The 144,179-nt window shown below is 45.7% G+C and overlaps 1 protein-coding gene and 1 long non-coding RNA gene across 2 annotated transcripts; one reads left to right on the forward strand and one right to left on the reverse strand.

The window, feature by feature from the left end:
• The first annotated feature begins 38,583 nt into the window (after positions 1-38,583).
• CYREN (cell cycle regulator of NHEJ) lies at positions 38,584-114,935 on the forward strand. The gene is made up of 4 exons (XM_069628781.1): positions 38,584-38,693; positions 41,191-41,316; positions 103,864-103,939; positions 114,214-114,935. Exons 1-4 carry the CDS (start codon positions 38,599-38,601, stop codon positions 114,433-114,435), a joined length of 519 nt encoding a protein of 172 aa, XP_069484882.1. The 5' UTR covers positions 38,584-38,598; the 3' UTR covers positions 114,436-114,935.
• LOC138513705 (uncharacterized) lies at positions 78,373-100,755 on the reverse strand. Its single transcript, XR_011281798.1, has 2 exons — positions 98,089-100,755; positions 78,373-81,720 (listed from the first exon to the last, which is right to left on the reverse strand). It is a non-coding gene; the product is annotated as an uncharacterized lncRNA (long non-coding RNA).
• Positions 114,936-144,179: the final 29,244 nt, after the last annotated feature.

Consider the following 144,179-nt stretch of genomic DNA (forward strand, 5'->3'; position numbering starts at 1 on the left):
TTGTATTGTACTTATTGTTGTAAGGCACCCCTGCTGGGAGCATGGTAGCTCCCAGGATGTTGTAATGGGTCACGTGGCAGTAGCCACGTGACCAACCTAACAAAAGATACTGGCTGTTTCCGGCTAGTCAGTCAAGACCAAACTGGCTCCAGTGTTGTTCCTCATGTGTGCCTGTCTGGCGCACCACTGTGTGGTGTAGGCCCAGTGATGGGGCCCTCCACGAGGCCAGCGCCCCTGCTGGGCAACGCCGACCTCGATTGTTGTGGCCATGTGATCATGGCTGTTGTGGCGACCCCAGCCTGGGTGCCCCCAGAGCCGGGGCCGTCGTACACTGGGTGCCCCAGCCACATGGGAAGCTCCAGTGACCTGAAGCGAGTGAGTGATCCCCACTCCTTGATCCGCAGTGTGACCGCCGCCCACACTGACTGTGTCGGGTGTTCTCGACATGCGTATGGGGGCTGCCCGGTGATCTGGAGCAACCCCCCCCAACAATGGCGACAAAGGTACCAGGGCCCCGCGTGCCCTGTAGTGTGGTGGAAGGAAGCGGCGTCGGTGGCCGCATGAGAGGTTGCCCCTCTGCACCCCTTGGGTAAAGGGGGGGAGGGGGATATATCCCCCACACTGAGAAGGAGAACGCTCGAGGAAGGTAAGCGGCATCGGCCGCGTGAACTGCTGTCCCCCACAAACGTGGCCAGAGGAGGAGAGCTGCCCCTCGCCCACCCGTTGGCCTCAACAAAAGGGGGCATGCTGGCGGCCCGAGCCACCGCAAGAGGCATGGCGGCCCCAGCCGCAACGTAGAACTGTGGCCATGTCTGGCGTAGATACACCCGCGAAGAAAGGGAGAGGCAGGATGCCCCTTTCTCCCACCAGGAAGAGGGGAGCTGCCTGCCCACGAGCCGCGAACATGGGGTGGCTACAGGCGGCATCCGCTGCATGGAGAGGGGGGCTGCCCCACTGGTGGACGGCCACAAGGCGGAGGCGGCAGGAGCCGCAACATCGAGAGCCGGGCGGCGATGTTCTCCACCCCTCCCTCTCCCCCACCCTCCCACCCCCCTGGTGAAACAGGAGGAGACTCGCTCAGCACCGGAGCGGTCAAGAAAAAAAAAAGGAAAGGAAAAGTGCTCCGACCAGAGCTACAAAAAAAGAGAGAAACGCAATGAGGAGGCGTGCCCCCCCCCCCCCCCCCCAAGATGAGAGAGGCTCCGGTGGAGCAAAGAGGGGAGAATTCCCCAAGTGGCCGCATCCCCCAGGCAACGACCCCGGACGGCAACAAGGAAGAAAAAAATATGCTCGTGGCGGAGCTCGGGGAAAGGTGAAGTGTTGCTCGGCCCCACACCCCCACCTGTGTCACACTGTTCTGACGGGCCCCAGAGAGCAATCCCGAGAGAACCAGCAGTGCTCGTGTCAGCAGGACTATTAAAGTTCAGATGGGGTTGCGCATGGTCTGTGCACCCATAGCGGCGTTACTGGGCCCATCCGTGGGGAGTTGTGGAAATGAAAAGGGGATGCAAGAGGATCACCAGACAGTGAATGTTGCGCAGTTCGCTCTGGCCAAGTCAAGGAACCAGCCCATGGGAAAGCTGCTCCGAGTGATGTTTCACAAGTTCATGGAGGCAAAGTGCAGTCGAATGATGGTGTGCACAGCTGGGGCATGTAATCAGAAGTCCTCAGTGGTGAAACTCAGACACATGCACAATCAGATATGTGCCAAGGACGAAGTAAAGCGCCCCCATGGTAGCCGCTGCGGCAGAAACACACAGGCTCATCAGAGGATCCCGGGGCCCCACCCCAGTGACTGTCAGAAAAGAAAAATGACAGGAAGAATGGAAAGGAAAGGGGACCACCAGGGAGGGTTGCAGCTCTTTTGAGTGCTTGTGCGCCCTCCGATACCAACAGCACCCCGCCAAGAAGAGCTGCCGGAGACATGAGGGGCCTGTTGTCCGTCACCAGTACCCAGCCGCGGGTTTGCCCCCTCCATGTAAATGGACTTAGCCGATGTGGCCCCTGGGTCTCCAGGTGCAGCTTTGCCGGTTTTTCTGGACTCTGGTATGACTGTCCAAGATGAGCATTCTTGAGGACGTAAACTGGCTTCCTGCAACTCCACACGTGTGAAGATGGACATCACCATCGACATCCCCATGAGGATTGGGGGCCTGCGGACGCAGACTTGCTTAGAATGGCCCAGGTGGTGGGCAATGTGATGTTGTGCACACCCGCACATGCAGAATGCTTCATGTGGTGCCAGTGGCTCGCACTGGTGTTTTTGTGTGATAGTTGAATCACTCACCCAGGTTAATAAAGGGTCCGAAAACTAGCTGAGTGGTGGGTGTGTTGGGATTTTGGGTTCTTTTTGTTTTGTTGTTATGAAAAAGGAGGAGTGTTGTATGGCACCCCTCCTGGGAGCATGGTAGCTCCCAGGATGTTGTAATGTAACCTAATAAAAGATACTGGCCGTTTCCGGCTAGTCAGTCAAGACCAAACTGGCTCCGGTGTTGTTCCTCATGTGTGCCTGTCTGGCGCACCACCGCGTGGTGTAGGCCCAGGGACAGGGCCCTCCACGAGGCCAACGCCCTTGCTGGGCAACGCTGACCTCGATTGTTGTCTGGCCATGTGATCATGGCTGTCGTGGCGACCCCGGCCTGGGTGCCCCCAGAGCCGGGGTCGTCGTACGCTGGGTGCCCCCAGCCACATGGGAAGCTCCAGTGACCTGGAGCGAGTGGGCTGATCCCCACACCTTGATCTGCGGCGTGACCGACGCCCACACTGACTGTATTGGGTGTTCCCGACGTGAGTATGGGGGCTGCCCGGTGATCCGGAGGAGCCCCCCAACACTTATCACTTGTTGAAATTAAATATTGTAAGTACGTGATTTTCTAAACATCTGGTTTTGAAATTACACGGGGCAGCCTTTTGTTGGTATTATAGACACAATAGCTGCTCCGAAGCTCATTTACGGTAGAGTTCAGGCTCTGCAATGCTCACAGACGCAGTAACTGCTGTGCAGCTACTACACAGACTGTGCTCTGGTGTAAATTACTATATATATATTACCTGTGCCGGATAATGCTTGCAGACGCAGTAACTGCTGTGCAGCTGCTACACAGACCCTGCTCTGGTGTAAGTGACTATATATATATATATATATATACCTGTGCTGGCTAATGCTCAAAGACGCAGTAACTGCTGTGCAGCTACTACACACACCCTGCTCTGGTGTGTCTGTCACAAAGTGTGTAGGGGTGATGGAGTTCTTTCTGTGAATTGTTTGCCGATTCTGTGGCGTAGTAGTTATTTTTTTTTTATTTATTTATTTTTTTTTGCTTTGAGGTCTGTTGCTTTGTACAGTTGAGTTGTCTTTGGTATTTTATTTAGTCTTGTCTGGTGTATTGTTCTCTCCATTTTGTTTCCATTTTGCAGTTGTTTTTTCTTTTTTTTTGGGGCATTTTTTCAGTTCTTCTGTGAACCATTTTGCTGCCAGTTTTTTTGGTGTTGCTTTGAATGTTTTAGCTGGTGCTAATTGGTTAATGGCCTTGGTGATCCAATTGTTGAGTGTGTCTTCTGTTGTATCTATGTTTGTATCGGTGGGATCTCTTTCACCTAGGTTGTCGTGGTGGCTTGATAGCATGGTGGCCTCGTCCACTAGTTTTGTTGCAAAGTTGGGGTTGTAAGAAAATGGTTTGTAGATCAGTAGGAATACTATGTTGGATTGGTCGTTGTTCTATCTTGATTTGGAGGGATTCATAGTCTTCCGCGTTGGTTATGATGATTCGAGATGCTCGGGTGTGTTTTTTGTGTATAGTTGCGATTTTACCTCCTCCTTCGGTTTTCTCTGTTGGCGTGTATTAATTTATAATTGTCGTGTATTGCTTCGTTCGCGATGGCTTTATAGTTATCTGATAGCCAGGTTTCAGTAAGGAAGAGCACGTCATTGATTTCTGTTGAGTGGTTTGCCATGGATCTAATGTTGAGGAGGATGCAGTGTAGTTTGCTGGATTTACCTTTTGTGTTGTTAGTATTGTTTGTTCTGACCGGTGTGTTGTTGGTTGGGTTTCCTTTCCAGGTGGGTTTTTCCCGGTTGAGTCTTTTGGGTGGGGTGGTTCTTTGTTGGTCAGTATCTTTGTCGAGTAGACCGATAAGTTTTATGGTGGGGTTGGTTCGTTTCCGGGTGGTAAATAGGGGAGCTACCCCTCTGTTGTTCCAGCCTTGGTGATATAGGGGGTGTAGAGTGAGTGTGATGGTTTCCAATTTGTTTGTTCTGGTTGGGGTATTGTCCATGGTGGAGACCGGGTTGTGATGGTTTATTAGTTGTCATCCGTTTGTGTCCTGGTTGGGTCTGTATTCGTGAAGCTTGTTGGCTGTCGGTTCGTTGTTGCTGTGCTGTTTTTGTTTACCTCGTTGTCGTATGTGGACAGGTAGCGAGCATTGTAGTCTCTCTTTGCTCTGTTATTTGTATGTCTCCTTGGGCCATCTCAGATGTTTGTTGAGTTTTTTGGGGTTGTGGGATCATGCAGGTCTGTGCCTTCCCGAGTGGTTTGGGATTTTTTTATTATTTCTGTTGTCTTTTCTGACTTCTTTGTCTTTCTTGTGACGAGGCATGATGCGTGGGTTGTGTTCCTTAGTGGGCGTCCTCTTTCAATTGGTGTTTTTCATGGTCTTTTGGGTTTAGTCTTTGCTGTTTGTGGTTTCTTGTTGCTTGTATTTGGTAGGTTGTGGGTAGTTGAGACCTCGGTTGATGGGACTTTGTGGTTCCGTTTGTTTATTGCTTCTTTCTTTTTTGGATCCTTTTCTTTTGTTTTTTTTTTAATTCTGGAGGTACTTTTCGTTATGGTTGTTGATTATTGGATTTTGCACAAAGCAAACATGAATAATGTGTGAAGGAGTGCATGTGAATACTGCCATATATTGGTGCAGTGATGTTGGGGAGAATTCTCATTTCTGTGCTAATTCCCTTCAACCTTAGAGACCCCCAGCTCTTTTGCTGGACTGTAGGACTTTTTAATTTTAACCCTGGAGTGAGTGAGACCCTTTTCCCACTGCCCCATGTGTTTTGACCTTTGGATTATGTGTTTTCACTGTTTTGGGAGTCTGACAAACTCCATATGCATCTACTTTTTGTATGGGGACACACAGCACCTTCAGTGCAGTGTCACTGAGAAATCCTTTAGATTTCTCATAAGGTTTAAAATACCTTTTTCTTGTGTAAACTACTGTTCCCAAGAATAGTAAAGTGAAATTGACTTTACTTACCTTTTCTCTTTGTGGGTCCAGCACACACCATCTTAAGTGGAGTGCTGGGGGGTTACCTAGTAGCTCCTTATCCTACATTCTCATGTAACATTTGTATGTTGCCCTCCCTATTTTTAAATGGCTAGTGGCAGTGGTTTAATTTTTCCTACCATTGCGCTTTTCTACAGCAGGCTGAACCCTCAGCTGCAGTATAGCACCCAGGGGTGACCATTTTATAAAAACGGCCCCTGTTTTCCTTTTTTGCAATTTTCTGTTTGTGAGGTCTTTCTTGGGTTTTACTCTGTGTGTCAAACAGATTGGAGCCCTTTGTTTGTCTTGCCTTTGGCGCACTTCAGCCCTGAGGCCCGCCTCTGTTTCCAGTGTGTCTGGAAGGACAGGATATGCGTGAGGGGCCCGAAACTCCCCTGTCCTTTTGTCTCTAGGAATGCCTAAATGCAACCAGTCCTGAATGGCTGGCTGGCTGGCTGTCCTTTCAGGACAGCGACCCTGATGTGTCATTGACAGCCTAGGCTGTGCATGAATGGGAGAAATCTGCTTAAAAAGCGAGCGTTTTGGGACTAGAGGCAGAGTCGACCACTGGGAGAAACACCCGACGAAGAAACGTGAACGAAGCTTGCTGCATCCTCCTGGACCTTTAAGTTGCCTGGTGAAGCCCTGCTGCTGTGCTGAAACTCCCTTTTCAGACAGAAGCTTCAGAATGGACGACTTCTCCCCCTGGGTTAGTGGGACCAACTAACCCAGAGACGAACTCCACTGGACCATCTTCCCTGTCTGGCTGTACTTCTTTATTGCTGCAAGAACCAAGTGCCATGGGTTGAGTAATCCGTAGTCGAGTGAAACGTCTGAAATCCAGCTAGAAGCTCCAGGAGTCTCCTAAGGACCCTCCAGAAGCAGGACGACCAGAGCTAGAGTCACCTCACCAGACCCAAGGAGTGAAGGAAGCCCAACCGGTACCAGAGATCAGCAACAGTGCTGTTTACTAAGCGCTGAAACCGAAAAGAGCCCATAGCTGCCAATGACCTACCACCGCAGGAGCCCTACAGATGTCCTCCCTCTTGTCCCCACAACTGAGGCTCAGGAACACAGGGTCTGTAACGCTGTAGCAGGACAGAAGCCAGCTGGACCACTCTTCTTCAAACCAGTGGTAATGTTTAGACTTAAGGTACTTAATTCACTGTCTTGTAGCCTTGCTTTCCTCAGTTGGGAATTGCAGTGGCTTACTTTTAGAGTTGATTCCATCTCTGTTTTCACAGCTTGTGACCCTACAAGTGATTTTCTAACGAACTCTCTAACTTTGTGCAAGCCTTTTGATCCTAAGATGTACCTCCGCTCCAAAGACTGTTTCAAATTGATTTTGTCTGTCCTGGCTCCCTGTAGACTCTTCTAGCCCACTGACTTTGATATGGTTTGTCCGTCATAGGTAGTAACTTGTTTTAGACTGTTACTGCTGGGAAAGGCTTGTCTAGATTTCATTGGAAGATTTAGTTGTCCTCACATATACTGAGAACTTGTTTATTTATTTTTTTAATTTTTTTTTAATTACTTGTGTATAATCACATTTTGATTTTTATAAGGAAGAACTATTTGTTGTCATTCTCTATAGACAGAGAGTTGCATGCGCTTGACGATCGTCAGATCACATATTCAGCGTGAGAGTTTATTTTTTTGAAAGTGATGTCAAATAGTTTTGCTGCAGTATTAGTCCATTTGATGTTTTCTCCGGACAGTAATCTGTTCCACCAGACATCATCTTCCAAGATCGAGGAGTCCATCCCAAGGGGTGACAAGTAGGCTGCCCTTTCCAGATTCAGTGCTGGGCAGTGCATCAGCAAGTGTCTTAGATTTTCAGACTCGTCTGGTGTAGCACATAATCTGCATTCCTTAGACCCAGACTGAAGTCTGATGGAGAGAATTTCGCGCGTAGGAAGTAGATTCAAGCGTGCTCTTAAAGAGATCTTCATGATGCCTTTGTCTGGGAATTTGATACAGTATGGCAATGGAACTTTGAGCTTGTTGAAGCTGGGGGCGGCAGATGCTTTGTTAATTTGTTCGCCTGGGCTTTATCAACTGTGTTGATCCAGTCCTGTATTTCCATTTTATATTTTATTCTCTGGGGGTTCCTTACAAGGTCATCTTCGGTGCATGCCAATTCTTCTAATTTTGCTTGCTATTTCTTGGCCCAGGTGTTTAGAATATTGGTTTGCCCGATGGTAAGCTCTGTTGCAATGATCTTGTAGATTGAGAGTGTGTCCGGAAGAAGAGTTTTTCTAAAGAGTTGCATAGCACTCTGTTCAATTGTTGATAGTAAGGACAACAGTCCCAGGTCATACCTGATGCTTGCGATTGAGTCTGAGTTTGGAAGACCAAGGACTGATCTCCATGGTAGCCCTTCCAATTTAGACCAGATTGTGTCTGGCATGGTAAGTGTTGCTCCCATTCCATAAGTTATGGCTGGAACGACTTTTCCTTTGTAGAATTGGATAACCGGAACCAATGAGAATTTCCCATATTGTTTATCAAGTGCTCTCATCTGAGCCGCAAGGTTCCTAGTTTTTCCCCACAAAGACTTCTGCATTGTTGACTCATGCGCTGAGCTATCGATTGTTACGCCCAGGTATTTGAAATGGGTGACCACTTTAATCTTAGTGTTTTCCAGATACCATCCTCTGTTGCGTCTACTGTTCGAATGACCTTTTTCAAAGATCATGATTTTGGTTTTTAGTTTGTTAATTTCTAGGTTGTTTGTACCCATGTACTGCACCAGGTTTGTGAGTTGTCGCTGTAAGCCAACTTCAGTCTGGTTTAACAAGATTAGATCATCAGCGTAAAGTAAACGGGACACATTGGTGTTTCCTATTTTTGGAGGGAAAACTCGAATTCATGGTTATGTATCCTTGAAGTCACCCAAGAAGCTGATGAAGAGGGCCGGGGCTAACGGGCAGCCCTGTTTAACCCGCGCTCTGATCTCTTTTGACAACAGGCCTTGGTTGTTCAGTCGCACCCGAAGTTTGGTTGCGGTATGAAGTGCCATAATTGGGTCTAATTTTTTGCTCAGGCACTTCCAGTTTTTCAGTTTAGACCAAAGAATACGCCTGTCCACTCTGTCAAAGACCTGTGAAAGGTCTATGAAGGCCAGAAACACTGTTGGGGCCCCCTGCTTGACTTTAGATTTTATTAGATTCAACATCAGGATGTTTACAGATGTTCCACCGTTTTTTAAGAAGCCCATCTGGAATGGATCATTTGCTGGCAATGATTTTACCCAGGATTGGAAATGCTTGAGTAGTAGTGTTGGAAAGATTTTTCCAATGATGTCCAATAATGCTATTGGCCGATAGTTAATTGGCTCTTCTCTGTTGCCACGTTTGAACAGTGGGACTATTACTGAATGGGACCAAGAAATCAGGATTGCTTTTGATGAACTGCAGTGCTGGAATAAGATACTGATAAATATTGTCCATTAGTCCCGGTTTTGCTTGAGGTCAATGTAGGAAAGACCAGCTGGACATGGGGCTCTGGAGGATTTTAGACGTTTAATAACGTCCCTGATGTCCTCTGTGGCTAAGTTGATCCACGGGCTGCTGCTCTTGTGTGTTGGTGGTGGAGTCTGAGCCAGGGGGGCTGTGAATAACTTTTCAAAAAAGTTAATCCAGTTTTCTTCAGTGACCGAGTTGGCCAATTGGTTTTCTTGCGTCTTGCCTGTCTTCTTGATGAGTGCCCAAAAGTCATTAGATTTTTTGGTGCTTAGTGTTCTCAACATGATCTCTGCGTCATTTTGATACATTGAACATCTATGGTTGTGTAACCATGATTTGTAGCTGTTTACTTCAAGTTGCCATTTTAGCCAAGAGGGTTCATAATTCTCGATTTTTGCTTTTCTTTTCGCTTGCCTCAGGCGCTTTCTTCTTTCCACCAGAGTTCGATCATACTCATGATTATGCTTTCTACCTGTTGCTTTGCTTCCCTTTTGTTCCACCTTGTATTTTAATAGAAAAGGGAGGTAGTCTGGTTGTTTCCTTCGGTTTGTTTATGATGTTTCTTTCATATTTGTCTGTGATGGTCCTGATGTTGGCAGCGGTCAGGCGGAGTCTGGTTTGCTGGTTGTTTGACTCCAATGATGGAAGAAATAGTTTGCCCTCTGGATGTGTCGACGCCCACGTCATAGAGAGCAGGTTATGATTGCTTTCTGTGGTCCGGGTTACTTCAAAAGATTCAATAAGTGACAGTAGGCTATGTGATAAACAAAGATAGTCAAGAGTTGCCTTGGAGTTTTCGCTCTCCCACGTTGGGATGATCTTTTCCCAGGGTTTCAGCCATGCCACGTTGTGGAAGTTCTGTGAGTTTATCAAGGACATCCATGCGGTTCCTCTTTCTTCCGTCGAGAATTTATAATTAGATTTAGGCAGATCAGTGTTTCCCGGATCACATTTTGCATTCAGATCTCCACATATGATTATATGAGCTGTGTTCTGATCCACTCGTATATTATCAATGGCGTCTGCTACTTGGTTGCAGAAGATTGTAGTTGAAGTTTTCTGGGGATTCCAATAGAGATTTATGATGGCTAATTGGGACGTAAGCGATGTTCTAGTCCTGGTGCGTCCATGTGGTTAGGACCACAAGCATCCCATATGACTCTACTAGTTTTTTAGAAACCCTTATACCAGAGCCAAGCCGTGTTGCGAGAAGGAGGCCTGAGGACGGGCATCCGAATATGCCCCTTGTGGCCGCAGAAAGTTCGATCGCGTATCCATCCAGGGTGGGTTTCTCTGTTAGCCAGGTTTCCTGGAGGCATAAGATATCGTGCCCCCCCAGGTCCTGGTTGCTTGGGTTGGTAAGGTGCGTGTGGCCTCGAGTGTTCCATGAGGCCATTGACGGAGTATTTGTCACAGTTTCTTCTTGGCCTGGTGGTAGTGGGGCCGAAGTCCAGTTCGACACCAATTGTGGTTGCTATCTGCGAGACTTCCCTTTTGCCACTGCCTTTAGCCATTGCCATGGTCCTTTCGGAGATCTGGTTTCTCTTTTCTCATGGGGTTTTGCCCTAGTTCGGGAGATGTGACCATTTGACTTTCCTATTGATGGTACATCGTCTAGTGAACTGGAATGATGGTCTGTTTTGTCGGATCCTTGTGTGACAAGCCTTGATGAAGCCTTCACCCGAGTGTCGTTGCTGTTGGAAGAGAAGCGCCTTTCTGAATGAACCATGTAAGGTCTTGGGTGATGGGGTTCTCGGACGGAATCCTTTCTGCCATGTCTATTATTGTAGAGGTCTTGGGTTTTGGAGATGTAATGGGTTTTATGGGCCCACCCTTCTTCTTGACGTCCTTTTCGTGATTCGGTCTGAAGGTTTCCAAGTTCCGTTAATAAAAAGCCAGCTTGCTTAAGATCGTTGTAGGCTTCCAGAGGGATTACTTGCAGGGCCCGAGATTTTATGTGGAGAAATGCCTTAGCTTTTTAATACCTATGATAGGGCTCAATCAAGCGAAAGTCTTCGTTTTTAGTGATCTCAAAGACTCGATTTTGTTCAGAGTTTTCAGCACCGTTTTTCTGTTTAGTATCATGTAGGCAGATCTGCTTGATACTTCTTCCAGTTTGAAGACTCATGTCCCCCTAGGGGTTTTTTCAGTGCTAATAGAGTGGTCTGTATGCTGTTTGTCCGTTAGTTTTTCATCTGGCAGGTTATGCAGCGGCCTTTTGGATGGCACTTCGTTGTAAGTGGAGGGACTGCCTATACATGGCGATTCTTCTTCATGGATCGATTTCCTCTGGGCGTGTTTTTTTTGGGATAATTTTCTGTCACTTTCTGGTGGGTGACCCCGACAAGCAGCTGAGTTTTTTTCACAACTGGGGACACCCGAGTCTCTGTGTGAGTGTCGTTGCTGACGGCCATGGTTGTCTTCGGGCTACTCTGTGCCTGGGAGCTGGTAGAAGATTCATCTGAGTGTAAATGTTGCGATAAGTCCATCAGGCTACTTGATGCCTGAAATTCAGCCAGTGATCGAGGTGATTTACTGAGGTCAATAAACACTGGTGCCTCTTCTGGTTTGTTTACTTGCAGTTTTTTTTTGGGCAATATTGATTCCTCTTTGTCATCCTGTTTGTTTGGACCTGCAGGCTTTACTTTAGCGGTGGCTGTTTGCTTTGCGCCTGCCAGCTGTAAGACTAGGTTTTGTTTCTTTACGTGACTAGACCCTGCATTCTTTTTCGTGGGGCTAGTGGATGTTGTAATGACCTCGCGCTGTTGGTGACTAATTTGTTAAAGATTGGAGCCACGCTGCTTCGGGTAATAGTTTCATCAGTCTGGGAAGCCTTCTCTGATTTCATTGTTTGGACTTGAATAGTTTGGATGGCGTTGCTCTGTTTTAGTTCTAAGCCAGCCAGCTTTGCTTCCCAATTGGCCTGGAAGATGCCCTGTTTTGCTTCTGCTGCTGTTATGTACCCTCCATAAAGATGAGTTTAGACTGGATTGTTGCTAGGATCGATGTGTTGTCTTTTGTGGCATCGTTAATAGCTTCATATAATTTACAGAAGGGTGTCAGAGCTATGGTGATAGCTGACATGTTTGTTGTCATGTCAGGCTTCTTTTTGGGCGACCTTTTATGGGGATCACCTGAAAGGTCCCTATATCGTCTGTTTTTCACTGGAGCATCTCTTAGGTCCATTGTTGAATCGGGAAAGACAGATGAAGTTTCCACTGGGGGTGCCTTCTGTTGAACTGCCTTTGATCTTGTTGGCGTCAAGGGCTGTTCGTTGCTGCTTGAGCTTGAGCTCACATTGGCTGGATGGAGTGTCAATGATTTGCTGCCTCGGTGGTCTTTGTAAATGGATGTTTGCCCACGGTTGGGGGCTCATTAAATGCCCCGCAATGATCTCTTGACGTTGCTGTTCCACGATTTGTTGTATTGGAGTGGCCATTGGTTTGCTGATTTGCTCTCCGAGAGACTGTGTTGCTTCTTCGATAGCTTCAACATTTGTGGTATCAGAGGACAATGTTGACATTTTTGGCTCGATCAACTGATCTTGAGTTTCTGGTTGCATGAACCTGGGTATCTGTTCAGGACCTGGCGAGACACTTGCTGGCAAGACGCATGGCGTTGTGTTGGATGGTTGGGTAGGAACTGGTGTGGGAGGCGTAATGTTTGAATTGTCTGTTTTTCTTAGCTTTGGTGCTGGGAATGTTTTTTCCAGGACCTCCAAAATGTCTGCATCTGAGAGTTCAGACTCAACGTTTAGTTTACGTTTACATTCTTAAAGAGGTTGAAGAGAGCACTCGAAATCGATGGGTTTGAGAGGGCTTGTTTCCCTGTGTCGTTTTTCTTGCCTGAATTCTGATTGTGTTTTCTGCCGTCTACTGGTATAGAGTTTTTTCCTTTTGGTTTTACTGCCAGTGTCGGCTCTTAATAGTTGGTTTTCACTGGCTTTTCCCCCTTTTGTTTTTCCGGTTTTGTTTTTATTATAAGTTATTTTCCTTGGCCCTGGAATGGAGGAATTGCGTCCATTTTGTGGGAAGGTCTCTTGAGCCGGACTTGAAGGGTCACCAGATTCCGTGATGACAGCGTTCTTTAGGGTAGCTTGAGGAGGCGGGGTGGCCACAGTAGGGCCAGCGCTGTCCTGTGGTAAGTCGTTGATAGGAGGCCGTGGACCCCCCCTGCGCTGGTGATTCCGTCGAAGGGGGCAGGCCGCCAACAGGTAGAGGTTCGGCGTGTATCATAGCCGTTGCCTGGATTATTGTTGGGCCGGGCCGTTCTGAACTGTCAGAACTGTGGCCAGGATCGTGCCGGCTGTTGATGTAATTTATGTTTCCATTTGCAGTGGGTTTGAGCATTGGCAACCCGACTGTGTCTGTGCAGCCTGTGGTGTCAAGCTGGGCTAGAGAAAGGGCCCCCCCAGGTCGTCCTCCGACGGCCTCGGCGGTAATCCCTCTCGCCAAAGCGGGACTCCGGCCCTGGCTACACCCAGACGCAGCCGCTGCAATGAACGCGGCTGCTGCAGAGACGGATAGCGTGCACGAGAGTTCACCAACTTGCGGTAAGTTCCCTAGATGTTTGGCCGGCACCCCGGTTGAACCGGGACAGTCTCCAGCTGCCGTAGACATTTGGATGTAGCCAAATCCTTCCTGGGAAAAAGTTGCCAGGATGCATGTGTTTTTCGAGCTCCTCGCAGACAAGGATACTTCCGGGTTGAAAATAGAAGGGTGCAACGACGGGAGCGGAGTGTGTGGGGAGCACGTGTTCCTCAGACGAGCCGAAGACCCTCCTCCAGCAGGTACGTTGTTCTTGTTCTTGCCTCTCTTCACTGGAGAGGCTAAAGCTGTTTTCTCAGGACGTGTTGGATGGATAACGCTGCTCTGTAGGCAGCGTTTCGGCTCACTGCCAGGAGAGATCGGGGATACAGGGCTCGAAGGCTGCGCCTCGTCCATGGCGCCCTGGCCACCTCGGCCACCTGCTGACTGCAGGACTGCTCTACTCGGTGTCCTACTCCGCGGAAGGTTCGAGTGTTTTGTGGGTCCTTCCACAAACAATAGCAATGGAGGAGAGACTGGAAAAGCAAACAGCAGAGCGGGGACTGCAGGACTGCTCTACTCGGCGTCCTACGCCGCGTTCCGCTCCGCGGAAGGTTCGAGTGTTTTGTGGGTCCTCCCACAAACAATAGCAATGGAGGAGAGAAGAGCTGGTGGAAGCGCCACTGGCAACTTTGTACGATCACTCGCCAGCGACAAACTCATAACCCTGTGCTTTCCCAGAAGTGATTGAAATGCTTTCCGTGTTTTGATATATCGACGTGTATAGAACCTGTTTAACCTTTTTCCTTCCTTAAACCTTTCCTTTCTGCAACCTAGTGTGATACATAAATGCCATTACTGTCCTTGTGATTGAAGTCACGCCAGGGTGTAGCAATTGTGTATGAAGCATATCCAAAGATTATCCACTAACTTGCTCTGATTCTGAAAAGTAATTTTAAAGTATATTTACATTGTTACATGAATTGCCTTTCTAAAGAACGCTTATTTAAAAATTGATGTTAATTAAATAAACAACTATTTATAACTGAAACCTTGAGTGTAAGTGTTACTTGGCTACTTGTATTTACAGATTTCATTTGTACAGCTCTACAGCTCACAGTTATCCCTCTTGAGATAGGCCGGGCTGCTCAGTCACACTGCCAACCTGTGTAGTTCAGACCTATACCAAAATGTGGGCTTACCTAATACCAAGCAGATAAGTGTTGTGTAGTCTCACACAGTGGGACTACACCAATTCGTACCTAACAAGTCAGCATGGAAATGTATTGATTGTGAGGGTGCTGAGTTCCTGCTTTTGACTGGGATGGAAAAGGATTCTCACCCAGTGGGTGCATGCTATGTTTAGGCCTCTGGCTTCCACTTTGGCCCAACATAGTCTCAAGCTGTACCCTTGCCATGGTGGGGGATCATTCAGCATAAGTGCAACTAAGCAAAAGCAGACTGACAATCTGTATTGGTCTGCATATTATCCTACAAACTTACTGTTCTGAAGTAATCAGTAAGTCATCCCCAAATCATCAAGAACAAACCTGTTTCATGGCAATGCTCTTGGAAGTAATCAGCAAGTCATCCCAGAATCATCCCCAAATCATCAGGGCCAAATGTGCAATCTCTTGAAGTGATCAGTAGGTCATCCTAAAAGCATCAGGAACAAAGAGTTTTCTAAAATGGGGATGATGTTAGCATATTCATTAAGTCATCCTAAGCTCATCCCCAAATCATCACCCACCATTCTGAGATATTTGTTGATGACTTTAACAGCGTGATGACGTCTGATGATGTGGGAATTACTTCGAGTGTAGTTTGATGATCATCAGATGACCCCCGGATGGTCTCTAAAGTCATCCTTTTAGACCAGGGCTGTGAGGGGTTTGCGATGCAGTGGTGTTCCTCTCTTCTTCTTTTAGATCTGGGCTCTTTTGACTAGGGTTTTCTTTTGGCTCCTCCCTGACTATAGGACTGCTCTCGTGATATTTGTCCTTCAACAGGGATAGGGTACACCTTCCCTTCTTCCCATAAAACTAATACTATATCTCCTACTTGGAGTCCATGAGGGATGGCTTTCCTGATTTAATTTTCTTTGGCATTATGTCTGCTTCTTCTGGCCTCCACTTCTTCTAAGTCTACTAGGGGAGGTCTCTAGGAATGATGGAGAGGGAAGCTGCCTTGGATGGGGACACCAAACATCATGTCCGCTGGGCTAACACGTGTTGCTGAGTGTGGAGTCAGCCAATATGCTCGAAGAAACCTGTAGAGCTCTGGGAGCCATGCCCTGCCTTTTTCCTTGGCTATTCTTACAGTTTTATTGACTGAGGACATGAACCTCACCACATCCGCATTGGCCTGGGGCCAGTATGGGTGATATGGTGGTGGCGTATTCCTAGGCTGTCAGTAAAAACTTTAGAACCTTTGCTCGTAAATGGCGGTCCATTATCACTCCTGATTGAGGATGGGATGCCATGCGTCGCAAACATCTTTTCAAGTGCAGTTGTTACTGATGTGATATCTGTTGATCCAACAGGTTCGACTTCTGGATATTTGATGTGTTCATCATTTGCTACAAGCAGGTATGTTTCATTTGCTATCGTGCAGAAATCAAGGCTGATGGCATCCCAACGACAGTCACTTCGGGAGGGAGCACTCCATAGGCTCTGGTGGTCCTGCCCGACGTGTGGACCGACATGCAGTACAGGCCTCTACCAAAGCCATGACTTTCCATTGCATATGGGGTAACCATACACAAGACTTGAGAAACGCTTGCGTTTTCACTATCCTCTGATGTCCTTCATGCACCTCGTGTAGAGAGGTGGGCAGTACAATTCGATGTCCTTTCAGAATCAGGCCATCTAAAAAGAGATTGATAGTTTCTGTCGTACTCCAAAGAGTGCTTGTAGTAGTTCTTGAGCTGAGGCCGTTTTCCGTGTAACTACTGTTAGGAACGTCTCCCATTCACCCAACAGGATTGCTGTCTTTGTTAGTTGTAGACATGGGTTCTTGTCTGTCTCAACTTGGATTTCTTCAATCTTCATAGTTCTAGGTTGAGCACATGCAATAACTTGACATGCATGTTCTTCTGTCACTTTCCCTGCTTTGCATTCAGTGGAAGTTGCTGGGCGAGGGTGACGTGACAGAAAATATGCATGATTATCAGCACCTGCCCGATACTGAACATCTAAGTCAAATTGCTGTAGTTGAAGCAGCCACCGCTCAATCCTGGCAGGGGGGTGTGGTGCTGATCCTGCAAAGACAGGGATAAGCGACTTGTGGTCGGTTATGACTTTTACTGGGTGTCCTAAGATATTCACATGGAAGTGTTTACTCGCCCAGATGATTGCCAGTGCTTCTTTTTCAATATGGGCATAGTTTATCTCTGTTGGTGCAAGTGCTCTACTCGCAAATGCGATGGTTAATACTGTTCCTTCTCTATCCTTCTGCGTCAGCACCGCACCTAACCCAACTGGTCATGCATCCACAAGCAGTTCAGTCGTGCAGGTTATGTCGAAGAACACCATTGTCGCATCACTAGAGAGGGAGTCTTTGACCTTCTTGAATGCCTGTTCTTGTTCAATACCCCACTGCCAGGGTGTTTGAGCTTTAGTAAGTTCACGTAACAGGGCTGCCGTGGTGGCCAGGTCTGGAATGAAACGACCACAGTAAGTGGCCATACCCAGAAAACTCCAAACTCCAGTCGCCTTAGTTGGAGCTTGTGCATTTTTGATGTCATTGACTTTGCTCGGGTCAGGAGAAACTCCATGCTCTTTGAAAACATAGCCAACAAAACGTAAGTTACGCTTTCCTGAGTCCTCCAGCCGTCGGAGGGGGGAGGGGTGAGTAGCTGCGAGTCCTTTGGCATGTTCTGCCTCCGTCTTTCCATAAACTAGGATGTCGACACTGACGTTTGTCACACCAGGTAGATCTTGAAGAACTTTTTTTTTATCTCGTGTTGAAACACTTTTGCCGCCGAAGAGATGCAGCGGTAACAAGACCTAGATGCGAGGAGAATGTGGCGATAAAGCAAGATTTTTTTACAAGGCGTATCTGATGGTAGCCCGAAAGGAGATCAGGCTTGCTAAAAATGGTTGCACCAGTCAAATCAACAATCAATTAATCTATTGTCGGGGTAATATGCCTCTCTCGACCTATTGCAGCGTTGGGGAGTCGCATGTCGATGCATATGTGGACTGCATTGGGTTGCTTCGGTTTGGCAGTGACAACCATTGCGACACCCAAGGTGTGGGCCCTGAGGTTTTCTCAATGATCTTAAGGTCTTCCAGTTAGCGGAGTTCAGCTTCCACTGCAGCCCTCATATGAAAAGGTACTCTTCTGTGTCGCACGGCCCGTGGCTCAATAGTAGGATCAATGTGATGTTTTACGGATCTGCCTTTGAGGCAGCCAAAGCCTGTGAAAAGTTTCTTACGTTTTGCTAGTAGGTGCTCAAGGTTGTCCTGTTGAATGGCGAGGTTGAACTGGATGATTTCCAGACGTTCTGCAGTGGGACAACTTAAAAGGGTTTCAATCCGGATTCCAAGATGTCGGCCGAGCCAGGCAGACGTGCCTGAGCAGAGCTCCGTCCCCCAGCTCGGGCCGCAACAACAGAGAAACACAAATAAGCAGACCATTGGCCCTACGGAGCATGTCTCCAATGAAGAGATATCGTTGGAGGTGAAAACCAATGGGGGAGACCCAGCGCGGCGAGGACAGGAAAGAAGGGGACCAGCTAACCGCCGGAGTGCAAGAGCAGCCACAAGGCTCATAACAAGCAGAGCCCACAAGCGGTGAGAACCTGGGAAGATTGAAAAGTGAAGGCGCCACAAGAAGCAAGGTCGGAGAGCCAGCCGGCGGGAAAGACAGTACCAGAGACACACAGCAGAAACCGAGATACAGAAGCCAACACCAGGACACCAGGCGAGCCTCCAAACAGGTTGGGCAGAAACGCAGCAGGTGACGTGGGAGAACGCACTGAAAGACCCCGGAGCCCCAGATGGAACATCCAGCAGCGCATCGGCAGACTACTAACCTCCGGACTGCGGACCACCAGGGAGGAGGAGGAGTCCCCCGACGAACGACTGGAAAGATCAGCGGCACGGACCGGGCAGTGAGTGCGGGCACCGCGGCGCGTATATCGGGCGCCAGAGGGGAGAGCTGCAGCGGTACACAAGGGGGAGAGGAGCCCGAACAAAGAAACGGACGGTAAGCTCCACGGATGGTGGGAAAACAGGATACTCCAGCAGCATGACAAACTGCCCTCCCCCCCCCCATCACCCGCTAACAATCAGAAGGGACCCTGGGCCTAGTGAATAGGCAAAAAAAGAAGACCCACCTACTAAGGGGGCCCAGTCAATACCGCAGGGAAGAACGCTGGGCAAGGCGGCAGAGCAGGCTCCTACCGGGCGAAAGAGTGCAGTAGGGCACCTGCACCCCACACCCAACAAGCACAAACAAAGAAGGCAACCCCAGAGGCCACGGAGTAAGGAGGCCCAAAAGATACGCCACCGAGGTAACAACCAACGGAAGTGAGGCGACAGCCATAGACCCAAGTCAACAAAGCTAAGAACAAGATAGAGTCCGGTGGGACCAAGAAATACCAACCAAGCAGACATTCATCGGCGGAATCAGAGACGCCTGCAAGGCCACCGAGGAGGAATAGACAAGAAGTAAGAGAAAAGGGAGGTACACACATGTCAAAATCCAGGAACCGTCAAGCGCAACAGGCTACACAGTCCCTCAACAGCAAGGCCAAACAAGATCAGGATCTGGTCCAACTCTGGGTAGCAGACAAAGGAGCGACTCCAAAAGCAAACACACAAAAGGACAAGGGAAAGACCATTCCAGAACAGACAGGAGGCGCAGAAATGGCCACGAAAGATGACATGAAAACGTGGTTTAAAGAATTTCAGGACCAATTTATATCCTCTATGCATGCACAATTTGAAAACATGAAAGGGGAAATGAAACAAGCGGTCCAGGAATTGAAAACGGACATTGGAAACTTGGAAGAGCGAACAGACAAATTAGAGAGAACGGTCCAGAACATAGATGAGGAAACATTGCAATGTGCAGAAGCACAAGAACGACTGGCAAGACTGGCCCAAGAACTAGAAACCCAATGCGAAGACTTAGAGAATCGATCCCGAAGGTCAAACATAAGAATAAAAAACATGGCGGAATCGTTCGACGATAAAGACCTCCACACGACAGTACAACAGGTGTTTCAAGACATACTTACAGACGGCACAAGAGAGGAAATTCAGATAGACAGAATACACAGAGTGGGCCCTCGAAGAGTGGGAGAACCAGGGGCCTGCCCAAGGGACGTCCTGGTAGCAATGGCGCAATACACACAAAAAGAGCACATTTTGAGGAAAGCCAGAACCATAGACCACATAAGAATGAACGGCAAAGAAATATGCTCTTTCAAGATCTAGCGCAATCCACACTCAGGAAACGTAGAGAGATGGCTCCAATAACAAAATGCTTGACAGACAAACAAGTACGCTACAAATGGACCTTCCCATTTGGCCTCCTATTTACGTGATAGGAGAAGCAACATCGAATTACCACATGCAGGGAGGGACTCAGGATACTGGACATGCAAGAGAAGGAGCCAACAGAGGACAGAGAAGCACACAAGGACGTCAGGCTCCGAGGGGATGGCAGACAGAGAATAAACGAACCAGACGCCAAACCCGAAACCCGGAACACAAATAATGCCACCTCAAGGAACAGGGGAAACAAGCCCCAACATAAAGGAAGGAGACACTGCATACGCAGATGGAAAAATGAAAAGGACCAATGGCTGCACGAGGATGCGGCAGGGCCAAGGGACACCCTTGGAATCCACAAAACATACAAGTGGGGTTTAGGACTCCCCATGAAAGAGTTAAACCTGAGTTATTAGAGGACATGGCGCGAAGGCCTCGTGCCCAAGCAACCATAGGGCCCATTACCCTCTGCAGGGAAAAAGTTGGGGGGAGTGGAGTGGAGTGGGGAAACGGGGGGAGTTGTGGGAGGGGAAGGGGGTAAACACCAGCATTTATGGACACAACAGCGAACCACCCCGAAAGAGACATGGGAAATTAGAGACTCAAGGGACAGGATGGGGCTGAAAATATTAACATACAATATCAGAGGACTGTACTCCCCCGTAAAAAGCAAGAAAACGGAATACTTTTTACCCAAAGAGAAGTATGATATAATAATGCTCCAAGAGACACATATACAGAAAAAGAGAAAAGGACAAACCCGCATAAAAGGCTAAAACCAAATACTACAAGCTAATGATGAAGAGAAGAAAAAGGGGGTCATGATAGCATTTGCTAACCCACTCAACGTACGAATATGAGGAACAATGGCAGATAAACAAGGAAGGTACTTATTTGCAAAAGTACAAATAGAAAATCACCCACTGACACTTGCAACGATATATGCCCCAAGCATGGGCCAGGACGGATTCATAAAAGACACCCTGAGTAAATTAGAAAACTTCGCAGAAGGGGAAGTAATATTGGCAGGAGACTTCAACCTAGCGTGGACCCCCAGCGAAGATCGCTCAAACCCCAAGCTCACACAACAAGGGACCCCGACACAATCGCTAAAAGACACAATGAAAAAGATGGCCCTGGAAGATGTATGGCGGAGAATCAGAGGCACAACCCCGGGATATACATACCACTCACACGTGCACAGCACAAGCTCTAGAATTGATTATATCTGGGCCATGGTGAGCTTACTAGTGGAGATACAGAACATAGAAAAAGGCCCCATATTGTTATCAGACCATGCCCCTCTATGGATATCACTTCCCAAGATCCGCAAACGATCAGGTCTATGGTGTTGGACATTGCCAAGAGAAATCTTACAAGATCCAATACTGAGAGAAACAATCAGAGAGAAAATAACAGAATACTTTGAACAAAACAATACACCAGAAGTGTCGAAAATCACAATATGGGAAGCCTTCAAAGCGGTGATGCGGGGACAAATAATCGTGTTTAAAGCGCAGAAAGACAAGCAATCCAGAAAATGGGAAAGCGAATTAGAAAACAAATTGGAGGAGATAAGAGAAGAGATGGTGGGTAACCGATCACTGAAATTGAAGAGAGCCTACCGACACGTCCAGAGGCAGCTAGAAGCAATCAGAACCAAAAGGGCAGAACGTCAACTCCTGCAATCTAAACACTGGTATGCTATGAAATCAAATAAAGCTGACAAACTGCTAGCAAGACAATTAAAAGGGAAACAACAAAACCAAACTGTAAAAGCACTGAAAGACGAACACGGACAAACGAAAACACAATCAAAAGATATTAAAGAAACATTTAGAGACTACTACCAGAAATTGTACACATCGGGCAAACCGAAAGAAGAGGGAGAGGCAGTTTACCTGAGAGGAATAACTTTACCAACCATCACATCAGACGAAAAAACATCACTTGATGAACCAATAACAACAGAGGAGGTAACGAGAGCAATCGGAGATTTACCCAAAAACAAATCCCCAGGACCGGATGGCTATAGGGCGTATTCTATAAAACCTATGCGGGATATCTATCCCCTATCCTAACAGACCTCTTCAACACCTTTAAAGATACGGCCAACATTGCTACGCCGGTGAATGAAGCTAAAATACTGGTCTTCCACAAGAAAGGAAAGGATCCAGAGAACCCAAGCTCATATCGCCCTATAGCACTAATAAATATAGATGCCAAACTGTACACAAAAGTCCTAGCTAGCAGACTCTCACCGCTGCTCCCCAATCTGATACATCAAGACCAATCGGGATTCATCCCCAACAGGAAAACTCACAACAATATCAGACGAATCGCACATCTGATAGAGAAAGTGGGGATTACCAACACCCCTGCAGCAATCCTAGCGGTTGACGCGGAAAAGGCATTCGATCGAGTGGAGTGGTCCATTCTGTTTTCAGTATTGGGGAAAATGGGCATGGGCAATTCTTATATAAATATGAATCGGGCCAACTACAATTCACCCTCAGCCAGGATCGCGGTAAATGGAGAACTCTCAGACATGATCAGAATAGGTAGATGCACTAAACAGGGCTGCCCATTATCCCCCCCTCCTATACGCTATCTTCCTCGAGCCACTTTTGGCAAATATCAGGGCAGCATCCAACAACAAGGGCATTGAAATTGGGGGTGATGACACAAAACAGCGGCATATGCGGACGACATGATGATGACCCTGACTGAGCCGATAAAAACATTACCTCTCCTCATACAAGAAATAGATAAATACGGATCCATATCAGGCCTGAAGATAAATAAGCAAAAGTCATCGGTAATGGTCCTGGACGGAGACAAACAAGAAATACATAGGAGAGCGGAAGAACTACACCTACAAACGGCGGAAGAAGGGGTAAGATATCTCAGTGTCACGTTAACCACCACGATTAAAGACCTCTATGCTGCAGGGAACTACACAAAGCTTATAGAGCAAGTGAAAAGGGACCTGGAAAGATGGAACCCACTCTCAATAACATGGTGGGGTAGCATAACAGTCATAAAAATGACAATATTGCCCAGACTACTGTACTACTTCCAAGCACTCCCTATTCGTATACCTTCCTCATTCTTCAAAACACTCATATATCTGGCAGAACAAATCTCAGAGACTCTCTAACCTAGCACTCACGGCGCAAAAGTCAGAAGGAGGCATGGCACTCCCTCATTTTCGGAAGTATTATGAGGAAGCCTAGATGTGGGTTCTGAAGGAATGGATCCCGAACATATCAGAAAAAGTATGGGAGGCACAGGACACAGCGGTGGCAAGATTAAGTATGCGCCACCTACTCTGGATCAGACCCGAACACAGGCATCAGAATGTCCGAATAAGCGAGATCATGAGCACAACCTTGGAAATATGGGACAGAGTAACAAAGAAAGAAACGCAGACAATAGACCCAGCCCCCTTTATACCAATACTCGAGAACACGGAATTCCAGCCGGGCACGGAGAAAGAAGCATTTCAGAAATGAGTGGATGCAGACTGCACGAAAGTGGGAGACATGTACGACAGCCAACAGATCAGAACTTACATAGAATGCCGGGATCTACTTGGCCTCACAGAAAAGGACAGATTCAGATATGAACAACTCCATCACTGGCTATCCACCCCGAGAATAACACAAGCGACAACAAGAGCCTTGACTCCTTTCGAGACATATATCATGACTCAGTCAGGGGAATAAAAAAATAGTTTATACCATGTACAAATTCATAAACGCCCAGTCAGAGGAAACAAAATGGCATTACATGAAGAAATGGGAAACGACATTAAAGAAAAAAATCACGAGGGAACAATGGGTTTACATCTGGCAGATAATCCCCAAATGTACACGGGTGAACCAAAAAAGAGAAGCGTGGACAAACATAATGATACAATGGCATTATACCCCAGAAAGACTCCGCAGAATGTTCAACACATCACAAGATAAATGCTGGAGGGGTTGTGATGCAGTGGGCAACTGGAGACACATATGGTGGGGCTGCCCGGAACGCCAAAGCTTCTGGACAGAGGTAAAATACCATATGCAAGAAATGTTTAAGGGCGCAGAAGGCCTATGAGAAGAGGTATGGCTGTGTGGCATGTGGGATCCCCGAGATAGGACAATGACAAAGACTCGAAAGAGAAACTTCATGGGATTCCTCACAGCAGCCTGGCTAGCAATAGCCCAAAAATGGAAACAGAAGACACCCCCATCCAATCTGGAGTGGCTACAGAGAATATGGGTATTCATGGCGATGGAGAGAATCACATCTAACATACAAGGGGCCTGCCAAAAATTCATATCAGACTTGGGAGAGGCGATAGAATGCCTACAAAATGACCATATGATACAGTGGTGCCCACATAGAATCCGCATTCTGGACATATTTACAGGATGAGACAGAGACACCAAGAGTAGAAATATGAGACAATTTAAGGACAGAATAGCCGGTGTGGGGGGAGGGGCAGGGTGGGTGTGGAAAGGGGACGATGTTGAAAGTCCCAATGTTCATGTTGAAGAAATGCTAATCATTTTCTTTTTTTTTTTTAAAAAAGGGTTTCAGTCCCAGCATCTACTACGTGGATACGTGTTTTGCATCTGACTCCATGGTGTGAGAGTATTGTCTTGAAGTATCCTACAACAGGGAGGGGCTTTTTACAGCCATATGCGTAAAGTAAAACAGAACGTCTCCGCAGCTTGGGTTTGGGATCAAGTTTGTTGAACCTGGTGGTTGGCATGACATTTACCGTCGCCCCAGTGTCGATCATCATTGTTACTGGGACCTCTCCTACTGAAATGGTAGAACGCTGTGATTTGTTCCCACTTGGCTGACTGCCCTGGCCTGGTTTCACCACTGAGATCATGTATACTCTGTCCCTTCTGGAGTTACTAGTTCAGCCATCATGATCAGGGGACTGTTCTCTACTAGACTGCTAACACTATCAGTGTCTTCACTGTCGATGGCTTCAGCACGACCACCTCTGTTATTGCGGGATCTGCTTGGCCGTCCTTTTTGTTGACGTTCGGGCCACTCAGAGTGGTTTAGATGTGATCTGCAAGGTCTTGTATCAACTTTGTGGCGAGGATCAGTCTTCCTAGTTGATTCATTTCTTGCTGGCCTCGAGCTTAAACACACTGATGCATAGTGGTTGACTTTTCCACATTTACGGTATGTGGTACCATATGCCGGGCATGGTTTGTTTCTACCATGTTGCCCTCCACAACAAATGCAGTCTTTTGGCTGGGTGATAGGCTGGCTTCTGCGGAACCTCTACTGTCTTAAGGCATTGATAGCTGAAGCGTTGTTCTTCACTGGCTCTGTGTCCACTGGTAGGTGGCTTATAATTTGCATTTCAGTCGCATGTTCATCCGTCCTCTCAAGCGTCCCATGGACAGGATGGTGACCAATGGAAGGTCTGTTTATGATAGAATGGCACGTTTGAGTTTTTCCGACGACAAACCATGTATTACTTGCTGCCTCACTGAGAATTCTTCATTTGGGAAGTCGCAGGCCAGAGCCCTCTCCCACAGGCGGCCGTGGAAGTCATCAATGCCCTCCTGTGGTCTTTGCCTAGCCTGGCGCATTTTGAACCTTTCAAAGTCGGGGCTGACTTTCAGCTTGAATTTTCTCGTTAGTACATCTTTTGCTGTTTCATAGTCATCTGCTGTACCTCTGTCTGGTAGCGTATTAAAAATGCATAGTGCCATGGTGCCCAGGTTGAGCATGAGGAACGCTCTTTTCTTTTCTTCACTGGTAATGTCACGCGTCAGAATGCACAGTTCAAATTGCTGGATCCACAACTCCCACCGGAGGCCAGTGCGCGGTCCAAAAGGTTGGAATTGTTGCATGATTGTGTCTAGCCACGTGCTGGTGTCTAGGCTGCGGTTTTGTTGTCTCTGCGGAGTTGTGACGACATCCGCCATCTTGCGCTGGCATTGGCTTGTGCTCCTGCGTCCTTGTATAACTGCCTGGCTCTAGCCTTGATTACCTGATGTTTGAAGATTCTTGTCTCAGACTTGTCTATGGTCTTCTATGTCCGCCTTGTGAGTATATTAGTGATTCTGTGGGTCACACCGACTGTGACGGCAGTTCTTTTTTTTTTCTTCTCACTCTCTCTTTCTCTATATGTTACATGGAGGGCAGGGGCTCCAATACACCTCTTTATGGCTGTGCACATGTGATATTTGTACTTTTCTTACTTTTCATCTCACTTGTCAAAAAGTAGGGGCTCGATGTCAGTGTGAGGCAGACTAGGCTAGTCTCTGCTTTAATTATTTCTTGTGGGCTTCTTTTGTAAAACCATTGTCAGGCATATAAGCTTTGTTGTTATGTGAATACTTGCTGTGTTTTATGAGGGCAGTCAAAATGCAGAGGGATAACAAAGATGATTGTTATGCTTGTGGTGACAAACTTATGTAAAAAGTCTGCAAGAATCTGTGTTTTATTTTCAATTCAGCAGAAAATATATAAGAATTTGTGGTGTATTTTTTTCACACCGCTTATCACATGGCCCACATGTTACATGAAGAAAAAGCAAAGTGTGTAAAGTCTGCGATTCTTTTTTTTCCAGTCCTTTCTTTACGTGTTACATGAGGGGGAAAACTTCGCTTTTTTTTCTTCAAACACGCAACACTCGGCTTTAGCTGCTTTAGGCACTGCTTATTAAGCCTCGTGCCAGTCTGGTGCAGAGCACACTTACTTGCTTTGAACGACGCTGGTGTTTTTTTTCTTTTTTCACAGCGCTCCCCTGCGCCCCAGAGAAAGGCGCGAATGACTCAGCAGGCCTTGGGGTAACAGAGGAGCGCAAGCACGATCACCCGTCAGGCTGGTTGCGGCTGTGTTCTCTGTCGTTAATTCATGTGAGGCGGTCGTTTCGATCCCGTCCTCCGTCGTCAATGTGATATCCCGTCAGGAGTGGGAAGGCTGGTACCTGAATAAACATGTAACACGGCCCTAATGTGCAGCGCATAAATAAGATGCATCAGATGTGGTCTGGCTGTTGGAGCGTAAACTGCCTTTTGGCGGGCTCACGCCTCCCTTTATTTCCTTGTCCATGTGACAAGGGTCACGTGGACACCCCACCCTCCATTGGTTTGGAGGACAAATACTGTAATTGCACAAACAAGGTGATGCATGTTCGTAGTTCTCCCGAGTGATCCTTATTGTTGCAAAGAAATCTCGTATTTTATTATTAATAAACAAAAACCTGAATCGCGCGATGCAAACCTTACAGAGCATGTAAAGTACACGTTAGTTATCGTAGGTGGGAGCCGTGAATCTTTCTTTATTTTGGGTTCGGCTGTTGGTAGTCTATCTCCCCAGCACAACCCAGTCCGTGTATGAAGACTTAAGTTAAATCAAGCATTGACAAAGTTAGTCGGTGTGGCTTTAAGTGTGAGTTAATTGGTTCAACATTGTTGATTCTTTGGATGTTTGAGTTGTAGATTATGTTTGGGTGCATGGATGAGTGGGTCAACAACGTGAATCAATGACTAGGTGAACATTGGGTGGATGAGTGCACATGGGTGGGTGAATAGCTTAGGACGGGATGGATGACTCAGTGAATTTGGATGTATGACTCGGTGAATAGATAGTGAGTGGATGTGGATGAGGTGTGTATGAGAATGGTCAGGGCTGGTCTTAGGACTTGCAGGCCCGGCACTAGGACTTGCAGGCGAGGGGCGAAAAGTAAGTGTGGGGCCCCCTCCAATTTTCACATGTAGTGACGTCATAGGAAGGGACACAAAATGCATACACGTACAAATTCAAAGATAGTCATTTAAAACAATACCAGGCAATGCCCAAAACAGAATTTACACATCATTTTGCGGGCATTCTGACTTTTCTGTAAATAGAGTCTTAATTATATAGTTTTACAGTGGGCTTACCTTCTAAATTAATTGTTGACCATGGACTACCTGTGACTGCAGGACCCAATAGTTGGTGCTTAACTGCATGAATGGAGGTTGGGCGGGTGTGAGCAGCAGATAATATGGTTTCCTGCCCATGCATAGTTTCTTCCTGAATGGAGGGAGATGCGATAGCAGGGGGCTCTGAAACACTCCGAGATGTGACAGCAGGGGCCTGTGCTGCTTTAGGAGATTGCACAACACAGAGCCTGTGACTACATTCTTTTGTTGTTGGCCAGAGCCTGCCGAAAGGTGCTAATGAATGCGATTGCAGGATGCACATTTATTCTGCTCATGCTCTGTGAGTCAGATGCCTGCAGGGGTTGGGCGGCCCTGCTGCGGGCCCTATGCAGCTGCACAGAAGGCCCATGCCTTGGGCCGGCTCTGAATGTGGTTGTAGTGGTGGTGGATGGATGGATGGATGGATGGATGAGTGAGTGTTTAGGTCAGTGTGAGAATATGTCTATGGGTGGTTGGAAGGCTGAACGAGGGGGTGCATACAGTGGATGCATCAGTATATGACTATGGGTGGATGTATGGTGAGTGGTTGAATTAGTGGGTGCATATGGATGGCTGGCTGAATGAGTGGGCGAATAAGTGTGGATGGATGAGTGAATTAACATAGTTAGACAGATAGGTGGGTGAACATGGTTGAAACTGTAGATGAATGTGTGGGTGAGGATGGTTGTATGGGTGGATGTATGGCAGTATGTGTGTGGGAAACTGGATGATCAGGGGTCTATTGTTGTATATGGGTGCATGATTGAAATCGCAGTCTGCAAATTGAGATTTGAGGGTGCAACAACCATTTTCACCTCCTACTCTGATACATACCTTTTTAACCCTTTATTTCTCAGGATTCAGAAAAGTATCACAACTGGGAATTGTGCTGCAAGAGAGAGAAGCTCTGTCTCCTCCCAAATCTCATTCTTATGGAGTCTCTGTAATTGAAATCTCTAGATGTCACTAATGTTGTCACTGGAGTGGAGGGTCAAATGTGAATGTGCCCTGTCCTAACTTCTGAGTAGTGATCTCTCACCTTCCTTCTTAACAGGTTACAGATGACCCTCTTTTGGCGAGTCACCGAGAAGGCCATAGGCCTTAGCCACCTCTTTAAATACAAATCTGCTTGCAGTACCTTGTTTTTGCTAGGATGTAAGAGGTATTCTTCTCTTCCTCACTTTCCCCCAGAAGCTCAAGGTCTTCAGAGCTCTGGTCCTCTCTAGGCTGGACTACTGCAGCAGCATCTTTCTAAATCTTCCTGCCTCTACTCTCTGTCCTCTACAGCTCATCCAGAACAGGACTGTGAGACTTGTCCTTGGCCTCAAGCCCGGAGATTGTATCTCTCCAGCACTAAAATCTCTTCACTGGCTCCCGGTGGCGGCAAGTATCAAGTTCAAGACCCTTTTCATTGTCCACAAGGCTTTCTGGTGCCTGGAACCGCACTACCTCCAACACTCTCTTCCTAAATACCTGCCTTACTTGAGCTCCCTGCTCCTCCACCTCCAACTCTCTGAGTGTCAGTCGCTTTTCCAAGCAACGAGTTGGGGAAGATCTCTTACTTCGGCTAGGGCCTTCCTCTGGAACAGCCTCCCTGCCTCTCTGAAACTTGAGCAGAACCATCTCCGGTTCTGGGAGCAACTCAAGACCTTTCTCTTTGCTTCTGCCTTCTATCTTCCTCTACCTTGCTGATCACCTGCCTGATCCATGCACTGGTCACCCTCTGAATTTGGGCCCAGGTCCCTGCCTGTCCAGCTGCAACCCTGCACTGCCTCTTGGCTCCCCTGCACTTGTGGTCTGTATCTGTAACCCTACAGTCCTCTCTCTTGCACTTATTCGCCATCTGTTGGCTGCACTTATGAGTACCCGCACTTGCCACCTGTTGGCTGCACTCTTGTTTTCTCCTTGTCCCGCACTTCTCCCCTGCCCCCTTCCCTGCTCTTGCGCGATCTAAATGACACAAGGCCTAGTAATATTGTTGTTTTGTCCCCTCTTTGTTTCCCCCTCCTTGTCTTGTCGTGCCTAGAAACACCTGTGTACAGGCGCGTTATAAATGTCATATCATATCATGTCAATGTAGAGCCTGCTTGTGGCAGGCTTACTTCTTGGATATCTTAATGTATTTCGAAAACACGCTTTTGCTCAAACTAGTGAAAACCTGTTTTTTTCCTCAATTCCGTAGGCTGCAGTGTAGGAAATGCTGTGATTGGACAGCTCCTACATTAGCAGCAAAGATGTGGTGGGATCAAGAGGCCCCATTGCCAGTGTTGCCTTGGCAGCAGGAGCCACAGTCACAGTGGCCACAGAGGAAACTTATAATAGACATTGTGAAAAACCAGAAGATGTTTCACAACCTAGTACCCGGGGATCCCGTACTGAGGTAGCCAGGGAAAGCCCATCACTTGTGGATCCCCTTTCGCTTTTGGATCCTGACCCTGGGGGTGGACAAGCAAGGGGTCCTCAGGGAGTGAGGAGAAGCACCCAATGATGAGACATGGTATCCCCTTTTTTACACAACCCATCTAACCCATAGCCCTGTTTATTTTATGGTGAAATTACAACTCCCATAATTCCTCCCTACTTTATCTTGGCAAAAGTACTGCACAGAGAAGATTAGGAATGAGGTCAGAAGGATGACTTGCATTGGCCCTGTCCCTGTAATGAGGTTAGGCAGAGTCAGGCACGTAGTTCTAACAATGTACACCTGCCACATATTAACACTCCCTGTGAAGATAAAAGGTGGCACGCACAGACACACTTTGAGCGAGGCTGGGTACGAGTAGGAACAGCTATTCCAAGGTTGATACAAACCAGGCTGTGGAAGTTGGAAGGCCAACGGGCTGATCGACAGTTGAGAGGATCAAGTGAAAGCCAGGCAAGATTTCCAAGCTTTCGGGAAGCCGTGAGTGTTCGAAGAACACAGCCGAGCGAACTGCGACAAAAGAAACCTTCAAGTTGCCAGGAAGTGGCCCGCGACCCTCCCGTGTGAACGGCGTAGTTGGGGAGGAGCAGAGGAGGCGTTGGTAACAGCCTTGAGCTGAAGGAAAAAGATGAGATATCCAATGAACACAACCAGTGAGTTATCTAGAGCAACAAAAGTCTGGTTGATGTGAAAAGGAAAATGTGACTGTTGTTTGAAAGTTGAAGGTTGCGCGTGTGCTGATAGAACGTGAGTCAAGAAACCAATTGTTGAAAGAAAAGGATACGAAGTAGCAGAGTGGTCCTGCAAGATGAAGTCGCACATTCGAAAGTCTCTGTGAAATGTTATGGATTTTGAAGGATATTACAAGCAGAGATTAAAGGAAAGACAGTTGAATAAGAGGGCAAAAGTAAAATATAAGAACTTTGGGAAAGGCCAAGAAGGCAAGTGAAAGAGAATAAGTACTACAAGTACCAGGAGGCATTGGTGCTGCAAGAGAAATTGTGAATGGAAGGGTTATTGAAAGGGAGGTTGAAGTGGTCATGCAGAGGTATATGTAAATTCCTTGCAGTTTCGAAGTCTTTGACGGTGAAAAGAAACCTTAGATAAAACATGGGGAAGGGAACCTTGGTGAAGGAGAGACAGGCTTGAGCCCATCAGAGGGAAGCCTGTGCAGAACTGTGAGAAATTGGGAACATATGAACTGAGTATTGATGGCAAGGCGGGTGAAGCCCAAGGAAGTGATTAAACTACAAGAGGTTAAAAGCCTAAGATTGAACTGTTGAATTGTACCAGTAAGCCAAAGTGTGCAAGACTGATAGAACTGTATCATCCACCTATCCTTTGTTTAGTAAGAGACTCTGTAGACCCCGTGGGGTTGAACCTGGAGAAGGCAGTTTGTACTGAAGCCATTCTGGCATTTCCTTTTGAGACACTATTTTCCTTTTGTATTCCCTTAACACGTGTCACTTTGAGAAGGAGGGCAAGGTTAGGTTTTCTTACTATAGGCCTTTTTATTTTGACTAGACTGACTTGGACATATTTGTTATTGTTTAATGGCTGAGATAACTCCCATTTTAGAGTTAGGGCCAGTTAGGTATTCTACCATTCCCCCCAAAATATGAAATAAAGGTTTTCAAAACTTGTATCCCTGTTGTCGATACCATGCCTTCCTCATAACATCTAGTATTTGCTTCTAAAGTTTCCAAGAAATGTGCAAGATGTTGTTTGCACCTACAGAAAGCTTTAATAGAAATAGTGAAAAATATCTGTCCGGAAGTCTTTTTACTTCACTATCGGCCTCATTACAAGTATGGCTGTAAGTGTTAAAATTCGCGGTAACTCTGTTACCGCCAACTTTACCACTACGCCAAATTACGACTGCCCAAACGTTTGCCGGTAATTCCGCTGACTGATTTACCACCAAAACACCAAAATCCATTACCGCCACATTACAAGTCCAAAACAGCAGAATTGCCTCCATAAATTGGAGGAAATTCTGCCAAAAACACAGCACAGTTATCTCCACAAAAAAGGTATAGGTAAATGCATACAGGTGTCACAAATCAAGGCCCGGGTGCACCAGATCTACTCAGGTGGAGTATAAAAGGCCCACCCCCCACACACATCCAAGCGACATGCAGCCACAAGCAGACACAGAATACGGGTTCCACAACTATAACCTACATCGAGCTACAGCAGCATGTTGGACCACAGCAGGGAAGGAGACAGGTGCAACAAAGGTGCAGGAGACGATTGCTGTGGAGGGCACCCATACCACATGTCCGCCCATCCCCATGGACACTCGCGGACAGCCAGTTAGTCACCTTATACCAATTGGACCGTCCAGCCATCGCCAAACTGCTCAACCTGACACAGGCAGAACTACAGAGTGCCATTGCCATCAGAACAGCCATCCCCACCTGCTGAAGTGTGTGGCCGTCCTACATTTCTGTGGCACATGTGCATTCCAACACACAGTTGGGAAACTGCATGGGATATAAAAGCCCACCTTCTTCAAGGTGCTGAACCAAGTCCTGTATGCCCTTATGATGCATGCACAGCTCCATGCCCATCACCCAGGCACAAGTACCCTCCTACCCCCAGGCAAAAGAACAGGCATACCGCAACGGGAAACAATACCATTCGATGAATGTTCAGATGACCTGCAATGCTGATCTCACCATCAGTTGCTGCTGCCCGATATCCTGGGGCGGCTACACATGACTCACTGATTCTGCTCAACAGCACCCTACCTGCATACAATGAGAGGCACGGAGAACAGCACACCTGGCTTGTGGGTAAGTAGCACTCAGACCTGACTGCCAAAAGCACAGACACACACCTTGGGTACTTAAGCAGTAGTAAAGTTAAGGAACTCCAAGTCTCATGATGCAACGCTACAAATACACAGAACCGGCCAAGCACCCTGACTGACCCACCGCAGGACAAAGACTTGAACCATGTGACAACACAGGGCATCCAGCCATGCAAGGCAGCACCACACAATCAGGGCTATGTACAACCCATGTAAGCATTTCCATGTACCCTACATGGTGTACTGTGACACCATAGGTGACCAGTGCATTGCCAATGTCACAGCAGTGCCAGACACCACATGACTGCAGACTCCCACAATGTGAATGACTGCAAGAGAACCATGTAGCTCAAGTCCCATCAACCTTGATGCACACAAGGTGCACCGTGCCCGACCATAAGGCATGTACATGGGGTATACACAGCAGTACCATTAACCTGTACCCCGGCCCACACACCGCCATGTCTCACACAGTGCATTCATGTTTTGCAGGTGACGCTTGATACCCGCAGTTGCCATGGCTAATGACCCCTGTGAGAAACCCTGCTATACCACAGGAGATAGGCTATAATGAGGCGCAGAGTAGAACAAGGTTATGCATCAAACATGCATCGAACAGACATTTGGCCTTCTGAAATCTAGGTTCAGGTGCCTACATCACACAGGCGGTGAACTGATGTACAGCCCCAAAAAAGTTGTCAACATCATAGTGGTCTGCACCATGCAGCACAACGTGTGCATACGTAGGAATGTTGAAATGCCCGCAGATGAGGACAATGACCCCCCCTAGCTGTGACGAGGAAGATGCTGGAGGAGTGAACAGGGCACCACAGGCCATATATAGGAATGTAAGGGAAGGGCAGATGGTCTGCCCGGAGCTCATGGACCATTCTTTTTTACTCCAGAAACATGCTTCAAATACATGCAATCAATGCATATGTCTAAATTGCATTGAATGAAAACCCTCAAACTGATCACAATTTAAGTGTGTTTATTCCTGGCAACAAGGGGACCCCAACACCAACTCTCGACCCCAGCCCCAACACCAACTCCCACTCCCAAGAACTACTCCCAATAGCACTTGCCCTTCTCCCCCTTGTCTGCAGGCCTAGCAGCATTTGAGGCACACCATTGTGAGCGCCTGGGCGGGGTGCTCACATTGCACTGAACTGTTAGTGTATCCCTTAACTAGGGATACACAAACTAATCTAAAGTTATAATTGTATAAACTGCAGTACATTGTGCCACGAAAGCAACTTGTGCAGTAAAATATCAATGGAAGTATTCCACAAAAACTCCAAACTGTTCATTATGTTACCTGTTCACAGACTTTTTCAATGTACTGAATGATCATTTGGAAAACTTATTATATTGAAAAAATGTAGAAAAAAGTCAAATACATTAAAGAAAAGTCTGCCTCCACTACACTACTAACCTGGGTCAACGTGTGCTGAAAGTTAGTAGGAACTGCATTGGTACGCCTTTTTATTGAACTGTGACTGTTCGTACATATCTTCAGAGAAGCGCATGCTGTAGACGTGGAAACGATTGCCCCTCACATCAGCCAAGACATCGTTGGATCTGCCTTCAATCTCGGACACTGGAAATCCGCAGCTCGACTGCCATTTTTTAAGTAAATGTATATCCTTCGGAAAGACATACTGGACTGTTTTTTCACTTTTGGCATGGATGACATTGAGGTAACCGAAAATGATACATGAAAGCATTTTTTGATTTTTCTTATGATCTGTTAAAAAAACAACTACAAAAAATTACTATAAAAGAATTTCACAGTGAGTACATCAAACATCACATTGCATTGATAATAAAGGTACCTTTTAAAAAATTCCACCTAAGGCAAACATGCAATGAAAACCTGCACTATGAAATATTAAATTTGGTAGCAATACTGTAATTTTATTTGATATGATATGTCAATTATAATGCGCCTGTAGAAAACTGTTTCTAGGCGCCACAAGACAAGGAAAGGACGATGGGGGAAGACCAGACATAAACGATGCTGCTAGGACTTGTCATTCAAATCGTACAAGTGCGACAATGCGAAGTGCATGGGGGAAGGGAGAGGGGGAATTACAAGGGAGAGGGTAGATGAAGTGGGATCAGGGCAGCATGGCTCTGAGTAAGTGCAGCCATATAAGAGCAGCTCTGGGTAAGTGCAAGGAGGCAGGGGGGCTGTAGGGGTCCCAGTTACAGCCCATAGGTGCGCAATAGGCCCGGAAGCAGTGCAAGGAAGACTGTTCATGGAGGAGCCTGGTACCCAGTGAGACTCTTAGGGTAGCCAAGCAACCAGTCGGCGGAACAGACGGGTAAGTTAGCAAGGAAGCGAGAGAGATAATGCAGAGGAAGAATTGAAGGTTTTGAGCTGCTTCAGGAACTTCTGGTGGCCTGGCTTAAGTCTGAGAGGTGCAGGGAGGACATATCAGAGGGAGGCACCTGCAGAGGAGAGAGATCTACTCCCCACTCCCAACCTGGGGAAACTTCTGACCCTCAGCGAATTGGATGTAGCTGAGCGAAGGGCTCTAGAAGGAAAGTATTTTGGAAGAGAGAGTTGGATTTAGTGCGAGCCCCGGCCCCAGTAAGCCCTGTGGACGATGCAGAGGGTCTTAAACTTGATTCTTGCAGTCACTGGGAGCAAGTGGAGAGATTTCAGAGCTGGATAGATCCGATGCCTGGGCTTGAGGCCAAAGATAAGTCTTGCAGATTTGTTCTGGATTAGTTGCACAAGGCGAAGAGTAGAGGTAGGCAGACTGAGAACGAGGCTGTTGCAGTTGTCCAGCCTGGAGAAAACCATGGTGGAAAGTGGAAAACGTAGAATACCTCTGGGGAGGTGCAGCTGGAAGTGGTGCTTCTTGGCGAGCTCTGTGATGTGAGGAGAGAAGGAGAGCATGACACCTAGGTTTTTTGCCTCACAGGAAGGCGAAAGTAGAGGGCACAAGGAGGGGCGCCACAGTGAGATAAGAAGCGGGAGCATGGGTGCTAATGAGAAGTATCTCAGTCTTACTGGCACCAAGGCAGAGATTGTTTAAGGCACACCAATCCTGAATTGCGGATAGACACTCAGGAATGAGAGAGGGAGAAGAGGAGGCTTAGGGGAGCCTAAAAGAGAGCTGAGTGTCATCCGCATGACACTGAAAGTTAGAAAAGAAGGTTATAGATAAAGTGGGCCATGAGCTAGTTACAGAGATAGAAGTTCATAGGGCGGTTGATAATGGTGTAGACTTTTTGAATATATTAAATTGAGAATAGGGTGTACATTGAGTATAAAGCAATAGAAAGTGGCAGAGCATATAACATTGACACTAAAGAAAACAATAGTAAAAGTTGACTGACTGTTAGTTAGAAGAGCAGATGAGCCGATTCAGCAAGCAAGGAAAAAAGTGGATGGATTGGCGATATCCCTAGTTAATTTCAGAGATGTTTCTCTTCCTCAGTGTTCATAAAGGCTTCCAGAAGTGGGTGTTTATGTGAATGTCAGACGTGTTCGTTCACACCCACCAGGCCTCTATGACAAATTCGGACCTCTTACATCCCGCCAGTGAAGCCCCCTTGCCAGCCCGTGGCCACAGATACAAATTGCCATTGACGGCAGAGGGGAGGGGGGGGTGTTGGATGGATAGATGTAGATAAGGTGAGCGCAATGGGACCGGAACACATTCAAAGGACACAGCCATATGTTTGCCGGAATGATTGCAGGAACGGGGCCTTCAAAGGGGAGTCTGGAGACAGTGTCTGTGCTGGCCATGTGGTCAATGGTCCCCGTGCCTAAGAGCCCTTTGAGGTTTACATGGTGTTCTGCACTGTGAGCCTTCCCATCCACCCAGCCCCCTTGCGAGCACGCGGCCACAGGTGCGAACTGCCATTGATAGCGGAGGTGGGATGGATGTGGATGAGGCAAGTGCAATAGGCCAGTAACATTGTTGAAGCCTACCAATCTTTCACGATCCTCTTAGATGGTTGTACGTTTTGTGGACTTACAAATAATTTCGAACAACTTTTCATATCAACTCAGTTTTTTATTTAGTTTTGTAAACTGGATGGTAATGACAAACTATAAATTGTACTGCTGCAGTCGAGGTATTGTCTGCATAAATCAGCAGTATTGTCTGAAGTAACTGGGGAATTTCTCACGAATAGCGCAAACTACAAAGACAGGTATCACTTATCGAACGCAGAATACCAGTCTTCCAATGATCCACCATGTAACCGCAGGATAGGCCACAAGACTGTATCACCTGTGCAAGAGATACAGAAATAGTTTATTTAAATGAACCCTATAATTGCATGTATTATATTTGAAATACCCTTCTAAATGTAAGGTATTGTGATGCTTTAAAAAATATTTTGTGGAAAGTACTGATAGTGCTTGGGATATCAAGTGGGGATCAATTGAAAATGTGAACGCCCATTCGATCAAAAACAGTTTGGGAGATGGGGGAAATATTGTGTTTAACTTCAAAGTGAAAGAAAGATGATTGTTCGGATATTGATTCTAAAGATGAATATTAGGGTTTGAGATTAGAAAAAACAAATGTATTCAATTTACAGAAAAATGCTTTCGTCAGTGACCCAAAGACGTTACAATGATATAGGGGAACAACATGCAATGTTCCCCGTCTTGGTTGTCAAACACACAACATATACTGAGTTAGCGTACTTGTTAATTGAATTATGAGGGCGAACTGTAGATCAAAGTTTGTGCATAAGGACCATCCGCATTCGCAGCACAGATCTTGTAAGGCAGGCTGCCCTGAAGTCACACAGCTTGGTAGGGCATAGCAGTGGTGTGTCTTCTTCGGCAATGTAGGCCAAGCAGACAGTATTTTCTCCGCAACAGCAGTTCTCCAACATAGCTGGCGTAACATCACAATGATAGCATGTATACCAGATGGGAACATCTTCCATGCGACTGGGTTCAGGCTCTAGTTATTGATTGTCACAAATAGCATCTGATTGCCCATGGTCTTGACTGTTTTCTCTTTCACGGATTTCCTCTTCTGAATATTCTGTCTCGTACATGTAGGGCTGAATAGTGGCCGTAGTTTCTGAATATTGAAGAAGTACTTAATCAAAAGTTAGATAAATTGAAATGTTTTTGTTTGTATACAGTAATGAAATGAGGTTTCACATTAAATTTCAATGTTAACGAAAAACAAGTGAAAAACAGCCATGCTAGAAAAACCAATTGTGCAAACACAAGATTAATAAGGACACATTTTAAAAGTTTGCATGGACACATGTAAAGAACATGCCATATTAAAGTAGAATCTAAACATGGTTTGGTAAAGACATTTGTACATGAAATAAGAAATGGTAATATAAAAAGCGACTACTGAGTTAATTATCGGCAGCAAAAGTACCTGTTCTCAGTGTGTCATAGTTGGCAGATAGCTGAACAGAACAGAAACAAGTCTCCTAACATACATATCTCCATTATACACTTTTTGTAAAAGAGATAGGGCAGGCATTAGGTTTTGTTAACATAGACCATTTGGATTTGAAAGACTCCACTAGGGCTGTTTTATTTATTGTTTGATGGTCGAGACTAGTCCCATCTTAGTTATTGGGCAAAGTAGAAGTTTTTCTAAATCCAGAAGCTTTAATAAAGGTTTTACAAATTGTACCTTTTGTGTCAGTGTCATACTCCTGATACCATGCCTCCCCTACAGTGCCCAGCTGGACCAAATGTTTGTCGTTGGACCCAACTATATTCTAACGGCAGAGGTGGTGTGTGTTATGAAGTTGAGTAGTAAGTTGATGCAGATGTATACGGGTGAGTGGAGGTGCCCTGGGTGGGATATGGGGTGCTATACGTACCAGAGGGTCCCTGTAGGCTTTGAAATGCAAGCCTACAGCACTATCCCTGTGGGAAAGGATGCAGGGTAGTGGCACCAGACAGCAGCGAGAATCTGAATGAAAGCCTACAACGACGTTCCTGTTTGAAAGGATGCAGGGTAGTGGCACAAAACCGTAGCTAGATTCCAAAGACCGGCCTACAACAGTATTAGTTGTACAGACAAATTGTTCTTCCCTACCTGATTGTTGCAGCAGACAGGGGTCATGGCATGGCAGGGGAAGCCCATGGCAAACAGATGATGGAGGTGCCCTTTGCCTAGGCCCTTAGCCGGCTGCCTGCGCAAGACTTCCCTGGGCCTCTCAATCAAGTCTTGATCAGGTCAGGCTGGTAGCCAATCAGGAGAGGAGGGGGCAGGAAGAGGGAGGTGCGTGGGCTGGAGGAGGAATTAAATGGGGGAGGTAAGGGGGGAGCCAAAGGAGCACTGAATGCGCTTTAAAGTAGAGCCTGTGCAGGGGCTCAATGGCGGTCCCAAAAGAGGGTGGATGCAGGCCTTACGGCCAACGAAGAAGGTTGCGAGGCTCCTCCGACGATCTGTGGAGTGGGAACAACTGATATCATTGAGCTAAATTCTTGCGTTAATCCCTTCTTTTTAGCAGACTTTATGCCAGTCATGATCATGTTGCCTTCTTTTCCTCATTTAATAGGTTCATTTGCTGATAGCTTATGTCACCTTACTATATGTCTTCTATTTGCTCTAATTTCTCTTACATTTTTAATCCGTTCACAGGAGTATTTTACAGTTTTATCTTTATATGTCCGGTTCGGGGACAACAGAGCTTTTTGAAAACAATTGTAAAGTGAGATCATTTATTAACCGCTCAAATTTTTTTGACATGTCGAATGAGTCCTTCTGAGCCACCTCTATTTCTCTCATAACTCTATCAAAGGTAGAGCAGTGCAGTATCCGTATAGCTAACTGCATTTTGCTAACTGCATTTTTAGTTGGACATTTTATTCTGTTTTGTCCATTTTTAGTTTAGTTGGAACATGTTTTGATTGGGAGCACGACACCTCTTCATTTGGCTGCCATTTCATTATTATTGATAACTAATTGCTTGCTCCATGATCACTTTCTTCTCTATGCCGAAGTTCAAATTAGGAAATATGTTTCATGTCCTCACCCAAAATACACTTTATTTCATCAGCCTACTAGAATTAGCTGGAATATCTCCCACGATTATGCAATTCAGCATTCTAGGATGAATTGCATAAAGCTTCTTAATACCTTTTAACTTGGGTATAGTCTGTGGAAAGAGTGCAGTATCTATGTTTGAAACGCATTTAGATGACATAAGTAAGGATTGTTAGTGTTAATCGAAACTGGGCATCTGGCGTTTATATCATCCATGACGAATAAATGGTCATCAAATTGCAGAATTCACAAGTTGACCACGGTTTCATAGACTATCTGCCTGATTTCTGTCATTATTGCAATGGCAGGAGGATCATGAATGTTAAGCACGAACAATCAAGTAGTTTGATGATAAATCAATAACTACTGAACCCGCAAAGACACATTGGGTTGGCAAAGTTAATGAAAAAACTTCCAGCCAGTGTTCACCATAATGCACATTGATGGCTTGCATCAGAAGTTCGATGTAGCAATCAATGGGTTTCAGAGGAAAATGTCTTCTGGGCTGAAAAAGAAAATCAAGTGATATAAAAAAATGCAGCGACAAAAGGGACTAAGAAAGGAAGAAGGTCATCCACCCTGAAAAGAACAAACCATTCCAGAGGCAGCTTGTTTGAATGTCCCTTAAAACATGGAATGCTCCCAGTATGTTTGCGTAATATTGCCCCTTCCAACGTTGTTCTCAACCTAAACTAACTAGATGAAGGACCAAAACTATGACTCCATTACAAACGCCAGCAACAACTTTGTTTCATAAATTTCCCAACAAGATAAACAACTCAGCTGCATGACCCAATGGCTTTTCCACTTTTACGTGGTCATTAACAAAGATGATTATGTGTTGGGTCTCCTGAGTGATGTATCATAGAATGATGTGCCACAGAATATTAGTTATAGATTGTAGGAGTTCTTTGTTGGTTAGTTCAATATTCTTTGTATTATAATCCGTACACTTCAAGTACACTTCTGCAAAGCATATTCCAAAATGTTCCACACTCTCCACTGAAGCTATTTTTAGAAATAAACTTATTTTAAATCTCTATTCTATCAGAGATTTCCATTTACTATTGGTTTGTTTTTGAGCAATTGCTATTGACCATGTATATAGCCAAGATAGATCACAAACATTGTGTTAGAGATTAAACAATAGGTGTTATTATTACTTAACTTAATTGTGACTTATGAACCTTGGACGGATGAAAGACTGAGTTTGCTCTATTGGGATTGAAATGGTGCATTGTTTTATGTCTTTTATAGTGAAGTGGAGATGTGCGATTCCAAGGCCAAGAAACGAATGCTTCCCGTGTGGATGATTGGTGCTGGGACTGATGGGAAGGAAGACCACGCAAAAAAAGTCAAAAGAAGAAAGAAACAAGCAATTGAGTAAGATTTATATTAAATGTAAGCTTTGACAGTCACTGACACCCGGAACGCCCTCCTACAGAAACAGAGACTGCAGCTCTAGTAGGAACTTGGTACTTCTGATTTATTCTTGCCTATTATAAATATAATTGGGCATGGAGCGGTAGAATCTGTTTTTTTTTTTCAACACTTTAATTTAAACACAGATGCAAAGCATACACAGCCATTTAAAATTACAATCACCATATTCAGTAGATCATAGAGGTACAACGATCTCCTTTACAACACCATTCCCCCTTCACAAGCATCATTTAATACAAACGGTGTCGGTCCACAATTCCCCTCAGAACCCACAATAGGGGAAGCACGGGCGGCCTAAAGGTCATGGACGGAATCCTCTGATAATACTCGATGGATGGCATCCATACATCCAAATGTTTGGGCAGTTGATTGTGCACACAAGCAATAACCTTTTCCATAACCAGAAAATCTCACACCTTAACTCACCATTCTGCCGATATCAGCTCCCTGGGTTCTTCCAGCCTCTTGCAACCATAATTCTGCCCGCTAGGAGCAGCTGGGTAACCAACTGCCCCCGACATAGAATAAGCATCCTACATAGGGCATCCCAGCAGTATGACCAACAGATCAAATGGTAGGCCTGTTCCACTAATTTCCTTTATAAACAATAAATAAAATGGACACCCATAACATCCAAATCACGGGGTAGGACCACCACACATGGAAGTAGCTACCCCGCAAGACAAATCCCTGCCAACAGTTCAGATCTAAGGCTGAGTTATTTTATGTAACCTGAGCGGGGGCAACTACCACCCGTAACATAATTTATACATACATTATTTATTTGTAATGCATTTGGATGATCCATGGTTTCTAGCCCAGATATGCTCCCAGGCCTCTACGTTTATAGTGTGTACCGCATCAGATTCCCAGCCTGTTCTATGTGATTACCTAGCCTGTACAGTCCCCGTCTTATACGTGCAATGCAAAGAAATAAGACACACCCCAACAGGGAATGAGACTAAGAGAACAGGCTGCGAGAGTTAGTTTTCTTTTATGTAAAATTGGCATCCAGAGAACTCTGCTGCCCGAGAGCGCTCTGGCAAACATTACGATTGCATTAACTTATCAAGGCAAAAATCGTCATTGGTGACATCATCATATAAGGGACTACATGAACACAGGATTGGATAAAAATTAAGTAACATATGTAGCTGTAAGTGCTGCTCCCTCCGGATTGGCTGTTCGGTTGGCGGGAGGGTGAGCCTCACGAGATCCATCTGCCTGTGTCCGGGCGGGGTGAGGGTCAGGTTGCTGTGAAGCAGGGCGGGCACTAACTAAGCTAACATGAGATACTACCATTAGACATACACTAAATAATCGTAACTAAAGCTCCTTTGAGCAAATCATCATAAACTTATAAATTGCATACATATAATCACATCATCACTCATTGGGACTTATATGGAGTACCGGGCTTAGGGGTCTTGGTCAGTGTGATAACATCGATCGTGGGGTGGGTCTGAGCGCATCAAAGAGACTACGGGGCATGCTGACATTTGTTAGTTCTAAGGTGCAATATACTGTGACAGCGGTCTTATTTTAGTTGGGGGCACACTGGGGTGGGCTTCAGAGCAGGGTCACGTGTCTGGTACATCAAGAGAATACCTTGCGGGGACACAGGGTTACACTGGCAGTAACTTTCCAACAGCGGGGGTAAGAGGGCACAGGCAGGTTTGTGGAGATGGATGAGCTACAAGGCATGGTTCAAGCCGGTTCACACATGGGACAGTGATCTCAGAGGAAGGGCGAGATGTTACATTTGTTTTGTTGCAATTACCTCCGGCTTAAGCGTGAGAATGGAGCTGCAAAGCTTTCAGGCACAGTGAGAAAAGGTGGGGCCATGAGCGGTGTGTGTGTGGTGCTGCAGAGGGGAGAGAAGCCTTTTCGTATTATCGCAGTGAGGCCTAGTCCAAAGATGGAGTCGAGGGTGCACAAAATGGATGCCAAGTGTCTCTCGCAACAGCCCTATGCCAATGCCAGCATAAGGCCGACGTTCGCATAAGGGCAATGGAAGCATCCCCACCATTGGAAGAGCAAGTGGTCCATGTCGTGCTGAATATATGAGGGGGTTCCAAACGACCCCTGGCTCCCACACATTCCCCCCTTTCGTTACATCTAAAGTAACAAAATACTTATTATTCTTATTCTCATTTCGATAATATTCTGCTTCCGCTACCGCTTCATCCCAAGCAGGTGTACCCTTTATTGGCATCCACGCCCTACATACGCTTCCCAGGCTATGCCCCCCTCTTGCATATTCATCAGGTGTGCACGTCATATATATTCCTCCATCCCCATCCAGGTCCACCCACGCTTCCCTGTACCATTGTAGCTCCCTTGGTTCCTTTATGGCAGTGTGATATAAATTGTCTACCCTATCCCTATTTTGGCAATAGACAGCGGTCATGCAGTATTTTGGTGGGTTTGGTTCTCCAGTTTGCATCTGTGTATCTATCATGGTGGCTACCGCTGTCTGTCTGCCCATCGTTAACATCATCATTGTTGAATTAGGCATAGATTTTGCACAGCATCGGATACCTAGTTGGCACACACAGAAAAATTGTAGAATAAAAACAATGACTGGGACAAACAATTTCATCATGATGCTGAACCATGATGGTATCCAATTGAACATGTTGTCGAACCAGTTGCTTGGCTCTATTCCTCCTTCTTTCAGCATTCTTTCCCCCAGGCTGTGTACTGCTGAGATGACGTGAGAGAGGGTCCCATTATCAGCGTCTTCAGGGGTACGAATGTACAGCGTGCAAATACCGCCGTCCATTGCTGTGAGAAGGTCTAGGACGTACCGGTTCTGCGTTGTCATTAGACGCAAGGCGCGAAGTTCCACCTTGATCACGTTGAATCCCTCTTCAGTGTCGTTGGCCAGTTGGATCAGCTCCCAGCTGACCATTTGGTGTTTGTTCGTGCCTGAAGTCCTGGCATTAGGAGGGAAGCAAAGAATGTCTCTGCAGAGTTAAAGAGTTTATATGTTGCGGGAATCTCAGCGAGAAGATTGGATGATTTGCTGGAAATATAGTTTGATGACCTCCTTTTGCAGTACAGTCTGTCTTTTAGGTCACTTTCAGACATAATGTCGTATGAGTAAAGCTCTGTGGTTGCTGGTTGGGGCGCTGCCGATGTGTCAGCCGAATGCCCTGCTGTCGATATGCCAGCCGATTCCCCTGCTGCCGATATGCCAGCCGATCCTCTCCCCCCTTAGATATGGCTTTCTGGGATTACCATCAGTGCTGAATGCAGAGTGGCCAGGGCGCAAGTACCTTTCCATGATGCCGGTAGATGCAAGTAGGCTTGTTTGCCACACACCCAGTACATGTCCATGAGTGCAGCTGTACCTTTTTTTAAATATCTGGAATGATGATTGTTTTGTTGCATCGCCTGTTGGTACCCACCGGCACCTTCCCTTCTCCGTGAAAACAAAGTTCATGTGAAATTTCTTTTTGAGTTTTGATAGGTTTTTTTGAGAGCAGTAACCCATGTGAGTTTTGCAATGTGCTGGGACCAGACGGGAGCACACGTTTCTTTGACCCATTGAAAGTTTTCTTCAGTTAGTCCTCTAAGTGCTTCAGCTTTGCACTCGATTGTTTCGTCATGCCCCTTATTGTCTGTAAATCTTGTTCCTCTTATGGCAAAAAATTGCTCTTTAATTCAAATTACTCCTTGGCGCTTGCTTGTGCAGGTTTTCTCGTTCTGCAGCATTTCTATTGTAACTGTGTGTGCCTGGAAGGTGCTCCAAATCCTACATAATGCGAGATTAATCAAACATTGGGCATCTGACAAGGGCACTTCTTGTGGTACAAGTATTTTAGGTGTGCCTGATGCATGCGGTATGAGAGAGCAGCTCTCGTTCGTTGTTTGTTTTGCTGTAGCACTCCTGTCTGAGTACCATTTGTTTGACTGGTTTGGGTGGCGGGGGTCTTCTATTTCATCTAATCCCAGGCCATGGTAGATATCATATCATTTCCCTCCCGCCCCCCTTTTCTGTCTCCTCCTCCCCTCGTTTTTACTTTTTGATAGTTTATGGGGGGAAAGACGCCTGCCCATGTTGTGCCATTGTTTTCATTCGCAGTGTACCAGGCCTGTGGTTCTGGGGTCTCTTGTATACTTGTAGCAGCAAGATTAAAGTGCATTATATTCCCTTGTGAGGTAGGTTCTGTGGTTGTCTGTACCTCAATATTCAGATCAGGTTCACTCTCCCAAAAGTAATCCCCATCATACTGATTGGTCTCGTTATCATTACTTGGTAGCAGCAAGTGAAAAAAGGGGGGCTGTTGCTGTACGATTCTTATGCAACGTAGTGAGGTTTGTATTGGCAGATGGATTATGTCTCCACATAGTTTTCACAGTCACCCATATGAGTGTTGAGCCTTCACGTATTAGGTTTACCCCGCTCCCCCTTCTTTCATATCATTAATAATGAAAGGCACAGTATAGTACCATGCCATAAAAAATAACATTGCAGAAAACAGTATTGTTGAATATTTTATACCACATTTTAGATTATAATATTTATTAACTCTACTAACTGCCCTTTCACTAACTAAAATTGTGTCGTCATCAGTAAGTGCACTCCTTTCTGCCATTGTTTCACCTGGAGGGGTGATATAAAATGGTTAAGTGACATGCATACATTTCATTATTTATTTCCTCAAGTTATCATTTTACCGTCATATCAACATTTCGGCTAATCTATTACTAAATTTATAATTTCTTTGGTGTGCACACCTTAATACTATTCTGCTACTTTTCTCTTAAATTTCATCAACATAAACTTATTTTGTACTTCATATTATTTTCTTTCAGTAATGAGAATTATTTTTCTATACAAGCTGTTAATCAAATTTCTTGTAATTGATAGAGGGAGAGAGAGAGAGCAAACATGAGCAAGAGAGTCCTACTTCATCTTAATCATTGCTCTCCATTTTGCTTTTCTGCAATTTTTTGTTTCTGTATACCTTCTCTTCTACACACTAGCAACTTTGTTGCTGTCATTTTGCTGGCATTGAGGGATTGCACTATCACATGCTCTTCTCACATCTAACAGAGGCACTCAATATTTCAATCCCTTAACTTTTACTGCAGTAGGTGTGCATTAGACAACCTCATATGGCCCATGAAATCTTGGTGAGTTCCATCTCTGTACAAAACTCTGTACATACACATTTTCTCCTGGCATTAACTGACCCTTTTGACTGTCATGTGCTGGTATTGCAGTGTCTGTTGCAGCATTTTCGGTAAATGGTGGCACAATTTGTCTTGCTATGCACTGCGCGTGTTAGGTGGGTGACGTATTCCTTAAATTCATCCTCCCGCACTGTGGCAGCTCTGTGAGCACTGGAAGCTCCTCTCACTGGGGAGAGTGGCGTATGAATGTGCCTTCCCGTCACTATTTCGTGCAGGCTCAAATGATGATCTTTACTTGGCTGTGTTCTGAGTTGGAACAGTGCTAGAGGCAAGCAATACACCCAATTCTTCTTAAGCGTGTTACACAACTTTGATAGCTTTTGAGCAGGCCGTTGATTTTTTTCCACCATGCCGTTAGCCATCGGGTGATATTTGGAACAATTTGTGCTTGACCCCCAGCAACAATGTCACCTCCTTGAAGAGTGTGTACACTGAAAGGCGCAGGAAACCCCACACCCTGGACCGGGGTATTAATGTACCAAGGTATACTGAAATATTGTCCAGAGGTTGTTTTTTAATTTTTCAAAGTATCAAAATGTATTTACTAAGATACATCATTTTCCACAATTAATTAATCATCAAATACTACACACATTAAATTACATAAATATTGCAGGAGAGCATACTACAGCGGGCTCGAAAAGACCCGTACACAAACAACATTCCTAAACAGTCAAACAATCATTTACACCTTGCACCAATCAACCTCATTCAATCACAACTTAATAAAAATTGAACCATACTATTGGTACAATATATATGTAGCAGCACTTCACTAGTTAGCCCTACATAATCTTTGTCATTTTCGTTCACATTAAATATGTATAAACACAATGATTGTCAAGAGATGGGATCTATTCCACGGGGTGGGTACATTCAACAATACGCTCACCTTGCTCCCACAGGGGCGTCGGTCGGGCCCGGACTGCTGCGGCCTCCACCCACTTGATGCGTAGTGCAGCAATGACTGACTGGATCTGCCCTCCTAATCTTGTCTGCTTTGCCCGTAGAAATATTCTCCTACAAGTGGAGAGATAGATTTACCCACTTGTGGATTCAAGTGATTGCATCCCCACTGTCCTCCCCACTAATCACCTCTGAAGCGCACTCTCAGCAATATCACCTTATATTCTTGAAGGGTGAGCCCTCCATCCTGCGAAGCACGCAGGGGCGCGTTGATGACCATTTACTTCACTGGCCTGAAGATATTGGAAGAGTTGTAGACGAATCCTGACTCCAAAAGGTCCTGGCGAAGGGCCGTAAGTATATAGTTCGTAAGAGTTCAAAATGTCTGGAATTCACTCCTGTCCAATTCCTCTTTTATCTTGTAGCTTTGACCCAATAAGAAGATTGACAGCTGAAAGCGCTCCGGTAAAAGTCTGTGTTACCCAAAACTGACCGGTAAATAATGCCAAGGGTTAAACTTGCTGCTTTCTCCTTATCTTACAGGTGCGGCATTAGAAGATGTGGCGTGTTGAAGAATTATACCTCCGGCGGTAAAATCAGGTAAGCATATGGCGGCTAAAGAGATTGTCTCTGTCTGTTCTCTCTGCTCACCTTGTTGTTTCTTGTCCCCCTTAGGTGCCGGGATTCGGCGATGTAAAGGTGGCGACAGCGCCGGATCGAAGAGATGCTGCGTGGAACGGTGAGTATGGCGCAGCGCTGCTGCTGGCGATGCGATGCGTTTAAAACAAAGTCTTTCCTCTGGTTTGAAGATGCGATGAATCTGGAATCAGGTAAGAAATCAGGTAATACTCTTGTTCTAACCTTTGCTTCTTTCCTTCTTTCTAGGTACTCCAGGTTCGAGGCAGGAGTAGCAGAAGGCTGGATGCTGCTGCTGGCACGGTGAGCGTTACGCTGCTGGATGCAGAATAATGCGAAGCGTGTGCTGCTTTTCGGGCATGGTTTAAATAGCCTCCAAAGTAGTCCCAGGTAGGTATCCCATCCCGACCACACCCGAGTAACAAAATAGTCCCTAAGGTAAAGTAGTCCCTTCCAGGCCTCACATGGGCTTGGATCTTCTTGCAGCATGGTCTGCATCAGGTAAGTGTGCACCTATGAGCCTGGCGCCTATGGCGCCAGGACTAATGTCCCATATGAGCCTGGCAGTACTGAACCCGGGCACCCCTAGCAGGGGTTGCTGGGTTTTCTCAAGGCGACATGATGCCTGCTCCCGGGGCTGATGGATGTGGTCTAAATGCCTGGGGGTATGCATCATGACAGCACTCCCCCTCAAGGCCCCTCCTAAAGGCGTTCCTCCCCTTGGTCCTGGTTTGTCTGGGAAGTCCCGATGGAATCTCTTCACTAATCGTGGTGCATGAACGAGTTTACTAGGCTCCCATGACCTTTCCTGTGGCCCGTAACCTTTCCAATCGATTAAGTAAAAAAGTTTTGATTTAACCACCTTGGAGTCCAGGATGTTTTTCACCTCGAATTCAGGTTCTCCCTCTATCAAGATAGGATCTGGTGGTTTGGTTAATCTTGTTCCTGGTTGAACTGGTTTTAAAAGTGAAACATGAAAGACAGGATGAATTCGCATATTGGAGGGTAATTCCAGTTTGACGGCCACCGGGTTGATAATGGCTTTAATGGTGTAAGGTCCCAAATATCTAGGATTAAAAGTATGAGTCCCTTTCAGAGGTATGTGTTTTGTAGCTAGCCAAACCTGATCTCCAATTTGGTACTGTGGAGTTTCACTTCTATGTAGATCAGCATTTTTCTTGTATTTCTCTTTTGCTTGCTTCAAATGTTCTGTCGCTTCTTTGAAGGCTTGTGTAATAGTAGAATATAAATGACTAACTGCAGGCATTTCTAAGTGCTGAGGCGAATCGAGTTCTGAGGTTCGAGGGTGGTGTCCATATATGGTATAAAAGGGGCTTTGTCTGGTTCCTGAATGTACAGAGTTATTGTATGCATATTCGGAAATCCATAAAATATCCTTCCAATTACTTTCGGTCTGGTGAAGCATGCAACAAAGGTACTGTTCAAGGTTCTGGTTGGTCTTCTCCGTCTGACCATCAGTCTGGGGATGGTGACTGGTTGATAACCTTACGTCGATTTGTGCTAATTGGCAACATTTCTTCCAGAAATGTGAAATGAATTGACTACCTCGGTCAGAGACCAATACAGAAGGAAACCCATGTATTAGAACGATGTTTTCGAGGAACTCCTTGGCCAGGACTGAAGCAGAAGGTAATCCCTTCGAAAGGAATAAAGTGGGCCATCTTGGAAAAAAGATCCACGATAACTAGAATGGTGTTAAATCCATTACATGGAGGTAGATCAGTAATAAAGTCTAAAGATAAGGTGTGCCATGGTGTAGGTGGAATATCCAAAGGTTGTAAAAGGCCAGCTGTTTTTTTCTTCCGACTCTTGTTTTTGGCGCAAATGCCGCAAGACATCACAAATGACTTCATATCTTTTCGCCAGGTGGCCCACCAGAATTGTCTCTTAATTTTGGCTTCGGTATTTTTTTGCGATACCTGGGTGACCTTCCATTAGGGAATCATGATAATTGGAGATGACAGGTTCCTGTAATTCCTTGTGTGGTAGAAATAGTCGTCCTTGATAGTAGGGTAGGTCATTGATGACTGAGTAATCCAGGCCTTTCTTTACCCAGTCCTGCAGAGCTGCTGGATTGAAGAGTTGTTGGATTTTTAAATGAATTTCTTCTAGTGTCTGTAAAGTAGTTATGCCAAGAATTCTTTGTTCAGAAATTATAGGCACTGGCTCCTGGTTCGCATATGCTTTTTCCATTCCTATTCGGGATAAGGCATCTGCCTTGCCGTTTTTACAGCCTGGTCAATAAGTGATCACAAAATCGAATTCGGCAAAGAATAATGCCCATCGAAGTTGGCGCGATGATTGGGCTTTGGCTGTTTTTAGATACTGCAAGTTCCGGTGATCGGTGATTATGGTATGCCTGGCACCGAGAAGATAGTGTCGCCAAGCCTTAAAGGCGGATTTGATGGCTAATAACTATCGGTAACCGCATAGTTTAACTCAGGTGCCGAGAACTTTCTGGACCAAAATGCCACTGGGTGAAGTTGACCAGTTTCAGGATCCTTCTGGGACAGGACAGCTCCCATGGCTAAACTGGATGCATCAGTTTCCACTATGTATGAAAGCTCTGGGCGTGGTTGCTTTAAGACAGGCGCAGACGTGAATTTCGCTTTCAGCTCTTGGAAGGCCTTTTCAGCCTCTTCGGTCCACAAGAAACGTTTGTTCTTTCGCAAAAGTGCTGTGATGGGATGTACAACATGTGAGAAATCCGGAATGAATCTGCGGTAGAAATTGGCAAATCCGAGCATGCTTTGCACCCCTTTAACTGAACTAGGTGATGGCCACTTGAGAATTGCGTCCACCTTTCGTGAGTCCATTTGGACTCCTTTTGGAGTCAAGATAAATCCAAGGAATTCAACTTCCGTAACATGAAAAACAAATTTTTCCAATTTTGCATATAACTTGTGCTGGCGTAGTTTCTCAAGGACTGCACGCACGTGCTTAACATGGTCTGATTCTGAGGAGGAGTACACAAGGATATCGTCTATGTATACGACAACACAGACATCAATGAGTTCACGAAAGACATCGTTCATAAAATACTGGAAGGCTGCTGGTGCATTGCACAACCCGAAGGGCATCACCTGATACTCGAATAAACCATACTTGGTGCGAAAGGCCGTCTTCCATTTGTCGCCTTTCTTTACACGTACCAGATGATATGCCCCTCGGAGATCTAACTTAGTGTAGATACAAGCATCCTTTACTTGGTCTAGTAGTTCGGGGATCAGAGGCAATGGGTACCTTTTTTTACCGTAATCTGATTTAGTGCGCGGTAGTCTATGCACGTTCTAAGGTCACCTTCCTTTTTTGGCACGAAGAACAAAGCTGAGGATACAGGAGACTTGGAAGGGCGGATAAAGCCATTGGCAAGGTACTGGTCTAAGTATTGTCGCATGTGAAGGTTCTCAGGTTCCGTAAGGGCATAGATCCTGCTACAAGGGGGTTGTGCACTGGGTATGAGATCGATTTGACAATCGTACGATCTGTGAGGAGGTAAGGTGTTTGCCTGTTCCTTTTGGAAGACATCCTGGAATTCTTGGTATTCTGGAGGTAGTTGCATGACTGATATGGTTACTGTGGCCAGGCCTGCGTTATGATTTTTCTTTGGGTAACAGTTTTGTGCACAATCCGGGAAGGTTATTCTCTTCTCTCGCCAATCAATACAAGGATTATGTGTTTCCAACCAAGGTATCCCTAGTATTATTTGGGACTGTGGGGCTTTGATTAGATCAAACACAATAGTCTCTCGATGCCCATCCTGACCCAATAGTGTCATCTCTGCGGTGGAATGAGTTACAGGCCCAGAGGCTATTTCAGTTCCATCGACTGTGGTGAGGACATCTGAGGTGGTTTTTCGGCAGAGAGGTAGATTCATCCTGGAAGCCAATTCGTGGTCCATATAGTTCCCTACGGCCCCGCTATCAATGTATGCCCTTACTGCGTGCATACGTGAGGGTTGTCTAGGATCAATTAGGACCATTGGTATGATCAGATGCGAGGTCTGAGTGTCCTTCTTTAAGCTTGGCAAGCAGACCTCTATGCTTGTCAGGCGTGGTCGTTTTCCGAATCAGGCTTTTTTGGACTTTTATCAGCAACTCCTACCACCTTCTTGGGTGGTTTTATAGGGCAATCCCGTAGAAGATGTCCTGAAGTTCCACAGTACAGACGCAATTGCATCTGTCTTCTTCTTTCCCTTTCCTTTTGAGTTAAGGGTCCTTTGACTCCCCCAATTTGCATAGGTTCTGATGCATCTGTTCCTTTGGGGGCAACGTTGGATTTAACCAATACCCGATTTTCGAACTTAGCTCGATCAGCCTTTCTATTCTGGAGTCGATGATCCAGCTGGACCACTAAGTCTATAAACTCTGCGCAATCCTGAGGTGGGTTCACAACTTGATCCAAGACGTCTTTAAGTTCTCCCCGAAGTCCACGATGAAACAATGTAATTCGTTTTTCCTCAGGCCATCCGGTTTCCACTATCAATCTATTGACGGTTGCGATATAGGTTAGCAGATCCTAGTTACCCTGTCGTAGGGACAAAAGTTCGTTATCCAGGGCCTGTCCTTGAGAGTGCCGGGCAAATAGTCTTTCCATGCTCGTTTGAAATCCCTGAAAATCCCGAAGAATTGGATCATCCTGAGTAACAAGTGGAATTGACCAATCGGCTGCACTGCCGCTGAGATATGATAATACAAAGGCTACCTTGGCTTGATCGTTTGGGAAGGCTCCTGGTCTGCATAAAAAGTGCAGGCGGCATTGGTTCATAAACACGGCGAACCTTTTGGGATCTCCAGCAAAGCGTTCAGGTGGAGCTAATGGAATATTTCCTGGTAGGTTTATTTGCACAGGGTACTCGATAACACAGGAGCTGGGTTTCCCCCGGAACCAGGTAGGGGTGCTTGTCCAGCTTGAGTTTGCAGCAGTTGTCTAGCGAGATCATCTGTGCGCTCCTTCGATACAATTAGTTCTCTTCTGAGGGCATTAGTCTCTTGGTGAGCGGAGTTCACTTCCGCCCTAAGTTCCCCCAATAGTTGTGCCAGTTGGTCGGTTTCTGAGGTTTCCATAACGCCCGGGTGGGGATTTGTAGATAGGCTTCGCGTTCTGTTACGCTCACCTGGCTCCCACAGGGGCGTCGGTCGGGCCCGGACTGCTGCGGCCTCCACCCACGTGATGCATAGTGCAGCGATGACTGACTGGATCTGCCCTCCTAATCTTGTCTGCTTTGCCCATAGAAATATTCTCCTACAAGTGGAGGTATAGAGATGCTGCGTGGAGCAGTGAGTATGGCGCGGCGCTGCTGCTGGCGATGCGATGCGTTTAAAACAAAGTCTTTCCTCTGGTTTGAAGATGCGATGAATCCGGAATCAGGTAAGAAATCAGGTAATACTCATGTTCTAACCTTTGCTTCTTTCCTTCTTTCTAGGTGCTCCAGGTTCGAGGCGGGCGTGGCAGAAGGCTGGATGCTGCTGCTGGCACGGTGAGCGTTATGCTGCTGGATGCAGAATAACGTGAAGCGTGTGCTGCTCTTCGGGCGTGGTTTAAATAGCCTCCAAAAGTAGTCCAAGGTAGGTATTCCTCCCCGACCACACCCGAGTAACAAAATAGTCCCTAAGGTAAAGTAGTCCCTTCCAGGCCTCTCATGGGCTTGGATCTTCTTGCAGCATGGTCTGCATCAGGTAAGTGTGCACCTATGAGCCTGGTGCCTATGGCGCCAGGACTGATGTCCCACATGAGCCTGGCGCCATAGGCGCCAGGACTGAACCCAGACAGCCCCTAGCAGGGGTTGCTGGGTTTTCTCAAGGCGACATGATGCCTGCTCCCGGGGCTGATGGACGTGGTCTGGATGCCCGGGGGTATGCATCATGACAGATCCCATCCTCGGATGTTCTTCTCAACCGGTTTCGACGTTTGGAAGCAATTGGAACAACATCTTCCTCAGGAGAAACAATGAATAAAATACAATAGCTGAAAAAACACAAAGAATTTCAACAATTATGTGTAATAGTCCACTTGCCAAACCTAGCTAGCTCAAACCCACAACAAACAGTTATTTACACTGAAAGTTAAACATTTAATTAATTTAGAGGCATCACATGAGGGTGAATTCCAGGATGTCTCGACTGTTACAGAGTATCAAAAGGCTTTGTGAAAACCTAAAACCAACACCAACACTGTGTCTCGAGTGGAACTGCACCACCACCATGGCTGAAAACCAACGTACAACAACTAATGAAGCCACACTAACCTGACTCCCAGAGTCGTATGCTCTCGATACCCAAATCCATAGGTATCACTCGAAGTCAATTCAAAGGAATTCTACATCTGAAAAGACATGTATGATGTCCATAAGCTAAAAAACTCTCACTTCAGTTGTTACAAATAACCCAGGTGCAGAATGTATTGGTTCAGTCACTCACCTCGAGCAAGGAACAAGAGTTGTTCCAATGTTCGATTTAGGTATAGCAGTGTATACGACCACAAGCACTGATAATATTCATTCAGCTCAAGCAGATCAGAATTCGATGTTATCTGTACAAAGTAGGACAATGGATGAAAGGATACCAAATAATTTGGAATTGTGCTACTCACATTCAGCTTGAGTCGATCGAAATACGGTGTTATCTTATACAAAGCAAGACAATAAATGAATGATTTCCCAATGATTTAAAATCGTGCTACTAACTATAAAGAGTTGACATGACAGAAACCTATTAGTTACAAAATGCCTGTAATCATGCAACATTTACATGGGTATAAGTTAATTAAGTGTCCACATGAAGTGCAAGTTCCTCTTAGCCTTTTCATCGATTGAAGCATCTAATTGCAATTTACTGCTCCATTCTGTTTCCGAGGCAATAAAGTGCTTGAAAATTAACATTATTTTCACATCTAAATGATGCCGAATTCGATCACTTACTGCGATTAATGCTGGAAGCTGTGCCCGCTGCGGGGGACGCAATCCAATATTAATAGCGAGTGCGCCTTGCACTTGCGGGTCACAACGATGGCGAGTGCACGTTCAGTTAAACAAGGCTAAAGTCCTTCCGAGAATTTCCTTAGCTCCACGCAAATCTAGAGATTGCGTGCCAACGTGAGACGTAGTAAACCTGGCCGGCATGTGACGAAACTCCGTTGGAGGTCATGTGATATATGTGAAAATGGGTCACGTGAGTCGGACTAGTATTGTTGTTTAAAAGGCCCGTCTGTATAGTAGTACGGTCAGAAAGGTGAACTGGAAATTATGTATAGAACACCCTAAACGTGCTCATATCCCAACTCGCAGCCCTTACCAGCTGCTGGAATAACAATACAAGTTTGCATAATAATACAATGCAAAATGAATTGTAATCAGCACAAAACATACTGACTTAATCCTTGTCCTACATTTACTGTTAGAAAACATCTAACTTAGAAACTCCAATGTAGATATTACACTTTATGCAAAGACAATTGCTACAGCCAATAGGAGCCACGTGTAAGAGAGAAGGGGTCCATATTAACGTGAGTTGAACTCCCAAGGTTCCAACGTGTTAAGACCTTTGTCTAAAGTTTTAAGGTTAAAAATCCACAATTGCTCTTTGTATGTCAACTTGTTCCTAGTTTGAACAGGTCCACTAGCGATAATTTTCTCGACACAAAACCACATTAAATCTTCCACATTATGGCCTGTCTCCACAAAGTGAAGGACCATAGGAGCATTGAGGTTACGAGTTTGGATCTTTGAACGGTGTTCATTAATACGAACATGAACCTCTCTTGAGGTCTTGCCTATATACAACATGTTGCAAGGGCATTGGACCGCATAGACCACGTTTCTGCTTTTACAGGTGGTTAAGGTACGTAACTCCCATGTTTTCCCTTCCCTCACAAAGCTGGACATTTTTCTTGAGAATTACATGCTGTACACGACATACAAGGGTAATGCCCTACTACTGGACACAAATTAATGTCTCGAATAAGATGACATTTAAGTGGAAGTCGATTAGCACAAGTTAGTGTTTTGTCTCAAATTTTTGCCTTTCTTAAAGGCAAATAGTGGCTTTTGAAGTTTCATTCCTGTCGAATTCAAAATTCTCCAGTTTTTTTACGATGATCCCTTTAATCGCCTGACTGTGCTGGCAAAAGGTGGAAACACACACCAGCTGGTCTTGATCAGAAGTCTAAGTCTGTGGACTAAGAAGTGCTTGGAGATTCCTCAATAGGCTTTTAGGATGTTGGCTAGAGAATTGCAGTGTGGTGTTTCTTTCCGTTGGTTTCCTGAATAGCTCTAGTTGTATATGGCCTGATTCATTATAAATGGAGAGATCCAAAAATGAAATTCTCGTGGTAGAAAATTCAAAAGTGAAATGTAGATCGTCATCTATCTGGTTTAACTAATTCACAAACAGGCCAAGTGTGTCAGCATTACTTTCCCAGATCAGTAAGATGTCATCTATATATCTTCGGTATAACTTGATCTGTTTAACAAATGGGTTACTATCATGTAACACTTTGTTTTCTTCAAACAGGGCCAGATTCGGAGCAAATGTACAGCCCATTGCAGTTCCCTTACTTTGCAGAAAGAAGGTTTCTTTAAGTTTAAAGAAGCTATTTACCAGGACCAACTCCGCTGCTTGGCACAAAAACTCGGTTGGCACACTGTGTGGTAGAGGATGTCTATCCAACATGGTTCGCAAACTGTTGACCGCTTTGTCCTGTTGAATGTTGGTATAAAGTGCTTCTATATCAAGGGTGACCAGAATTTGTTTGGTGGAATCAAATGTGAGACCCTCCCGCAAGTTAATCACATCCCTAGAATCCAATAAGAATGTTGGTGTGGCCATTGCCAGAGGTTTGATGAAAAAGCCAATATATTTTGTCAGTGGTTCCAAAATGGAACCACACCCTGATACAATAGGGCGTGCGTCCAGGCGGCTGGCTGGTGTTTTTATGAATTTTAGGGATTATATAGAACAAAGGAGTTTGTTCTTCCGAGTAATTAATACATTCAAACTCTTTTTTGGAAAGATAACCTCCCCACTGGGCTTTTTCACTTAGTACCAATATTTTTTCTTTTATTGTCAATGTCGAATCACTATTAATTTTCAAATAGTGGCCAGGAATATCCAACAGTCTTTGTACTTTTTGATCGTATAAATTAGCATCCCAGACTACAATGCCCCCGCTTTATCGGCCGCTTTGATCACTATAGATGGATCCTTGGACAAAGTATTTATGGCATGAAATTCCGCCAAACTGAGATTAGGTCCACCACTATTTCTTACAAATTGTATAGATTTTTCAAGCTCTTTAAGTACAATTTTTTCGAATATGACCACTTCAACTGGGACATCTGATGTACTGGGGGTGAAAGAAGATGGCTTTGTTAAGCCAGATAGGTTAGTTTCTGTTGGACCATCTTTATCTGAAAAATAAGCCTTCAATCTGACTTTTCTCAAGAAATCTTTTACCTCGCTAGTGAGAGTCATAGCACTAGGCGTTTGTGTCGGCACAAAAGAAAGACCCCGTTTTAGAATTGACAGCTCAGATTCTGTCAGTATCTGTGATGATAAATTAAAAACAGGTAATGGTTCGTTTACCAACGGTACGCCCGATTCTGTGTTTGGAATACTCGGTGGGTTAGCCCTTGTGGAGGGGCATTCTGTATTTGCATGTTGCAAGTTGCCCTGCCTTGTGGGAAATTTCTGCGGCCTCTCCGACCGCCCCTTCCTCGAAAAGGATGATCTCCCATAGTGGAATTAGAGGCTTCCTCATTGCTCAAATTACTAGAGGAAGTGAAGAGGTCATTTACAAAGTGTGTGCCATTATCTGATCTTATTACGTCACATATGCCCCACCTTGAGAAAACCTCCCGCACTAGGAATTTTGCAGCACACTTCGCGTTTGGGTGGGGGCATGGTCCAGCTTCCACCCACCTTGAGAAGGGACAAACTATCACAATCGGGTATCTTGCTCTGTTACATCTTTCCGCCATATCCGCATAGTCAATGGGGAGCTCTCTAAACGGGCCCACAGGACACGGTAGTGTTCCTTGCAGTATCCTCAGTGTCATTCCTGAAGTGTATGTCTGACATGTTGTATATTGTATCGTAAATTTTGACAAATGCTCCTGTAAATTTGGAACAAACCAATGTTCCTGTATTTCCGCTGCAATGTGTTGCTTAGTTACATGTGTTGGGAAGTGTAGTTGTTGGAATGCTCTTTCTAGTAACTCCACTGGCATCACTACCTTCCCTGTTAGTTCCTGTCTCCATATTAAATCTATTGGCGATTATTTGCAACCTCTCTTGGCCCACAACTCTTGCTCTTCTATAGATGCATGTCTTTGGAGCTCTATTACTTGGGAAATTGGTGTATGGCTGTATCCCTCCTCTGATGTATCTGTGCTGTGCGTTTTAACAATGCACTCTATTGCTTGCGTGATGTTGAAATATGCAGCATCTTTCGCTGCAGCGTCTGCTGCTGTGTTCCCCAATGCGATCGCATCCGTGCTGTTGGTATGTGCTTGGCATTTCACCAATGCTACTACTGATGGTTCTGCTAATGCTTCTATTAGTTCATTTAGTAATGCGGCATGTTGTACTGGTGAACCATCTGCCCTTCGATACCCTCTTCGTTGCCATCGTGACAGCCCTGAGTGTACTGTTGTTGTAGCATATGCTGAGTCAGAGTATATTGTGACCGCACATCCTTTAGCAGTGTGCAGCGCTTCAATTAGCGCTGTTAATTCTGCTGCTTGAGCGGAGTAATGAGAGGGGAGGCGATTCTGTACAATAATCTCATATTCTTCTTCTTCCATTCTTACAACTGCCGCCCACACATGCTTTTCTCCTGTTTCACTGTCTATTGATGCTGACCCATCCACAAAGTATATTTCTCCCTCCTGTAGTGCATTTCCACTTGCCTTGGGAAGAACCTCTTTTCCCTCATATGTAGCGCAATCATGTGTCTGGATATATTATACTGTGCAGGCTCTGTAATGAATGTGGTTGGGTTCACTGTTTTGCATCTTACCACATGAACATTTGGGCTTGATATTATTATCTCGTATGCTGTTGCGCGTTGTGTTGTTAGTGTTGATTTTGACCTTTCTAAAATTGCAAAGAGTGAGTGTTCTGCGTATAAGGTCACTGAGCATCCCATTACGATGATGGCGCTTTTTTCTATTGCGAAGGCCGCTGCAGCGAGAGCTTGTTCGCATGTGAAATGGCCCTGCATTACCGAGTCTAGTGTACCGCTGTAATAGGCCAATGGCTTGTGACCTAGTGTTACGCTCACCTGGTATCCACAAGGACACCACCCAGCCGGGTTACTCGCTGGTATGCTTCTCAGCTTTGCCCTGATGTGGTCTGCGGGGAAGGTTCTGCCTGAAAATACAGGAGGACTGTGTTTAAGACTGACCAACTGGGGTAAGTATCCTCCCTCCACCCCGGTATGCTTTCAGTCCCTCTGGCGCCCTCTCCTCACCTTGTGGTAGAATTAGGCGTGCCCTCCGTCCTGCGTTATTTGCAGGGGCGCATTGTTTTTCATGGGCGAGTGCGGTCCAGTTACTTCACTGACACCGGCCCGTTTGATATTGTTCAGGTAGGTCTTATTGCTGTTCTTTAGTTTTGTTGCTATCCTGCATGCCTTTCTTTGTTTAAAATGTCTCTTTTTTCTCCCTTAGGTATGCAGAGCTTCAGCGCGGCGAACTGGGTTGGTTGAGCCCCGCTGGTAAATGATGGCGCATTAAGAGCACTATGATGCGGTAAGTAAGCGCTATGCGCAGCGCTGCAAAGTCTTGCCTTTGCTAACCTGTGTTTTCCTTCCTTGTAGGTCGCGGTGTTCTTCAGCGCAAGTGGAATGTCCGGAGTGGTGCCAGCCGAGAGGCGACCAGCCAGGCAAGGCTTTTGAGCAGTTTGTAATTTGTAAATGTCTCTACAGCTTTCTTTAATGTTGCCTCTATCTTCCTCTTTCAGGTCGTTCTGTCCGGGAGGCGCGCAGATTCGAGGAAGCTGTTCTAAGTAGCTGCGAGTGTTTAAAGATGAAGACTGCAGGTAAGATGCTGCTGCTAATGATGTTTCTTTTGTCTCCTTGCAGGTTCTGCTTCTCCGAGGTTTGAGGGAATAGCTGGACACGGTGAGCGTCACGTTGCAAGCTGCAAAGTAACAAGAAGCATGTTCTGCAGTCAGGGTGTGGTTTATATACCCCAAGTAAAGTAGAACCAGGGAAAGTAGTTCCTGGCCTGCCACACCCAAAACACTAGACCGCATAGCTTGGTTCTTAGGGAACCAAGCGATGTGGATGCCTCCATGTTGGCTGACAATACAATAAAGTAGTTCCCAAGCACATTGTTGTTCATGGTGTATGAGCCTGGCGCCATAGGTGCCAGGACTGGCCCCATGAGGGCTTTTGAAGAGGATGCCAGGCTCTAGAGGCCCGAGTCCTGACTCCACCTGGCCAACGGGTTTGCCAGAGGGGGTTTTGGGCGAGGGTCGTGACAGCACTCCCCCCTAAGGCCCCTCCCATGGTGTTCCTTCTGTCTGGCCCAGGTTTGGTTGGGAAGTTCCGATGGAATTTCCTGATTAGTCGTGGTGAGTGGATATTCTCACTGGGCTCCCAGGATCTATCTTGTGGTCCAAATCCTTTCCAATCAACAAGATAATATAGCTTGGTCCTAGAGTATTTAGAGTCCAAGATATCTTTGACTTCGAATTCTGGTTCTCCGTCAACAAGTATGGGCTTAGGTGGTGTCCCAATCCGTGTGCCGGGTTGCATTGGTTTCAGGAGGGACACATGGAATACCGGGTGGATGTGTAGATTAGGTGGTAAATCCAGTTTCACGGCTGCTGGATTGATAATTACCTTAATGGTATAGGGTCCTAAGAATCTGGGATGAAAGGTCCGGGTTCCCTTGATGGGTACGAATTTAGCGGCTAATCAAACTTTGTCTTCTACTTGATAATCGGGGGCCTTTTTCCGGTGTTGGTCGGCGAATCTCTTTTGTTTTTCTTTGGCATGAATAAGGTGTTCCTTTGCCCTTTTGAAAGCATGAGTAATGGTTGTGTGTAGAGTCTTTACCGCTGGCATTTCCAAGCTGGCTGGAAGGTCTAGTTCAGAGGTACGTGGATGTCCCGTGCTTGAATGCAAAGAATTGTTATATGCATATTCGGCTATCCTTAGTAGGTCTTTCCAATTCCTTTGTTCGTGGTGCAGCATGCACCGTAAATATTGCTCGAGTGTCTGATTGGTTCTCTCGGTTTGGCCGTCCGTTTGGGGATGGTGACTGGTAGATAGCCGAACGTCGATCTGCGCCATTGCACAGCATTTTTTCCAGAAGTTTGAAACAAACTGGCTGCCTCGATCAGATACCAGAACCAAAGGGAAGCCATGTAGCTTAACCACGCCCTCCAGGAACACTTTTGCTAAAGTGGCTGCGTCTGGGAGGCCTTTGAGAGGAATAAAATGGGCCATCTTCGAGAATAAGTCCACAACTACAAGGATGGTGTTGAACCCTTGGCTTGGAGGTAGATCAGTGATGAAGTCAAGGGAAAGAGTGTGCCATGGAACTGGAGGAATGTCCAATGGTTGTAGGAGACCAGTTGGTTTTTGTTTCTGTGATTTATTTTGTGTGCAGACACCACAGGACTGAATACACTGAATGATGTACTTACACCAGGTAGGCCACCAAAAGTTCTCTTTCACCTTAGCTAGGGTTTTGGCGATCCCAGGATGCCCTTCGATTAGTGAATCGTGATAGTTTGAAATAATATGCTGTTGTAATTCTTTCTTGGGTACATATAGGCGATCCCTAAAAAAGGGTAGGTGGTCCTTGATGGTATATTGTTCTCCTTGAGTTTGCCATGCGAGGTAGGCACCAGGATTCATTGTCCGTTGGATTTCCTTTTGTAGTTCTGCTTGTGTTAAGGCTGTTGTGATACCCAAGAGTTTGTCTTCAGGTATAATAGGTACTGGGTCTGGAGTTGTATATACTATTTCATCTATGCCCATGTGAGATAAGGCATCCCCCTTCCCGTTTCTGACTCCTGGTCGAAATGTGATTACATAATCATATTCGGCGAAGAAAAGGGCCCACCGTAATTGGCGCGAGGACTGGGCCTTGGATGTTTTAAGATATTGCAGGTTTCGGTGGTATCTGATGACTGTACTGGCCTGTCTGGCCCCCAGAAGGTAGTGCTGGCAGGCTTTAAAGGCGGATTTGATAGCCAGGAGTTCCTTGTCCGTGATGGCATAATTAATCTCTGGAGGTGAGAACTTTTTCGACCAGAAGGCCACAGGATGTAGCTGGCCGGTTTCCGGGTCTCTCTGTGAAAGGACAGCCCCCATTGCGAGACTGGACGCATCAGTTTCAATGACATAAGGGAGGTCTGGACGAGGATGTTGCAGGATTGGAGGGGAGGTAAACCTTTGTTTAAGTTCCTGAAGGCTTCTTCTGCTTCTTCGGTCCAAGCAAACTTTTTATTGTTTTTTCGTAATAGTACTGTGATTGGGTGCACAACCGGAGAGAAGTCTGGGATGAACCGGCGGTAGAAGTTCGCAAAGCCCAGCATGCTTTGTACCCCTTTCAGAGACGTCGGTGAAGGCCATTTCAGAATGCCATCTACCTTGTGCACGTCCATTCTGATGCCTCCTGGAGTAAGGATAAAACCAAGAAATTCTACTTTGGTGATGCAAAAAAAGCATTTTTCAAGCTTTGCAAACAAGCGATGTTGACGGAGGTTGGTGAGGACTCAACGAACGTGCCTGACATGATCTTGTTCCGAGGCTGAGTATACTAAGATGTCGTCTATGTACACTAAGGCGCATACATCAATTAACTCCCTTAAGGCGTCATTCATGAAATATTGGAATGCCGCAGGAGCGTTGCATAACCCGAAGGGCATGACTTGATATTCAAACAAGCCGTACTTAGTACGGAAGGTGGTTTTCCATTCATCTCCTTTTCTGACTCGGACCAGGTGGTACGCTCCTCGAAGGTCCAATTTGGTATAAATCTGGGCATCTTTAACTTGGTCCTGCAGCTCAGGGATAAGTGGCAAGGGGTAGTGGTTCTTCACGGTGATCTGGTTCAATGCGCGGTAGTCAATACAGGTTCTCAAGTCTCCTTCCTTTTTCGGTACGAAGAACAAAGGACTGGCTGCGGGGCACTTCGAAGGACAGATAAATCCGTTTGCAAGGTACTGGTCTAAATAGGATTTCAAATGAAGGTTCTCTGGTTCTGTGAGAGCATAGAACCTGCCGCAAGGGATTTGTGCACCAGGAACAAGGTCGATCTGACAGTCATAGGGCCTGTGCGGCGGCAATGTATTGGCTTGGTCCTTTCGGAGAACATCCTGGAAATCATGGTATTCACTTGGCAAGGTATTAGCTGCTCCCAGGGTTGATACTGTCGCTCCGGGAGTCATGGGGATACAGACGTCGGGTTTCTCCTCTTGGTAATAGCAGGCAGGGGAGCAGTCACCAGGGAAGGTTAATTTTTCGTGCCCGCCAGTCTATCAAAGGGTTGTGAGCTACCAACCATGGCATCCCTAGTATTAGCCTGAACTGAGGTGCCTTGATGAGATCGAATGAAATAGACTCCCGATGTCCGTCCTGGCACAGCAAGTTTACCCTGGCTGTGCACTGGGTTACTGGTCCGGAAGCGATTTCTGTCCCATCCACGGTGGTTACCTTGTCCATAGTTGGCTTAGAACACAAAGGAAGCCCCATCTCTGCTGCCAGTTCTTGATCAATATAATTTCCAACTGCTCCGCTATCGATGTATGCTTCAACGGCATGCATTCTTGACGACTGTTGGTGGTTAATTAAGATCACTGGTATTGCAAAGTGCGAGGTCAGAAACTCTTTCTTCTCACTCGACAAACTGACCTCTACGTTTGTCGAGCTTGGTAGTTTCTCGATTCCTTAGCTTCATCCTTCTCTGTGGCCCGACTGTTCTTCTTGGGGGTTTTACTGGACAGTCCTTCAGGAAATGTCCTGGTTTCCCACAATACAAACAAAGCTGTTGTTGTCTTCTTTTGTCCCGCTCTTGTTTTGTTAAAGGAGGCCATATCCCTCCAATCTGCATGGGTTCTACAGCATTTTCAGTTACACGGGGTGTGTTTTCCCTTGGTCGAACATACACGGTCCGAGGGTCCGTCTCAGACCGGTCTGCATTTCGGTCCTGCAACCGGTGGTCTAGCTGCATGACCAGATTTATGAATTCTGCACAGTCTCTGGGTGGATCAACCACCTGGGCTAAGACGTCCTTTAATTCGCCTCGTAAGCCTGGATGGAATAACGTGGTTCTTTTGTTTTCTGGCCACCTAGCTTCGGCAAGCAGTCTGTTGAAGGTAGCAATGTACGTTAACAAGTCCTGATTCTCCTGTCGGAGGGACAAGAGTTCATTGTCTACTGCTTGTTCCTGGGTATGGCGAGCAAAAAGTTTCTCCATTTCTCTCTGGAACCCCCAAAGTCATGTAATAGAGGATCGTCATGGGTTACCAACGGCACCGACCAATCTGCTGCATTACCACTCAGGTATGACAAGACAAAAGCTACCCGAGCTTGGTCGTTTGGAAATGCTCCAGGCCTACAAAGAAAATGAAGGCAGCACTGATTGATGAATGCCGCATACTTCCGTGGGTCACCTGAGAATTTTCTGGTGGTGCCAGGGGCACTGTTCCAGGTAATGTGATCTGTACCGGAGTGGGTGGTATGGCGGGGTTTTGCATCGTTGGATTGCTTCCAGGTAGAGGCGTCTGTCCTGCCTGTGATTGCAAGTATTGCCTGCTAATCTCTTCAGTGCGTTCTTTGGTCACTATTAGGTCTCTCCGGAGGGCATTAGTCTTTTGTCGGGCAGAGTGAACCTCAGCACGAAGCTCTCCTAGTAATTGGGCCAATTGGTCCATTTCTGATGTCTCCATGGTGCCCAGGTGGATTTGTTATGGTAGGCTTCGTGTTCTGTTACGCTCACCTGGTATCCACAGGGACGCCACCCAGCCAGGTTACTCGCTGGTATGCTTCTCAGCTTTGCCCTGATGTGGTCTGCGGGGAAGGTTCTGCCTGAAAATACAGGAGGACTGTGTTTAAGACTGATCGACTGGGGTAAGTATCCTCCCTCCACCCCGCTATGCTTTCAGTCCCTCTGGTGCCCTCTCCTCACCTTGTGGTAGAATTAGGCGTGCTCTCCGTCCTGCCTTCTTTGCAGGGGCGCATTGTTTTTCATGGGTGAGTGCGGTCCAGTTACTTCACTGACGCCGGCCCGTTTGATATTGTTCAGGTAGGTCTTATTGTTGTTCTTTAGTTTTGTTGCTATCCTGCATGCCTTTCTTTGTTTAAAATGTCTTTTTTCTCCCTTAGGTATGCAGAGCTTCAGCACGGCGAATTGGCTTGGTTGAGCCCCGCTGGTAAATGATGGCGCATAAAGAGCACTATGATGTGGTAAGTAAGCGCTATGCACAGCGATGCAAAGTCTTGCCTTTGCTAACCTGTGTCTTCCTTCCTTGTTGGTCGCGGTGTTCTTCAGCGCAAGTGGAATGTACGGAGTGGTGCCCGCCGAGAGGCGACCAGCCAGGTAAGCCTTTTGAGCAGTTCGTAATTTGTAAATGTCTCTACAGCTTTCTTTAATGTTGCCTCTAGCTTCCTCTTTCAGGTCGTTCTGTCCGGGAGGCGTGCACATTCGAGGAAGCTGTTCTCAGTAGCTGCGAGTGTTTAAAGATGAAGACTGCAGGTAAGATGCTGCTGCTAATGATGTTCCTTTTGTCTCCTTGTAGGTTCTGCTTCTCCAAGGTTCGAGGAAATAGCTGGACACGGTGAGCGTCACGTTGCAAGCTGCAAAGTAACACAAAGCATGTTCTGCAGTCAGGGTGTGGTTTATATAACCCAGGTAAAGTAGTACCAGGGAAAGTAGTTCCAGGCCTGCCACACCCAAAACACTAGACCGCATAGCTTGGTTCTTAGGGAACCAAGCTATGTGGATGCCTCCATGTTGGCTGACAATACAATAAAGTAGTTCCCAAGCACATTGTTGTTCATGGTGTATGAGCCTGGCGCCATAGGCGCGAGGACTGGCCCCATGAGGGCTTTTGAAGAGGATGCCAGGCTCTAGAGGCCCGAGTCCTGACTCCACCTGGCCAATGGGTTTGCCAGAGGGGGTTTTGGGTGAGGGTCGTGACAGCTAGTGATGTTTTCTGTGTCAGCACTGCAGTCATTAAAATATCATTATAGTGTGAGAATAGGTAAAATTCCCGATCATAATCTGTGTTTGCCAAAACTGGTGCGTGTGCAATGAGGTCTTTCAGTTTGAAATATTGTGTCATCATCATCTGTCCATTTTAAGGGGACATTATTCTTTTGCGCTTCCTTCAGAGCCTGTAACAGTGGGCGTGTGTATGCTGCATAATCAAGTATCCATGCATGGCAGTAATTACAGATGCCGAGAAATATTTGCATGTCCTTCACTGTTTTTGGTATGATCAAATGGCGTATTGCTGCTGTTCTGTCTGGTAAAATTATCTTGCCATCTTTTGAAATTAGCTGTCCTAAGTAGAGTACTTCTGCTAGGCATTATTGCAGCTTACCCTTGTCCAACTTGTATCCTTTTGCGGCCAACAAATTTAACAATATTATTGAATCGGCCCTGCACTGTTCTTCACTTTTACTGCTGACAAGTAAATCATCTACGTATTGTATTATTGTGCCTTCTACATCAATGTTTCCAAGATCTTCGTGCAAAATTCTATTGAAAATGCTTGGGCTTTCACAATATCACTGAGGTAGTCTACAATGTTCATATCGGTTTCCCCCTAGCGTGAACGCTGTGAGGTACTGAGAGCTTGGGTCAAGTGGTATTGAGAAGAAAGCATTCTTCAAATCCACTACTGTGAAACACGTGGCATCTTTAGGTATGCTACACAATATTGATGCTGGGTTAAGTACTAATGGGAACTCTTTCTGTAGGACGTCATTAAGTGGGCGTAGGTCCTGGATCACCCTCCAAGCCCTGCCCTTTGCTTTTTTGATGGGAAGAATCGCTGTGTTACATGGTGAATTAGATGGCACTATTATCCCTTGTTCTAGTAGTGCGTTTATTGTTGCTCGTATTCCCTCCTCCGCCTCCCTTGATAGTGGGTACTGTTTTACTCTAGGGGGTTTGGCACCTGGTTTCAATTTTATTTTGATTGGCGTAACTTCTTGTAATAGCCCTACATCATGGGGGCCTGTAGTCCATATTTCTGGCAGGACCTTTTCCATATCTTCCTCAAATAAAGTGGGTGGCACATTAACACTAGTCATGAGAGGGTTGTGTATCTCCCTGTGTTGAATCATGATGTCACATCGTACACTTGTTTCCATTATTATCTTCCCATCACTCTCACTGTCAGTGAACATTTCTTCATCAGTTAAATCACGCAACATTATGTTTGGGTCTATGCACAGCACTGTTCTCCACTCGCATCCATGTGTGTCCAGTCCTATCACTGCAATACGTTTCCTCAAAACCTGTACCCCTTCTAGATCAATAGACAAAATTGTTCCTGGCACAATATCTGTATTCACAATTGGGCGGAAGACAAAATCTGAAGGTACTTTCCATTCTTTTCTTGTTGTCTCTGGCACCACCCTTGCTAATACTCTGACATCATAAATGAACATATCCATGTCAATGGGCACCCCTCTTAACGCAACTTCATTTGTCATTGTACTAATCATCAACATTGCCCACACGGGGCACACTTCTGGGGTGGAACAAACTATTCCCCGCTCATTAAAGGCGATTGTCATGTTCAATTTACTCAGGCGGTCTCTTCTCAAAAATTTATTGGCGAGTCTTTGTGATACAGTAGGGGCGCTCGCACTGTTTCCCCCCCCACCGTTATGGCAAGATCTTTTGTGTAAGGAACTTTTAAAATAGCCCCAGAGAACCCTTGCATTTCCAAATTTCTTCCTGAGAGCGGGAACCGGCCTTCCATGAGGCACAATTTTTCAGCTCCCGAGTCCACCATAAGGATGAACTGTTTGTTGCCTATCTCCGCCCCACTAGTGATTCCTCTTCTGCACGTAGGGTAGTGGATAGGACTGGACACGCAAGTGCTTTCTGTGGGCTGTCCTAATCTGCATATGTCTCTGTTCCTGGAACAGAGAATACATTATCTCCCACTACCGCTACACAGCGAAAAGGTGCCGGTGCGCCATTTGCAGATGAAGCAAAAATGTTAGTGTTTGCAATGCCCATAGTATTCTGCCTTGCCATTTGTTGTGGCATACCTCTCTGCTGTGGTTGTTGTTGAGGCTGCTGTCTTTGTTGCATTTGTGGTTCATTATAAAATTGTTTGTGCTGCCCATTCCCTCCCATAGGTAACCCATAGGGACTGCCTGGGTGTGGGTGACCATACTGCTGTTCGTTTCCCATGGGGGGCTGTCCTTGATAATAACCCGTAGGCTGCATTCTGCACTCTCTTGTATAATGCCCCCACCTCCCACAGTTCCAACATGACCCTTGCGGTCCTCCCCTCATTCCAGGCCCTCCAAATCCTCTATTTCCCATTCCTCTGAATCCCCCTCTTGATCCTCTGTACCCACCTCGTCCTCTTGTTGGTCTCTCTTGCCATTGGGGCCCTCCGTACTGCTCCTCTCCGTCCCACTGCTCCTGTCCATTTGCAGACCATGTTGCGGCCATTCTGGCTGGCGTATTTCCTACTCCCTCTTCTCCTTCGCCCTGTCTGTCAGTTGATGTTGCGGCATTCAGCACCACGACCTTCACTCATTTATTTTGCACTAACTTTGCCTCGTCTGCCAACCTTCACTGTGCTATCTCCCTTTCTCTTTCTTTGATCCTCCTACAATGGTGTACAATTATGCTCTCAATCTCGGGCCAGCCCTTGGCTTCTATCCCAGCTATTTTATCCAAGGCCTTCTGTACCTCCTTCGGGAGCCCTTTTTTTATTATAAAGTAGAACAAGGCGGTGGATTGGTCCCACGCCGTACCCGTTTCACTTCTCCACAGGTGTTGTACCCAGAGGATGAATTGCGTAGGCTCCTCATCCTCCCCCATAGTTCATTGCATCACTAAGTGTAAATCTGGAGTGTCTGGAAAAGTTCTCCGGAATGCGTCCCATACTTGTGCTCTAATGTTATTAAATGATGACCCATCATGGCGGTCACAGTTCATTGTCACTCCCGGGAACCCCGCCTTTACCCACACTGCGTCCGCTTGATCACCAACAGCGGACACCAGCAAACTTTTCACATCCCCTATAGCCAATGGTACCCCTGCTGTGTGTTTTTTGAATGCATGTATCCATTTCCTCGCCCTACCCGAAAGTGGAGGGAGAAGTTTCAACAAGTTATTCTTGTCGATCTGTGCCCACCGTATGTAGTGGAGCCTCCCTGCTCCCTTGTGTATCAGAGGCATTTGTAGCTTTGCTTTTCCTCCTTTCTTACTTACCGTTCCCTTCTTCGTTTTACTCACAAGCATGTTCCCTACTCTTTGTTTTAACCTCCCTTGCCAGCTTGGTGCAGCCCTTTCATCCTCTTGGTCAAAGTGGAATGGCAGCGGAGATCCTGCCGCTACCGCTCTCTCCTCATATTCATCTAAATCACTCCATACTTCCTCTGCCTCCTCCTCTGACTCCCTTTCTCCTTGCCCCTCTCCTCTCTGGGTGTCTGGCTGTCTGGCGTTGTAGGTCATATTATTATTACGGGTTTGCCATTTAAATGGAACAGGAACTCACCTGATTGCCACTCTTGTTCCTGACCTTTCGGTATTGGCGGCAGCGGGGAGAGTGTGGATCCCCCTGCAACACTTGGTAGAGGTGTGAGGTCAACCACTGTTAAATGTGGTACTTCCCATCCCCCTGGCAACATCTGGCCCCTATTACACAAGGCTCTTAATCGCGTTATCTCCATTTGTGCATGTGCAAGCTGCCTGTCTAAGTCTCCTGTTAACCACGCTAAATTCACTGGAGCGGCACTAGTTGGGCTGTATAACCCTCCCCTTTCATACAGTGGCGGGCGGTGGCTGATGCTGTTGCCGGGGTAGTTTGTGTGGTGCACGCTGGCACATATAGGAGCACACTGTATCCTACTGCAGGCCTTGTCAATAATGGGTAGATTCTAGTGAGGTCATTCTCTTTTGTTGTTGACGTGCATTCTCCCCCTGCAGGCCCATCTCCTCCCTCCGGGGCCTTCTATTTCTCAATTACTGTGTCTTTACTTACCTCGCCGCTAGGCGCTACTTCTTCGAACATCCGCCACAGGTCTAGCACCTCTCTCCTGTTCTGCAACTGCTTTCCCCTGTATTTTGCGAGCAGGTGTGTGGACACTAGATCCAATACCCTCTTATCAAATGACCCTCCCTCCAGCCATATAGGCAGTACACGGTCTCCTTTTATTTCCACCACCCACTGATCATGATAGTTCTGAATTTTCTCACTATACAAAGGGAGATGCTGACAAATATGTGCAAATGGTGTGGTCCCTCCCATAATGGCGTGTTTTTTGCTCTTACTTGTGTTCACCTCCTTTTTCTTGGTATAAATTCACACTGTCAATTACTTAATAATCTCCTTTCTGTAACACGTCTGGTCAGCCTCGTTTAACTCTTATCGTCAACAAATTTCAACAACCTTTTCACTTACACCCTTTTGCTGGAACCACAAAATTATTTCTCAACAGTAATCACAGATTTGTTTACCAATTTTTCACATCAACCTTTATAGTTATCGATACGCAGATACATAGGCACCTACTGACAAAACAAAATGTAACACTTTGACACATTGAACACATAACATGAACTACCTTTCAATGTTCTCCCCCCTTTTCAATTTACTTTAGTTTATTGTCCCTCGTTCTTGCTTTCTCATGCACTCCCCACCTCTGAGCCCCCTCAGGCTACGTCAACAAGAATTCTGCTCACAGGGAAAAAGAATATTCTAAATTACTACTCCGAGTCTACTAAATATATGAGACTCGTACTTTTTTCTCATTATTTTCACTTGATCCCTGCACTGGTCGAGACAATGCTACACGGCACCGCCTTCTACCCCCTTCGGGCTAGGATCCCTTATTCCTCTTTACCTCTTTTTTTCCCACAAAACATAATGGCCATATAAAGGATCGATAAGAAAAAGCCTCAGTGACATTCAAACAGACTTGTCCTAGCTTTTATTTTTACCCACTCCTTTATCTGTTCCCTTTCTCCCAAACCCTCTTTTCTCCCTTTAAAGTCTCGCAACCGGTACTCACGTGTTCGGTCGGGTGGTCCGAAAGCCACCGGTCACGGTCTATCCACAATCTGGTCCGCACCCCAACCAAGCCGTGACCCGCCTCGGGAGGCAATTTTAGTTGGGTATTTGGAAAACGGGAACCCTTTGACCCTCTCGTTTGTGCGCACGAGCTGGTCAACCGCGGAGGCGATGGTTTCGCTGGGGCCGTCCCGGATCTCGCAACACGGCACAGGGCCTCGGGACACCTGTCCCAATCACGTTGCGGTGGGTCACCAAATGTAAAGGCCCAGTCCCTGTCTTATATGTGCAATGCAAAGAAATAACACACACCCCAACAGGGAATGAGACTAAGAGAACAGGCTGCAAGAGTTAGTTTTCTTTTATGTAAAATTGGCATCCAGAGATCTCTGCTGCCCGAGAGCACTCTGGCAAACATTACAATTACATGAACTTATCAAGGCAAAAATCGTCATTGGTGACATCATCTATAAGGGACTACATGGACACAGGATTGGATAAAAAATTAAGTAACATATGTAGCTGTAGGTGCTGCTCCCTCCGGATTGGCTGTTCGGTTGGCAGGAGGGTGAGCCTCACGAGGTCCATCTGCCTGTGTCCGGGCAGGGTGAGGGTCAGGTCGCTGTGAAGCAGGGCGGGAACTAACTAAGCTAACATGAGATACTACCATTAGACATGCACTAAATAACCGTCACTACAGCTCCTTTGTGCAAATCATCATAAACCTATAAATTGCATACATGTAATCACAACATCACTCATTGAGGCTTATATGGTGTACCGGACTTAGGGGTCTTGGTCAGTGTGATAACATCGATAGTGGGGTGGGTCTGAGCGCATCAAAGAGACTACAGGGCATGCTGATATTTGTTAGTTCTAAGGTGCAATATACTGTGACAGAGGTCTGATTTTAGTTGGGGGCACACTGGGGTGGGCTTCACAGCAGGGTCACGTGTCTGGTACATCAAGAGAATACCTTGCAGGGACACAGGGTTACACTGGCAGTAATTTTCCAACAGCGGGGGTAATAGGGCACAGGCAGGTTTGTGGAGATGGATGAGCTACAAGGTATGGTTCAAGCCGGTTCACACATGGGACAGTGATCTCTGAGGAAGGACGAGATGTTACATTTGTTTTGTTGCAATTACCTCCGGCTTAAGCGTGAGAATGGAGCTGCAAAGCTTTCAGGCACAGTGAGAAAAGGTGGGGGCCATGAGCGGTGTGTGTGTGGCGCTGCAGAGGGGAGAGAAGCCTTTTCGTATTATCGCAGTGAGGCCCAGTCCAAAGATGGAGTCGAGGGTGCACAAAATGGATGCCAAGTGTCTCTCGCAACAGCCCCACCTATGCCAATGCCAGCATAAGGCCGACATTAGCATAAGGGCAATGGAAGCGTCCCCCACCATTGGAAGAGCAAGTGGTCCATGTCGTGCTGAATGTATGAGGGGGTCCAAACAACCCCTCTCTCCCACACACAAGTCGACCCCCAGTAATGTATACAGACGTGGGATGCCCCCTTTGTCAATTTACTCAACTACAGTGGGCTCCAGTCCCATGCGATCTCTGGTCGCCCCTGCCTTTACCGAGGGATCAGTGATGCAGTGGCAGATCTGAGTATACCTAAATCTCTCACTCTCCTCCAGAGAGAACTTGGTTTTACAATCCATGAAGGAGACGGGAGAGCACCCGTGATGCAGCTGGGACAATGATTGGAGACCTCTCCTGAGTAGACTCTAATTTGACATATTTACAGCAAAAAGGAGATCTCACAGACCGATTACACTTAACAACAATGCCAGATATTGACAAACATAATTATGATACCTTTCTGATTCCCTTCCTAAAGCCGAGGAAGAACCAATCGAAACTATACAATCATTGTTACGATACTGTAGTTGCGCAGAAAAAAAAACAGATGCGTAAGGACATTCGCAACCGAAAACCCACAAATGGAATTTCAATTTCTGCACAGAAGAAAAAAATAAAACAAAAATACACAAACTGGAGGAAATCATACCAGGCAACACTGATACAAAACGATGCAGAAACCATGATGAAAGCTTACAAGAACCACAACCCAAGACAACTCTGTAATCTCTTGAACAATAATGAAAGCAACCAACAACTCTTGATAGCAAACGTGACCAAGCAAAAATGGATAGACCACTTTGCAAATATATATAATGATCCAGATAATACCATGCCACGAGCACTACAGACTGTAAATAAAGCATGGAATGTTCGCTACGAGAAGAAAGACCTGATCCTGATTTTTGAAAAACTGAACACCTCGTGCCCCAGGTCCTGACGGTCTGTCCAACGCAATTCTAAAACAAAATGCGGAGCTGTGGATTCTCTTCATGATGAGACTCATAGAAACCATCAACAAACAGAATACCATCCCTCCATCATGGAGAACAGCAATAATCGTCCCCATATACAAACTAGGGGCGTGGGACAATCCGCTGAATTTTAGACCGATCGCACTACTAGACCCATTGGGCAAGATCTTCGCCGCATTGCTCCTCAAAAAACTTAAGGAATGGGCTAAGAAAACAAAGCGATTGGCAGCAAGACAGACGAGATTCACTGCTGGCGTTGGTACTAATATAAATCTCCTTATAATGAACTTGGTCAAATATGAAGCAATAGAAAAAAAAACACAGATCTATGCTGCTTTCTTGGACCTACATATGGCATTTGATTCCATACCAAGAACACGACTATGGGAAAAACTGTCGGCGTGGAATTGTCCAGTGGAGATCCTCGAGCCAATAAAACTATTATATTCCGATACAACAATAGCTGTGAGACTTTCAAAGAATGGCACGACTACACCCATGATAAAAACAATGAAAGGACTAAAGCAGGGTTGTCCTCTCGCAGCCACATTATATAATTTATACACAGCAGATTGTGAAGAACATCTTAATGACCTGGCTCTGAACCCTCCAAAACTGAACTCTGTCCCAATTCCAGCGTTATTCTACGCCGACGACATAATCCTTTTAGACAAAACCATCTCGGGTCTACAACGGAGCTTACATCTTATGGGAACCTACATGAAATCCAACAACCTAAGGATCAATACGGCAAAGACTAAAATCATGCCATTAGTAAAACTTCCATTCAAGAAACATCCAGCACTAAAATTCTCTATTGATAACATTTGTCTAGAAGAAGTACCGACCTTCAAATATCTCGGCATTATACTAAATCAATCTAAAATAGAAAAACAGTGGTTCAATAACGTGGAAATGAAAACCCAGACACTAGCCAGACAAGGCTGTGTCCTACACAGGAAATATGGCAAATGTTCCTTTAAACCTGTCATAACATTCTACAGGCAGAAAGTAATCCCGGTAATTACATATGGCAGCGACGCAATGATCCACTCACAATCCAACAATTGGGCGAAACTAGAAGCTATATTCTGGAGAAAGATCTTAAGGCTCCCAGATTCTTATCCGATGGCTAGAATTTGCTATGAGGTGGCAACCCAATCCCTATCTTCGATAGTGAAATGGAAACAGCTCGACCTACTAAGAAAACTTCTGACAAACAATGAAACAACAGCAATTTTGAAAAATAATCCAACTGCTTTTCATAATACATTTTTAAGGAAATGGAAAGATCATTTGCACCAACAATTAAAGGATGAAGAAATATCACTCGAAACCCTCATGAACAGACCACAACATGCAAAACGCAAATTAGCAAATAACGACTGGATCCGAACATGTCATGCCAAACTCTATATTTAAGAAATCTTCAAAGTCAATTGGACACTCGAGCACTAAACAAAATTCCGAAGTACATGGAACAGTTTCCTGATAACAATATCCGTACAGTGTACATGGCAATTTGTTTAAATAACTTACCTACAAGAGACAAACTGGCAATGATACGACAAATCCCGAAAAGTGACAACTATTGTCGTTTCTGTAAAGATAGAGAAGTACCAGAAACAATTTATCATCTAGTAATGATCTGCCCAGAATTAACGACCAAGAGACTGAATTTTGGTAACTTTTTCAAAATATCGAGTCAACAGATGGACACGGATATGCGTTGGTCTTTATTATTGAACAGACGTGAAAACAAACTAATTTTCACGATAACTCAATACTTACAACATATCTTGGGATTGCAGCCTGGAGTTCAACAGAAAGCCAAGTGAAGATACTGACGACTGGCCTAATTGATGCCGAAAGTGTTAACAAGAGATCTTCTTATTGTCTCTACATTTTTTTAAAAATCTTATCTACTCTCTCTAGCTCTCAATTGAACTGTTATATTTTATAATTTTGTGTATCACTGAGTTTTAAAAATGAAATGAAAAGTTTGTAACAAACTAAATCATTTTAATAAAAAAAATGTTTTTACATATTTACAGGCACTTGCTTTATCTCGTAAATACTATGACATAGGGTACTCACCCCTCAGAGCTGTTAATGATATAATAAGACTAACCGCCATCATATAACTAATGTAAAGTGGTCTTGCATAGTGCTCCTCTGCCATTTTGATGGCTTCTTGGCACCTGGTTCTGGAATAAAGTGTGAAGAGATGAACTTTGGCCGGGGAAAAGGGAGAGGCTCGTCCGAAACCTGTTGATGGGTGAAGGAGTCCTGTGTGCTGGTATGATTCAGTGTGATTGGTGGCATTGACCGTGTGTATTTTATCTGTTGTGAAACAGATTGTGTCCATCAATTCCTTTTTGGTTTTAGTACATATGATGGAACTTTAGCACCATTTTGTGAGCAAAAGAGTGCTACAGAGATGAGAAATAAGGGAAGGAGTGTTGAGAAGCAGAATATTTGGCTGCTATGCAATGCCCGACGGTTCAAGACAACTTGAGACCAAGTAAAACTTCACAAAATGTTTATTTTTCACACACCAAATAGTCATGGCTAGAGAGCATAAATGACCCATTCTACCTACTTCCTTGGGATTTTAGTCCATAGCCTTTTCTTTTCACTTAACCGCCTTCTAAGCGGCAAACAGTCACTCACCAGAATTTTTGGTGTCCTACACTTTGTTTTTGGCTTTCTCTGTGGTCTTTCTTGGCAGTTGCCCAGCTTGTCAGGATGTCATGTTGGTCCTCTAAGGCTTGTTAACTTGCAATGCCACTCTTGGCCCCATAGGTCATCAGGAAGAGTCCTTCTGGTTTGAGGGAGGTGGTATTTTCCTTCTTCTGACGGGGCCAAGGGATTTTACATTACTGATATAGAGGTTTAGATGCCAATTCTCTCAATCATCTCATTGATCCAAGGCATGGGATACACACCAAAGTGTTCCAACTCCTGTCTTGTTTCCCAGAGACCCAGTGGCTTTGGGAGGGCTTGATGACTTGTAGGTCCAATATCTTGCAGATTTGCTCCTGGACTACTTGGCGTTGAGCCTCTGGAAGCCAGTAAGGTCGGAGCCACATGACCTCTCTGCGGGAGTATGGACATGATGGAAGTAATCATGCTCGACCAGGTTTCTCTGAGAACAAATCTCAAACATGGCCTAGAAAATACCAGACTTCACAATATTTGTAAGTGCAATAACCCCACCGGTATCATTCACATGCATTAACTGTGAAGCCATTCACCTGTAATTGGGCAATTTACCCTGGTTTCTTGAGTCTTACACTCTTTTAATCAATTCACATGGTAAACCTGTGAGAGCTTTCAACTCTGTTTGCTGAACCCAAAAGTTCACGTTGCTGATGATTGTGGTGACAAGGTGGAGGTTGTGCCATTGGACCAATAATTTGTATTCCGACAACAGAAGTAGAGCCAGGCTTTTCTTGCCCACTTTGCATCCGCGCAGCCCGGACTATTAATCATATATCCACTTCTGTTCAGTGGTCGAAGTGTATGAAAAGAAGTAGTGGAACTATGTTCCCTGCTGGCCTGCCCAGCTCGCCACAAACCCCATCGCCATGCCACCTCCTACAGGCAATACAAACCCACAAACAAATGCACCTGCTGTTTAAGGGAACGTTCAGTGCAGTGCACTGAAGGGAAGGTTTCAGCTACTTCCTGTACTTTTATTTGAAAAATGAACCATTGTGCAACTGTTTCTTTTTAAAATAAAAGTATACGAACAGTAAAACTGAATTAAAGAAAGGAGAGGAGCACCGCTCCCAACCGCTCCTGCCCACTTCGACCACTGCTTCTATTTGGCTTCAGCCAGGGGCATAGGTTGATTCATGAGCTCACAGACCAGTGTCATCCTTTTCTGAGTCTTCTGAACAAACTGGGCTGAGTTCATGCCCCCCTCATCTTGGTATTTCTCTCAGCATGTCCAGGACATCTCAGCGCTCTCTTCCATAGATGCCTGTGGCGTCTTCTGATCAGAAAACAGAGCCTACTGGATAGGGTCATCCCGATTCGTCCCATCCGCATCTACCAGTTTCCTCAGGGGGTTCTTCAAGTTTTTGGTTGGAGTGTTCCACTAAACCATCAGTTTGAGGATCGATGGCTGTCTAGATGGTTTTAATATGTAGTGTTTTAAACTCCCCCCAAAAGGTGTGGCATAAAGGTGTATCCCTGGTCAGTTAGGGTCCCTCTTGGGAAACCCACTCTAAAAAAGAACAATAATTTAAGGATCTGCTGGGCTGGTGTTTTTCAAAGGAAAAACCTCTGGATATCTGGTGATATAGTCAACTTGTATGCTTATGTAACAGTTTCCTGCCTTAGACGTACTTAAGGAGCCAATGATATCCATCCCCTCTCTCAAGAAGGGAACTTCAATGAGTGATGCAAAATGGTGATGGCTCAAACTAAGACTCGCAGAAGGTTTTCAGATTTTGAACAATTCACGGCCAGAAACATTAACTGAGGCCATATCTCTGTGTTTTGGGTATACTCTGATGTCCGTCCATTAGGGTGGGAGCGAGTTTCCTTTAATACAGCCTGTCAGACAATTGTGGTGCTAGGCCATAAAGACCGCATATGGAAACTAAGGCACAATAACCATATACCATGGTGACACGTCAGACACGAGGTTCGTTTTCAAAACAAGTCTGGTTTATTTCAAAGTATTCTCAGTCAGCCGACTGGGTCTCAACGCCTCACGATGTGTGTTCCCAGACCCTGTGAGATGCGAGAGAGCGAGCAACGCTCAAGCAGCAATATATATACATTAGACATAATCTTTATGAAGGCAATTCGATCCGCCCACAAACATGTCATACAGGCCAGGGTTCAGTGATTGACAATTATGACACGTAATGACAAGTCTTCATTCAGTCTAAACATAGTTATTCTAGCAAAGGCAGCAAAGACGACTTTCTGTTATGGGGAACATGAGGCTCTTAGCTCGGCAAAGATATCATGTTCTTAGCAGAGAAACATTCCTTGCTATGTTATCTGTGTGTCTCGGTTCATGAGCTAAGGGTCAGACAGTTCTGAAGCAGAAAATACCACTCCGCGAAGGAGCACCGCTAGAAGAATATAATTCATGTTTTAACTGCCTTTTACTACAGCGTTTGCAAGACAAGCCGGCACGTGGACTACTGATTAGATGCGGCTTCTGCTTGACTTCAAGGACTTAGTGAGAGAGAAAAACAATGTATTTCTGCACAGTTTGACATTCCTTCCTGTGTGAGTATTTCAGCATTCAGGCCGTGGCCTCGCACTGTGTGTGAATTCGAAGCATAGAATACATTTGCAAAGCGTTTTGACATAAAGGAAAAAAGCAAATGGCAGACTTTTTACAAAATGGACGCCCACTGGTTACATTGACGATTCTAGGATTGCAATGTTTGTCACATGATGTGATTGGTTTCTGGCCAACATACTGTACATACTATAGGGTTGTTTCTGGTCTAACAAACCCTCCTTTTGGCCGTAAGCCAAGAGCATCATCCATACATCGCGTCTTCATCGGACCACATGTCCAATTCCAAACTACCCATACTGCTGTAATCGTCATCAGAAATATTAATTGCCATAAATTCTTTCATTATTTCATTTTCGCGTTATGCACCTTCACTTAACATGCAAGGAGGTTTCGTTTTAATCGCATGTGCACACTCATTTGTGATTTGGGAGCAGAGGACTGGTAGGCATTGTATGCAACAACAGCAGAACATGAGGATTCCAAATATCATAACCAAAATTGCAATTAGTTTCCATCCCCATGATCGCAGCAGTTCCCAAAACCATGAACTTATATTCAGATTCCAACCACCTGTAGGAATATGAATTTCAGAACTTAGGACATGCAATTTCTTAATTGCTTCAAATATCGTGGGGGAGGAGTCACTTACGAATACACAGCACGCTGATCCCACCAATTTACATATCCCTCTACGATCAGCCAAAATTATATCAAGCACCATTCTATTCTGAAGTGCAATTAATCTGATTGCTTTTTGTTACAGTGTCATATTATAGAGTATATATGTAGTTCCATTTATCGTTTTTTCTAACACCCTGGACAGTTTTATTATATTCCATGAGTGTATTGCTTGTCCCCAAAATGGTATGAATGATTTTGCAATATCCCCTACGATCTGTCCTGCGGTATCATCTCGACGTGGCCGAGATCTAGTTAATTTTGATATTTCAGAAGTTTTGGAAAGAAATACACCAGGTAAAAGTATACCTAAATAACAGGTCCCTTCCCAAGTTCTAGGTAACCATGGATAGGCCTGATTTCCACATACAAAATAGACAGAACCTCCTATATATAATGGTTTTTCTTCTTGCTCAAGTACAGCAATATTCATGCATCTAGTAAATGTCCCCACTGGATAGGAACCCTTTTTTCGTAAGCAAAATGGGACGGAACGTGGACTATGATTAATAGTATAGGAGGGAGGAATAGCATCTTTGTTGCCTACCGGAGCCATTTTAAAAGTGATTAGGGACTTGTAAGGCCTAGAGAGTCTATCTACTGGACTTGTTGTACCGTGTTTATTTTGCTCCTGTTTGTAAATACGGAACAACCCAACGGTTCCAATTCCAATCTTTCAAATTCATTTATGTTTGTTCCATCAAACTGACCAGTAACACTATCATTCCATTTTCCAAAGAATAGCGCTCTTAATGATGCATAACAGGCAGTATTGGCAAAGGATGTACATACCAACCCATTCCTCTTTCACCATACTGGGGTAAATGGGAACAGACCCAACAATTGGACCTAATGAAGATATCATGGGTCATATTCATAATCAGTAGCAATGTATTATTGTCATACCCTTTTCTATGTTTCACTTCTTGCGAGGGGAGAGTATAAGAGAGCCCATGCACTGGGTTGCTCACAGTAGGAGCATTGGTAGTAGTCAAGAAAGAGTTCAAAGGATGCACAGTTTCTAAATACCAAAATATTGGGACCAGTGTAATCAAAATGCAAAGCGGTATCATAATCATTAGCATATTATTCTTTCCGAACCAAGTCTTTCTAGGAGCAGGCTTAGTCTCTACCTCTATATCATGTACAGCATTGGTGCAGGAGGGAGCAGGAGCGAATATAGGCATTGTCTGCAATGTTTATGTCAGGAAAAGTTCTCCACAGCAACACATGTTAGCAGCAAATCGTTCGGGCCAGTCCAAGCTAGCCTGTCTATTGATGACAGCAAGCTGATGTGAATTTGCACAGAGCTCCAAAAAGGCAGGAGCAAGTATCAATTTGATAGTGTCGGTACCATTTGCCCCTGCTTGTCCGTGCTAGGTTGCAATGGTCCTTCACTTTTATATGGTAGCACTGTGAAACCGCATGTCAGAGCTTTCAATTTGATACAGATTGATACAGCTCATACACTCCTTTTCCCTAGGCCTCTGTTCCCACTTCATCCATGAGCTGGGAGCAAAGGCAAAACAAAAGCTGATCACTTCCGATTTTGTGAACGTAGATTGTACCTTACAGCTGCAGGTACAGTATGATCGATGAACAATGCACTCTCATTTCCAGATGCAGGATCAGTGCCAGCTTGCGATGCAACGAGTGATGATGAGGCAGCAGTCAGACAAAGTTGAGGCAACTTTGGCCTTTTGATTTTCGTTGCACTCTCCCCAGGCCCTTTCTCGGGCTTAGGAAGCACTTCTGACAGAGAACTGGCTATGTTATCTTTGTGATCAAGTGCAGCTGTCTTTCTTTCGACGTCAGGATCATCAAGCTCTTTCTCATGTGGCAAAGGAAACGGAACTCTTTTCGTGTGTTTTGCATGGATCCAGTGTTTACGTCCATTCACTCGGACTGCAGTCTGCGTAGCCAGTAGCACCTGGAAAGGCCCCGTCCAGCGTGGTGCAAGCAAAGACTTTCTTTTGAAATTTTTGATTAACGTCCAGTCTCCGGACTGCAGACAATGTCCAGTGTATCTGACAGGAAGAGCCTCCTGCACCTGCTGATGAATCAAACAAAAGTTTTGAGTCAACTGTTTGCAGTAATCAATAAGTAATGGGTACTCTATATCCCTCAACCGTTTCGGTCGAGAAGCATTCCAAACATTCGCTGGTCTCCCCATCACGATTTCGTAAGGAGAGAGACCAGTCCTAGCCTGTACAGCTGTTTTCGTGCAAAGTAAAGCTAGTGGTAATGCATCAGGCCATTTCAAATTGCTCCCCGCACATATCTTACTGATTTTGTTTTTCAAGATACCGTTCTGGCGTTCCACCAAACCAGCACTCATCGGGTGTCTGGCTGAATGGAATTGTTTATCAATCTGGAGACCTGCACAAATTTACAATATCACATTCGCAATAGAATGCAGGCCGTTATCTGACCATATGACTCTGGGTAGCCCAAAATGGGAAAATTATTCTTTTAGCATGACTTTCGCTGTGGGCATAGCTGTACAATCTTTCTGGGGATATGCCTCTAGCCATTTGCTAAATTCACAAACTACCACAAGGACATACTTATAGTTTTGCCACCTGTCAATTTCTATGAAATCAAAATGGAGGACTTCAAACGGCATAGAAGGTGGGCCAAAACGTCCTACTGGCGTCACTGTTCCCTTTCCAATGTTATGTTGTAAACAAGTCATACAATTCTGAACCAATCGTTAAGCAGTTTTTCTAATGTGTGTATTCTGCCATACAGAATCCAGATGTTGAATCATCTTTCTAGCGCATATGTGTGTCGGACTGTGGGCCATGGTAACCAACGCCATCACATAGGCGTTTGGCAACATCCATTGGTTATTTTGTTTGTCCACCCAACAACCCTCTGAATCTAATTCTGCTGAACCCTCAGACCAGTTTTTCATTTCATCTACAGTAGCTTCTGCTTGCATTTCCTTAACTGTGGCAATTCCATTCTCTATCATGCAGGGTACTTCTTCTATTTTTTCAACATACATTTTTGTGTGTAAATCAGTGGCAGTTTGTTTCGCAATTCTGTCTGCAAATGCGTTTCCCTTTCCTACGTTACATGTTATTTTTTTATGTGCTTCACATTTCATTATCGCTAATCGCTTTGGAAGAGCAAGTGCTGACAACAGTCTCACTATCAAAGTGCCATGTTGGATTTTGTTTCCGTGTGATGTCAGGAAGCCCCTTTCAGCCCCTCATCGACCAAAATTGTGTACCACCCCAAAGGCATACTTGACTGTCAGTGTATATGTTTACATTAAGGTTTCAGAAATTTCACATGCTCTTGTTAACGCTATTATTTCTGCAGCTTGTGCTGAGTTATACAGGATTATTTTGCTGTCTATAATATTTTTCAGTGTAGTGATGGCATAAGCAGCAGTTGATGTGCCATCTTGTAATTTAAAACCAGAACCGTCACAAAACAGTTCTCCATCTGGCTCTTTCTGTGGGGTATCATTTAAGTCAATTCTTCCTTTTGTCTCTTGTTCAGTAACCATTAAGCAATCATGGGGGAATTGTTCCCCCCACCCTTTTTCATTGGGAGGAGGCATTAACTCAGCCGGATTTAAAGCGCAACACCTCATAATTTGGATATGTGGTGCAAATAGAACTATTTCATACCTTGTTAATCTGGCTGATGTAAGGTGTTGCGTCTGCGTTCTATTTAAAAGAACATCCACTGAGTGAGGTACCATTACGGTTAAAGTGTGACCTAAAACCATTCCCTCGGTTTGTTTTACTGACGCAGCGGCTGTAGCAACAGCTCACAAGCAACACGGCAAAGCACATGCAACAGGATCCAACGTGGAAGAGAAGTAACCGCATGGTCTATTTCTCCCTCCTTGTTCCTGAGTCAAAACAGCCAAAGCACATCCATTATTTTCATGCACAAATAACTTAAAACTCTTATCGTAATTTGGCGTGCCCAAAACTGGAGCTGAACACAATGCAGCTTTGAGCAGGTCAAATGCTTCTTGACATACCATGTTCCATGGCAAAGGTAAGGTAACATCCTTCCTTGTCAATGCCACTATTGGTTTCACAATCATAGAAAAATTAGCAACACACTGCCTAAATTATGAAGGCATGCCAATTAAAGCCCTGACTTCTTTCTGCATATTTGGAATAGGCATATCAGAGATGCTTTCTATTCTTTCTGGTGTCAATCTTCTTCTCTCCTTCGAAAGGAGGTAGCCCAAGTAGGCAACTTCTTTTTTTTTTTTTCGATTTATTTTGTTCAGGGAACCCTGAAAAATGTATCGAATGCTTCCATCCTTCGTTAAATGGTCCAAAGCTTCGTTTTAACTATGTAGTGTTGCTTCCCAGGTAAGAAGAGCTTTAGAGTTTTAGAGTTTCCTGAAAATGTAAATGTAAGTGGGGAGAAGCCGTCAAGACTCTGCAACTGTCACCGTTGGCTAAGCCCTATTGGGTTCTTCTGTGGGAGAGGGAGTGCTATTTCCCAACTGTTTAAAAGTTGCCTCAATTATGTTCACCATAGCCACCGACCACCTAGTGGATTCCCCTGATATCAATCTGTTCCACAGCTCGTTTTCTTCGAACATCCATGGCTTCTCCATCAAGGGTAGTAGGTAAGTTGTTCTGTTGTGTTTGTTGTTTTCGCAATTAAGTATTAAGTGCTTTAGAGTTTCTTTCGTTGCCGGCTTTTTGCATAATCGGCATTTCATCTTGTTTGAGGCAGATCTGATCGTGAGTATTTCTTGAGTCGGTAACAAATTTAGTCTTGCTTTCAAGAGCAAGTTTTTTTTTTCTTTTGTCGGGAAATTTTTTGCAGTACTTGATTGGAGATTTTACTTTATTAAAGATCGGGGGGAGGTGGGTAAGGAGTTTGTTATTTGTTGCCAGATCGAGTGTTCGTATCCAATCCGTCATTAGTATTTTTTTTTTGGATTCTGTCGGGATTTTCTTTGAGCTCTTCGGCTGAGCACGCTATTTCCTGCAGTTTCTCTCTCCTTTTTTCTTTCCATTTTTCCAGGGCTGCACATTTGGCGTTGTCCATATCGTCTTTGATAATGGAAAAGGCTGGCAGGGGCTTGTCCAAGATGGATTTTCTGAAGAAATTCATGGCTGCTTGATCTACCATGAATTCGAGAGATACTAGGACCAGCTCCCTTCTAATTATCGCTAAATTGGAATTGAGAGCGAGACTTCCATTCCATAGATCAATGCGGGGGTGGCTTTGCCCTTGTAGAAGTTTATCGCGGGTGTCAAGGAGAATTTGCCGAACTTTTTATCGACCAGGCGCATTTGCGCTGTTAACCTTTTAGCTTTGTCCCATAGGGTCCGTTGCATTGCCAGGGATGTGTTTGTGCTGTCCAAGTCAACTCCCAGGTATCTGATCGATTTAACTGATTCCATTTTTTCACTGGGTGGGAAATTGTTTTAGTATTGCGTTTGTTAGACCGTCAGGGCCGGGAGCTCTCGAAGACTTTAGCTTCATGATTTTTGATTCTATGTCTTCTCGGTTTGTTAAATTTACCCACCTTAAGTTCGTATTTGCTGGTTTGAGTGGTGGTGGATTTTTGGCCTCTTCGAATTCCGACGTTATGTAGGTTATCCATTTCAGCTCTGCGACCGCGTTACACAACGGCGTGGGCTGAGGAAGGGCAGACTTGTTTAGCAGTGACCAGAATTCGCTAGATTTTTTGGACGCCAGACTTCATCATCGCATCGGCGTCAAGTTGGTATTGGAGTGCCTTGTGTTGTTTTGCCAGTTGCAATACCTTTTCCTCTCCAGGTGCCAGAGCTCCCAATCCGACGGGGTGTTAGATTTTTTTGCTCTTCTTTTCAGGCAGCGGCTCAGTTTTCTTTGTTTAACCAATTCTTCGTTAAAGGCGTGGAGTGGCTGGGCTGATTTTTGGGTTTTTCGCCAGGGTTTCTTGGAGAGCATTAGGAACGGGGTGTAGTCTGGTCTTTCTTTTAAGTTTTTCTGCTTGTTGGACCAAACTTTGTTGTCCCATGCGAGCCTACATTTCCGAATGTCGTTTTCCGTTAGCCTTAGTCGGGAGCTCTGACTACTGGCTTCTGTTTCTAAGGGGTATGTCAATTTTGCTGTTCTCGATCCCTTCCAAGAGCATGTGATCAGGTTATGGTCACTGTTGCTGGTTCTTTCGACTCTGAACCTCGTTATGTAATCGATCAGACCTGACGAGATACAGATGTGGTCTATTGTAGCGTTTGACTCTCCGCGCTCCCAAGTTGGAATATTGATTTGATTTGGGAACAGGGTGGCGATGTTTTGAATGTCTCTTTCAGCGATGAGCTCTTGCCATGCTTTCCCTCGTTTCCTGGTGTGGTCTGATGTTAGGAAGTTTGGCTTGTTGATGTCGCTGCAGCTGGCGTTAAGGTCGCCACAGATGATGATGTCGATATCCTTGAAAGCCTCGTAGAGATGGTCGATCGTGTTGCCCATATTTGAGCAAAACGTCTCCGTTGACATGCGCTGGAGGTTCCAGTAACAGTTGATAAGAGCTAACTTTTTAGAGCTGCCTCCGCCATGTTTGTTTTCCTGTCGGGACCAAGTGGCCAAGGACACCAACATTTCGTAAGCTTCCTTCCATTTCCTCGGTTCTTGCAGACCCAGACCTATTTTAAAAGCCGTCAATAGGCCCGCTGATGGTCTTCCAAGAAGACCTTTTACCGCTGGAGAGATTTGTACAGTGAAGCCGTCGAGTGTTGGTTTGGCCATTAACCATGTCTCTTGTAGGCACAGTATGTCAAAGCTGCCTAGATTTACGTCGCTCAGCTGGGTAAGGTGTGCATGACCTCGGGTGTGCCATGATCCCAGGCAAAAGACCTTGTTTGTGGGCCGTTCCTCTTTACCGTTTGTAACGTGGGTGTTTAAGAGGGCTGGCCCTGGTCCTTGCTATTTGTTATTGTTTACGTTCAACGTTGATCGCAGCCAGTTCCAGGGCCCTTGTGGTTTGCGCGATACTGAGTGTGGTTCTGTGCGTTTGTTCTCGTCTGGGTTTACCGAGGAATCCTCTTGTGAGCAAGAATAGAGCTCGTTCTTTCCCAGGCTGTGTTCTCGGGTTTGGTCAAGATGATTAGAGTTGGGTTTCTGACTTTTTGAAGGGACCAGCTGATTTCCATCGTTTTTTCTTTCCTGTTTCTTTAATTCTGTTAGCTGGAAGCCCAGCTCTTTTAGTTCTTGACAGGCGTTTTGATTTACTTTTTTCCTGCTGTCTGCTTCAATGTGGATGTACGCTTTAGGTCTTTCGTTGCTATGGTAGGGTTCTACTAGTTTGATATCTTCCGTTGTTAAGTGTCTTAGCGCTTTGGATCTGTTCATTATTTGAAGTATCTTCGGGCGATTGAGTGGGGCTTGGTCCTTCTTTGCATCTAGTTGTTCTAGTTTGAATAGACCAGACCATGTGATTCCTGACTGGCCCTCTTGCCCTGGTTTTGCCAATTTCCTTTTTATCATTCGTTTTTCTTCGTTACCGGGTAAGACTCTGTGTTTGTACTCCTGTTGTTCCTGTTTTTTTGTTTTGTTAGACTCTATCCTGTGTTTGTCTTTGTAGCTCGTCTCGTCAGAGGATTTCTGCCTTTCATTTGGCGCGGTTGTGACTCTTATTTTTTCTTCTGGTCTCAAGGCAGGTGTTTCTCTCTCCTCTTTTTTATCTGGTGCAATAAGTTCAGTTAGTTTGAACCCCATCTGCTCGATTTCCTTGAAAGCAAGGGAGTCAATATTTCCGACTGCTTCGGATTTGACATGTAGATACGCTTTGGCTAACTTTCCGTTGTGGTAGGGTCCAACTCGATTTAGGTCTTCCGTTCTGATACTCCTTAGGGATTTTGTTTTTCTCATGAGATGAATTACCGTCGAGCGGTTGAGGATCAGGTAGTTTTTTCCCTCGTCTTGTTCCAATTTAAAGAGGCGTGTCGCACTCTTTGTGTGTTGATACTGGGAGTAGGTCCTGCTTCTCCATTTCGTCTTTGGTTTATCTTGTGCCATCTGTAGGTCGTGCCTTGTCTCCCTTGGCGTCTTCGTGTGTAGCTGTTATTTACGTTTTTCGCCGTTTGTTTCACGCTGGTGGGTTTCTTGTAGTTTTTTGGAAGGGTCACCCCTCTTTCGCGACGTTTTGCTTGTTCTCAGTGAGGCAGAATCTTCGTCTGTACTAATTGAGGCGTTCATGTGTTGGGATAAGTTCATTAGGACTTTGTCCAGCATGAAATCTTCTGTGGTTTGTGGGGAACTTATGATGATTATTTCTTCTGTCTCGGTCTCGATCTGAGGTACTGTCTGTGCTTTGGGTGTGGATATAGGGTGGGCTGTTTTGTCTCCTGGTCTTACAGATTCCACGCTTATGTTGAGGAGCGCGTTGGATTGGAATAGCTCCGACCTTGGATTTGGGCAAGATGTAGAGCTTTTTTTTGCTGGTTGGTCCTGGACCAACTGCATCCTTGGTGGCCCGTCCCGAGCCATGAGTTAGGCGTTAGAGGGCCGTTCCAGTTTGGCAATTTCTTTTTTTCAATTCTTGTATTCCTGAGTTGATTTAGACCGTTTTTCTGGTCTTCAATTGCCGTTAGATAGCTCTCCATGTGGGAAATTTTTGTAATCATGTTTGTCAAGATTGCTGTATTGTCTCGGGAATCTTCTTTTATCGCCTCGTATAGTTTGCAGAAGGGAGCTAATACAACTGACATTGCTGACATGATTGTGATCATTTCTGGTTTGTCGTTTGTGGTGGCTTTCTGCATTCCTGCTGCGATGTCGCTGAGGCGACGGTTTTTTGGTGTATAAAGAGTGTTGTCAGACCTTTTTTGTGCAATCAAGGGGTCCTGGTTTAAGAGTTCCATTGAGACATTGTGGTCTAGATCAACTGGTTTTTGGGTCATGGAAATTCTTTGTTTAGGTAAGGCTTGGCCGTGTTGGTTATCCTCGGCTTCCGTAGACCTTGCAGGCGGCGTCTTTAGTAAGCCTGTCAACAGATGTGGTTTAGTCCATGCGTATCTTTGCTTTTTCAATCCTGTTGCAGGATTTAAGGCTTGATCGTTTGTGGAACTTTCTGGTGGAATACTACTGTTCCTTGCTTGTGGTAAAACAGGTAGCTTATCCTGTGCCGGATGTGGTAACATTTGTGGACGTGATGGTTCAGGGTTATCGATTGCTTTTCCCACAGAGGCCTTCGGAGCATCGATGTTTCTGGCTGTTTCTCTTTTTTGCGTCCAGATTGACTCAGTTGTTTTCTGCTTACTGCCAGTCGTTTGCTCGTGCGCTATTTCCAGCATCTCGGCGTCAGAGACTTCCAGCTCTGAGGTTAGCTTCCTTTTTTATTGTTGTGTAAAGAAAGCCTTTTACGGGCATGAAAGAAGAGGATTCGGTAAATTGTCCTTTTGCTTTCTCCTTCTTTTGATGACTTTGACAAGCTCGTATTCATTTGAGGTGGATTTAGATTCATCCTCCAAGATTTCTGACCCTTTTTTGGTTACTGTTTTTTTTGGGATAGTTGGTTTACCATTTTTTTTTTGTTTTTTTCTTCCAGCTTATTTTCTTAGGAACTTTTCGAGCTGATTTCAACTGTTTATCCTCAGGGTTGTTTGCAAGGTTTTCCCCGTTGTTAGCTGTTTCTAAAACGGAAATTTCTTCTATCGCAGCGGGTGAGATCGCGCATTTATTGGATGTTTTGGAGATCAGATCCTTTACCTTTGTCGTTGGATTTGTCTGCATGGTGAGTAATTGCTTCTCGTGCTGTGAAGGTGGCACAAAGGCGTCTTTGTCCTTATCCGGGTGGTGACACTGTGCCTTTGTTGTTTGGCCCTTTCTGGGCTGGTCTATGCTCTGAAGTTTCAAGACTGGGTTGGCATTTTTTTACTTCGTTACGCCAGCGGAGATGGCCTCTGCGGGTCTCTGTGGACTAGACCTTGTGCTCGTTGCCCCTCCGCTTTCTCCTGTGGGTTTAGCCGGGTAGGGGGGCACGGTTTCGTGTGCCTTTTCTCCGCAGACCCTCTCGAGCAATGTCCCCTGTTCATCGGCGTCTTTAGTCGGGCTTGTCTTTCCTCGTCAGAGGCTGGCTTGGTTTTCCCCACCCCACCTGAAGTGTTCTGGTTTGCCTCAGGCAGGGGCCGTCCTCCGACCGCTACCGCGGTCACTCGCCTTAAGGGCGGGTAGAACACTACGGGCGGGGAACCAGGAATCTCTTTGCTTAAGACGCCGGGCCCAGTGGGTCTCGTCTCCCGGAGCTCGCCCGTGGTGATTTCCAGCAGCTGTTCAGGCACTAGTTCCCCCGTACCAGGTACCTCGGATTGTGCGGTTGGTGTGATTAGATCCGGGCAGCCCTCACTGGTCTCCGTAGGGGTTAGTGCGTTGAGTCTTGTTTCTCTTTTTTTCGAAAGCTCCATAGGCTTGCAAGCTTGAGTCTCCATCGGGGTTAGCGTAGATTGAATGGGCTTGGATTTCATAATGCTTTTCTCATCGTGGGGTTCCGACGACCGGCTTGAAGGCTCGTCACGCGTCTCCACAAAGTCAGTATTTGCCTTGTTGAGTTTTCCTGGGTGTGCGGACACCATGCTTGGAGTCCTGACGGATTTCGTCCGAGGGAGCACTTCGGGTTCCATTAGCGTCCTGCTACGAGTCTGCAGCGGACTGCTGCAGACTGCTCCAAAACTCTGCTCCCAAACTCCGCTCCCCGCTCCGCGGTCAGTTTGGGTGGATAAAGTTTTTGGCTTCCGCAAAAGGACGTCGAGGGGCTGCAAGACTGCTGCAGACTGCTCCAAAACTCGGCTTCCAAACTCCGCTCCGCAGACAGTTTGGGTGGATAAAGTTTTTGGCTTCCCCAAAAGGACGTCGAGGGGCTGCAAGACTGCTGCAGACTGCTCCAAAACACGGCTCCCAAACTCCGCTCCCCGCTCCGTGGTCAGTTTGGGTGGATAAAGTTTTTGGCTTCCGCAAAAGGACGTCGAGGGGCTGCAAGACTGCTGCAGACTGCTCCAAAACTCAGCTCCCAAACTCCGCTCCCCGGCCACTTCCTTTTGAAAATACTGGAATTTCTTTAGCAAAGCTTTGTGTCCATGTGCTGCTAAATGTGTCAATAATGCTACTGTACTTTCTTTACAAATTTCTTCTGTGTCTGCTGCTATTAATATAGCGTCTATGTAGTGTAATAAAACACAACCTGCTGGTAGTTCTAGCATATCTAATTGTTCCTTCAAAGCTCTACTGTATATACTCGGACTCTCAGTGTAGCCCTGTGGAATTCGTGTGAATGTAAATTTAACGTCCTCCTAGAGTAAAAGCAAACAAATATCTGCTATCTGGATGCACTGGGATACTAAAAAACGCATTTCTCAAATCAACAACACTAAAGTACGATGCAGAAGCTGGAATCATTGTCAAAATTGTATTCACATCCTGGACTAATGGAAATTGCGGGTCAACCACTTTATTCACTCCACGCAAATCAATTATAAAACGGTGCAGTATGTCATTACCTCCTTTCTTGTAAACTGGAAGAATCGGACTATTACAAGTACTACCAGAAAATTGTTCAATTACGTTTCTTTTAATCAAATCTGATACAATGCATTTCAACACTTATTCTCCCTCGGCCGAAATGTTATTTTGCGGAATACGCGGCAATGTAATACCTTCTTTCAAAACAATTGTCAGTGGTTCTACTTTTAAACAACCAACATCATTGTCGTTCACTGCCCATATACAAGTCGGTACTTTACTCTATTCAGTCGGTAATAGCTTAGATAAAAATTGCGATACAGGAGTCTTTTGTTGTGAAATTGTCAAATACACTCCATGAGGAAGAACAATAAATTACTGCATTCAATTTCTTCAACAAATTTAATCCCAACAGATTTTCGCCACAATTTTTCGTCAAGAGAAATGGGCAAGACTCAGTGAATGGACCTAGTGTTTTAGGTACTGGTTGTGACACTGGACTAATAACTGGTGTACCTGAAAACCCTACTGAGACATTGTTATGCCCTGACAGTGGTATATCTGGAACCCGCTGACGGTCAATCGAACATTTTTGTGTACCTGTGTCCACTAAAAAAATGTGCTCCCTATACCAACCTTCATTTCTACGTAGGGCCCTTTCTGGTCTACGGGAATAGATACTGGTTCCAACCCCTGTCTCGGGCTGTCCTAGTAGAACAGTACATCGTCCGATGTAAAGTCGCCAGAGTAATATGCATTGGACTGATTGTCAAAAATATTCCCACCATTTGTATTGTTCCGCTGTTGGTTCTGATTCTGATTACCCTGGTTATCCTGAAATTGTGGCGCTCTTTGGTTTCTATTCTGTCCTTGTATTCCCAGACGACCTCTATTCTGTCTTCTCAGTAAAGTCCCATTGGTGTATACTGACTAAACATATCATGCACTTCAATTGGGGAAATGGAGACAACCGTAATCCATCTAAGTGCATCTTGCGTACAAATTCGCATTTCTTCACTAACAGGTTTCAACGGTGGAAAAAATCGTTGCTGGACATAGGACATATGTGGTTTATCTTTTATCTTTTTTCATTAATTCTTTATGCAATCGATCAAGTTCTCGCTTAAACACAAATAAGCGGCCTACGTGTTCTCGTACTTTCGTCGCATTATCTCGCAAATTCGAAAGAACAACCAAATCACGCAACTCTTGCGGTATCACTGTATTGCTCAGATCACTCCATATTTTCACAAGATAATTCCCCATGCATTCTAACAATACCTGCTGTTCACCAAAGCCTCTAGGATCAGATATGGAACTTTGCACAGCCACTTCATTGTCATCATCAATATACGTTTCAGCCCATTCTTTCAGTTCTTCTTTCCTTCCTTTGCTAATCGTACTACGAGTCTGTCTACTGCTTCCTTGCGCAGGCCCCATCTCTGTAGAACTGCCTGCTAAATCGGCTAACTCATGCTCTGGAGGCGGTGGAGGAAATGATGTCACAGGCACAGGGGGAGAGGAACTGTTTACTGCAGGTGTGGATGGAATAACGGGAATGGGAGGTACATAAGGAGGAGGTCAACTGGGTCAGTACTTTGATGTTCATTTCTTCGCTCATTTAATATTTTATCACTTCATCTGATGTATGCAAATCTTGCTGCAGATATATTTTCTGTACATCTAATTGGAAAGCCCTGTCCATGTTCCTAATGGCTTCTGTCTGCTGATGCTGATCATGCTCTTGTGCTTTCTCTATATTTGTTTTATGTCTGCGTGCGTGTTTTTCTCTACTTCTCAATCAGAGATTGGCTTCCTTCCTCCAATCTCTTACAACGTTGAACGCTGCTGGTCGGGCCTTTTTGCGTAGCAATACTGATTCTAGGTGTTCTATCCCTGCTAATTCAAAGCTCCCCTTATTAGGCCACTGAATGTCTGACACACGTCTGGTCTGCCTATGCCAAATCGCATTAAACACTATTGCCCCTATACCATACTTTATGTACATCTCATGTGCCGGTGACCCTTCGGGTGGCGCGACCTGGCCAGTTTCCAAAGATTGTCTACCTCAGTGAAAATAAAAACTCACTAAACAGGAAGACAATTTCCCAGGCATGGTTAATTCTTACCCTTTTCTTACCCTGGGCATTTGATCTTGCAAGAGCAACACTCAGCCAATATCAGGACTTTTAAGAATCGGGGCACGACTCATTTGATTAACCAATCTGTCACTCGGGACGCAATTCGTCCGTATACAGACGCAACCAAGAATCGTCATGACTGCGTGTCTGGCTCAATCTGCCTCGTTCCAGGACCCTCGCCTTGATGCTCTCTGTGCGCCGCTCGCCGATCAGGGATCGGCTGTGTACAGATCTGTGGAGGAGTCTCATCACTTGTACAGGGGCACCCCAAACACCATCCGATCCCAGCTCAACGGCTTCGTCCTCGACTCGTTTTTGCCTTCTTCAACGTATATGATGGAGCATTAGTGGGAGGGTCCCTATTCAGGCCCCACATTTGCTAGGCCATAAAGACCGCATATGGAAACTAAGGCACAATAACCATATACCATAGGGACATGTCAGACACGAGGTTCGTTTTCCAAACAAGTCTGGTTTATTTCAAAGTATTCTCAGTCAGCCGACTGGGTCTCAACGCCTCACGACGTGTGCTCCCAGACCCTGTGAGATGCGAGAGCGCAAGCAACGCTCAAGCAGCAATATATATACATTAGACATAATCTTTATGAAGGCAATTCGATCCGCCCACAAACATGTCATACAGGCTAGGGTTCAGTGATTGACAATTATGACAATTATGACACGTTATGACAAGTCTTCATTCAGTCTAAACATAGTTATTCTAGCAAAGGCAGCAGAGACAGCTTTCTGTTATGGGGAACATGAAGCTCTTAGCTCGGCAAAGATATCATGTTCTTAGAGAAACATTCCTTGCTACGTTATCTGTGTGTCTCGGTTCATGAGCTAAGGGTCAGACAGTTCTGAAGCAGAAAATACCACTCTCTGTGAAGGAGCACAGCTAGAAGAATATAATTCATGTTTTAGCTGCCTTTTACTACAGCGTTTGCAAGACAAGCAGGCACCTGGACTACTGATTAGATGCGGCTTCTGCTCGACTTCAAGGACTTAGTGGGAGAGAAAAACAATGTATTTCTGCACAGTTTGACATTCTTGTCTGTGTTAGTATTTCAGCATTCAGACCGTGGCCTCGCACTGTGTGTGAGTTCGAAGCATAGAATACATTTGCAAAGCGTTTTGACAGAAAGGTAAAAAGAAAATGGCCGACTTTTTACAAAATGGACACCCTTTGGTTACATTGACGATTCTAGGATTGCAATGTTTGTCACATGATGCAATTGGTTTCTGGCCAACATACTATACATACTAAAGGGTTGTTTCTGGTCTAACAGTGGGAATTAAGAGTTGGGCCCTTCCCCCTTTATATTACAACCCTATTCTTTGACAAAAAAGGTTCCTTGCCTTCCAGCCCTTGCTCCAAAGGAATGATTTGGTCAAAGGTGTTTAGTACAGGCGCATCATTTCATTGGCCTGTAGCAAAGAACGGGGAAAGGGAGAGGTCCACATCAGATGAATCCAGGAGAGTTTGGTTGGTGGAGACAAAACTTTTCTCACTCTTCTGGGTCTGAGTGAGGCCCTTTACTTCCATGATTTTGGGGACAAAGATAACATCAAAGACCAGCTGGGCTGCGGGGACCCCTGATGGGTATGAAATGGGTTGTGTGAATAAATGAGGAGGCCCATAACCATACCATGGTAGTTCGTTTTGACCACCCAGCTCCCAAATCAATGTTGTGATTTTTAACTAACCTGGACTTTGGGGGCAAACCTCCCACGTGGAGCTGGATCTTTAGGTCTTTAGAAATGAGAGCCCTATTTCCGCCTGGGACTGCCAGGTCCACAGCACTATATAAATCAAACCTAGCAGCCCTCAGCGTGGTATCTTGGCTTGTTCTATAACACTGACTAGCTTTCTGGTTAGAGGCAGTGGTCAAAAACGATCCTTTGGGTTGGCCCTGCTAATCCCACAATTGACACCTGTGACAAATTCCCCTCCCTAGTCCTTGCAATATGCAGTGACCAGTTGAGACCCTGTGATATCTGTTATGATCTTCTTGGGTGGGGCACCGGCCCTTTTAGGGTAATCGCTGGTGCCTTAAGGAGACCCTGTCTCCACACTTTGACCAAGCACACATTCAATTTCATGAACCTCTTGTATGGATCCTCTTGCCAACTGAGAGACCTTGAAGTTGTCTCTAGGCAGTCCCAAAGTCCTAAAGAAGAAAAACATATGTTTCACTTTAATCAGAGCTAATTTCATGAACTCGTTAGTATTAGGGTTTGACCCGATAATGTTACAACCCAACCCATGCTACCAGAGAACTCATTTGAGAGCACTGGCGGGATGCTCATGATCTTCATAGACCCGACCTTCATACAATGTTGCAAGGTTGGCATTTTACTGACCATGGGTTTAATCGTATGGAATACTGTATTACCAATTGTTTATCTTCCGGCCAAGCATTGCCTTGCTGAAGATACAATCATGCAATTTCTCCCTGAACTAGCATTGACTATACATTCAGATGGTTTAAAAACCTCACCAAGAGCTTTTCCAGCATAGAAATCGCACACTAAGAAAATAAGAGACCATGGTCTGGCACAGGCAGATCATGAGAATGTCAGGAAGGATAAGAGTACAATCCAAGATGGTGGACAGGCCAGTTAAATGCTTGGTCTGGCCTCCAAAGCGAGGGCAGGTGCACTCATTCAGGAGCCGCACCCACTCACAGCACTATCACAAATACAGGACACAGGTACAAACGCTAATCAGGAGTTCTCCACAACGGGAGGAGAGAGGGAGAAATTTAAAAACCAGCAACCCGAGTCATTATGGATGGGTGATTGGGGGAGGAAGGACCTCAGAGTCTGGAGAGGGAAGATAGAGGTTTTGCAGAGAAATTGAAGTTTGTGTGAGGAGTTTGGAGGAGACTGGAACGTGCATGGAGGATGATGGAGGAGAGATTCAGGGGGTTGGGTGAGGCCAGGAGAGCGAGAAGTGGGGGTAGATAGAGGCAAAGTAGGATGCGTGAGGCTGCGCCAGGAAGGAGTTATGCTGCATAAATACCTCGGATTGGAGAAATGAAGTCTAGAGGCAGCTGACAGCAAGAAGGAGGTTGGGGACCACCAGAATTAGATTTGTTGTTGTATTGAGGTGGAGGATGATGGTAGCGGGATGACTTTGATAAAGGTAAGTATCAGGTGGTTCAGATAGAGTGTTTTGAAATCCCACAGGAGGCTTGTGGGGGGAGTTGGAGACACTAAGGAAGAGGTTGGTGATAGTAAGGAAGAGGTTGGGAAAGATCTGGAAACAAGTGGAGATACTGAGGAGTTGGAGGTTGGTAATACTTAGGGAGACGTTGGTGAGGTATGCAGTCTTTCCATCGAAAAAGTTTCCATCAAAACATGCAACGAAAAAATATGCATTGAATGCATATTTGTGTGGGGTAAAGGGTTAATTGTGTTTGGGGTGAGTTGTTAAGGGTAAAAAACAGGGGGTTGTGAGAGCCCCTCCCAAAAAACTAAAAAAAATGCATTCAAAGCAAATTTTCTCATTGGATAACTTTCGATGCATTTTAATTTTGTTGGAAAGTTTTTGATGTAAAGACATGGTTGGTGATAGTACGGAGAGTCCTGGGAGAGGCTTATGACAGTAAGAAAAAGTTTGGGGAAGATCTTGAGGAGTTGCCTGGAGAGGTTAATAAGGAGGTTGTTGAAGGAGGTCAGAAAGTGAGCACTATCTCATGGACATTGGGAGGTAAGTGGAAAGAGCAAGAAAGTGTGACTATATAAGGTGGTGGAAGGAGAACATCAGATGATTAGAGGTTTTAGTAAGTGATAAATCGAAGGTGGAGTAGTTTTGAGTCCTTCGAAATAAAGGTTTGGCAGGTGGTTGCAACAAGAAAGATCGACAAAGGTGATAGGAGGAAGGAAGTACGAAAGGAGAGAATGGCTCGAAGAGGAAGATAGCTCAAGAAGGTTCAATTGGGCCTGGCTAGCCCTTGGCAGATGATAGAGGTGGCCAGAGGAATGGGTACCTGTTGGGTACCCAACAGGAGGCTCATATTGGGATTGGAGAGGAGAAGAAGGGGTCGGAGAGTGAGATGCTGGGAAGACAAAACAGAGAGGTACAGGAGTCTCAGTCTTCAGAGACACCAAAGGACCCCCTCCTCTGTTGCTCAGCGGACCGCCAGAAGACCAGCTCCTCGTGAAGGTTGGGATATCCGAGCAGGCACTAGACACCCTCCTGGCACAGATATTTCCGCTCTCCTTCTTGTTCCTCAAGGCAGTGCAGCATGGCCTGCAGGCCTGGGAAGGACCTGCCTGGAATCACGAAAAAGGGTGAAGGAAACCCTAAATCCAGGACTGGTAATTTTGTTTGTTTTAGGTCTTTTCCGTGTTCACAATATTCGCACCAGGGTGCAGGAACCCCTGAAAAACCTGCAACAAGAGATACAGGCAGATACTTTGGTTTGTTTTGGAACATCCTTTTGGTGCACCACTTTCACTACCTATAAGGGAACCTGGTATCAGCCGCACTTTTAGGGGCATTATGTGTGCCCCTGATTTTTTATTAGGGACCACTGGAGTATTCTGACACTTTTGAATCACACTTTGTTGTCTCTCCGTTTGTTATTTTGCCCCAGCACTGTAACAAGTCCACAATAAAACCACATTCAAATTTTAAATTTGAATGAGTCTGGTCTGTTGAGCCCTGTCACAGGCATGCCTTACCATATGTCACGATGGATCAACGGAGAAGTCGATGCCAAGCAGCATTTCACAAAGGCTTCATTTTTCCCACACAAAACTGGGTCAGGGAACATCAATTCCAAAGGCTTTTCTCTACCTCTTTAATTATTCCCTTTTCCCCAAATCAAACCTACCTTCTTGGTGGCAGTCACAAACAGTCTGTGGGATTTATAGTGTTATGTTTTTCTTTATTGCCTTTTGTCTTTCTTGGCAGTGTCCAGGCCCCTCAGGCTGTCATGTTAGTCCTCGAAGCTCGAAGATTATGTGGCACTACCACACCTGGTCCCCTGTGTCATCTTGAGTTGGACTCTGAGGATTTAGTCTATCCCTTCCCAGCCCCTCTGTTGGGGCGATCTCTCTACCTGATCTTTCCCACAAGCCCATCCGGATTCTTGGCAAGGTCTGGGACTTTTGCATGACCCTCTCCCTTGTGCTCCCGCTCTTAGGTCTGTTCCCCTGCTCTAATTCTCTGCTGTTTCTATGACCTTCCTTTACTGTCTTTTTATTGCTCCTTTCTGGTTCTTCTCTCTTACTCCTCGCCACCTCCTCATCGCTTCGCCACACTCTGACTTGCCCATTAGCAGCTCTCCTTTCTGTCCCAGTTGGTCGCTAGCTGATGTGAGCCCTTGGAAGGGGATTGAGGTGAGGATTTAGGAATTTCAGTTTTATTCCCCTTATCAGCCGGAAGTAGCATGGTGGCAATGTCCCCGTTTTTGCGGGGTTTGAGGTGTCTGGACATTTTCACGGGGTCCTGGTGGGACACATCTGAGGACGTCGAGGCGCAATGGATGGAGACCGCTTGGGACTCAGAGTGGAGGCGGCCGTCTCCCCCAGCACGTGTGAGGCAGGGGTGCGGGCCAGGGAAGTTCGGGGGGTATGTGGCCTTTAGAGAAGGGGCGCCCTTACTAAGGCAGGAGCGGCTGCTGCGCACCGCGGGATTGAGAGAAGCAGTGCCATTCAATTGGGTGCCAGACACCTTGTATTTAGGTCACCTTGGTACAGTGCAGGCCGAGGAGTACTTGTCCCCAAAATGGTGGTAGGACGGTGATGATGATGAAGAATGATTTCGGCGCCTCAATATCTCTGGGGACCATGAACCGTCCCTGTTCGTAGAGCAGGGGAGGCCAGGGGAGCACCACCCACGTTGTTGTGGGGGACGAGGTCTCCAGGATGCAGCGGGTGCCTCGTGGAAGTCAGTGTGTGGCCTATAAGGTTAGATAAATGGCAGCAGCCCAGAATTATTCTTCCTCCGGGTGAGAGGGCGAGGCTCTCTTCCAAAACCTTGTGGAGTAGGGTCTCAGAAGCGCCGGCTAGACACTGAAGGAGTTGATATGATCTTTAGCCTTGGTTGGGCTAACTGTGGCTGTTGGGCACATTACTCTGTTCGTCACCAGGGGATATCCGAGAAAAGAGTAAACGGTCCTGCCAGCTAGTCTTGGGTGCAGTGTCACATGTGGTTTCAGGGCACCGCAGGGGTGAGGTAATGAAGGGGGCCGAAGACCTAGATATTCAGATCAGTGGCGAAGGGCTTCCCTCCCCCAAGACTCAAGAGTAATTACTTAAAGCATTTGCAGTGTCACCAGCAGGACCGGGTAGTACCTTCCCCAGGCCAATATCAGGGGTCCCCCTGCCCTACTTGTTTGCTTCACTTAGTTGATTTGAGGAAGCGCCCGCGTCCTTGAGCAAAGAAATGCTGGTGTATCCTGCTGGAGGCACGTTCAGGGAGCACAGGCAGCTCCTCTGTTGGGCACTGCTTGTTGGAGTGTTGGATGCCCTCTGCGGCCTGTGTCAGCGCAGCTGTGAAGTGGCTGGAGCATGAGCTCTGATGTAAAGTCTGGGCGTATTATTGAGGAGGAGGTGTCTGGACCACAGTCGGGGACTCACTGGAGCGGTAAGCCCAGTGGAGCTTAGGCGATATTGGTCTCAGTACCTCCGCATGTCAATGGACTGATATCTATCCCTCTATGGTGCGGGGGCTCACTGTTCATGTCTCCGCCATCCGCGCCTCATTGAGACATACATGCCAACATTCTCAACCACCTAGGAGGGAGATTCTGCTCCCGAAAGCGGCAGAAAGGAATGTCCCCATAGGATTGCATTGGGGTTTTAATTATTTCAGGCTGGAGTAAGAAAAAAATACCCTTCTTTTTCATATAAAAATCGGGAGTCTCCTGCCTAAATCGGGAGGGTTGGCATGTATGTTGAAAGCGCCGCGGGAGACCCGCCATGAAGATATAAGGCGTATACCGGCCAGCAACGCCACAGCCTTCGTCCGTTGTTTTCCGCGGGGCCCGATACCTGAGGTAGTGCACTGGTCATGGCCTCAGCTGTGCGGTGCATCTATGAGCCGCAGGGTGTATTTTAACTTGCCATCAGGCAACGAGGAGCCTTCTCCTATGCGTAGGAGCCACATGAGGCTTCAGATCCTTCGCAGCTGGAGCGGGCGGGCGATCGCTGGAGGCGCAGACCGCTGGTGAAGGGCAGCAGCTCCTCAGGTCGCTTTGCGCCAGGTCAGCTGGACTACGGGTCGCGCTGCCACTGTTTCTCCGGGGCTAGATGGCTGCCTGCCATTTTGGAATGTCTCGTGAGCGGGGCGCGCTAGGAAGCAGCTTCTTTCCGGAGAATTAATGAGCGTTTGTAGCTCAGTCTTCTGCTCGGAGTGTCCCAGCCATTCCGACCTGCAAACGTTCGTTTATCTGGTGGCCATGAACGTGAGAACTGCATTTATTCCATCGCAATGCAGGCTTCATACGGAGGCCATTGGAGGAGCAGCCTCATTGATGGCGCTCCAGGCCACGCCCTTAAAGTCTGTTCTTTTTACGGTTGACAGGTTTCCAGGCTTTTTTTTTTTAGAAACTGTGTTAACAGACATGATATCATGGCAATCTGAATGATCGGTATCATTGTGTTTCCTTCAATACCTATTTTGCAGACTGGGTGGATTTAATAGTTTTATTTTACGACGTTTACGGTTTAAGTAAGTACTCACCGAGTTATTCAATAGTGAGATGTTTTCTTCAGTATGCGCACACCCATCCAACTGATTACCCTTTGGCTCCATTACATCATCTGGTCTAGGGTCAGGCACAAGATTGTTATCAACAACACTGTCATCGTTACCTGGGATCATGTCATTCTTGTTCTGCGAACTCAACACTATATTGGTCAGAGCTTTAATAGCCTCATTTATTTTTAAGCACAATTTTAGCAATATCTTTATTGCAAATTGCAGCGTTGTCATAGATAATTGAATCTCAATGAGGGCGTTGTTTTCAGCGAAATGCTTTCAAGATCATCGCTTTCAACATATAAATTAGGGGAGGTAGAGAGCCATTGTTTTTTTTTTTAAATTAATTTTTGTTTGGCAGCCACTGTAAATTAGTTTACATACAGCAGAGTATATATGCATTGGAGCACACATTTGGACTCGACATCGTGCACATTGCATAACACCCAGGGCCAAACCATTCTATGTCCAGTAAGCAACATTTCCCTTCCCGCTGCACAGTTCCATTCAGTGATCCTGGCCGCATCCCTCTCCCTGGCATAGCTTAATCCGTTTGCAGTCCTGCTAAATAGATCCGGAAGTGACACCAGATATACAGCGGTCTGGGCGTCTCTGGCTGATTACTTATATATAGGTCCCTGCAATTCTCTGCCCAGGGTAGGTCCAACAACCAGTACCGCCCCGTTGGAGGGTTTGCCATCTTTCAATGTGTCAATATACAGCGCTTAGCAATGATGCACCCAATGTTAAGAAAATATCTAATTCTGCATTCCGGGACATCTCCCCACAGCCCAAACAGAACCTCCCATAGGAGAGTATGATAATGTACGCTGTACAATTGTTGATAGAGTATCTATCACCTGCTTCCAGAAGGCATACAACTCATTACAGTTCCACAGCATATGCAGAAGGCTAGCATTTTCACTTTTACACCTGGGACCCTTACCATCTAGTTTTGGATAGATCGATTAGTGTTTGCTTGGGGTGTACTACAATCTATTCAATATTTTGTACTGGATTAGTTTAAAACAGAAGTTAACGGATACAGATTTGGTTAAAAAGCACATTTTGCCCCACTGCTCGTCAGCGATTTCATCCTCCAGCTCCTCTGCCCATTTTTGCCTAGCCCGGGCTATCTGCCACTGGGATTTGTCCATTATCATCGTATACCGTGTTGCCAGTATTCTACGACATCCCGAGGAGTTGGATATAAATGCCAAAAATTAATTGTCCATGGGCTCAATAGGATACGTCTCCCACCACCCGGACACCGCAGCTCGGAGCCTATAGTATTGCAAGGTGTCTGTCATTGTGCCCCCCACCTCCTTGTTTCCAGGTTTGCATGGTGATGAACATCCCTTCCCAGAAGAGGTCTTTTAATGCCCGGTACCACAGTGTCTCCCACTTCCCCCGAAGTGTATCATCCCATGTGGGACCAAGCCTGGGAAACTTCCATAGCGGCAGCCATTTGTAATAAGGGCGAGAGCCATTGGTTTTTACACTGAGTTATTACTTTGTCTACCGGGGGTGCCTCATCCTCCAAAGCCGACTGAATTTTAGGAGTATTTTCAATTCCTGCAACTTCTCCCACAGCCGCGATACTTTGTTGTAAGGAATAGCACATCTCTAATAAAGAGTTGTTGTCAGTGATAGAGGATTTAGAACACTTGTGCCCCACACAGTTAACAGACGTAATCTCCACAACCTCAACACCGCCATTCGTTTTATCGGACGACTTTTCAGTAGATTTCAGAGGTGTCTCAAGGGCAAAATATGATATAATTTTCCCCCTTTGGTCCTTCTCGGAACCAACAACAGTGGGAGAGGCACCAGTGCTCATGGGTGCGACACGCTTGTTTGTCTTGCCCACCCTATCAGGATTTACTGGTAGGGTAAATCTCTCTTTGACACTAGCATTCTTTCTTCGTAGATTGTAGTTATTAGTTTTTCCTTTTATTTTGTCAGGTATTGGGTCACCAGACCAGAGATCAGGCGAAACAACCACAGTTGGAATATCATCTGGGCGCTTTCCGACCTTACGGCAGATATTGCTCGTACCAGTCACCACTACTTTGCAGTTTGGATGTTGAATTCCTCAGTCCAAGATGTTTTAGTAAAGCATGAGAAACGCTTTCTTGCCACCACCTCCCACTGACTCCTGCAGACTCCTCACTCTTCAACGCACTCCACAACGCGCTCCACGCTGCCTTGATATTTTTAAAGATGCTGTTGTGTGGAAAAGGGTCCCTCTGACAACACTGTTAAACAACAGAGTGCCTGCTCCCGTAGACTCCTCGCTCTTCGCTGCACTCCACCACATGCTTGAATATTAATTGAATAGCTCAATAGTGAATAGATGAGATGAAGAAAAGTTGGTCACCTTGTGGTATTTTTCTTAGTAGATCCCCATTCTTCTTGGTCTATGTTTTGTTGCCCTGTTAAATCTTTGTCTTTCTACCTTACTGAATGCTTTGAATCTACGTTGAAAAACCGAATCCCAAAAGCTTGAGTTACAAAATTGCAAAGCCCACTTGTTTGCATTTTGTAACTCAAGCTTTTGGGATTTTTGTTGTTTGTCGGCCGCTGTGCATTCAATGTAGGCAGGGGACACCCCCGCCACCAAGCAGCCCATAATACCGAACTAGGGGAGCGGGGAACTCCCCCGCAACCGCTGCTCCCCTTGTTCGGTATTATGAGCTTTGGTCTTTTTTACCATGCCAAATGCGCATCAAATGAGCATTCGGCTTTTTTATTCGACCTTTTTGGCCCAAACGGAATGCTCCTAACATCTTGCAGATTGGGCCTACTGACAGCTAACAAAACAATTTGCCTTTTGGGTCATTGCGGTTTCTACCCCTTTCTCTGACTGCTTTCCTTTCCTTTTCTACAATCTCGATACCAGGTCTCCAATGAAGCAGACAGTGTACTGTATGAACGAAGAGGAACTTGTGGAGGCAGCACTTGAAGTTCTGAGCAGGGTATGTGTTTTCTGGCTTTGACAATAATCAGTTTTTTCTGAGCCCTAAAAGGGAAGTCCTTCTGTTATCCACAGCCAGAACAGGATTTTTATCAATTGTATTTTGATTTTTGATCCTGCACCTTGAAGCAGCTTGTGTGCATGGAAGCGTATTATAGAACCCCACTAAATAACTGGTTCAGGGTCTTCAATAAGCCAAGCTGGCTAAACAATACATGTACTGAATGCATCATTCTTGTCCTTGAATAAACCTGATGCTGTCCTGCTCTAACTGAAGTGGTTGTGTCACTAGTGCAATTATACTTGGGTTAATCTGATGTTTGTTGCTGAGCCTTTCACTTGTTTAAATCTGATTCAAGTCTGGTGTGACCAATAGTAATTTTCATTAACTAGTGGCTGTGTACAGTGAGTTGGATGCATCACTTCACTTCCCAATAGATAGGTGTTCACTTCACCCTAAAAACCATACTGGTTGAACAAAAGAACACCTTTATTTATTTTTATTTATTTATTTGTACATATATATAGCGCACCAAGTCCTAAGGCATCTAGGAGCTTAACTTAAGAATATGGTTACATGTTCGTTTGCTCTGGACGTAGGTTACAGTTGTTCCACAGAGCTTGCATGAACGTTAGGTTACTTACAGTTTGACACAAAGGTGTACGTACAGTTTTGCAAACAGTTTGACATGGAATGGTTACATTGATTGCATGATTGATTGCATATTCGGTTTACCTTTGATTGCATTGTCAGTAGCAAAACAAAGGACAGACTGAAATTAAAAACCTTCTCACTCACCTGAGCAGATGTGATGCATATGGGTGCGAAGTATGAGGAAGTGTGCACGTTGTGAAAATGTTCCCACTGAATCATAAAACAACCAGGATATATTTTCAGTTTTATTATAAAAAATAGTTTTACAAACACAGGCACTTGGGGTTTGCAGGCAAGGGGTGCTCCCTGTACTCTTCCCCTCGTCCTTTGAGGTGGCTCCCACCTTCCTAGCCAATTCTTCCTACTCAAACCGGCTTGGCTACAGTTCAGATTCTCTCTCTAGCCAGGTGACCGCTACTGTGCTGGCTAGCCCTATTTTAGGGATGCCTCAAAAGTATTAATCTTATCTAACTCTCTCAGGGACTTTCTTAGGGACCTAGCAGAGTAGTCTGTTTGCCCAGGTGCCTTTCCTCCAGATGACCATTTCTATACCTTTTCTTCATTCTCTCCTGTCTCCCCACATTCCATCTCATGTTCTTCGCTCTCTCTCGATCCCTTCTCCTGTCTCCACCCTCCTGATTTTGCTACACTCCTTCTCCCGATCTTATCCTGCTCTTTCCCACCTCTGCTCTCCAACTCCCTTCTGCACCCTCCCTTCCCCATACTACCCTCAAACTCCCCCTACGTCTTCTCTCATCCACACTCCTGCCTCTCATTTCCCCCTCTCTCTACTTTCTCTGACACACTTTTAAAACGCCCTCCTGCTCCCTTCAATCACGCCATCACTCGCACACAAACTGCCAAATTGGTGCCACTCTCTCAATCCCAACACCTTACCTTCACTCTCTCCAAACACACCAAAAGTCACCTCCAAGTCCTTTTCCACCAGTTGCACTCTACTCTCTGATCTCTTGGTCATCCTCCAACCTCACCCAAACATCTCCCATTGCAGACTGACTGTCCTGTTTTTTATAGCTTTCCCATTCTTGCCTAGAAGGTTCTCCATGCTCCCATTGGCTACCTGAATCAGTTGTTTCCCTGGGCCAATTTGTTTCTAAGCTACTCCCAACTCCTCCAATCTCATCCCTTTTGTGGGCTAGGATTTCTCCAGGGAGACTGCATAACGGCTCTTTGCCCCACCCCATTTCCAGACTCCATTTCCTCCAGACAGCCATGCAGTCACTGTGGTCGTTTGTTCTTTGGTTGGTTCTCTCCACTACCAAGCAAGTACATGTCCACAAAGGCTTTGGGGAAGGTTCCCAGGTCTCCAATAGGGATGTGCTGCTCTATGCTGGTCCCAGCCCCACCGCTGCTGCTCCCCTGTTTCCCTGTAGGATGCCTGGTCAGTATGTAGTAGGTGTTTGGTCTCCCATTCCGCTCCGGAATGGGGGAGCCTATCCCATTCGCATTTGGATAACCAGTTTGTGCCTCTTGTTCCTGCCATGTCTTGTCCGTTGGGCTAGGTGCATTGCGATGCTCATAGTTTTCAGGATGGATAATGGTTACCTCCCAGAAACCATTATCCATCCCTGGGGCTTGAGGAGTCTGGTGCATACTGGTAATTCTCTTGTGACACAGAAGAGAAAGAGACCTAGCCGGGGCAGAGTCTGATAGGCATTGGGTCCGAGACAGAGGTACAAATATACATGCACTGTCCCATGCAGGTTGGGAACAGGACACCCCTTCAGCTCCCCCACACCACATCTGGGGTTCTTGTTCGCCCTGGATACGGTCAAACCCATAACCCTGTCCCAACACACAACTGGATAAAACTAAATGGTGACAAATCACCAATATTTAGATCCTCACAATTGACTTCCGATATCTTGCCAACCATGCGCCTGTCAGTTCCCGCTCAACTGCCCCTTGAGGACAAATCATTGGCAACTGCTTTGAAGCAAACTGCACATTTGTTTTTGCATTCAACTCATTTGTCAGATCTTGTTTTTTCCAACTATTACCCTCATATGGCCCATCCCATACCTAGGTGCACTGTAGAAATCAACTGTTGACAGTGCCTAATCTCTTCCAGTCTTGATTATGGAAACATTATCGATCTCATCTTTACATCTCGTCACTGTACAGATATCAAAGAGTTCAGAGCAATGCTACCCAACTCCTGTTCTGCTTTTAGAAAAGTGACCACATTCCTATCGCTCGTGTTAGCCCTTCACTGGTTACCAGACACTGAACACATAACATTTGGAACACTCAACATTGTTCATCGTACATTCAACAAACATGGCCTTCCATTAATCTTCTCCAAATTCCAACACCACACACTGTCGTGATGCTTTCACTCCTACTTAGAATACCTCCATGCCGCATTGTCACAAATTCGACTCAGGTACACAATACCTTGCTGTACCCATTTCTAGATGTTCGACCCTTATCAAACCAGCAATTGTAAACCTTTCAAGCCATTCTTTCCCCTTTGCAAAGGCCCTGCACTCCTGCTCCTTCCAGCAACATTAAATTGCCCGTTTACCTTATCATTATCTCCTTTTCAGACTCTCAAGCCAGAGACCAGCTAGGTAGTGAATGTTGTGCACTAAAAATGTTTGTAATTCTGCAAAGGGCTTCAATTTTGATGCTCATAGACTGCCATTTTACTGTATGAGCATTACATCTAAAGCTTAAATGTGTATCACTACAAACAAACAAACGCTCAATCAGAGCCCTAGATAAACAGTGGCACAACAAATGTAACCCTGGAGATCTCACCAACCTCAATTCTCTCTGTGCCAACCGTACAATTCTGATCAACATGGCTTATTACTGCACCACCATCACGGCAACCTCTAACCGGAGAAAAGCCCTCTTCTACGAAATAATGAATTGAACCAAACCCTCACCCAACCTGAGATGCCAGTAACTGCTAAAAAAATGTGGTGTAATCAACAGCTTTTTCTTTGAAAAAATAGACAAAATCATTGAAACAATCTCCCTCAATATTAGTTGCTAATGCACCCCAGCAAAATCATTGCCCTTCTGGATCGAATTTTCTCCTCCTTTGCCCAGACTGCCTAAAAATGTTCGCCTCCCTCAAACCTACCTCCTACTCTGACAATATCATTCCAGCTTCTATCATTAAACAGTTGATGGGCCTGGCCCTCAACACACTTTTCAGCATCAATTATGCCCTCCCTCACTGAAGGGTAATTCCTGGACATCCTAAGGACTGTCTTATACGACCTTGTTTGAAAAACCAACCCTGGACCCAGACAACCTTACCAACTACCGGCCCATTTCGAACCTCCCGTTTATCGGCAAAATCTTGGAAAAATTGGTGCTACACAACTACTTGCCAGAATTGAACAAGTACACCTCGCCAAGTGTGACATCGAGACAGCCACCATCCCGGTGGTGGATGATGTCCTTCAAATCATGGATAAGGACGACTCCGGCTTCCTCATCCTCCTTCACCCGTGGGCTGTATTCGGCACCACCGATGACGGCATTCTCCTCTCCCTCCTCGATGACGGGATTCACTGGTACTGTCCTGAATTGGGTTACCTTCTACATCAAGGCAGTCTAGATGCACACACTGCATTCTAACCTACTCCTAGTTTCCTGCAGAGTCTCCCAAGAAACTATCCTCTTACCTATCCTTTTTAACCTTTACATGGCCCCTCTGGGCACACTCCTCAAAGATCCTGATACAGCTATCTACGAACACATGGACAATACTCAGTTGTACACGAGAGTAAAAAGCCAAGAAGACATCAGTCGTCTCCGCGATTACCTAGCTACCTGGAAGTCAACTGCTAACCTTAAACTTAACCCTTCCAAGACCAAATTCATCCTCATTGGCTAAACAACAGGTTGTCAAACAATGGCTCAATGATATGTGCCTAGAAGGATTTAATTTGCAACTCCCAGATTCAGCAAAATTCCTAAACTGCACCATCAACAACAGCCTGTCCTTCCAGAAAAATAACCAAGAAGGCCCAAACATCCTGGCTCCAAATCTCTACCCTCCTCAAAATCAAACCCTTCATCCTGCCACAGGACTTCCACACCATAGTGCAGACCTTTGTGGCCTCGCACATAGATGGGGGAAACAACCACCTGAAACAACCACCTGACAGGGCCCCGAGCCGCTCACTTGTCCATTAAAATCAGTCCACTACATCACAGCACGCTTTTTAATGGGTGCATGGAAATGTGACTGCTTCACCCCTATCTTGGGAGAACTATATTGGCTTCATTTCATTTTGTCCCTTCAACCCTACAGTGCATGCCAGTGGGGGTGTGCATTAAGTTAGGGTTTGATGCATTCGACCTTTGCTTTCACCTTAACCCCTACCTCTGATTCTACCGCTGACTCTGCTCTCAGCAACCGCCATCTTTCCATCACCAATACTTTTTTTTTAAATTTAAATTTGTTTATTAATAAAGTAGGGACAGCTTCCATTACCGTTACATTATCAGCAAGTACATGCAACATCACAGCGTATCAAACATTTCTTGAATACTAAACCTTTCAGACAGTAAACTGTCAACTTAGAATAATCAGCATATGCACCCTAAATGTTCCAGTCCAAGGCTTGAAATGATAAAACTTTGTGCCTATTTACCCCACAGGCATAGGTGACCTGGTCAGTAGCAGTAATACAGATCATCATCTTTGTGTCTAGTCCAATTTCTGCTGGGGACTAATATCTGCTTCTCGGTAGATCCGTTCCCATTTGTCTCCCCTCATGGCGGGCGCAAGTCAGGGGTGTTCATCCGTTCATTCAACATTTTTCCCCCAGTCCATTCCCCTATTTTCCTCTGCATCTGCCGGGGTCTGATCTCTAAGTAAATCCATCTCTGCCATCCCCCAACGAAGTACATCTTTCAACCATAGCTGAATCGACGGGCCTCCCAGCTTTTTCCACGAGATCACAATCCTGCGTTTAGCTAATATGAGCAGGAAAGCTACTATTTTCCTTTTAGTCTTAGTTTTCTTACCATCAGGTAGTATCCCGCATGAGCACATTTCAGGTGCACAAGTATACTCGCTATGGGCCCAGGAATTGGTCTTGCTCATTTCTTCCTCCTAGAATATTCTGATTTTAGGGCAATCCCAAATCATATGCCAGAATCCCACTAAGGCCTCCTTACATCTGGGGCAGGTGTGTGTATGTTGTGGGTTGATCCTGTGGAGCCTAGACAGTGTCATATATACTCTGTGGATGAAGTTGTACTGTATGAGCCTGAACCTGGTATTTCTAGACACCTTACGAATTTGTTCCCATATCCTGGTCAACTGTTCCTCGGGTATCTACCAACATCCCGTTCCCATTTTGCCTTAACTGTTTTTTTGTTCCCCCATCTGCTGGTACAGACGTCAGATCAGTCCTCTACTGTGTTTAGCATGTAGTATTTGGTGCATTAGGGAGCTATGTTCTGGTTCATCCAGAGTCTCCTCCTACAGGGCAGCTATTCTTTTCACGATTCAAGCATAATTCAAGAAGGCCCCTTTGGGCATATCATACTGTTGGCGTCATTCTTGGAATGGTAGCAGTTTCCCTTCTACATAGAGATCATCACCAATACTCTTGACATTCTTGCCCCAGTCGTGAGGATCTGCCTGAAACCTGCCTCTAAGCGCAACACCTGGTACGACTCCGAACTTGCGGACCTGAAACGAAAGTGCAGGGCGGCAGAACGGAAGTGGCAAACCTCAGGCTCACCCTCTGACCAACTGGTCTGTCGCCTGCTCCAAAGGCAATACAGACTCTCCATTTGTTGCAAAAAAAGAGCCCACATTCAGGCACGGGTTTCCGGTGCATCCAACAACACGGCCAAACTTTTCAAAATCTGCAGGGAACTAGCCACCCCTTCCGCAGTCTCTCCCCTTGTCCTTCACAGGCCTTCTGCAGCGCATTGGCCTCACACCTTGCCACCAAAACTCAGGGCATCCCGAACACCCTTGCTACCCACCCACCCAACCCATCCCACACCTTCTTGCCTCCCACCCACCCAACCCATCCCACACCTCCTTGCCTCCCACCCACCCAACCCATCCCACACCTCCTTGCCTCCCTTGGCCCGAACCTCCTCCTTCTCTGCTGTCGCACTTGAAGAAGTTACCGGAGTTGTCCAATCCATGAAGGTCTCTTCTAAACAGGTTTCCCCTTGCTCATCCAGGACCTTCAAGGATAACATTGACTTTCTTGCCCTCGCACTCGCTGATTTCTGCAATCACTCTTTTGACACTGGATCCTTCCCCCTCCTCCTTTAAGCACTCCCTTATGCGCCCACTCCTGAAAAAACCTTCAGCAGACCCTACCTGCCCTGCTAACTACTGCCCTATTTCCATCACCCTCTTCCTGGGGAAGCTGCTGGAGAAGTTGGCATTGCCCCAACTCTACTCACACAACGAACTTGTTGATGTCTCCACGACCATCAATCTGGATTCTGAGCATCCAGAAGCACGGAAACTGCTCAATTACCTGTGAAGAACTGCTTGCATCTCTGGACTCCCAACTCCCTTGCTGTCCTCATCCTTCCCGATCTCTCCTATGCCTTTGACACAGTCAAACATTTCATCCTCATACAAAGACTCCACGATATCCTTGGTATTTCGGAACGGGCACTGAACTGGCTGACAACCTTCCTTACAGATCGCGCTTCCCAAGTCATTCTGGGACCTTCTGCTCTCCTACTTCCTTCTCCACCTGTGGTGTCCCCCAGGGTTCTATCCTCTCCCCTTGGCTCTTTAACATTTACCTTGCTCTGCTTGCACGCCTCATCTCCTCCTTCTCTTCCAACTTCCAGTGTTACGAAGACGACACAGCTCTTTTTCAAACTTCCTGCTGACCCTCTTGCACCCTCCATCATCCCTGCCATCAAGTCCTGGTGCACCTCCAAAGATCTCTGCCTCAACGCCTGTAAAACTAAGATCCTTCCCATCTGGACCCCTGCCCCCTCTTTCTTCCCTTCTCTCTGGCCATCCTCCCTGGGTTCTCGCCCTGCTCCTTCTTCTGAAGCCAGAAACCTTGGAGTCATCTTTGACTCCTCTCTCTATCTTTCCTCCCTCACACTCAGGATATTGCCAAGAAGTCCCACATTCAGCTCTTCCTTCTCAAAGGAATTCTCCCTTTTCTCACTTTCCCCCAGAGGGTCAATGTTACTCAAGCCCCGGTTCTCTCTAGGCTTGACGATTGCAATAGCCTCCTCCTGAATCTACCTTCTTCCAGTCTTGCGACCCTGCCAGCTAATCCAAGGGCAGCAAGACTTGTACTTGGCCTTAAGCCCAGGGACCGCATCTCTCCTGCCCTAAAAAGTCTTTATTGGCTCCCGGTTGCTTCACGGATTAAATTCTAATCCCTCTGCATCATCCCCAAGGCTGCCTGGGCCCAGGGACCACGCTATCTACAACTTTCTCTTACTAAATACTCTCTCTCTAAACCACTATGTTCCTCTGACAGCAACTCTTTGTGTGTAAAGCATTTTGCTAAACAGAGGGTAGATGGTTGATCACTTTCCTCGGCTGGCTCCCTCCTATGGAACATCCACCCCCCCCACCTGCCTCTGCGCCTTGAGCAGGACTTTCTTAAATTCCAGAAGCTCCTCAAGACTTTCGTCATTACATCCTCCTTCTTCTCTTCTTTGCTAATCCCACAGTTGTTGTGTTTGTTGTCTGGGGCCCTTATGCATCCTCGGGGCCCCTGACTTCCTACACGCATTCGGCCCAGCTTCTGTCTGGGTAGACTCACGTTTTGGCACACCCTCAACCCTGAAGGGTCGCACTTACTCCCAACGTGGCCCCTGGCCGTGTAGTACTTCAACAACTCATGCACTTCATCTGTGGCTCACCCATGAGCCCGGACTCCCCAGCACATACGCCCTTTGCCATGTTCCCTGCGGCACTTGCACGTTCTGAATACTCACAAGGCATAGTAGGTCCGTCCTTCCTTCCTTTTCCCTCCACTGCTCTCATTAAATATTGTGTTTTGTAATGCATTTCACTCCCTTGTTCCCTCCTCTCGCCCTGTGGATGCTTTGAAACGGTATCTTACTTGCTGTATAAGCGCCAAACAAACAATAAATAAAATAAATAAATACATTTTGCAGGACATTTGTCCTTCTATTTTGTTCCTGTGCGCCTACTTCTAATGTACGGAGGCATAACTGTGTGTTTGGTGTGGCTGAACATGTTGTGCGTTTCATGCCGTATTTTTCATTTTGCAGAATACATTTCGTTTAGTTTTGTCCCTTGGACCCAGCGGAGCATGTACAACAGCTCTCTCTCTCTCTTAACGAAATGTATTCTGCAAAATGAAAAATACTGTATGAAACGCACAAAATGTTCGAGAGAGGGATATATATATATATATATATTGTGTGTATTTTTTGTTTGTTTTTGTTTTCTGGAGTCTTTCAAATGTCAACATCTTGAGTTTGAAGGATCCAATTTTCCTAAGTATTTGCTTTGGCACTACATCAACCTAAGCCCTAGCTGTGTGCTAGAAATGACGACATTTTAAGCGGATGTGGTCACTTGCATATACATCTTTTAGTGCTAATGACGGCAACCTGGTGCCAGATGCATACTTAGTTCCACTCCATTTCCTCATCGGCATGGGGTTCTAGCTCATTAAGTCTTCCTAATACCTCTCCTTCCGCTTTCCAAAAGAGCCCACACAGACTTCTTTCCTGGGAGGGAGACTCCTTGGCCTCCTACAGTAACATGTGGTCACGTGCATTCTATACCTCTGGGGTGAGATAAATGAATTCAAAGGTAAATTCCATCCTCAGTCAAACTCACATTCTCTAAAGCACCGGAACTTTCTTTTTGTAAGATCAGAATAATTCCTGCGTAAGACATTTTATAAGGAACATGGAGTCCCTGTCCCCTGCTGTTTGTAAACTCCACACTGCCCCCTCATTACACTGGATCTCCAGCATTTCCTTGACACAGAGGTTTGTTCCTGCTGATGCCACAATCTATCCAACGGCTCTCTTGCCTGTGTGCAGCCTTGTGCAGTCTCAACTCCTCGGTTGCAGGAATTGATTTGGGGTTTTGTCTGGGGGTCCCCCTGCACAGATCGGGCAGCATGGATTGCAGAGAGGTGCAGGCATACTGCTCTGCTTCCAGTCTGAGTGCAGGCTTGCATTAGTTCACCACCTGATGCATCACTGCTAAGATCGCAGAAGCTTGGCCCTCTTCTTGGCAGCTTGACAGGTCGCCTTTGCATATTTTAATTAATATATATATATATAATTTGAATAGTACATGCGTCATTATGAATGAGCATGACATACAGTTTTGTGTGTAAGCCATGGGGAAGATTTTTCGTCTGTAACTGTAAAGAGGTTTCAGAGTTAGGATGATTTGAGGAGGAGGAGGAGGGGCAGGCAGATGTTATATGTTCCAGCCATGTGGTTACATGAATGTGGTTCTTGCCAGTGTGCTTACTGTACTTATTTCAAATATACAACTAGAATTGAATAAACCTGAGTAAAGCCTCATTGCATTCATTCTCTTCTCATTTGTGCCTATGTTGACGTTGTGTTCCTCCTTTTCTAGCCAAGTAATTTGTCGTGTTTATGTATTTCTCTTCCAGAGCTACAAGCAGAACAACGCTGATGAGAATAATGTGAAAGTAAAGGGGGATCAAGGGAGCCCATCTGCATCCCTGGAGGCGTCACTAATGAGCGAGGACATCACGGTTGGCGATAGTCCAAGCAGTCTCTTGCACACATTTCTACCAAGGTCCGGGAGCCAAGACCCGCTGGAGGAGGACGATGATCCCCTGAAGTATGTTCGAGAGATTTTCTTTAACTGAGCGACTTGAAAATGGACAGAAGTAAAGGACAGACTATCTGCAAATGCATCCCATGAGGTTTGGGGGGAAAATATGAAAATGTGGATATTGAAAGTTAGAAAAAAAAGAACAACCCTGCGAAAGGAAGGGACAAGAGTAGCAACTACTTTATAACAGCTATTACGAATAGCGGAACACATATTTAGAACAAGTGGCTGAAAATTCAAGTCCAGCAAAATGAGCAGGAGAGGATACAGCCCAAACCCTGATTCATATCTGAAAAAGGACCATTGTAACACAGTGAGCACACACCAATGGACATACAAAGAGACTTCCTTATGCACCAATGAGCATCTTGACCTTCACAGATCCCTTAGAGCTTCTATACAGATGGCCACTCTTGCTAAGATTAAGGCTGCCATCTACAAACTTTAAATAAAGTGTATGAAACAGCAGCTATGACCCACTTAAGTTATCTGCCTACCTTTCTCTCAAACTAATTAAAAGGTTTTTTAAATGTTCTTCTGTTGTTCTATGTTCATACTTTGTGAGCAAAGGCCGAATGCTAAATACAAATTGGAAAATGTGTTTATAATATGTGTGTTCCTCCGGAGTCCTTGGCTGGAAAACAGTAAGGACTACTGTCCCTCCCCATTCCTTAACTTTGGTGTTCATCACTTGGCAACATACCATTAGGAAGATCTAGATTAAGAAACGTGTTATTTCATCCAATGAAAACACACTATTGTGTGACTAAAAGATTAGATTTTCTTCACGTATACATGTATTTTTACTTATTTTAGATACACGCATCTTGTCGTAATATAATTATTAGGCTATTCAGAGACTAGACCCAGTTTGCTCTTATTGTTGGACATATCCTCAACCGTTTCCTTTCCAAGTGGTTGTGCATCATCACTGCAAGTGTACCAGAATCGGAAAACCCAGTCTCGTGCCTGTGTCCATGCCGTGTGCTTAACTCTGCACTCCATGTGCCTTCTTGACTACCACTCTTCCATCTGTTCTGCAGATGGTATTGAAACGTGTTGCATGGCTTCGAATAGAGAGCAACAAGAGCAGCAGGTATGTACAGTAACTTTTTTTTTATTGTAATGTGGTCTTTAAACCAATCTGCTAGCTATCTGTGGATTCTGAAGTTCTAAAGGGAAAACAACGAACTGTTCTCAATCATGACATCTGCAGCATAATTCTTAAGGTTGGAATTATCGACTTGTTAATGAGTATTTGAAAAATAGCAAATACAAATTTCAAAACAAGTCAGTTTTTTTGTCACTTTACTTTCAGAAACTCATACAGGTGCAGACTGTTTCATTGAAACCAGACCCTGCCCTTTTAAAACCACTGAGAGCCAGTGACCACTTACAATGCAGGGGACAAGGTAGCTATTCATGTAATCATTACTGGTCATTTTGAGTGGGTCTGAGAAAAGCAATTTCTGTAAAAGTTTTTTTATTTATTGCACCTTTTAGTGTTATACAAAAACTTTTAGCAAATCATCAAGTTTAAACAAAACGAAAGCCACCGTGGAGGAATCCGTAGTCACAGTCTGTCAACATACTAGTTTGGACCAGTTTGAGGTAATTTATTCTAGTTCATCTTGACCATCAGAACTCAAACAGTCTTTTATGAATTTCACAGCAGCGATTGTGAGGATGACTTTGCTGACATCGATGGTGCAGCCTTCACGAAAGTAGCAAAGTATCTTGTTCTTTTTTCGGTTAGTGCGGGGCAGCACATAAATAGATGTTGTAGGCTTTCCAAGGTTCCCGCACCTTTGCAAAACCTACATACTGAAGCTTTTTTACTTGGTCCACTCCGCACTGAAATGATCTCCATAGTGGGTAAAAGGTTATGTCTGATCACCACGAATTGTGATCTGTGTTACACGTCCGGGAATTTCTTTACGTATAACGGCGTCTGGCCCAAAGCTCTGATTTCATTTGTTAGTTGCCCAAAAAGTTTTAATTTGTTGGCTTCTTCGCAGATCACTATCCAGTCTCTTTCCCAGAGTTTTGTTTTAACGGGCTTACCAGGATGTTATCAGGCACCAAGTCAAGATCTTTCAGTAAGGATTTACAGTGTCGGTCCCATGAAGTCCCGCTTACTTTTGACTGATTGTCTATTTCTGCTAAAAATAATGCTGAAGTTCGGAGCTGGGCAAAATTTAGAGCATTTACCCAAGAAGCACAGCATTTTCCATTCAACTGCTGCTCTCAGGGAGATTAGGCCCATCTCTTTAATTATTATCTGTATTGGTGTAGATTTAGGTAATCCAAGTAGTTGTTTCCATTGCAGGCCTACTTCCAGTGCATCCCCAGACACAATACGGAGAGTGGGCATTGATCTAAAGGAAGAGTCTATGCCGGACTGTGAGCCCTAACAAAAGTGGCCAGTGTAACACACATCAGTTGTGGGCTAGCTGGCAGCAACCATCTAACCAGACCATAAGAAGTGGTCTAAAGCTGGAGGAGGAATAGCCCTACATATTGTATGGCCCATAACGGATGGTTCACCAGTGCTTTTGAACTCTGTCCAAGGGTTTTCGGCGCAGTGCAGTCGCCTGGGATTGCACCTCCATACACTACGTAACAAGACTGAGGTGCAGGAGTCACATTAAGTAGTGAAAAACGGGAGATCTGGATACAGAGGACACAAGTGGGGCAAGTAGTGAGTGGAAAAAGGGCCTGATAATTGCCTGTGCCAACAGACCGGGAAGCAACAGAAGCGACACGCCTGAATAGCGCAATCATGGCCGCCAAGAACGATAAGAGCAAGGGGAAACCGCTCACTTTGGAGGCATGTACCAAGCATTATGATCATCTGAAAGAACCATCTTTATTTTGGGTATATTTTTTCTGCAATGTGTTTAAAGCGCAGCCGCATAAGATCATAAGCACGTGTGTGGAAGCACGTGTTTTGTTGCTTTGTGTGATTGAGATTGCTCAGCTGCGAGCTTTGTTGTATAATTAAGTAGCCCTCTCCACCTTCCAAGATGGCGGCTTCATTGTTTGGATCCCCTTGCTGCCTTGACTGGCCCACCACCATGTGCTACCTTGTGATCTTTAGCCAATCGGTGGGACCAGGAGACGGGAGCCGGCCCATGGATTCAAAGGCCCACTTATAAGGCCCCTGTCCGCTACCAGAACGCTACTTGAGGTATCTTTGTGCCACTCATGCCACCCCTTGACGTGATCCTCTGGTTGGTGCAACATCACTCTACCTTGAATTCTTGACTTCATAATACTCTTCCAAAACTATGGGTACACTCCCTAATCTGGACACACCTCTACCCTCTTTTGCCGCAGCCTCCTTCTCTGCCTGTCCCCCTGCACTTTTTTCACTGCATGTTCACACCAACCTCTAAATTCTGTATCTCGCCTTTTCCTAACTTGGCCATGTCTTCATGCATTGTTGCCACTTTAATTTATCTGTGTTTTCTTGCATTGAACTTAGTGCAATCATCTTTACTACCCATCCCTACCCAACTCTCTATCCTTTTCTCTATCCCCCTCTTGGTTGCCTGTTTGCCTGCCCATTGTATCTCGCCCCCCTGTTGTTTGCTTGAGATGTCTGCCTACCTAAATCCCTCTTAGCTGTCCATTCTTGCTGTCCCCTCCTCTCTCCTCCCTTCACTCCCCCCTTAGCACTTACTCTATCTGAAAAGTTGCCTGACCTTTATGATAGCAGCTTGTTTGTCCCCCCCTTATTGTCCTCTCCTCCCTCTCCCCCTCCAGCACTATCTGAAATGTCATCAGGCCTAGTATGATAGTCGCTTGTTTTGTTCTTCTCCCTCTCTCTGTACCCCAACCCCTCCCCCCATCCTCTTTCCGGCACTACCTCAATTGTCGGCAGGCATAGTAATGTAGCTGCTGGTCCGTCTCATTCTCGTTTCCTCCCCCGTCCCCTCCCTATCACTGTCAAAAGCTCTTACTCAATCACTAATGTCTCCTGACCTGTTTGATAGCAGCTTGTTTGTCTCCCCCCCCTTATTGTCTTCTCCTCCCTCTCCCCCTCCAGCACTATCTGAAATGTCATCAGGCCTAGTATGATAGTCACTTGTTTTGTTCTTCTCCCTCTCCCTGTACCCCAACCCCCACCCTTGTTAAATTCCGGCACTACCTCAGTTGTCATCAGGCATAGAAATGTAGCCGCTTGTCTGTCTCATTCTCCTTCCCAACCCCCTCCCCTTCTTTTCACTGTCTAAAGCTCTTGCACTATCTGAAATGTCACCAGGCTGATTACGATAGTTAATTTCACATTCTGAATGTATCAAGGACTTCTAAGAATTTCACTGTATTCTCCCTTGTTCCGAAGCGCTTTGAAACACATTGTGTATAGGTGCGATATAAATAAACACTCTATAAATAAACAATCAATTCAAGTCAGCTCCCCCAGCTCTAAGACCGGCCCAAGCTACTTCAGCAACCCAAATGGAGCACAAGCTCGCGGAAGGGGATCAACAAATTCTAGCGACCATAGCTTCCCTGAAGGAGACATTGGAGGCCAAAATAGACACCATGAGTATTGATGTGAACCTGCTCAGACAGGATGTGAGAGCGCTCACTGAGCGTACAGGAACACCTGAGAAGTCAGTGGAGGAAAATGCAAGACCACGGAAGAAGTCGGGGTGTTGCGACAACAAGTGTGCAATCTGGAGGACAGGGCAGAGGTTGGAGCTAGACGCAATAATGTTCGGATTGTCAGGCTCCCGGAAGGCGAAGAAGGAATGAACCTGATGGAATACGTAGTAACTTTGTTGCAGCAAGAAATTGGACCAGGCGCTCTTAGTCAAGGTTTCACGGTAGAAAGGGCGCATATGGTGCTGACGAGGAAGCCACCACCGGGAGCACCGCCGAGGCCAATAATAGCTCAGGTTGTGAATTACTGTGCTAGAGAAAAGATCCAGGAGTACTTTCGCAAAGGAGGGACAATCCAACGAGCATCAGCCACAGTAACTGCTTATGCGGATTACACCTTGCACGTGCAAAAGCAACAAATGAACTATATAACTGTCAAGAGGGGACTGAGGGCGGCCAACCAGAAGTACATGCTGTTGTATCCGGCTAAGCTGAAAGTGATACACAAGGACCGTGCAATCTTCTTTGAAAACCCAGAGGGAGAAGGGAAAGTTAGCTTACGAATCCACACGGAATAGACCATACTTGACAGTGGGACTGATGATGCCTGTCGCCACTTACCAATGGGATGGGGGAACTTAAAATAGTAACCTGGAATTTTAGGGGCCTCAATAGTTACATTAAATGGAACAGGACTATGACATACCTGAGGTGTCAGAAAATTGATATCACACTCTTAGAGGAAATGCACCTCACGAAAGAGAAACAGACAAGGCTTGCACAAAAATGGAGGGGCACAACGCTGGGCTCGCCATATTCGTCTTTTGCTAGGGGTGTATTAATTTGGGTGGCACCTTGAGAGTGTTTGATACGTTCCAGGATAAAGAGGGGAGGATGATGGTATTGCAGGCTGGATTGAGCACAGAGACTTTTGTATCGTAAATACATATGCACCAAACCAAGAGACTGCAGCTTATTTTTGCACGTTATACCCGATAATTAGTCCATACAGAGATGGCACAATGATATGGGGAGGGGATTTTAATTGTATGCTTAACCCTACAATAGACAGATCGGACGATAAATTCACGCACCTTGCCCCCCTGCCAAGGCCCTGTGCACATTGTTACAAGAATTTAAACTCTCAGATACATGGCGGACTCTACACCCGCAGGCCCATGAATACTCTCATTATACCGCTTCCCAAGCCTTGTAAACGAGATTAGATTGTTTTTACAGGTGAGGACACCCTGGGCGAATTTGTTAAGGCGGAATACAAAGCACGAGTATTGTCGGATCATGCCCCGCTGGTGGACACGTGGCGTGTGTCCCCCCCCCCCGAGAGCATGCATCCATACGTGGAGGCTTAGGAGTGAATCTTTAAAGGACGAAGCATTTCGGGAACAGTTCAGGGAGGGCGTGCAGTATTATTTTAAGTTTAATACTGGTAGTGTAACGTCGGCGAGTACGCTATGGGAAGCATTTAAGGTGGTGATTAGAGGGACCGCTATCGCCAAGGCAAATGGGGTTCAGGCCACGATCAAGACGGATTTAAGCAAGGCGGAAGAAAAGTTAGAGGCCATAAATGGCATGAATGTTTAGCACACTGAGATAGATTGGGCAAGTTGAGTTATAGGATGTATGTGGAACGACAGCACGTTGAAGGAGACAAACCGGGACGCTTGTTAGCTTGGTTGTACAAGAGCATGATCCGGTCAATGATCCGAGCAATAATAGCTTAGAATGGGGAGACCTGTCAGTTACAGCAAGATATAAACAAATGTTTTTATGACTTTTATAAAGAATTGTACGAAGAGAAGGCAGACATACAAGAGTCAGAGATAGAGGATGCTTTGGAACCGATAGACCTTCCCAAGCTAGATGCAGATGCGGTCGACAAACTGGAAGTCCCTATAACTAAAGAAGAGCTGGTATACATCATAAGAGGATTGCCGTCGGGTAAAGCTCCAGGGGCAGACGGCCTCCGAAGTGAGTTCTACAAAGAGTTTGTAGCAGAGATTGCTCCCCCATTGTTAGCTATGCTAAACTAATCATTATATAAAGGAATTTTGCCGCTGACACTGAGGGAGTCAATTATAGTCCCACTACTCGAGCCCAATAAACCCGATACTGAATGCAGCTCTTACAGACCTCTCTCGCTACTCAATCGAGATGGGAAAATACTGACAGCACTGATGGCTAATAGGCTTAAACCTGTAATCCACAAACTAATAGACCAAGATCAGTCAGGTTATGTCCCAAAAAGGAATATAAATCTGAGCCGTTTGCGCCATGTAATTGACCAGATCTGAGACAGCACCCAGCTGATGGCAATAGCCTCGCTGGATGCAGTCAAGGCATTCGACTCGGTCAGATGGCCATGGCTACTGGCGGTGTTGAAAGGGTATGGCATGGGCCCCAAATATATTAAATGGGTTAAGTTACTGTATAGTTACCCAGTGGTAAGAGTTAAGAACAGACGTGACAATATCGGAACAATGGACTTTAAGCAAAGAAACGAGACAAGGCTGACCTTGGTCCCCATGCTATTTATACTAGCCTTGGAGCCTGCTGGCGGTATATTTGCGTAAAGAGTATCACAGGGCAGGCATCAACAAATGAGGTAGCACACATCTGATTTCCCTGAATGCGGATGTTATGCTTCTGTACCTACAGCAAGCGGAGACTAACCTAGAATACATACTAGATTTGTTGTCTGGAATCACAATAAATGCACAGAAGTCATGCTTATTCCCTCTAGCAGGGTATAGGAGTAGATCCAGGAGTGAGGTACCAAAGTTGCCTATCAAATGGGAAATGTACACATTTAGCTTTGGGTAGATATCTTTCATGGCCCTAAAGTAGAACATGCACAAAACACAGGGCGGGCGGTTAATAAGATCCAATTATATGTCAAGCATAGAGCATATTTAACCTCAAAGAATATAGCGAAATTTAGCACTGCAAAGGAACAACCTTGCCCAAAATGTGGCTTACTCAATGCAGACCTGATATACATGTTCTGGGTGTGCACGGACATATGCCAATATTGGGAGGGAGTGGCACAGGTCCTACCTAAGGTGGGAGTGCAGGCAGAATGGATCACCCCCAAACCATGCTTGCTAGGGATTTTTCAGAGATCAAAACATGCGAGACATGTAAGCAAATTGAAAGACCTAGCATACATTTTGGCGTAGCGTAGAATAACAATGGGGTGGAAAGCACAGAAAGGCCCATCAGTTGCAGGGTGGTTTAGGGACCTTCCGAAATGGTCCCTGGCAGAAACGGTAGTATGGCAGGAAGCAGCCCGCCAAGGCCAAGAAGAGCAGAATATGGATCTAATGGCCTGGAGACAAATGTTACTAGAATTAGTACCCCCTGCACACGAAGAGACCCCAACGCAGGCAGGTGCAATAGTACAATTGGTGAAATAACGATCTGGTACAGTGCAAGCAGTTTCACAACCGATGCAGTCATAACGAGTGGAATAGGCTTGTGGAGGGAAGGAAGGGGAGCAGGGAGGTTAGCACAGACGAGACCGGATAAATCAAATGTGTTATTGATTATAGTTATGCACAGAGTCTGTATGCTAATATTGTTGTTTTCGTTTTGTTTGGAAAATAAACATTTTAATTAACAAAAAAAAAGTCATTTCCAAAAGTATCCTTCCAGTATTGACCAAAGTTTTTATTACATCAGCGCCACTGAGGACCACTTTCGCTCTATAGAAATCGATCTCTGGGCACAAAGAGAACCCACCAATATCTCTGCTTCAGGATTTTTGCTTGGTTCGTCAGGGCTATCATTTTCCTTTTTAGGGTTTGAGTTGTTATCTTGCTTGCCTGCTTTGCACAAATCTGGATTCCCAGGTATTTGAAGTGGTCCACACATTCGATTTACTCTTTGTCAAGGCGCCAAGTGAAATCTTCCCTCTTGTTTATATGTTTTTTTGGAAGACTAACAAGCTTGGTTTTCTTTATGTTGATCAATAGATCGTTTTGGGCGTTGTATTCAGCTAGGCTCCCCAATTGTCTCTGCAAGCCATTAGGGGTTGTGTCGATCAGTACTATATCATCTGCGGCGTACAGGAGATGGCTTACTCTTACACACCCAATTTCTGGAGGAAAGCTTCTGCAGTTTTTCATGAAGTTAACCAGGTCTGAGATGTATATTTTAAACAGATCTGGGGCTAGAGAGCAACCTTGTTTCACACCTCGACCTGTCGGGATCTTTTCACTCAAAAGTCTGGATTTATTGAGTTGGATTCAGAAAAAGGTATCTGTATGTAGGGCCCCTATCTGAGTTACCACGTCTATAGGGCAATTCTTCTGCAATAACTTATTCCACAGACGTTGTCTGTTGATGCTGTCGAAAGCCTTAGACAGATCAGCAAAGGTGAGATATATTTTTGCGTTGTATGTCAGGCTTTGTTTTTCAGCAGTTGGGGTAGAAAAATCAGCAGTGATGTCCCAAGACCCTTTGCAAAGCCACACTGAAAAAGGTCTCGGTGCCTAGTTTCCACTGCCCATTCCTAGAGTCATTGCAATAAGAGTGTGGCGTATAGTTTCCCTAAAACGTCCAACAACGCAACTGGGCAGTTCCTCTCTGTCACCACACTTAAAAATCGGAATTATATTAGCCCCACCCTCCATGAGGGCGGTATGTTCTTTGTTGTCAACATGCTCTTCAAAATTATATCCAGAACCCTCGCCCACTGGTCAGAGTTTTGTTTAAGAGTCTGTCCGAGCCTGGGGTACGAGAGGGCTTGGCTTTCTTTATCAAGTTGAATAAATCCTCTTGCTCATAAACAAAAGTCCACGCTGATGTGAGGTCGTTTAGTGACTCATCCGGGAGGGGCTCTGCAAACAAGGCCTTGAAGAACTTTACCCACTGATCTTCAGCAACACCATTTATCATAGGTGCCTTTTGACACAAGCCTGTCGAATTGATAATGGGCCATGATTCGCTTGTGTGTTTTTTGTTCTAATGATCTCAACATCTTATGTGTGTCCTTCAGTACCATTTCTTTCTTATGGCCTCTTATCCAGTTTATATAGTTTCTTTAGTTTTTCAAAATCCGCTGCTGATGGTTCCGGTAGGGAAGGGTTTAACAGGCTCACTGCACGCCTTAATCCCTCTTTTTGGAGGCTAGTTCCTTATTGTGGACATGACTTAGTAGCCGCCCTTTGTTGTTTTTTGGGGTTTGGCCTAGAGTATGGGGTTAAATACTGAACGTAGTTTACCGCCAGCTTGTCCAAGTTTGCTTACGGGTCTTGAGCAGATATTAGGAGAGTTTTCCCAAAAAGGTCCACTTCATATTTGGACTTTTTAAGTCTGTGTTCTCTGTTTACCACTTCTATTGCGCTGGTGATTTCCGGCAGATTGTTTTAATCCCCCCTAGCCAATATACTCGCAGTATGTTATGGTCGCTTTGGTTGGTCGGCAAGACCTCAAAGGTTTCAATTAGTTCAATCAGGTCTCTAGTAACAAACATAAAGTCTATGACAGAGGTCGACAACCCTTGTTTTCAAGTGGGGGCACAATGTTTACTCTTTTCAAAGAATCCATTTAGAAGATGTAAATCGCAAGACAGCATTAGGGAATTCTATCTGGTACCTCTTAGCTTTTTCCCATTTTGAGGCTTTGTTAATTCTCGGTTTTCCATCGGGGTCCATTTTGCAAAGCAAGTTTAAGTTGCCACAAAAGATAATCGAGGGGTTCTCTAAGCTATATGCCTCGTCAATTACAGTTGTAATGTCATTTATAATTTTTCTAACCACAGTTTTGACTGGATTCCAATAGACTTTGATTATGTCTAGTTGAAACCTTTTCTTCAAAGAGGGTCTGCTTGAGGTTGATTTGTTGAATAAAATGTCTGTGATTAATAGAATACTCCAGATTTTATCAATGTCAGTAGGCCGATAGTTGGCCCGACCAAGTCTGGTTGATGTTACCGGATTTAAAAAAGTTGAGAAGCCATCCATTGTTGGTTTCTTGGTAAGCCACACTTCTTGCAAGCATATGAAATTAGAGTCGGCCCAACCGATTTCCCCTTTAACTGTTAAGTGGAAGAAACCTCTCGTGTTCCATGATGTAAGGGATAACCGGATACTTCTGGCCTTATTGGCCTTTGGCTATTCAGCTTTCTCGTTTGACAAGGCACCTGTTAGCCATGACCACGAGTCTTCCTCTCGAGGATCTCCTGGGTTTTCGTGCCTCAATTCTACTTTTTCGGTCCGTTTGGTTCTTACCCAGTTGGGTTATAGCCGGGATTACATTTATTTCTTGGTGTTGATGTAAGGAGTTCTTTGCTTCGGAGCACGTTTGTCCCTTAGGTGCTCGTTTAGTCGACAGAGCTCTGAAAGTAGCCCCCTCTTCGACCAAAGTCGTTAAAGACTGTTGTCTCTTGATCTTTTCAGTGTAGCATAGTCCAGTGCGGTTGGTTAATTCTGAGTTTAAGAGGTCATCACCCAGCGCCCCTCTCTGGTCAGCTAGGTCAAATCCCAGTAGCAGCAAACTTGCTGCATAGGACAGAAGTAATTTTCTGGTGACAACTGAGCATAGGTGGAGGTAGACTAGGTCCGTACGATCTTCTCTCGGGAATTTGATTATGGAGAAATTGTGTGATATAGTTTGGAGTAGAGGCGGAACAGAGTGACAAAGGTTTAGCATGTTGTGCCCGTTTAATATACATTCCTCTCCCTTGTCTACCACTCTCTCCAACCTTAGGCATCTAGAGTGGTCTCTCATCTGGCTGTGCTGGTTGGTGTTTCTCCCGGAAAAATATGTATTTTTCATAAGTGTCCACCAGTCCCGTAAGATTTTGAGTTGGGTAATCGAGTGGCCTCCATTTTGTTCTTACACTTTGGTTTAAAGAAGGTTGCTGATCTCAGATGTACCATATCAAGGTCTCTCAATGGTCCCTCCTTGGTTGGACGAGGTCTCTTCGGGGGTTGCGGTGAGGTCTGGTCTGTAGTACTTGCTTTTATTCTCGTGTTGGCGATGTTGGGCTCCTCGGTCGGTCCTTTGATAGGTCTGCAAAATAAGAGTTTTCTTATTGCAATGTCTCTTTTTTTCAGCCACGGTCCGAAATGGCTTGCCCGATTCTTCGACAATTGTGAGGGCCTCATTTGATACAATCTAGGGCATTTGGACATGAGTTGAGAAATTTGGTGATTCTTTAATTTGGTAGTCGTCGTTGTCATTGCCCACAGACTGGGTCGTAAAAATCAATAGAATAGATATGTCCTATTCGTTGTTACTAGGGGGTCGGTCGCCCCCAGAAGTTGTGCCTGTCAGGGTTTTACCTCGTGTTTTTGCTAAGTCCTGTCTAGCTTTGTTTTTGTTTTTCGATGAACTTTCCGACTGGATTCTGATCATCCTTCACAGAAAGCTTCTTGAATCCCCTGGTTTCACCATCAAGTTTGGTTTCTGTTGTTTGTTTGATTTGGGCGGTGATGTATAGGCTTTCTTAGATCTGCCAAATATTGGAAAGGTCTTAGGAGATGGTACGTCCATGGGAATTGTATGATCAGCCATCACGGTTAAGATAGTTTTCGATAGTGGTGATCTTCTCGAAGTTTCAGAGCATTATGTCTCGTTATCTAGTTGATCTCTTTCCACAGGGTCGTCGGACCCTTCGAAGTCATCGTACTTTTGCTGAGGTTGATTGATCACAGAACTATTAGGTGACTCTTTAGGGCACAGTGGATAAGCCTATTGTTCCCCTTCCCGGCCTCTCTTCATTCAGTTCAGGTTGGCGGCTTTCTCTGGGGGCATCTTGTTTCTCTTAAGGGGACCTTGCCGCGATATATCCTTCAATGAAAATCCTATGCATCATCGCAAGCAAGGTCATCTGATCCTGTAAGGTGTCATTCATTGCTTCATAAAGCTTCATGAATGGGGCCATCGCTATTGTCACCACAGACATTTAGCTGAATGAGTCGTAGCCAGATACTCTCGCCTGCTTCCTCTACTTACTTTGACCTCCAGAGATTCTACGTTCCAGAGGGGGTGATCGTGCATTTACATCCACCGTCAGTGTCGAGTTTATGTTCAGGGATTTTTCAGTCGGGCTGTTATCCCTTTTTGTGGGTGTTCTTTGGAAAACGTTCCATTAGCTCCACCCGTCTTCTGGTTTCCCCAGTTCTGAAGTTTTGTTTGTATGATCCCGTCCGTAGCGCCTGTCTCTGTTGAGATCGACAACACTCCAACTGAGTCAGCAGTTTTCATTGAGTTTATACTGGCAGTCAAAGATGTTATTTTTTTGTTTAGGAGGGTATGATCGTTAAGTAGGGCACCGTTGCAGCTGTAGGTATTTGATGTTACTAAGTAGGGATTGCCTCCTGTCGGATCTAGATGGTGAGCGGTTTAGCCTCGAAGAAAGCTTGCACAACTTGAGTATCAGATGATTCATTCATTAGTTGGACATTTTTGGGTCCAACTGTCTTATTTAAAACTTACACGTTTAGTTCTGCAAGGCCTTCTAAGAGTTCCCTATCAATCAGTTCTTTGTCGCTAGTTAATAAGGTGTCATTTGTTAGGTTAATTACTTCAACTGGCTTCCCCGAACCGATACCCTGAGCAGGCGCGCCTGACCACCTCCATTTCAATGAGGATTTCAGGGGTGTCGCCCTCGATTTTCTATTGGACTGTCTATTTGGTGAGGTAGAAGCATAGGGGGTGCAGGCAAAACCTTTGGTTTTTGAGTTTTTAAAAAAGAGCCCGTCTCCACCCCTTTTCCATCCCACTGCTTCTACTCCGAATTGCACTTCTTTTTCTGCGGGCTGGTCGTTCAACTTCAAAGAGTAGTGTATAGGGGGTTTTAGGGATGGACACGGGGAAGCTCCCCCTAACGTAAGCTCTTCATTTCTCAGTGTCGGCTCATTTGTTCTCATATACAAGTCATGTTTTTCTTGAGTAGTCTGAAGCGCTGGCAAACACGGTGGAGAGAGAGCGCATGGGGGGACAGTGGAAGTGGGCGTATACATGTTATGGAGGTTTTTAATACCAGTACGGCTCTCACTTGGGGGGCCGCAGTCGAGTTACGGCCAGATGTTCCAGTCACCTTTGCGTGTTCATAGATGGCGAACCGCGGTGCAACAGGCTCCCCTCCTGAGTCTCTAGTTGGCAGGGGCAGAGACTCCGCAAGGGCTCCCACTCCCACCCCCGAGGCTAGACTTAATGGTACACCCGCGGTATCCGTCAGGTTCAAGTCTTCAGAGTTCCCTAGGAGTTTCCCCACCCTATCTTTGTCCGTTCCCATCTCCATAATTTTGCCCCTGTGCGGGATGTGTGGTGGGGGTGGGGGAAGCAGAGGGGAGACAGTCAATTGCATAAGCTGGGGCGGCAGAGAGGAAGAGGGTTGGATCTTACTTGCTTCGCTGCACAGTTCTTTACTCGTATCTTCTTCGCCCGCCATGCACATTTCCCGCTGGTTTGCTGCCTCAGCCTTAGGCGGTGACCATTGTGCTACGGGTGCCGTTGGTGACAGGGTTGGAGACAAAGGTCGAAGTTTTATCAGGGATTGAGCACTTTGGGTCCGCTCTGATATCAGTGCTTCCTCTGCTCTGATATCGTTCCTTCCTCTGCTCTGATATCGTTCCTTCCTCACAGAGCTCTCGCTTCCTCAAAGTTCTGATAGCCTTGCAGAGAGAGGGGGTCCATTACGTCGCTTGCTCGTCAGCTTCTGTCGGCTCTGCGCCTCCTCTCCCCAATTATAGATTTTCTTACGTTGTAAACATTGGATTCAGGTGCTGAATTGAGGCTTTCTCTCAGCTGCTACAAAATACCAATTTCTTTCTTAATGGAAATGGTGTTTGTCCTACTTTTGTGGTGCTCTTTCAGGTGCTCTGTGTTTTTCTCCTCATCAGTAGTGTTCTATTTCTTTGCTTGATTATCAATTGTTTTTAAGAGGTTCCACTTGTTTGCTGTTTTCTTGACAGGATTCTGGCAACTATTTGAAAGCTTCAGTTTTACTTTCTGCAGATCTAGAATTGCAGGCACTAAGTGTTGTACGTGTGGTTTTCGTATGGGTAAGACAAACAGTACTTGAGATGCCTTCTCTATTATCCAGAAAAGCTACAATGTGGCGCAGTGCCTTGACTGCAGTGCAGTGTTATACAGGGCTCCAACAGATGAGATGGCATGATTACTACAGCATTGTGTATGTCAGCTTGGACTTTACAAAGTAAATCTTCAGGCGTGAGCATAGGTCATCAGAACCTTCTTTCAACCAATGCCTTAGTGAGTACTTCCATTTTCCTCTGGGTCATGTTACTCTTTATCTTATACCTCCAAGGCTCCCACAGGTGCGTCCCTGGTTGCTTGGTTTTGTTGTTCAGATCACACGTCAAGACCTTAGCCAGCCGAACATTCCATGTTGAGGGCCGATTCAACATCAAGACTTTGCACAGGAACTCCTATTCCGCGCCAAAAAAAAAAAAAAAGAGAGAGGTCCTCTGCCCTCTGGATCCTTTCCTTAGAAACTAAAGGTGTTTCTCTCCATCACCAAAAAACGGACGCTGACAGAGATGTCTTTCAACCTTTAAGGCAGTATAATCCTAAAGTGACACTTTACGAAATGTTTAGGGCAAAGTTGGGGCCCTTTTAATCCATGGCAACCTCTTAATGTCATTATGCCCCTCTACAAGCCATATGCCTGAAAGAGTAGACATCTCGGATATTAACGGTGCGAACCAACAGCCATAATCAACCCAGATGAGTATCTAAGACATTCTAAGGCCTTCTAGGCTGCCTTTACTGGAAGGGTCTAATGGCATTTGATATGTGATATGATCTATAAATGTACTTCTTATACACCAGACCTCCCGGATAATTGAAACACTTGACTCCTGAAGAGTTCTGCTCCCAAGGATCTGGGATGCTCTCCTTTGTTTTTTGTCTTCTATCTTATCAGTTTACAGATTCTGTCAGCATGAACCTTGGCATTATTCATGAATACGTAGTAGGCAATAGCTACATAAAACCTTGCCTACATTTCTTAACAGGGCACGGTTAACCAAGTGGAATGGAACCCAGAAAATGACATCATTAGACCGATTGTAAAAAATGTTCTCATTTGGATCTCTACACGAACAGTGCTGCAATGGGGCATGTTCTTTAGAAGGACAGTATGATTAATAGAAATTCATACATTTTCATCGGTCCGGACACTGTTGATCATCAAAGATCAGCAGTATTTAGTAAACAGTGGGCAGTTGAGTCTGTATACACATTTATTTTCTGCAGAGACTTTCCAGCAGACAGTGATTTTGTTTCATGGTTCACCCTCGGGAGGATAGCTCAGCGACAACGTGTTCACCTTGGAAGCAAGACGACATGGAGCCACACAGGTTCGATACCTGGGTTCGCGCTTAGAAACCTCTGGGTATTTAGCGCGTTATAAATAACTTATCATATCATAAATAAATAACCTATCCTACCCAACGCCAGTGACTTGCTCAGATAGACACTCTCCCTAAATGTGCGGCCAACTGCTGATCAGCTGTCACCTCCCCCACACTGTGTTGTCTGCATTTGCATGCCAAGTAGGGTCAAGTGTTGATCAGTGGAGGCAGTGATGACCAGAGCATGCGTCTCTGTCACTCAGCAGGAGATGCAACTGACTGCACTGGCATGCCCTGGCCCATCACTGATGCTCTCCTTTTCTTTCTTATTTCAACCATGTTGAGAGTTAATGTTAATAACAGGTGGTCTGTTAATATGTAGGATGTGTGAGGTTGGCATCATGGATGGAGATACAGACAACAGATTCAAAATTGAAAAATCTTTTATTAAATAAATCTCAGGATGGATTAAGGCCTAACTTGCCCTATACTAAACTGGGATTTCCCTACCTAAATAAACTAAGTAATGTCAATGGCCCTCATTACGACCCTGGCGGAAAGTGACTGACCGGACCGCCACAGCGTAAATAGCGTTTCCGCCATTGCACGATGGAGCAAAGTGAGACCCATTCCGACCCATCGGGCACGAGCACCACGGCATGGCGGAAGTGCAAAGTCCGCGATGGCGGAAATGACCCCAAAACGGCCCACACCGCCGCCGTACGGCGCCCTAGGTGCAATACCGCCACCCATCTTAGCGGACACCGCAGTGAGCGCCAACCGGAAAGTACGGTGACCGTAAATATATGGAAACGGAAGTAAAAACATGGGCCCGGAACGGGAAACAACACGCCGTACACCTATAAAACCACAAAATCCACACAACCACTAAAAACACTACCCTGAGACACATCCCAACCCGTCATCCACCCTAGTGAAACCAAGAAAAATGGGAAAAGTAGCGAAGAAAGCGTGCGACCGCAAGCGGCAGGTCCACTTCTCCCGTGAGGAACTCACCGTGCTTACAGAGACCCTCCAGGAGAATGCCGCCGCCGTCTTCTCCACGCAAATGACCAGGACGGCACTTGCGAACAAGAAGGCCATATGGGCCCTGGTGGCACAGCGGGTAAGTGCGGTGGGGACCGCACCCCGCAACCCACAGCAATGCAGAAAGCGATGGGACGACCTGCGGATACGCGTCCGTAGCATACTTTCTGCCAACCGCAACATTGCCACAGCCACCGGGGGAGGATCGGAATCACCCATCAAGTTGACCCCCTGGGAAGAAATCTGTGCCTCCACCATTGGAATGGAGAGCATAGAGGGAGTCGGAGGGATGGAGAAAGGAGTGCAGACATCCGGAGAATCCGGTAGGTGGCCCAAATAAAACCATGCCAAATCCACAATGTCCAATCATGTGAATCACATGTGTCCACATAGCGCAACAGCAACACATGGCCAGGAGAACGTCCACACACATTGGCCTGATAGCGCACTTTAAAACTCACAATAAATACATAAATAATTAAAAACCCCAAAAACACCCACTACACGTGCAGCAGGCACAACCTAACTGCAGGCTGCCAAACAACTGCACCCTCACTCCACACACAAATGAAAGCACCTCCAAGGCCCCGACCCAAATCACCCTCAGGTACCACCCCAATGCATGTGATACATTGCCATTCCAATTCCCACAGACCCATTAATAACGCTCGCCCTCCTTTACTCCACCACAGGGTCCGATCCAAACGACGAGCTTCAGGACACCCCTACCAGCACACCTGCAAAGAGGGCCAAGACCAACGGCCAAAGACCCTCCACCTCAGCTGCACGCATCAAGACACGGCAGCAGCACAAATCAAGTGGCAGCACAGAGGAGGGAACATCAACAGGCACCCCAGCAGCCAGCATGCCCACAACAGCAGCACCACAGGTCCCCCCAATGGATGCCACAGAAGGCACTGCCTCTGGTGGCAGCAGCACCATAGGTGACACCCCATTAATGGCAGCATGCTCCGACACAGAAGACGGGGATGTCGAAGTCAGATCCATCCATGACCTGTCCCAATCCCCCTGTCTGTTCCATCCCGTACACCATGAGGATACCAAGCAGGGGCACCCACAAGACGACGACTGGCCATCCCCCACAAGCCCTGTGGCAGGGCAACATGAGGCGAACAGCCACTCTGTGACACCACCGCAAATGGCCATGGCCCAGCAGAGGCAACAGTCCCTCGACCAGTTAATCGTGCAACAGCAGCAACTGGCCACGCTCCTCAAGGACCATGCCGATGAATGTGGGGGCACTAAGGCAGACATAGAAACATCAACTGAGACACTTAGGGCAGAAATGGAGAGAAGTACAGAGACACTAAGGGCACAAATGGAGAGTAGCACCGAGTGCCTGAGAGTACAAATGGAGAGTAGCACCGAGAGCCTGAGAGTCCAAATGGAGAGAAGCACCGAGAGCCTGAGGGGGGAACTGCATGCGACGTCCAAAGACGTATGTGCCGAACTTGCCGCAGTGCGCCGTGTGCTCACTGAGCTCTCACAAACCCTTAGGGACATGCATGGACGTGAGCAGGCAGAGACATCATCCGTTGCAAGTTCCGTCCAGGGCAGCCCCCAACGTAGATCTGGGAGGAACCTGCGCTCCACAGGCAGGGGTGCCCCTGATACCCGCAGAGGGGGCTTGCAATAGCGACTGCCCACTGACAATGAGCATCTTTGGACACTGGTGTTCGGGGGGGAGGTAGGAGGGTGGAGGGGGTGTGTTGGGCTCACTTGGGTGGCGGGTCGATAGGGTGTTCAACATGATATCACATATGCCATAAACAATGCACGATCAACCAATGAGATGTGTGGACAATGATCTTTGTGTACTAGGCCATCATAGGCGTACAGTCCATATTGTGCATGTACCAGACACACACAGTGCCACGAGTCCCGTGTCCATGTATCAGCCACCAGGCGTGAGTGCTAGAAGCATGCATCAATGAGATGCTGACGAATGTCACGGCCCTCCTGTGCCTCGCGGACTCCTTGAGGTGCTGCCACATCCCCACCCTCATCATGACCATCTTCAGGTGCTTGCAGTTCTGCGTCAGGGGGCATGGGCACATTTCTACGTACGCACATGTTGTGTAGCATGACACATGCCATCACCATCTTTGCAACCTTCTCATGGCGGTACAGGAGTGCCCCGCCAGACCTGCTGAGGCACCGGAAACGAGTCTTCAGTAGGCCGAATGCCTGTTCAATGACTACACGGGTACGTGAGTGGGCATGGTTGTAGTCCTCCTCATGCTGGTCCCGTGGGTTCCGGACTGGTGTGAGGAGCCATCTCTTCAGTGGATATCCGGCATCACCTGTATGTGGACGATAAACGAATTATGTGGAATGCCATTGCTACGTACGCACCCCCCCCCCTTCCTGCCAGGTCATTGCCGCATCACATACCCCACATCATCATGCATGAAATGAGACTCACCGAGTAGCCAGGATCTGTACCCTGCGTGTCGCTCCATGTAGCGTGGTATTGTTGAGTTCCTCAAGACCATAGAATCATGGGTTGATCCAGGGAATCGGGCACAACAATGTGTAATGATCCTGTTGGAGTCACACACCATTTGTACATTCAGAGAATGAAATTGTTTTCGGTTGCGGTACTGGGCCTCCATGGCATGTGGGACGACCAATTCCACATGGGTGCAGTCGATGGCACCAAGGCAACCCGGTATGCCGCCAAGTGCATGGAATCCCACTTTTGTGTTGGTAATTTCCTGCTCCGAGCGTGGTAGAAAGATGTAGTCGTCTGCGTGCTGCAGGAGGGCATCGAGCACTTGCAATAGTGTCCGTGAGAACAGTGGCTGAGAAATGCCATGCAACTGTCCGACTGTGTGCTGGTAGGTGCCTGTGGCCAGGAAGTGGAGTACAGACACCACCTTCAGTAGGGGTGGGATGGCGGTTGGGCTATCTATCATGCTGACAAGGTCAGCCTGTGTCATGTCCACAATGGCGGCTATGGTGTCCCGGTCCAAACGGTAGAGGGTGTGGATCTGCTCATCAGTGAGGTTGAACGGATGTGCTCGGAGGCGTGGGATTGCGGGCTGCCTGCGTGGTGGTAGTGGCTGTGCTGGCGGCCCTTGCTGGCCCTGCCTTGCCCTCCTCCTCCTCCTGCGTCTCCTCCGTGCGGCCGGTTGTAGTTGGTGTTCGTCTTCTTCTTGGAGTTGGAGTACTTGCAGTGCTATCAGGTCCCCCAGGGCCAACATCGCGAGTCCTGCCGGTAGCATTTCGGAGTGGGTGTGGTTGTGGGAGGAGACTGGGTGTGCAATTTATGTGTTTTCAGGCTGTATGGCCTCCACCTGTGGTGATTCATTCCACCTGTGCAAGCTGCTCTCCCCTTTGGCCGAGCACGTCCCGCACACAACGCTGCAATTCGAGGAATGGCATCTTGCTATTACAATCATGTATTTGTACCCGATGGCCGTGTAACATTGGTTGATATGTTCATTCGGCTATGGTCCCATTGTTTCACATACAATCTTTGCAGTCGCGAACAGACTTGTGAAGGGTCAGTGGAACGTAGTACTCGAGTAACGGTGGACCCTCATGCATCACTGTACCGAGTTGCAACGACGGGCGGGGCGTCCCATTTGTGAGTGAAGGCAGTTGCCATTTTCACACACAGCCGCACTAGATGGATTAATTTGTGATTTCAAGCGGCCACAGATGCCTTTTCGACGTGATGTTGCAAATGAGGAATTCGAAGGGCGGCACTTTCGGTTATCAGCTAGCGGCGAGGAGATGCCCACAGGTCTGACTGCAAATATAACGTTCTATTGTTCAATGTCCTTGGGACAGGGGCCATGGCGAGGATGCAATGATTGATATGAATAGTTTGGGATGCGCATGTTACTTCACAACACTGGAATTACGGGCTGGGGCACAGTGGATTTTGCAGGCTGCATAACGCACAGACTCAATGGAATTCTCACATGTTATGTGAGTATGGAAACGGGCGTTATCATTACGGGATGAGGGAATGATGAATGGATGCATGGACAGATGATTTGATACAGTGTTTGCCATGTACAGGGCTTCTTGGAATCTGTCCGCCTCCCCTGCGCTATGTGATGCAGGGCTGCCATAGTGGGACCATCGTCTATCTGGCCTTGTTGAGCCCTCCCTGTCTCGACGCGCCTTCAGACACTTGTGTCCATGCACGTTACCAATCCCATCTGATGGATTCTGTTTTCACAGACGCATGCACAGGTACACTCGTTTGTGATGGTGTTTTTACCTCGATATAGATAGTTATGAGTCGCAAGTGGTTTTGGGGTGGTGATGATCCTTTGGAGTGGGCTAGCATGCATATGGCTGTGGATTTAGTGTGATCATTGAAGTGAGTTGTTCGAATGTAGTTCTTTTGGCCATTCTATTCTTTTTCTTTTCTTTTGGTTGACAGGTATCTCCTCCCCTTTTGCCACTGCCATCTGTATGCCACTCCTGCAGATGGCTTTTACTCCCGACACCTGCTGCTTCGTGTTAATCAGTGGAGCAGCATTACGATCTTATGGGACGATCGCCAATGGGCCACATGCCCTTACGCAGTACTAGTGGCTCGGAGCAACATTTCGGCCTTTCAGCTGGACTAGTGCCTCCCCATTGGGACGGCCCTGCGGTTCTGTGCGCTTCTATGTTGCCTTTTCGTACGAGAATGTGGCCCTGTGTACCATGAAGGAACAGGGCGTCACACAAGAAGTAGCTGGTCATTTCTTGCGGATGCAGCCCACAATGGTGAAATGTGTTTTGGAGTTCATGGCCTAATGGCTGTATGGGCTTGGTGAATTTGTTGTGCATTAAATTTCTATTCTGATATGGGCCGTGTAGCGTTCTTCTTTGCAAGTGATGTGGCATATTCCTATTTGGGGAGCGATGTATTGTGAGGAGATCTGCATTGGGTTCCAGCTTCGGAGTATAGTTGCGTGGTACTGTGCTGGGCGCGTTTGCCTACGAAGCCCAGTGAGGTCAGGGATGAGGGCTGCCAATATGACTGTTTGAATGATGTCATGCTCAGGGGCGGGGGATTAGGTTTTGTGTAACAGATGCCGGTCAGCCAGGTGGACTGGTGGAATGATGTGATTTTCGGAATATTGCTGGTCACAGGTGCCTGTGTTTGCGTGCGTTTCTTGGTGGGGGACTGAGGTCATGTCCATTGGAATGGCTTCTGTATTCGTGCCATCTGTGCCCTGCAGCTCCCATTGGCCCCTCTTGAGATTCTTTTGTTCGTTGGCATGCATGGGTGACTTGTACATTTCACTGGTTGCATTGTGACTTCATTGCACCTACGGGGAGTTGTACTATGTAGCCAGGGAGCGGTGTACAGGCACTCAGTGGGGCCGTTTACGGTTGATTCGCGATGCCGTACTTCTCACCATGGCGGAATGGTACTTTCCGCCGTGCTTGATGGCGTTAGGTACATGTCCGCTAGGGTCGGAATTCGCGTACCCTTGCGCCATGGTGGTATTTACGGTTTGGCATGGCGCGCGCGCGCGTACTTGGTGCAGTTAGCGTTGGCGTTCACTACGGTGTCGCTAATGGCATCGTACTTTGCGGTGACGGGTCATAGTCGCACCGAGCGCTATTCGATGGCGGTATTGCATTTCCGCCATCGTTTTTCGATTTCCGCCAGGGTCGTAATGAGGGCCAATGTCAGTTAGTTCAACATAAAAATCTGTTTGTGTGTCCAAATCCTATACTTGCCCTCACAACTAACACCAAATGATGTGTAGGGACATCAACTTTAACTCAAAATAGTGTTCCAAACATAAAGTTCTGAGCTACTTCAAGCTCTGGCTCATTCGCCAGCTTTCTCTACCAAATGTGAATAAGTTCACCACAAAGTTCAATTTATCTTTCTGTTAGCATCAGATGAAATACAGTTTATAATGGTTAAGGTGCCCGTCCCCAAGTTCAACACAGTTCCAGGATAATTCAGTTCCAGGACACCAAAACATAGAGTTCCCTTCCCCAAGCTCAATGTTCATATGAAAAGAAAGTATCCTTGAGGCTTTTGTGTTTTAGATGAACTTGTACAACTCAGGGTCCCTTCCCCAAGTTTGATGTTCATCACCATTGGCTTTCTTAATTTCACCAGAGCAAGCTTCCTTGTTAACATATTTAATTTCCCTGGTCAAGGCGCAGTTTCAGACCACATGGTCCACCCATTACAGGTCACGCAACCAGGAACGTAGCATTCGCTTTGCCATCAACCTTTGGTTCACAATTAGTGGCTCTCTGGTCTTGGCACAGTTTTAGACCACACAGTCCACCCATTACAGGTCATTCAACCAGGAACTTAGCATTCGCTTTGCCATCAACCTTTGGTTCACAATTAGTGGCTCTATGGTCTTGGCGCAGTTTTAGACCACACGGTCCACCCATTACAGGTTACGCAAACGGGAGCTTCCAGGGTTTAAGATGTGATTCACCAAACAGTTTCTTAATGCACAGCTTCGCAACTTTGTCACCTTGGTTTCTTAAAGCCTTAAGTTTAATTTCCTTGTTTAATTCCAATTAATTGTTCATCAAAGTTGTTCAGTTTATATCATTGTATTCAAAGAAATAGTTCAGCTGGTTATCAGGTTTGCTTTCATGTAATTCAATATGTCTTTGTTTCTGATAAGGGTGGCTTTTGCTCCATTCATTCAATCTTATATATAATTTAAGTTTCTTTCACTACTTTCATTCTATGTGTTATTCAATTGAAGCAAATTGGTTCATTTCATTAAGTGCGCTATGCAACTTTCACTTGTTTTATTCAGGTCAGTGATTCAATATCAATAATGTTTGTTTCAAATAAGTAACGTTGTGAGTTTCATTCAGTGCGTGAAGTTACTTTAATTCGTTTAATTTCGTTCGGTATTCAATAAAAGTAATATATTTCGCTTTGTTCCATATATTACGTTACTAGCATTTATTTCATTCAGTTTGGGATTCGTCGTAAGTAACGTGCTTTGTTTCATTCATTTGACCGTTATTGTATTTTCGGTCTTCTTAGAGCACTGTGGGTATTGCGAGTGTCCCTGACATTTACCCCGTCTTGACGGCTCCTTCTTTCTACTTTCGGTTTCCAGGGGATAGCCAAATAGCTGGGCACTTCACAGTGCACTCGCCAGGTGTTCTGCAGGGATTTGCCTTTGCCTTTCTGCAGTGCCTTCAGCTCGCCTGCCCAGGAGTGGAATCTCGGATACACATACACCTTCCGACAGGATTCCCAGGACTTCTGATTGCGTACTGGCTTCTCGGCTTCTCTTCCTGCACAGCTTCCACTCTGGTCCTCTTGCTTCAGCTTTTGCCTCTATTCTGATGCGTGTTCGCAGTTTCCCTTTTTATACACCTGAGCTTTACTAATAGGCTGCAGGCCTAAGTTAAGGGATTGTCTTGCCTGACCTTAATCAAACCAATTTAGGGGACATGCCTGACCTCCAGGCCTCTTTTTCATCCCAGTATTTGAATGGGAGGTAATCCTCATGGCACCTAGTTGTGTCTTCCTCGTCTCAGTACTGCCATGCATTTTAAAGGGGGAGAGAAGTGGAACACATTTATAATGACCGAAAAGTTAGAGGAAGATCAGGTTGGTTATCCTGAGGATAAGGGGGGGTGCTATGTCTCATTTTTACCCATCCTTTGTTTAACCTGTCTAATGTAATACTGGTTCCTACCCTTCTCAGTGCATGGGACTGGATGAACAATATCCCATAGCCTTCTCTGGTATAGGGGTTCCTTTTAGAAAGGCGGATATGGAATACTGTGTCTCACCTATGAGAATCCTGCTTCTAATCCCTGAGGACCTTCTATCCAGGTGATCCTCCCTCACTTGTGCACCCCTAGTGGCAGGATCCAAAAGCGATGGCCTTTCCCTGGCCACCTGCATAGAGGATGATCCAAAGGGAGTAGAAGTGAGAATACTCTCAGGTTTCTCACAGATGTTACTAGACAATAGGCACTTAACATGGTTTTGGGTCTACTTCTTGACTTTGAGTTGCTCGACATCTGAAGATGGTCATCAAGTTCTGATCCCCATCTCACTTTCATTGACATTACCAACTAGTAAAAATGCAGATCTGATTCTCCTGGCTTGGGTGCCCTAAGAGATGCGGGTGGCATAATGCAAGGTAGAGGAAGGGAAGGTGTGGGGTATCCTGGTGGGGCTTTAGAGGTGCTTAGTGGCATCCCCTGACCATGTAAATTGTTTGGTGACAATTGTAAGTGAGGCATGGTATCACAAGTATGACAATGACACAAAAGCTACAAGTTTCAAACCTTTTATTAATACTTTGCCCTATAGCTATAATGGGAGTAGTCTCTACCATCAAATAATAAAGAAAACACAGTCCTCTTCCGTGTATGTCAAATCAACATGGCCTATACAAATGGTCAATGTATTTTCCTTTCCATTGCATACTTTTTGGGACATACGTTATACAGTGCAATGATATTCACCACCTGGAAGTCATCAAAAAATGGATCAACTCAATAAATATAATGGTTTTAAATATGCAAAATGTCCAAATCATTTTTTTTTAAACGAATGCCTGACGTTTCTCTTATACAAACAGTTTGTAAAGGGGAATGTGTATGCAAAGGAAAGTCAGTGTTATAACAAAGGATCAAGATGGCCGAGTCAACTCTCCTCCTCACGTTGGACATCACAGAGTAAGGCAGCCCCCGTAGACAGCATGACACACTCTGGCTCAGGTATAAAAAAAAAGGCAGTTCAAAACGTGGGTCGAGGCCCGCTTAGCCTTCCATGTTAAAGTCACTTAAGTTCACCAAAATGTTTTTTCACGGTTCAACAAAAATTCACGTAGGTCTCCCTCTGTCAGGCTTGGACCTCTCAACAAAAGTACCTGATTCAAGGTAGATCCCCTTCAGCCGGGCTCGGACCTTGCAATCACAGCACTTGTAGGGGCTCCCTTCCCCAAGTTTTATTCACATTCGTTAGGGGTTCCCTTCCCCTAACTTATTTCATGTTCCAGGTCTGCCTCAGTCACGCTTGGACCTCTCGCTGATGTTGAAGACTTTCAAGTGTGCAAGGCTTTTCCATAGGCCTCTGCAGGACCACTTAGACTTTCACTTCAGCTCTCCCTTATAGTATTTGCCCCAGTGTCTCTTGGTCTTGGTAGTCCCATAACACAATCAGAAACGTTCAAAGAAAATCTTTCTCTTAAAGCAATCCCCTTTTTACTTCACCTTTCTTTTTTTTATTATCCATACAGCCACCAAAGGCTTTGTACAAAACACTCAAGTTATAACATATCACATAAATAGATCAATGATTCTCAAACAAAATGATTATATCTTAACAGAAAAGCCAAACCCTCCTCATTATTCAACATTATTCAGTCAATATTTTTAAAATCTTCATGATATCTACATAAAATCTCATCACATGATAAATCAGCTTAGCCTAATTTCCTTCCATCAAGGTGAGCCACATCACTGTCGGGACAACCTCTGTTTCACTACTAGAATAGGCACGCATTGTACTAGGTCGCAGTGCATTCAGACCCTCACATATACACAATACATGTTCAATAGATTCAATTGTGTTATTTCCACATAAGCTCGGTCCTCGTGGGTCTCGCAAGGATAGCTCAGGGGCAACGTGCTCACCTTGGTAACAAGACGGCACAGAGCAACCTCTGGGTATTAAGTGCGTTATAAATAACCTATCATATCATACGCCATCACACTATTTCTAGCACTTCTACACGATTACATTTGCATAGCAGATAATTTCATAAGCTTCCGCTGTTATTGTAAGCTTCAATGTTTGTACCTCGATTGGGACGATCAAACCAATACGCTATAAAAGGACCAGTATTCACCTGTGATGCTAGCTTAACTATATCTCTTTCAAGGTAGTGATCTTTTTTTTTTTTCCTTACAACAATGTTTTAACATCATTGAGGAAGAGGGGACTAATATACCCGGATTTTATTTTATCCATCCTTGTGTTTCTCATACAAACATCCAAGTGTTATCAATACTACTAAAAGCTTGGATAAATATGCTCACAATGGTTCCATTATCAAGTCGCTCCAATTTCTCATAAGTCATCGCCAACTTATGTTCTGCCACTCCTGTGATTTTTAGGATCGCAAACTCTAGCAGGAGAAATTCAATTGGGAGAGATTGTGGCATATGAAATAGTAATCTCAAAACCTTAGCTTCTAACTTCCCAAGTTCACTTCTCAGTTTGTGTCCCCATATCTCAACTCCATACAGCATACAAGGAACCACCTTTGAGGTGTATAACAGTAGATTGTTTTAATGGAAATGCCACTTCATCTACTGATAAGGTTCCTCCAAGCAGATGGCATTTTCATGCATTTGGTTTCATTTGCTTTCCATTGTTGGTCCCAATGTAACCTATTGTCTATTATAATGCCTAGATATGTATAGCATTCGACCCATTCTATTTTTCTCATCTATTTTTCATTTTATACTCTGTTGTTCAAAACTCTTCGTTTTTCCCTTCAATGCCGCAATCTTAGTTATCTCTATGTTAGTTTGAAGGCCATTGCTGGAGGCATACTCTCCCAAGGTGTCCAGGAGAACTTCGAGGCCCTTCGAGGTGTAGTCAACCATCAAAAGGTCATCGGCATAACCTGACCAACTGTAGCTTAAGGAGCCAAACTTAACTGGCCGTGCTTCCGATAGATTGAATGATATGGCCAAATATGCAAGGTATACTTTGAACAGCGTCGCTGCCAGTATATATCCCTGTTTTACACCTCGCACAGTAGGGAATTAGTCAGTTACATCGGCCATCCTGTCTGTTCTCGCTCGAACCTTGGTGTCAGTGTATAATAACTGAATCATTTTTAACAGGCCATGAGGAATATTCAATTTCACTAGCTTGTTCGATAGTTTATTCCTCATGACCGTGTCAAAAGCAGCACTAAAATCAATGAAGGCTGCATATACTGGTAGTTGGCGTCTTTCCTAAGCGTATTCTATGGTCGAAGATGTGATTTTGGTCCATCCACTGGTTCAACTCATTTAACAATACACGTGCAAACATTTTAGCAGGGATGTCTAACATTCTGTAATTCGTTGGTCATTTCCAGGAGCCTTTTTTATAAACCGAAAGCATGGTGCTCTCTCCATGTGCCCAGTATTTGACCACTACTCCCTATTACATTAAATAGAGGATGGAGAGCTTTCGGCCAAGAATCAGGAGATAACTTGAGCAAGGCATTACATGTCTCATCAGGGCCTATTGCACGGGATGAAGGGAGTTTAGTGATCATATGAGAGATCTGTTCAATCGATTGCCCACAAGACCACTTTGCTTCCTGCTGTTTATGATATTCGTCACAGGGTAAGGTGGCTCCCAACGTATTCTTAATATGAGCACACCAGCTTTCTTCAGGGACACTATTGATAGCTAAGTTTCTTTTTGTTGCCCCTCTGAGGGTAGACCAAATGTCTGTGTTGTTGTTATTTCTGGCATGCAATGCCAATTCCAACCATAGCTCATATTGTTGCCTCTTTTTGTATCTTCGTAAGAAGCATCAAAACCTTTTTCAAATATCTTTCCCTATTTTAGGGATATCAATCAAAGTGACATTGGCTCTTTCATTACTGATAACCAATACAATATCCTTTCTCATCGCTCTTTTTGCCAATTGGATATTGTGGTCATATCGCTGGTATTTATTACCTGGCTTATTTCATCATTCAGCCACACTTTTATATCTAGTTTTTTTTGTTACATCACTAATTCGTATCATTAAGTTGGAAAAGTCATGGAAGATACTGACTTTACATACGAGATCTGGCAATTGGCAGAAAAGCGGTGAGACCTTCTATTGCTATTGTACATGCCGCCTCGAGGTTGGTAGGATTCCAACTAATTCTTTTTTTGCCAAAATTTAGAACAATATCACCCGTCTGTAGTATTTTATTTTCCTTGACTACCATGTCCAACATTATACATAACGGAAGATGGTTGCTTTCTTCTCGATGTACAACAGACATATTTATTATTATCTTAGCTGCTTCATTGATGAACACAATTGTTGAGGCGCTCTTACCACAAATTCTAGTATAAGATGTCAAAGAGTCGCCATTACAGTTACTGTTAAGCATAGTAAAATTAAACTGAGTGAACAGGTTTAGCCATATTTTCCCCTAGGGTCTGCCTCAATTTTTGACAAGGGACGGGATACCATCTGGCTAAAAGTTGAGAAAGTGTTACCATATATTCTTGCGTTAAAGTCGCCTACTGCGAACACCAGGATGTTCCTTTGGTTAGATTCAAGAATACCCCTCACAATTTCACAATTAATTTTAGTGGCTACTTTATTCAGGGGACGGGGGGGTCATAGACAGTTATAATTATAATCTCAGTGTTGATTGAGTTCTCTATCTTCATTGGAACAGCTTGGATCATCACTGAAGAATGAATGGGTGTCTGTTGCCATGGGTGGGGCACCAAAACTAATAAGCCACCTCACGGTCGACCAATTGGGCCTTTGGTCGCAAGTACTTGTATGGTGCTGCGTCCGTCTATTTCACACATTTCTGTTAGTCACGTCTCTTGTAATGCTACTATTAAAAATAAATCAATGTTATCTAACAACCCATCATCCGCAGATAGATGATTGAAACCTCTGGTGTTTCAAGAACACATTAGACAACTGTTATCGCAGAGTACCGGCAAAGTGTGTTTTAAAAATAGTGGGTAGCCACTGCCAATAGCCCGCTTTGTTAACGGGTTCTTCCACTTGTGTTACTTTGT

Source organism: Ambystoma mexicanum, chromosome 12 (assembly GCF_040938575.1).
Source record: "Ambystoma mexicanum isolate Mex_15411 chromosome 12, UKY_AmexF1_1, whole genome shotgun sequence".
Taxonomy (NCBI): domain Eukaryota; kingdom Metazoa; phylum Chordata; class Amphibia; order Caudata; family Ambystomatidae; genus Ambystoma; species Ambystoma mexicanum.

Bases quoted from the DNA above. Each gene is read 5' to 3' on its own strand.
- CYREN (XM_069628781.1), top strand. From the start codon at position 38,599: ATGCCTCCCCTACAGTGCCCAGCTGGACCAAATGTTTGTCGTTGGACC. The intron at 38,694-41,190 runs GTAAGTTGATGC...TGTCTTTTATAG, and splicing joins GTGTGTTATGAAGTTGAGTA to TGAAGTGGAGATGTGCGATT. The intron at 103,940-114,213 runs GTATGTGTTTTC...TTTCTCTTCCAG, and splicing joins CACTTGAAGTTCTGAGCAGG to AGCTACAAGCAGAACAACGC.